At 43.8% G+C, this 118,324-nt stretch overlaps 7 protein-coding genes and 1 long non-coding RNA gene across 8 annotated transcripts in view; 6 read left to right on the plus strand and 2 right to left on the minus strand.

Annotated features, from left to right (window-relative positions):
* The window catches only part of LOC311140811 (suppressor of cytokine signaling 2-like), a 7,961-nt gene extending 7,786 nt beyond the window's left edge, over window positions 1-175 (plus strand). The window contains exon 2 of the mRNA XM_084176051.1: window positions 1-175. This exon is cut by the window's left edge and continues 1,893 nt beyond it. The gene's annotated coding sequence lies outside the window, so the exon portion shown is untranslated.
* Window positions 176-5,476: 5,301 nt separating this feature from the next.
* LOC311140831 (death domain-containing protein CRADD-like) lies at window positions 5,477-35,237 on the plus strand. The gene is made up of 2 exons (XM_084176082.1): window positions 5,477-6,125; window positions 33,305-35,237. The coding sequence occupies exons 1-2, from the start codon at window positions 5,810-5,812 to the stop codon at window positions 33,598-33,600; spliced, it is 612 nt and encodes a 203-aa protein (XP_084032208.1). The 5' UTR covers window positions 5,477-5,809; the 3' UTR covers window positions 33,601-35,237.
* A 19,272-nt stretch (window positions 35,238-54,509) lies between these two features.
* Window positions 54,510-60,569, plus strand: LOC311140041 (plexin-C1-like; the record flags this gene model as incomplete). Its single annotated transcript, XM_084175010.1, has 7 exons — window positions 54,510-54,545; window positions 58,548-58,681; window positions 58,875-59,051; window positions 59,485-59,587; window positions 59,787-59,966; window positions 60,099-60,166; window positions 60,512-60,569. 7 exons carry the CDS (start codon window positions 54,510-54,512, stop codon window positions 60,567-60,569), a joined length of 756 nt encoding a protein of 251 aa, XP_084031136.1.
* Window positions 60,570-60,572: 3 nt separating this feature from the next.
* Window positions 60,573-64,714, plus strand: LOC311139929. Its single transcript, XR_014614117.1, has 4 exons — window positions 60,573-60,624; window positions 60,741-60,837; window positions 61,079-61,150; window positions 64,326-64,714. It is a non-coding gene; the product is annotated as an uncharacterized lncRNA (long non-coding RNA).
* A 1,747-nt stretch (window positions 64,715-66,461) lies between these two features.
* LOC311139408 (plexin-C1-like) lies at window positions 66,462-79,126 on the plus strand. Its single transcript, XM_084174279.1, has 17 exons — window positions 66,462-66,777; window positions 67,310-68,533; window positions 68,621-68,749; window positions 69,257-69,391; window positions 69,481-69,590; window positions 69,900-70,180; window positions 70,278-70,380; window positions 70,656-70,743; window positions 70,866-70,904; window positions 73,357-73,490; window positions 73,674-73,850; window positions 74,286-74,388; window positions 74,588-74,767; window positions 74,914-75,084; window positions 75,201-75,297; window positions 75,539-75,610; window positions 78,769-79,126. The coding sequence occupies exons 2-17, from the start codon at window positions 67,583-67,585 to the stop codon at window positions 78,792-78,794; spliced, it is 2,796 nt and encodes a 931-aa protein (XP_084030405.1). The 5' UTR covers window positions 66,462-66,777; window positions 67,310-67,582; the 3' UTR covers window positions 78,795-79,126.
* A 2,036-nt stretch (window positions 79,127-81,162) lies between these two features.
* Window positions 81,163-98,186, plus strand: LOC311139407 (plexin-C1-like). Its single transcript, XM_084174278.1, has 30 exons — window positions 81,163-82,190; window positions 82,290-82,418; window positions 82,941-83,075; window positions 83,166-83,275; window positions 83,585-83,862; window positions 83,960-84,062; window positions 84,337-84,424; window positions 84,533-84,571; window positions 85,810-85,943; window positions 86,169-86,345; window positions 86,877-86,979; window positions 87,173-87,352; window positions 87,667-87,837; window positions 87,960-88,059; window positions 88,257-88,358; window positions 88,581-88,684; window positions 88,818-88,859; window positions 88,985-89,109; window positions 89,317-89,515; window positions 90,122-90,268; window positions 91,115-91,283; window positions 91,478-91,578; window positions 92,368-92,440; window positions 93,139-93,173; window positions 93,255-93,347; window positions 93,642-93,805; window positions 94,125-94,272; window positions 96,436-96,576; window positions 96,668-96,742; window positions 97,256-98,186. Exons 1-30 carry the CDS (start codon window positions 81,240-81,242, stop codon window positions 97,358-97,360), a joined length of 4,521 nt encoding a protein of 1,506 aa, XP_084030404.1. The 5' UTR covers window positions 81,163-81,239; the 3' UTR covers window positions 97,361-98,186.
* Window positions 97,665-107,865, minus strand: LOC311139409 (centrosomal protein of 83 kDa-like). The gene is made up of 16 exons (XM_084174280.1): window positions 107,806-107,865; window positions 106,634-106,813; window positions 106,403-106,553; window positions 106,209-106,301; window positions 105,686-105,817; window positions 102,121-102,372; window positions 101,811-101,942; window positions 101,478-101,592; window positions 101,196-101,340; window positions 100,751-100,900; window positions 100,569-100,644; window positions 100,283-100,440; window positions 100,007-100,136; window positions 99,745-99,848; window positions 99,468-99,663; window positions 97,665-98,392 (listed from the first exon to the last, which is right to left on the minus strand). The coding sequence occupies exons 2-16, from the start codon at window positions 106,804-106,806 to the stop codon at window positions 98,246-98,248; spliced, it is 2,154 nt and encodes a 717-aa protein (XP_084030406.1). The 5' UTR covers window positions 106,807-106,813; window positions 107,806-107,865; the 3' UTR covers window positions 97,665-98,245.
* A 272-nt stretch (window positions 107,866-108,137) lies between these two features.
* On the minus strand, window positions 108,138-117,452 carry LOC311139580 (host cell factor 2-like). Its single transcript, XM_084174488.1, has 16 exons — window positions 117,247-117,452; window positions 116,454-116,602; window positions 116,064-116,227; window positions 115,619-115,821; window positions 115,337-115,421; window positions 115,130-115,233; window positions 113,569-113,811; window positions 113,163-113,357; window positions 112,798-112,862; window positions 112,427-112,607; window positions 112,265-112,314; window positions 112,041-112,184; window positions 111,683-111,868; window positions 111,247-111,544; window positions 111,057-111,132; window positions 108,138-110,914 (listed from the first exon to the last, which is right to left on the minus strand). The coding sequence occupies exons 1-16, from the start codon at window positions 117,434-117,436 to the stop codon at window positions 110,905-110,907; spliced, it is 2,343 nt and encodes a 780-aa protein (XP_084030614.1). The 5' UTR covers window positions 117,437-117,452; the 3' UTR covers window positions 108,138-110,904.
* Window positions 117,453-118,324: the final 872 nt, after the last annotated feature.

Genomic DNA, 118,324 nt, shown 5'->3' on the forward strand with positions numbered 1-118,324 from the left:
TCTAACATCAAGCTGCTACAGCTGTGATAAAAGAAGGAATTACATTTCCAAGGGCATATTGGATCAACGTGAATCTTATTTTAATCAATATTTTTGGAAGTATTTATTTACTGTGCTACTGTGTTTTCTAGAAAAAGAACGTAACAAAGTTACAAAAATAAACTCTGAAAGCATGCTTTATCATTGCCTCTATTCTGCGATTTGGGAGGCAATAATGAATGTGATGTTGGGGTGTCATGGCGCTCCTGTGTATTGTTCGACTCATTCTCAATCTACAGTACATACAGTTGAAGTTGGAAGTTTACATACATTAACATTTGTTTTTCAACCACTCCACACATTTCTTGTTAACAAACTATAGTTTTGGCAGGTCGGTTAGGACATCTACTTTGTGCATGACACAAGTAATTTTTCCAACAATTGTTTAAAGACAGATTATTTCATCATGGGAAAATCAAAAGAAATCAGCCAAGACCTCAGATTTTTTTTTTGTAGACCTCCACAAGTCTGGTTCATCCTTGGGAGCAATTTCGAAATGCCTGAAGGTTCCACATTCATCTGTACAAACAATAGTACGCAAGTATAAACACCATGAGACCATGCGGCCGTCATACCGCTCAGGAAGGAGACGCGTTCTGTCTCCTAGAGATGAACGTGCTTTGGTGCGAAAAGTGCAAATCAATCCCAGAACAACAGCAAAGGACCTTATGAAGATGCTGGAGGAAACGGGTACAAAAGTATCTATATCCACAGTAAAACGAGTCCTATATCGACATAACCTGAAAGGCCGCTCAGCAAGGAAGAAGCCACTGCTCCAAAACCGCCATAAAAAAGCCAGACTACGGTTTGCAACTGCACATGGGGACAAAGATTGTACTTTTTGGAGAAATGTCCTCTGGTCTGATGAAACAAAAATAGAACTGTTTGGCCATAATGACCATCGTTATGTTTGGAGGAAAAAGGGGAAGGCTTGCAAGCCGAAGAACACCATCCCAAGCGTGAAGCACGGGGGTGGCAGCATCATGCTGTGGGGGTGCTTTGCTGCAGGAGGGACTGGTGCACTTTACAAAATAGATGGCATCATGAGGAAGGAAAATTATGTGGATATATTGAAGCAACATCTCAAGACCTCAGTCAGGAAGTTAAAGCTTGGTCGCAAATGGGTTTTCCAAATGGACAATGACCCCAAGCATACTTCCAAAGTTGTGGCAAAATGGCTTAAGGACAACAAAGTCAAGGTATTGGAGTGGCCATCACAAAGCCCTGACCTCAATCCTATAGAAAATGTGTGGGCAGAACTGAAAAAGCGTGTGCGAGCAAGGAGGCCTACAAACCTGACTCAGTTACACCAGCTCTGTCAGGAGGAATGGGCCAAAATTCACCCAACTTATTGTGGGAAGCTTGTGGAAGGCTACCCGAAACGTTTGACCCAAGTTAAACAATTTAAAGGCAATGCTACCAAATACAAATTGAATATATGTAAACTTCTGACCCACTGGGAATGTGATGAAATAAATAAAAGCTGAAATAAATCATTCTCTCTACTATTATTCTTACATTTCACATTCTTAAAATAAAGTGGTGATCCTAACTGACATAAGACAGGGAATTTTTACTAGGAATAAATGTGAGGAATTGTGAAAAACTGAGTTTAAATGTATTTGGCTAAGGTGTGTGTAAACTTCTGACTTCAACTGTACAGTTCAGTGTGAACAATTCTCGCAGAATATTCCAGAATTGACTCTTGATACATGATCATGACATTTACCGTTTTTCATATGGTGCTTAAAAACAAGTGTCTAATGTTTTCTCTCTGAGAGGAAACCAGAAAAATAAAACAAAAAAGAAAGGAACGTGTCTTCGATTCCAATCTCTGTGTGAAGGTTCTTTTCAGTTTACATTTAGCTGTAGGCTCTGGGGCAAGAGGTTGGGTCGATGTGGAGGGGGAACAGGGATGAGGCACCAGTCAATATTGTTTTTGTTTGAAATTAAACATAATAGAACCCACCCACCGGCCACTAAAACAATCGATTCCTGCTACTGAGACCTGGCTTTGCACGCAACAACGCCGGCACACATAGCGCTGGTCTCTGTGGGTTAGTTGGCTGCATTCCTGCGGCTTCTACGGCAGGCTGGGACGTTTAGACTAGACCGGGGCAGATAGAAATGTAACGGATAGAATTTTATGCAAGACAGAGAATCATCAATCTCATGTCTGTTCTGCAGAATATATTTCTGTAAATGTAATGTTGAGTTGTCCTGAATAATATGCCCCTTGTTAGCAGTAGATGCAAAACACTATACAAAGGTGCAGATTGGAGTAGACTGAATTGAGGCAATTTCCTATGACTAAAAAAACCTGAGTGCTTCAGTAGGCTATATGTTCAATTTCCACCTGCAGCATTGTTCAGCTTTATGTAGTGCATGTTGGATCCATCCTTGCTCACAGTGCAGTGGTTTACCCACTGAGAGAACACACTGTGTGTGGGACACAGCGGCTGCAGCCTGCTTAGCTCTGGGCCCTCGTGGCCTAGCTAGCGCTGGTTTGATGAGATCAGGTTGGGGATTAGATCGTATTCTGCATGTGGAGTAGAACGTGAATATAAGCCCCGTGCCCATGCTTACACTTTCTATAGGGACTGTTCGTTCTGTAGCGGTCGCATGATGGAAAGGCCGGTAGTGTAGGGATGTTGGCTGCTGTACCTGCAGGTTCTCACCTTCCCCAGTGCCAACTGCCATTAATCCCAGTTAGCAAGGAGAAAGGTTTAAATTTAGCAGACTGGAAAATCTGCCTGTTTGGTAACACCACCTGAACACTCAATATGGACAGATTTTGTGTGCAGACAATGTAGCAGAAAGCATTTGTCTGAGAAATCCGCTGGGACCAAGAACAAACCTTGATATGGGCCAAGTAGTGCTATTGGAGAGACAGCCTTAGAATATGTCCATAGGTGTTGCATTCATAACTGATTGCTAACCAATTACATCTTGATCATGTGTGTCTTCCTGCCTTGTCTCTTCATGTTATATACCTCAAGTCACCTGCAAAGCACCTCTACTGTCAACTAATGTTATAATACATCATAACACTTGCTTCATTTCATGACAGAAAGTTTGATACGTTTGCCCCTAGGGCAACAGGTTATAAAACAGGTCTGTTTTACATAAATTGTCAATTTCACTCCACATTGCTTCCTCCTTTCATAATCCGTGATAACTGCAGACTTCAACAAAGCCTTGTTGTAATGGCTGAAGACTAAGAGGTACTGTATCAACCAGGACTCAAAGGTGAGACAGTTGATGACCGGTTGAATAGGAAGAAGACATGGAAGAAGGCTCAAGGATCAAGGCTGTCAATTGTCATATCGACCATGGTTTAGGGTCAGGGTTTCCCCTGCTATGCTGTATGGAAGCTATCTGACACTCCCTGAAGGGAGAGTAAGTAGACCTTCTAGAGCTGACGGCTTAGTGTCGTTTGCTGCAAAGCTCTCACCGGGTCACTAGGGCGTTCTCTTTCACTGTAAACCTGTTAGTGTCTTACACAGGCTTTCTGTTATCAATCACTGGTCCAACCTGTTCTGGTATCTGTTATTATTACTGAGATATTTGAAAGGCAAATACAGCATCCTTGTTCTTATCATTAATATCCAAGTCTTGCATGCAAATATGAAGCCTGGTAACAGCCTCAAAAGAGCAGTTGGGACATGAGTTTGAGCACTGATCTCATATCTGGACATGGTTCAGTAATGCAGAACTGGGTGCAGCTAGTCACATTTTAAAGTTGAATATTAATTGTGCAGTTCATCTCTATTATTGTAGTATTATTAACACCTTTAAGCACCAGAGATGCAGAGATGTTCCTTCGTCTCTGTTTGCCTTGTCATGTAATTATGGTGTCTTGGCTCTGCAGCCGTATAGGTTTTAGACTGGACACTGTTCTGAGAGTTCAAATGCTTTGCACTGACACTGCACATTGCCACACGGATGGGACATGAGGTTCAGATGCAACTGTAACTGGAAATGGCATGACAATGATGACATGTAGGCATGCCTGTCAACAACATGGGTTTAACTCATTAACTGGTGTCACATGGGATCCCATCAGGGATTTATACTCAAGGCTTCGGCTCCCTCACCTTATACCTCTAAAGCACAACTTACAGTGTTTTGTTTTTCAGAAGTAGAAGAAACATTTTGACATTTAATTCAAATGAATGTAAAAAATAAACAATGCTTCTCTAGGGTGCATTGTTTACAAGACAAACATGAGACAGGTTAATTATGCCACAGACAGAATATTTTTGGAAAGAGCCATCACACAGGAAAGACCACTTGGCTCAAGTTTTTAGTCAGACATTACATAGCTGTGCCCCTGATGAGGAAGTAAACGGGCCGGCAATTGCATTGGGGAACGTTCCTCAGTGGCTGTTTTACAAAACCAAGTGTAGATGTGGATATGATTGAGGGCAGCAGAGAATGGGGTGAATATGTGAGACGGTGTGTGGAGAGCTATATAGATAATCAGTATTATGTGTTTTTAGGGATATATACAGATGGTTCAAAGGATCCATTCAGTGGTAGGGTGGGGGCTGGGGTGTATATCCCAGATTTGAATGTTAGAGTATGTAAGCGGTTAACTGATTATGTATCAGTGTATGCGGCCGAGTTGATGGCCATGATTATAGGTTTGAGATGGGTGGAGGAGATGAAACCACTCCGAGAGGTGATCTGCTCTGATTCGGCTGAGGTGTTGAGTAGTGTGAAGACGGGCAGGTCAGATAGGGGAGACTTGTTTGTGGAGATGATGGTGCTGTTAATGGGATTGGAGAGGATGGGAGTGGTGGTAAGCTTTTGCTGGGTTCCCGCCCATGTGGGTGTGGAGGGTAATGAGAAGGCTGATGTGGTGGCTAAGGAGAGCGGGGGTAGATATTCAGTTCCCACTGGGCCACAGGGAAGTCAAGTCCTTGATCCGGGCAAAAGGGCTTGATTTTTGGCAAAGGGAGTGGGATGATAGTAGTAATGGGAGGCAATTGTATCGGTCAGTAAAGGAAGAGGTGGGGAGTATGGGATGTAGGAGAGAGGAAGTTGTGTGGAGTAGACTACGGTCTGGGCACACAGGTGGATGATAGGGAGACATGAAACAGGCCTGTGTGATGAGTGTTTAGTGGAGGAAACGGTGGAGCATGTGTTGATATTTTGTGAATTGTATGATAGGGAGAGATTATGTGAAATGGTTAGAGAGGCTGGACATTTTGTGAACTGTATGATAGGATAAGATTATGTGAAATGGTTAGAGAGGCTGGACGGGGCTGGGGTTTGGGTGGTGTAGTGGGGGGAGGAAAGTGGTGTCTAGGGCTCTATTTCACTTTCTTAGAGGAACAGGACTAATTAAGATAATTTTATGTAGTTAGGCCGTGACTGGCGTCACACTCCAGTACAGTAGGTGGCAGTGTATTGCGCCTTAAAGGTTGGGTGCGATCCGCAAACTCAATCACAAAGAAGAGGAAGTAAGCAGCTGAGCATACAGGAAAGTTATTGTCTAAATGTGTTAAAACAAGAGGAATGACAGTTGACATTGATATGAATAATGTAATAAGGTTAGTTTTGTTCACGTTGAGACAACAAAAACAAGAAATAGTTTGCGTATATGCTGCAGTTAACGTTAGCAGCAAACCAACGTCACATGAAGGCAAGCTAGCTGGCTAGCAAACGTAAGCTAGGTAATGTTAGTCAATAAATATTGCCTATGGCGGGTTAGTTTGACGAAATAAATGTTTGTAGACCTTAGGTACGACTAACTAGTTATTTCATGACAACTATGGACCCGAGGCACAAAGAAATACTCAGGAAACACCGGCTGGACCTGTCCAATCAAATTTTAATTGATGACACCATAGTTCAATTCCTGTACCAGGAGAACATTTTAACAGAGTGCCAGGTGGACGAGATTCAGTCTCAAATAAGCAACAAGAAGAAGACGTTGAGACTGCTGGATATCCTTCCCAGCCGAGGGCCGCGGGCGTTTGGTACATTTCTGAATTCCCTGGAGGAAGAGTTTATTTGGGTGAGAGACAAGCTACTCCAGGATTTGGAGCAACCCAATGTACCTGTTCAAAGTCCAACAGGTGAGTCAGATGCCAAGTGTTTGACGTCATACTAACGTTATAGGCTAGATTTTCAATGGCCCTTCCTTTGTACAGTAAAAAGACCATAGAAATAGAATAGGTAGCTAGACCCAATCAAGATAGTTCAAACCAGTGCTGGGCTTGCACTGATAGGTGCTGGTACTTGTTTTTGAGTGCAGGTACTGTTTATATTTAGGTGTAGGAACTCTGCAATACTTTTATGCTAATATTCTATAAGAGGTGCAGGAACTCAAGCAATAGGACATTTGAGGTGCCAGAACTCAGTTCCAGTGAGCTCCTGCCCAAGTCAAGCACTGGTTCTAACCATATAAATATAATTACTCTAAAGAAGAAACAATATTAGTAATTTATTACATTTGTAAAGCACTTTTTATTATACAAGAATAATCTAAAAGTGTATCAAATAAAAGGTAAATTAGAAAAAAATAGTAAAATAAACTTGATAATATAAAGAACAGAAATGTTAAAATGATATAACCATATCATGAAAGCAACAATGAGATAGGAGGAAGGGTAGGCCAGCTGATAGAGATTAGTCTTAAAGGCCTGCTTTAAATGCCCCAACATGTTGACCAGCCCTGAGATTGTCAGGAAGGGAGTTTCAAAGGCATAGTGCGTGGGAGGAAAAGGCCCTTAATTCTATGGTTCTAACATTTGTTTGCAGTTGTTGTATGCCTATTGCCCTGCAATATATCTGCACAATAAATCAAATCAAATCAAATCAAATTTTATTGGTCACATGCGCCGAATACAACAGGTGCAGACATTACAGTGAAATGCTTACTTACAGCCCTCAACCAACAGTGCATTTATTTTAAACAAAAAAAGTAAGAATAAAACAACAACAAAAAAAGTGTTGAGAAAAAAAGAGCAGAAGTAAAATAAAGTGACAGTAGGGAGGCTATATATACAGGGGGGTACCGTTGCAGAGTCAATGTGCGGGGGCACCGGCTAGTTGAGGTAGTTGAGGTAATATGTACATGTGGGTAGAGTTAAAGTGACTATGCATAAATACTTAACAGAGTAGCAGCAGCGTAAAAAGGATGGGGTGGGGGGGCAGTGCAAATAGTCCGGGTAGCCATGATTAGCTGTTCAGGAGTCTTATGGCTTGGGGGTAGAAGCTGTTGAGAAGTCTTTTGGACCTAGACTTGGCACTCCGGTACCGCTTGCCGTGCGGTAGCAGAGAGAACAGTCTATGACTAGGGTGGCTGGAGTCTTTGACAATTTTGAGGGCCTTCCTCTGACACCACCTGGTATAGAGGTCCTGGATGGCAGGAAGCTTTGCCCCAGTGATGTACTGGGCCGTACAATAACAATAACTGCAATATGTCTGCATAGTACACAGAAAAAAATGAGGCTTTCCTTTGCACAAACATTCCATAACAATACCATTCTGGTTTGGTGTCAATATGGCATCCATCCAAAATTCGAACTCTTAAAAACGTAGAAATCGATTTTATTCTCAGAAACTATAGAAAATTGCTTTGAAATTGAAGGTCGCTCCAAATCACATTTTATTTGTCACATGCTTCGTAAACAACAGGTGTAGACTAACTAGGGCTGTGACAGATGATGCAATCTCTATTGCACTCCACACTGCCCTTTCCCACCTGGACAAAAGGAACACCTACGTGAGAAGGCTATTCATTGACTACAGCTCAGCGTTCAACACCATGGTGCCCTCAAAGCTCATCACTAAGCTAAGGATCCTGGGACTAAACACCTCCCTCTGCAACTTGATCCTGGACTTCCTGACGGGCCGCCCCCAGGTGGTAAGGGTAGGTAACAACACATCTGCCACGCTGATCCTCAACATGGGGGCCCCTCAGGGGTGCGTGCTCAGTCCCCTCCTGTACTCCCTGTTCCCCCATGACTGCATGGCCAGGCACGACTCCAACACCATCATTAAGTTTGCAGATGACACAACAGTGGTAGGCCTGATCACCGACAACGAGGAGACAGCCTATAGGGAGGTGGTCAGAGACCTGGCCGTGTGGTGCCAGGATAACAACCTCTCCCTCAACGTGATAAAGACAAAGGAGATGATTGTGGACTGCAGGAAAAAGAAGAGGACCGAGCACGCCCCCATTCTCATCGACAGGGCTGTAGTGGAGTAGGTTGAGGGCTTCAAGTTCCTTGGTGTCCACATCACCAACAAACTATCATGGTCCAAACACACCAAGACAGTCGTGAAGAGGGCACGACAAAACCTATTCCCCCTCAGGAGACTGAATAGATTTGGCATGGGTCCTCAGATCCTCAAAAAGTTCTACAGCTGCACCATCGAGAGCATCCTGACTGGTTGCATCACTGCCTTATATGGCAACTGCTCGGCCTCCGACCGCAAGGCACTACAAAGGGTAGTGCGTAAAGCCCAGTACATCACTGGGGCCAAGCTTCCTGCCATCCAGGACCTCTATACCAGGCAGTGTCAGAGGAAGGCCCTAAAAATTGTCAAAGACTCCAGCCACCCTAGTCATAAACTGTTCTCTCTGCTACCGCACAGCAAGCGGTACCGGGGCGCCAAGTCTAGGTCCAAAAGGCTTCTTAACAGCTTCTACCCTCAAGCCATAAGACTCCTGAACAGGTAATCAAATGGCTACCCTGACTATTTGCATTGTGTCGTCCCCCCCCCCCCCCCCCCCTATCTTTTACGCTGCTGCTACTCTCCGTTTACTATCTCTGCATAGTCACTTTAACTATACCTACATGTGCATATTACCGCAATTACCTCGACTACCCGGTGCCCACGCAAATTGACTCTGTACCGGTACCCCCTGTATATAGCCTCGCTGCTATTATTTTTACTGTTATTTTACTGCTTTAATTTTTTTACTTATCTATCACTTATTTCTCTTAAATGCATTATTGGTTAGGTCTTGTAAGTAAGCATTTCACTGTAAGGTCTACACCTGTTGTATTCGGGCATGTGACAAATACAATTTGATTTTGTTTTCTTAATTTGTTGATTAATATTTATACGTAATAACCTGAATGATAATAACGAAGTGTAATGGTTTGTTTCAAATTGGTTTTATTAAGACGCATATCCATGTAAACAAGTGTACAAACAGAATTGTGACCTCCCTTTTTTGAACCCCCTCCCCCCTCATGAACGGTTATGTCGGTGACAATGTACATTGGCCTGGACAATTACCTTAACCTCAAATTCCAAGACCGTCACAGCCCTAAGACTAACAATGAAATGTTTAGGCCTACTTACGGGCCCTTCCCAACAATACAGAGATGTGTACATATAACTATACTGAACAAAAATATAAATGTAAAGTGTTGGTCCCATGTTTCATGAGCTGAAATAAAAGATCCCAGAAATGCACAAAAAGCTTATTTCTCTAAAATGTTGTGCACAAATTTGTTTACATCCTTATTAGTGAGCCTTTCTCTTTTGCCAAGATAATCCATCCACCTGACATGTGTGGCATATCAAGAAGCTGAATAAACAGCACGATCATTACACAGGTGCACCTTGTGCTGGAGACAGTAAAAGGCCACTCTAAAATGTGCAGTTTTGTCACACAACACAATGCCACAGATGTCTCAAGTTTTGAGGGAGCATGTAATTGGCATGCTGACTGCAGGAATCTCCACCAGAGCTGTTGCCAGATAATTGAAAGTCAATTTTTCTACCATAAGCTGCCTCCAATGTCGTTTTAGAGTATTTGGCAGTACATCCAACCGGCCTCAACCGCAGACCACGTGTAACCACGCCAGCCCAGGACCTCCACATCCGGCTTCTTCACCTGCGGGATCGTCTGAGACCAGCCATCCAGACAGCTGATGAAACGGAGGACTATTTCCATCTGTAATAAAGCCCTTTTGTGGGGATAAACTCATTCTGATTGGCTGGGCCTGACTCCCAAGTGGGTGGGCCTAATGCCCTCCCAAGCCCACCCATGGCTGTGCCCCTGCCCAGTCATGTGAAAGCCATAGATTAGGGTCTAATGAATTTATTTCAATTGACTGATTTCCTTTATATGAACTGTAACTCAGTAAAATCGTTGAAATTGTTGCATGAGATAGCTGTGTCTTTGTACAATAATGGCGCCGACAGAGAGGGCTGCCTCGCTTCTAGTCCTTAGGAAACTTTGCAGTATTTTGTTTTTTTATGTATTATTTCTTACATTGTTAGCTCAGAAACTCTTAAGTGTTATTACATACAGCCGGAAAGAACTATTGGATATCAGAGCGGCGTCAACTTACCAACACTACGACCAGGGATACGACTTTCCCAAAGCGGATCCTTTGTCCACACCACCCAGGGCATTGGAACTGATTCCAGACGCCGACCCAAAACAACGCCGCCGGAGGAGAGGCAGCCGGAGCGGTCTTCTAGTCAGACTTAGGAGGCACGCACACCGCCCATCGCTTCCGAGTATATTACTCGCTAATGTCCAGTCCCTAGATAACAAAGTGGACAAGATCAGGGCAAGGGTTGCTTTCCAGAGAGACATCAGGGATTGTAACATACTCTGTTTGACGAAAACATGGCTCTCTCGGGATATACTGTCCCCGTCCACACAGCCATCTGGGTTCTCAGTACATCGCGCCGACAGGAATAAACATCTCTCCGGGAAGAAGGGTGGGGGGTTTGTTTCATGATTAACGACTCATGGTGTAATTGTAACAACATACAGGAACTCAAGTCATTTTGTACACCTGACCTAGAATTCCTCAGTCAAATGCCGACCGTATTATCTCCCAAGAGAATTCTCTTCGGTTATTGTTACAGCCGTGTATATCCCCCCTCAAGCCGATACCACGACGGCCCTCAAGGAACTTCACTGGACTTTATGCAAACAGGAAACCATATATCCTGAGGCTGCATTTATTGTAGCTGGGGATTTTAACAAAGCAAATTTGAGAAAAAGGCTACCTAAATTCTATCAGCATATTGACTGTAGCACTCCCGCTGGAAAAACACTGGATCACTGCTACGCTAATTTCCACTATGCATACAAGGCCCTCCCCCGACCTCCTTTTGGCAAATCTGACCACGACTCCATTTTGCTCCTCCCTTCCTATAGGCAGAAACTCAAACAGGAAGCACCCGTGCTAAGGACTATTCAACGCTGGTCTGACCAATCGGAATCCACGCTTCAAGATTGTTTTGATCGCACGGACTGGGATATGTTCCGAGTAGCCTCTGAGAATAATAAAGACGTATACACTGATTCAGTGAGTGGGTTTATAAGGAAGTGTATAGGAGATGTCGTACCCACTGTGACTATTAAAACCTACCTTAACCAGAAACCGTGAATAGATGGCAGCATTCGCGAAAAACTGAAAGCACGAACCACCGCATTTAACCATGGCAAGGTGACGGGGAATATGGCAGAATACAAACAGTGGTCGTTCCCTCCAAGGCACTCAAACAGGCAAAACGTCAATATCGAGACAAAGTGGAGTCGCAATTCAATGGTTCAGACATGAGACGTATGTGGCAGGGTTTTACAGACAATCACGGACTACAATAGGAAAACCAGACACGTCGCAGTCACCGATGTCTTGCTGCGTGACAAGCTAAACAAGTTCTTTGCCCGCTTTGAGGATAACACAGTGCCACCGACGCGGCAAGCTACCCAAGAACTGTGGGCTCTCCTTCTCCGTGGCCGACGTGAGTAAGACATTTAAACGTGTTAACCCTCGCAAGGTTGCCGGCCCAGACGGCATTCCTAGCCGCGTCCTCAGACCATGCGCTGACCAGCTGGCTGGTGTGTTTACGGACATATTCAAACTCTCCCTATCCTAGTCTGCTGTCCCCACATGCTTCAAGATGGCCACCATTGTTCCTGTACTTGGGCCATACGCACTACCCTGTAGTAACTTGCGGGAGGATGCCAAGCAGTTGCCATACCAAGCGGTGATGCAGCCAGTCAAGGTGCTCTCAATGGTGCAGCTGTATACCTTTTTGAGGATCTGAGGGTCCATGCCAAATCTTTTCAGCCTCCTTTTAGATTTGATGAGTTTATTAGTCACATGCACAGGGTCACAGATGTTATTGCAGAGGACAAAAAGGGTGAAATTCTTACAGTGCAGGTCAAAAAGAGAAGTGAATAAAACAATAATAATGCTTGGTAGTCCATGATCAGCTCCTTTTGTCTTGCTGATGTTGAGGGACCTCCTGGGACCTCCTCCCTATAGGCTGTCTCATCATCGTCGGTGATCAGGCCTACCACCTTCGTGTCGTCAACAAACTTAATGATGGTGTTGGAGTCATGCACGGCCACGTAGTTGTGGGTGAACAGGGAGTACAGGAGGGGACTAAGCACGCACCCCTGTGGGGCCACCCGTGTTGAGGGTCAGCGTGGCAGATGTATTGTTGCCTACCCTCACCACCTGGGGGCGGCCTGTCAGGAAGTCCAGGATCTAGTTGCAGAGGAAGGTTTCCAGTCCCAGGGTCCTTAGCTTAGTGATGAGCTTGGAGGGTACTATGGTGTTGAACGCTGAGCTGTAGTCAATTAACAGCATTCTCACATAGGTGTTCCACTTGTCCAGGTGGGAAAGTGCAGTCTGGAGTGCAATAGAGATTGAGTCATTTGTATGGGAATTGGAGTGGGTCCAGGTTGTCTGGGATGATGGTGTTGATGTGAGCCATGACCACTCTTTCAAAGCATTTCATGGCTCCAGATGTGAGTGCTATGGTGCGATATTCATTTAGACAGGTTACCTTGGCATTCTTGGGCACAGGAACTATGGTGGTCTGCTTGAAACGTAGGTATTAGACTGGGTCAGGGATAGGTTGAAAATGTAAGTGAAGACATTTGCTTGCTGGTCAGTGCATGCTATGAGTATGCGTCCTAGTAATGCGCCTTGAATGTTAACCCGTTTTAAAGGTCTTACTCACATCGGCTACGGAAAGCGTGATCACATAGTCATCCGGAACGGCTGGTGCTCTCATGTATGGTTCAGTGTTGTTTGCCTCGAAGCGAGCATAGAAGGCATTTAGCTCGTCTGGTAGGGTCGCGTCACTGGGCAGCTCGCGGCTGGGTTTCCTTTTGTGATCCGTGATAGTTTGCAAGCTCTGCCTCATCCGATGAGCGTCGGGGCCCCTGTAGTAGGATTCAATCTTAGTCCGGTATTGACGTTTGTTTGATGGTTCGTCAGAGGGCGTAACGGAATTTCTTATAAATGTCTGGATTTGTGTCCTTCTCCTTGAAAGCTGCACCTCTAGCCTTTAGCTCAGTGCGGATGTTGCCTGTAATCCATGGCTTCTGGTTGATATGTACATACCATCATGTGTGGACGGCGTTGTCGATGCACTTATTAATGACGCCGGTGTCTGTTGTGGTAAACTCCTCAATGCCATCTGATAAATCCTGGAACATATTCCAGTGTATGCTAGCGAAACAATCCTGTAGCTTAGCATCCGCTTTATTGGACCACTTCCGTTTGAGCACATCACTTGTACTTCCTGTTTTTGAGTTTTTTGCTTGTAAGCAGGAATCGGGAGGATCGAGTTATGGTCAGATTTGCCAAATGGAGGGCGAGGGAGAGCTTTGTATGTGTTTCTGTGTGTGGAGTAAAGGTGATCTAGAGTTTTCTTCGCCTCTAGTTGCACAGGTGACATGCTGGTAGAAATTAGGTAAGATCGATTTCAGTTTTCCTGCATTCAAATCACCGGCCACTAGGAGTGCCGCCTCTGGATGAGCATTTTCTTGTTTTCTTATGGCCCTATACAGCTCGTTGAGTGCAGTGTTAGTGCCAGTATTGGTTTGTGGTGGTAAATGAACAGCTATGAAAAACATAAACTCTCTTGGTAAATAGGATGGTCGACAGCTTATTATGAGGTATTCTAACTCAGGCGAGCAGAACCTCGAGACTTCCACTAATTGAAATTCTGCGTGACACCACATTTCTTCTATTATAAACGCGATAGACAGCACAGGCACAATCAATGGCAACACATTAAATGAAGGTTATAGAGTGGACTACTCTGTTCTAAAGCCATCCTAGATTTTCCACATGGCAACAGCATCACAACCTTAAATGGTTGGCTCCAGAAATACAGCACAAACATTATCTTTGGCACTTGATCAAGACGTGAAAACATCTCATTCTGGTGGACGTTTACTCTAGCTCTGTTTTGTCAAATCGACCCTCATGTTTTTCTCTCGCATGCTACTTTTTTGTGAATAAAAGGTCAGTAAACTCACTATAAACCATCCTGGAGGTCACTGGCGTGCGTGTCCTTATCTGAAGGCCACTAATACGACCAAAATGCCATGCTTTCATTCAGTATTTTTTTTTGTGTGAGGCCTAGTTGGTATCACCAACTATTCATGAATTGATCAATTCTGTTCATGAATTTAAAATTTTTATAATAAAGTAATGATGATCAGAGGACTGAGAGCCACTACTACTTTTGTAAAGGGCTGGGCGTCATATCAAATTAATGAATATCACAAGAATCTAGGTTTTTTTGTTTGTTTTTATGATCGTTCTATGTCTTTTTGGTCTCGTCTCCTTGGCTCCTTCTGTGCTGTGTGCACTGTGCACCTTCCCACTCTCACACAAACACCAAGCCCCTGCCACACACAACAAATACGAAAGATAACTTCTTCCTCTCACAACATGCAGTTTAAACTCGCTATTTGAGATCTGGTCCAACAGAATCTGTCATTGACACCGAAACACTTAGAGACATTATTTTACTGTAATAGATGAGAACTTAACCTTTCTAACGATACCCTTTTTATGTCTCAACTACCAAAATGTAGAACAGAGCAGACCCTAGTAAAACAAGAATATCAATAAACATGTTGTGGAAAATGTATGCATGCTCAGTTTCTGCCACGCGTGGCATTGCGGTACCATGTACAGCTAGGAACTTTTTAGCCACAGACTTTTATGTGCTAGCTGTCTAGTGTAATGTGTTTTTATAAATGTGCAATGAGCATAAAAATACACATTTTATATAAGGAATTGGCAATTTGTTCTCATTCTGAGAAATAAGCATATTATTTTCCAGGTAAGCCACTAGATTTCAATATCTAAACAATGTGAACAGGTGATGTTGTACAGACAGGAGGGTCTATTCATAACAGTTCAACTGTTCTTCTACCTTGTTAGCAAGCAAATAGAACCAAGTTGGCTAGACTTGAAATATAAAGCACGTGTGCTTGAGAGAGTGTGTTAATTTTCTATAGTGCCTGCTACAAGAAGTTAGTCATTATTAGTGGATGTGCATGGTTTTGGTTCAATTTGTTAGAAAAATTGCATTTTCATAAACAGACTTGAAAGCCAGAAAAAAAAAGCAGGTTGAACTATTTTTATAAAATAATACAATTATTAGTGGGTCTTATGGTTGTGGAAGGCTTATATTTAGCCTAGGTATAATTTTACAAGCCCTGAATTCATTAGATTATTCCTGACAGTTTCAAATACAGTGTATTGATCTTTAATTGTGCAACAAAGCTTATTTAGAGATAACGTTAAAAAAATTGAGATATACAGTATATCGTGAATCGCACATAATTAAAAAGAGAAATTATTTTTAGGTCATATCGCCCTACTTTTGTATACATTTTGACAAAACAAATTGTTATTTGTAGCTTTGTCTTTGGCAGATACTAAACATTTAGACATTTCAACATATGATAATGTAGAGCATATACAGTAAAACTGGTAGCCTTAATATTTATTTAGAATGTACAGTATCCGTGCAGAACAGGGGAGTTGGTGAGGAAAAAGTCTGTTTTTGGGGCTGTCTAGGGCGTGAGTGTGTTGAGTGTCTAACAGGCCTGGTTTCCCTGAAAGCTGTTTTCATTCTCAGCACTAGCACCGAGGTCAGGCACACATACACCACATCCTCCTTTCTAGGAAAAATATTTAATCAAAGCCATTTGTTGTCTGTTCTTCTCTCTCTTTCTCTCTCTCGCACTCCTGTGCTGACCTGCTCCCACTGTACGGATTGTAATAAATAGAGATGTGGTGGGGGGGAAAAAAGAAGCTGCTCTCAGATTTCCTAGAAGCAGCAGCGCAGAGAACTGAGTGCAAGGAGAGCGAGAGCCTTCACCTTCTAAAGGCTTTTATTCTAGCTGATTGAACACCGTGGGGAGAGTCTGATGTTCTGAAAAGGATCATTTAGGCTGAAAAGGATTTCATGTATTCTTTTATACAGGCCTGTCTCGCTGAATCATTTGGCCTAATTCACATAAATGTATGGATGTGCTCTGTGCTTTTATCACCCGCTTCCCCCACTCCTGTTATGATGGTAACAGATGACATTGGTGGGTTGCCTTGGAAACCATGATGGTATTATCCGTTTTTCAATAACCCTTACCTCGTCCCTGCTTCACTCGCTGCCCAGTACACACACACACACACACACACACACAGGTTTCTTAAATACATTTTATTGCCACCAGTGGATTTGTTTGGAACATATGCTTCCCTCCTGCTCCTCCGCTGATGCATAGTGATATCAAAACATGCATCCCTCCTCAATCAGCTCTCAGGTTACCATGCGTTCTGGTCTCCACCAGTAAGGGATCCCTGTCAGCACCTGATTGGATAGATGCTGGTACAATATGTCCTCTCACCATAACTTAACATATCGTTCAAGATTTACCTCTTCCTGCACTGCCTGCTAAGAGCCAATGCTGTGTAGGCTATCTCTTACACAGAACAGAATGTAACAGGAGGACAGGAGAATTAGACTAGCTGTCTGCCAGGGTTTCCTTTAGGAAAATTTGGCGCCGGACAACGTGACCAGCAAGATTTTAATTTACCGGACATCTGAGAAATGTACCAGACATCCATATGTATTGGGTGCGTAACGCATCAGGGCGTCCAGCCAAGGTGCTCAAAATAAACATTTTGTTTATTGTAATTCATCTTAACAGAATAGAAATTAGCCTGTAAAGTAGAACAATGTTCTTATACCAACATGACAGGTTTTATTGAAAAGCAGAACATTGCCTTTTGCGTCTTCATCCCTGCTATAAATCATAAATATCATAAAAATTAAGAAAACCATTTAGCCTAGAAGAACAAGTCGCCTACACAGTAATAAAACACAACTTCAAAGTATAATATTTGCATAATATAACTTGCGAAAGACCTGTCCTGATCTTTTGTCAAATTAACGTCAGATTTGACTTTTCGTAGCAGGTTAGGAGAATTTACATAGCAGGTTGGGAGAATTAGGTTGAGGTTAGGAATAAGGTTAGGGTTAGCTAAAATGCCCAAAAAATCTCTTCTAGCCATAACTGGGCCGGCCCGCCCCGCTCTCCATTTCCGCTGCGATTCAGAACCACAGCAGTAGAAAGAGGACACTTTGTAGGTGGCCACAAAATGAAGAAATTATACAACCGATGTTGGACAATCAAATTCGGTCTGTAAAACTAAATTTGTTCAGGCTGGTTCATTGAGAGAAAGCTTATTTTACAATGCTCGTGTGAAATGAGGCCCGCGCCATGCGTTTATGAAAGCACTTGTTTCCAAAGCTCAAATTATATCTCTCTTTTTAGTGCTACTGGATTATGTTAAATTTTTTATGTTTATTGTAATTTGAACTGTTGTGACTCGTGTCATGTGTGATATACACTGAGTATACAAAACATGCTCTTTCCATGACATAGACTGACTGACCAGATGAATCCAGGTGAAAGCTATGATTCTTTATTGATGTCACTTGTTAAATCCACTTCAATCAGTGTTGAAGCGGAGACAGGTTAAAGAAGGGTTTTAAAGTCTTGAGACATGGATTGTGTGTGTGCCATTCAGAGGGTGAATGGGCAAGACAAAATACTTATGTGCTTTTGAACGAGGTATGGTACGCTGCTGTTTTTCACGCTCAACAGTTTCCCGTGTGTATCAAGAATGGTCCACCACCCAAAGGACATCCAGCCAACTTGACACAACTGTGGGAAGCATTGGAGTCAACATGGGCCAGCATCCCTATGGAACGCTTTTGACACCTTGTAGAGTCTGAATTGAGGCTGAGGGGGGTGCGCGCAACTCAATATTAGGAAGGTGTTCCTAATGTTTGGTATACTCTGTGTACGTGGCTTATTGATAACAACTCTGTTTCCTAATATAGGCAGTTGGCTGCCTAGTGATTATAACTCTCCAATGTGAATAGTTTGCAACGATGTTTCATTTCCAAGTGTTACTGAATAAGCTCAACTGAAATGCACCAATTGCGCATGATACACGTCATTACTGTAGTAGGGCTGCACGATATATCGTTTCAGCATCGACATTGCGATGTATGCATCCGCAATAGTCACATCGCAGAACGTGCGATTTAGTAAGGTAAACATATATCAGTCTACAATATATATATATTTTTAAACGTTAAACTAGCATTATATCTGTCTGATATAACATAATTTACTCTGATTTATGGTTTATTGGATACACAGTTTATTATTATTATTATTATTATTACTATTATTTTAAACACCGAGTTCATTGCTGCACGTGGTTGACATGCAGGCTCTGCTTGCGCGTGACAAAATGATGAGTGAGGAACAGGCAAAAAAGACTGAAATTGAGAATTTGGTTGCAAAAAGAAATGCATCGTCAATTATATGGAAATATTTTGGCTACAGACAGGATGATGTTGACCAAAAACAGGTACTTTGTCGAGAGTGCCTTGCAATTGTTGCCACAACACGAGGCAACACGACCAATTTGTTCGATCATTTAAGGCGGCACCACAAATCTTCGTATGACGAGTGCAAAGCATCTCAATGCCCTCCAAAGCAAAAATCTATTTCGGATGCCTTTGCCAGTATTACACCATACGAGAAAGGTTCCAAACGGCAGAGAGAAATCACAGATTCAATAACATTTCACATCGCCAAAGACATAGTACCAATTAACACGGTTACCAAAGAGGGTTTAAAAAACATGATCCGGTCGCTTGACAAGCGGTATGTAATGCCATCACGCAACAATTTGTCTCAAGTTGCCATCCCAGAGTTGTACGAGCATTGCAAGGCACAAGTTGAAACAGAGCTTTCACAAGTGGAATATTATACAGCAACAACGGACTTGTGGTCCAGCCGGACAACGGAGCCCTACATAAGTCTGACCATACACTTTATTAATGAGGACTTCCACCTGAAAAGTCACTGTTTGCAAACTGCATTTTTCCCAGAGGATCATACAAGAGAGAACATTGCAACAGGGATGAGAGGGGCCTAGATGAGAGTCATCTAGTCTGTATAACAGACAATGCCACGAACATGGTGAAGGCTGCCGCCCTGAACAAGTGGACCAGATCGCAGTGCTTTGGCCACAGACTGCATCTTGCAGTTGGTAAGTTATTCCCAATTGCGCATTCTATTTTACTACTATTGCTATACTATTACTGTTCCATATTATTACCTAGCAACCTGTTCTGAAATATAACAATTTTCATAAGTTTCATATATTTTTATTGTAGAGGATGTGGCTGGGGAAGAATGAATGATTCAAACTGTCAGGTTGATAGCCAAAGCTCTGAATGCCAGGGCTGATATCCTATGGCATTAATGTTTCATATCTATATATCTGCTATCGTTTTTATGTTTAAATGTTGCATTTGTTTACAATAACAAACAATGGAATTAAATGCCCCTATATTTTGGGTTATCATTAAGTAAAATAGTTAGTGCTAAACTCATGAGATATAAGTTATATTAGAATGAATGTGTTTTATTATACAGTGGGGAAAAAAAGTATTTAGTCAGCCACCAATTGTGCAAGTTCTCCCACTTAAAAATATGAGAGAGGACTGTAATTTTCATCATAGGTACACGTCAACTATGACAGACAAAATGAGGAAAAACAATCCAGAAAATCACATTGTAGGATTTGTAATGAATTTATTTGCAAATTATGGTGGAAAATAAGTATTTGGTCAATAACAAAAGTTTCTCAATACTTTGTTATATACCCTTTGTTGGCAATGACACAGGTCAAACGTTTTCTGTAAGTCTTCACAAGGTTTTCACACACTGTTGCTGGTATTTTGGCCCATTCCTCCATGCAGATCTCCTCTAGAGCAGTGATGTTTTGGGGCTGTCGCTGGGCAACACGGACTTTCAACTCCCTCCAAAGATTTTCTATGGGGTTGAGATCTGGAGACTGGCTAGGCCACTCCAGGACCTTGAAATGCTTCTTACGAAGCCACTCCTTCATTGCCCGGGCGGTGTGTTTGGGATCATTGTCATGCTGAAAGACCCAGCCACGTTTCATCTTCAATGCCCTTGCTGATGGAAGGAGGTTTTCACTCAAAATCTCATGATACATGGCCCCATTCATTCTTTCCTTTACACGGATCAGTCGTCCTGGTCCCTTTGCAGAAAAACAGCCCCAAAGCATGATGTTTCCACCCCCATGCTTCACAGTAGGTATGGTGTTCTTTGGATGCAACTCAGCATTCTTTGTCCTCCAAACACGACGAGTTGAGTTTTTACCAAAAAGTTCTATTTTGGTTTCATCTGACCATATGACATTCTCCCAATCCTCTTCTGCATCATCCAAATGCACTCTAGCAAACTTCAGACAGGCCTGGACATGTACTGGCTTAAGCAGGGGGACACGTCTGGCACTGCAGGATTTGAGTCCCTGGCGGCGTAGTGTGTTACTGATGGTAGGCTTTGTTACTTTGGTCCCAGCTCTCTGCAGGTCATTCACTAGGTCCCCCCGTGTGGTTCTGGGATTTTTGCTCACCGTTCTTGTGATCATTTTGACCCCACGGGGTGAGATCTTGCATGGAGCCCCAGATCGAGGGAGATTATCAGTGGTCTTGTATGTCTTCCATTTCCTAATATTTGCTCCCACAGTTGATTTCTTCAAACCAAGCTGCTTACCTATTGCAGATTCAGTCTTCCCAGCCTGCTGCAGGTCTACAATTTTGTTTCTGGTGTCCTTTGACAGCTCTTTGGTCTTGGCCATAGTGGAGTTTGGAGTGTGACTGTTTGAGGTTGTGGACAGGTGTCTTTTATACTGATAACAAGTTCAAACAGGTGCCATTAATACAGGTAACGAGTGGAGGACAGAGGAGCCTCTTAAAGAAGAAGTTACAGGTCTGTGAGAGCCAGAAATCTTGCTTGTTTGCAGGTGACCAAATACTTATTTTCCACCATAATTTGCAAATAAATTCATTAAAAATCCTACAATGTGATTTTCTGGATTTGTTTTCTCTCAATTAGTCTGTCATAGTTGACGTGTACCTATGATGAAAATTACAGGCCTCTCTCATCTTTTTAAGTGGGAGAACTTGCACAATTGGTGGCTGACTAAATACTTTTTTTCCCCACTGTAGGTCTTTAAAATATAATGAAAGCATGCTGAAACTCTAAATTGTATCTGTAAATAACTAATTGTGTAATCATTTGCAAAACAGTTTTATGAGCAATTTATTTTTATAAATCATTTATTAAAGTAAATGTATTAAATAATAAGTACTTTATTTAGTCTTTGTTTTTTCCCTTAGAAAATGCAGTGAAAAAGGATGGACGCATTGACCGTGCTGCAGGTGTCTGCAAGAAGCTGGTGGGTCACTTCTCTCACAGCTGGAAGGCCAGAAGTGCTCTTGAAAGAGCCCAGAAGGAACTCAATCTACCTTCACATTCCCTCGTATCAGAATGCCAAACAAGATGGGGTTCCAGACAGAAGATGATCAGCAGGATACTAGAGCAGCAGAAGGCTATAACTCAGGTCCTGTCTGAGGACAGGAAGACACGGCATCTAATTCTAACCTGGCAAGATATGGATGTCCTGGAATCTGTCACTGGGCCCACTGCTGGACTTCACAGATGCACTCTCAGGAGAAGACTGTTAGTGTCTCATATGTGAAGCCAGTTCTTCACCTCTTCAACACTTCAATGCTGCTAATACAAGAGGGAGACACAGACTTGACCAAGACCTTGAAAACGGAGATGTTACACTACATCAACGAGAAATATAGAGATGAAGCTACTCAGGAGCTGCTAGATGCGGCTTCTTGTTTGGATCCCCGGTTCAAGATGGACTTCATCAGTGAAGACAACAAGCCCCAAGTCAAGGCCAGAGTGGCATCAGAAATGATGGAAAGCCAGGAGGAGACGTCCAGCAGCAGCACTGAAGTGGAGCCTGAAGTTGCTGATACATCCCAGGCAAAGAAAGCCAAGAAGTCCTTGGGAGGTTTCTTTAAACAGAGCGGAGCTGCAGTAAAGGGTGATTCCTCTCTGACCCACAAGGATGCTGTGGAAGCAGAATTAAACAACTACCTGCTAACACCTTCCTTAAACAAAGAGGAAGATCCACTTGCATGGTGGAAAACACAGAGTAAGCTTTCCACATCTCGCCAAGCTTGCCCGCAAGTATCTATCCATTCCCGCTACAAGTTCCCCCTCAGAGAGGATTTTCAGTACAAGTGGCAACATTGTCACTTGCCAACGGTCATGTCTCAAGCCTGTAATGGTGAATAGACTGGTATTCTTGGCCAAAACCTTCAAGTTTGAGTGAGCAATGTATACATGCTTAAAGTAAAGTTATTATATTTGAATAGAATTTAGATTTACTATATTATTCTACAGTTGTGAGAAAGACATTTATTTATTTTACTAGGTACTCTGTTTAGAAAGAAACCAGATTTTATACAGTTGAAAGTTTAATTTAATTTAATCGGCATTTGTCTAGCCATGATGATCAACACTGTTTTCCTTTGGCACTGTTGCTAAGAAAAGTTTATTTAAAAAACAGAAGTTTGTGAAATACAATGGTTCCGTGTTCATATTTGTTATTCATGTTAAGTTCATTGGTATTTATTAGTTAGGTTTTGCTTTTATTATTACAAATGATTTGTTTTATAAACACTTTGTTTTTGTAAACCACTCAGGATTGGTGTATAGCTGCTCTTTTTTTTTTTTTTTTCAAATGGTATAAATTAAAAGATATGTTTCTATTTTCAAAAAGGAGGTTTGTAATGTAATACAATTTTAAATTACTTTTTGATTTGATTTTGACATTCACATTAATTCCCTATTGTGATAATGAAACTTCCTCTGTAGAGAATGCTCTGTTTTAACCTGGTTGGAGTGCTGAGATAAAGCCTCCTGTAATCTCCTGGATCAATTATAGACACCACACCTCTAGATTCACAAATGAGCACTTTTTTTTAGGGTAAGCAATCATTGACTTTAGCCTGAATTGATAGAAGAGTATTACATGAATACAATAGAGCCATGGTGAATTAAACAGTGTATTAATTAATAAATGTAACTACCCAAAATAAGTCAAAAGGTAAAAAGTCATTTTCAGTTTCATATTTAAATGTTTATTTTCCATAAAGATGCAGTTCCCTACAAAATCACCCCAATCATTCTAGAATAATTAATTATTCTCAAATAGAGCTTTTCGAGTCATCTGGTGAAGACATCCTGTATTTTTTCATATCGCAATATATTTATATATATATATAGCAGAAAAACAAAATATCGCCATGTCAGTTATTTCCAATATCATGCAACCCTATACTGTAGTCTATCAATCCATTCCAAATCTTTATACTATAGATGACAAGGGCGGCATATGATGATCTTGCCTAGGGCAGCAGCAGAACTGCTAGGATTGGGCCTGACTAACACAATCTGCCTCGAATTTACTTGCATTTGTGCCGAACCTTGGCCTGCTCAAAGTGAGCCGCTGCTGTTGGGAAGTCAAAACTGTCCAACTCCTTGGAGCAGCTTGCGGTGTGCATCAGGCTCGTTACTTTGTCCTCAAGAAGGCGTCGTCTTTACTCTGTTTTGGAGAAAGAATCTCCTCTTGGCGGGCATACTGGAAACAGGAATAGTCAACACAATCTTCGCTAATTTTGTCCAGTCAGGGTACACTTAGCTGAAGTCCCTTATGAGGACCTTGCGTCTTTTACGTGAGTAAAAATAGAAGCGCACACACTCGACATTCATTTCAAAGAAGCTTCTGGATTTATTAGCATATGAAGTATATTTGCCTTTGAAGTTGGAGTACATGGACTGGTATTTCCATCAATTAATAAAAAGCAATATTTTGCAATGGATTTTTCTTCTTGTCCCGGACAATTTGGCTGCCTAGCCTATCATATACAGGAGGTTATGGCTGAATATGAGCAGATTTGAAGATGTTTGACTGAAATGTACTCTTTCGTAAACACCACGGCTAGGTGTCTGACTGTTGCCATGGTGATCAGATATGACCATCAGGAGCATTATCTAATCTAGATGGTCCCTTTTATCTCCTGTGCGGTAAAAACATGTTATTATCATACGCTGATTATCAAGACGACAACCTACACTGTGGTACAACCCTGGCCAGCACACAGATTGTAGTGTGCTCGTAGAAGGACCTTATCTATTTGGCATGTTTAGGGCATTGTTAAGTGAGAGTAAAAAATGTGTTCTTGCTAAGTCATTGTAGCTTGTTCTTAGAATGACCTTATCTAGGCTATTTGGCACATTTAGCCAGGGCATGATAAAGTGAGAGTTGAACTGTACTCTTCGTTGTAGCTTGTTCTTAGAAGGACCTTATCTATTTGTCTCATGGAGGATATAGTGTGAGTTAAAGCTGTAAACTTGGAAGGCATTGTATAGTGAGAGTTAACACTGAGGCCATAGTCTAAGGCTTCCTTGACTGGGAGTAGAGAGGTGCGGCTGTGGCCTGATAAAGAGCAGTAAATTCATGCTGGGACAGGCCGACAGGGAGAGCGCCGTGTGCTGCTGCCTTGTTTTTCCTTGGCAGCAGCACACGGCCCCTCTCCTTTAGTGCCTGCCGTCTGCTTTCCAGGAATCTTGGCTAGAGGAGTGGCTTCCTGTTAGAACGGTGAAGCATTAAAGTCAGAGGCCCGCTGCTCCGCTCAGAGCTAGCCAGACGACCAATAACACGGCCAGGACTAGGGCTTAGGCGGTCATGACATTTTTGTCAGCCGGTTATTGTCCTGCAAAAGCCTGCCGGTCTCAAGGTAATTGACCGTTAATTAACATAAACAGGTTTACATCTCCAGGCCTCCACACATACCAGCTGCTGATGTGCGCCTTTGGAACATCTACATAAAAAACTAAGTATAATAAATCAATTTAATATACACCATCACAATAAATCCATTATTTTAGTCAGGTCTAAAGAAACATTATGATATGAAGAAAATGTATTTCAGTTGAAGAGAATGAGTTGGCCTATGTTATCTGCTATGCTCCATGCCGTAGGCTTGTTAATTTAGCTGACAAGATATGCTTGTAAGTCCCAGCAGTTTTATTTCATCTGATTTTATAGTAAGAAGTGAATGATACAAACCTTAGAATGTCTTAGAAATTAACATACAGGGCCTTCGGAAAGTATTCAGACCCCTTGATTTTGTTACCTTATAGACTTATTTTAAATTTGATTAAATAAATACTAATCCTCAGCAATCTACACACAATACCCCATAATGACAAAGCGAAAACAGGTTTTTAGACATTTTTGCAAATGTTATTGAAAATAAAAACAATGGAAATACCTTATTTACATAAGTATTCAGACCCTTTGCTTTGAGACTCGAAATTGAGCTCCGGTGCATCCTGTTTCCATTGATCATCCTTGACATGTTTCTACAACTTGATTGGAGTCCACCTGTAGTAAATTCAATTGATTGGGCATTATTTGGAAAGGCACACAACTGTCTATAAAAGGTCCCACAGTTGACAGTGCATGTCACAGCAAAAACCAAGCTATGAGGTCAAAGGAATTGTCCGTAGAGCTCCGAGACAGGATTGTGCCAAGACACATCTGGGGAAGTGTACAAAAAAATGTATGCAGCATTGAAGGTCCCCAAGAACACAGTGGCCTCCATCATTCTTAAATGGAAGAAGTTTGGAACCACCAAGACTCTTCCTAGATCTGGCCACCCGGCCAAACTGAGCAATAGGGGGAGAAGGGCTTTGGTCAGGGAGGTGACCAAGAACCTGATGGTCACTCTGACAGAGCTCTAGAGTTTCTCTGTGGAGATGGGAGAACCTTCCAGAACGACAACCATCTCTGCAGCACTCCACCAATCAGGCTTTTATGGTAGAGTGGCCAAATGGAAGCCACTCGTCAGTAAAAGGCACATGACAGCCCACTTGGAGTTTGCCAAAAGGCACCTAAAGTCTCTCAGACCATGAGAAACAAGATTCTCTGCACTGATGAAACCAAGATTGAACTATTTGGCTTGAATGCCAAGCGTCACGTCTGGAGGAAACCTGGCACCATCCCTACGGTGAAGCATGGATGTTTTTCAGCAGCAGGGAGACTAGGCAGGATCGAGGCAAATATGAACGTAGCAATGTACAGAGAGATCCTTGATGACAACCTGCTCCAGAGTGCTCAGGACCTCAGACTGGAGCGAAGGTTCACCTTCCAACAGGATAACGATCCTAAGCACACAGCCAAGACAACGCAGGAGTGGCTTCGGGACAAGTCTCAATGTCCATCTCTAGAGACCTGAAAATAGCTGTGCAGCAACGCTCCCCATCCAACCTGACAGAGCTTGAGAGGATCTGCAGAGAAGAAAGGGAGAAACTCCCCAAATACAGGTGTCCCAAGCTTGTAGTGTCGTACCCAAGAAGATTCGAAGCTGTAATTGCTGCCAAAGGTGCTTCAACAAAGTACTGAGTAAAGGGTCTGAATACTTATGTAAATGTTATATTTCCATTTTTTATTTGTAATACATTTGCATTCATTTCTAAAAACCTGTTTTTGGTTTGTCATTATGGGGTATTGTGGGTAGATTGAGGGGGAACAATTTAATCCATTTTAGAATAAGGCTGTAACGTAACAAAGTGTGGAAAATGTTAAGGGGTCTGAATACTTTCCGAATGCACTGTATATGGGCTGCATGGTGTTCTCTCATCAAGTGATCATATTTTCACCCATCAGACTATTCTCCAATTTAATCTTGTCTTTACTAGTATGTCAAATTAGTTTCGATTTAGAATGGTCCATTATTAAATGGGCAGGAACAGGAAACAGGGCAGGGGAAAAAATGTAATCTGTATGCACTCAAATAGTGAATGGAGGCTTTCTCGGGGGGTCCGTTTTGTAGGCTACTTCGGTTTTATAGCAGCGCATGTGCTTAATATGAGCAGCTGAGAAATAAATATAAGAACACTTATTTCACTCCAACCCTGTTCCTGCAGCTACCCAGTGCTGAATTCTGGAAACCAAGGGAAATCTGTTCGGGAACATCAATAGTAACATGTTTTCACAACTAAACATTTTTCACTAAACTGCGTGCTCAAGAACGGAATAAAGGAGAGAGAGAGGAGGAGATGGAAATGCATGGTGACAAGATATTCTGTATAGATTAAGGTAATGTCACTCAATTAATTATGAAAATATACAAAATTCCGTATTACTAGGCTATTCAAAATCAAACAGCCCTAGCCAGGACCAGCTTAAATGTTTTACTTAAAAAATCATTCATTATTGTGGAGATAGGCTACATTTAAATGCAGTTGTTACAAGCAATACAGTACATTGTGCTGAATTGTTTAATAAGCTGCTTGTACAGCCATAACTGGTTTAAATAGCCAACTGTGCACAACTGGCAACACACAGCTGCACTAGCTTCCATAAAGTCATTTTAGCTACTCAAGTTAAAGAGATTTTAAAAGGCAGCACCAGCCATTTGTGTCCTGAAAAGGCAGCAGAGTCTGAGGACAGGGGAAACTTTCCTGGTAACAGCCCTCGGAGCTAGAGGAGGGGATAATCATGGGTATTTTAGGCATCCATGCAGGGTTTACACACACACACACACACACACACACACAACGTGACTCACACACGTTACTCACACACACACTCACTCGGTCTGTCTAACCATGAACAAGGTAGTTTGGTGAGAGTCCTGTACCTTTTTGGATTGTTTTCTTTGCCTACTCAGGGTTTGGTTTCAGGCTTTTGGTCATCATTCATCCCTTTTGTTATTACATTGCTGTGTAAGCGCTAATAACTATGAGATAAAAATGTAATTCAACAAAAACAAATTGAACTATTTGAACTTGGATGAATGGATCTGAATTAGTTGGTTATTAAAATATGGAAACAGCAAGGTGATGTTGGTTTCTTCTTTAGGTTTTGACTATTTAGAATAAACTAGGCATCTCCACACACCCCTTACCTACCGGTACTACTGTCCAATGGCCTCACACACTTTGAAATACTCTGTTTTATTTCAGCTACATGTCAGCATACCCTGTCCTCCTCCTCATCAGTGTGTGTGTGTGTGAGAAGGTAAGGTGGGACCGCCTGCTTTTCTCATAAAGAGGCAATTCTTAGAAAAGTTATTTTTTCTCCACAGCTCCTTATTTGGTTACAATCGCTCTCTCTCGCTATCGCTCTCTCTCTCGACCTACTCTCTCTTTCTCTCGACCTACTCTCTCTTTCTCTCGACCTACTCTCTCTTTCTCTCGACCTACTCTCTCTTTCTCTCAACCTACTCTCTCTCTCCAGTGAAGGCCTATTTCTCAAAAAGCTCCCAGCATCTTAACAGTTAGCCTATGCGCCTTTCAGCAAATTGGTTTTCGGGGAAAAACGGTTTGTTTAGCTGTAACAGCCTTCTCTCTCACACAGCCCTGTCAGTCTCTCTCCCCATGTGTCCTCCCTCTGAGATTCTGTGTGTGTGTCCCCTTTGTTAGCAAACAGTTGAAGGCCTGGCTTGGTTGGGCCGAACCTTTCTGGCATGCGTTTGGGAACATGATGTACTTCAGAGGCCTCCTGTCTCCGCTGTACGGGAGATAAAAAACAAGTCAGTGGTGTGTCACATTTTTGAAGCCTAGTTTATTTATGACACCGTGTTACGGGTGTTTCTGGGCGTTGTTACCCAGGTTTGAGTTGCGTAGCCTAGTGTCCTCAGCGTGTCAGCCGCTAGCTATCCCATGATGCCTCTTGTTCAATAGTAAGAAATGTTGACCAGTGAGAGATCTTTGAAAAAGAAAGTAGCCGCACACACTATCAGGTGCAATACATTCATGAATTAATTACTGATGTTTCGACAGCAATCTCCCAACGGGAGCGTTAGAATGCCTACTCTCATTAACTTTGAATCAGTGACCGGCAGTGTAATGTTTGGCAGTTCTCGTTCAGCCACTCTTTTGGGAACTCGGCACATGACCTCCCGTGAACTTTTGGACCCGGAACCCCCTCCCCTAGCTTATAGGAGTTAGCAGACACTCGCAATTATTTCCCCCCTCACGTCTCCCAGTATTAGCTCAAACTCTGTCGTTTTTCTCAGTATGTTGGATTCCCAAAGCGGATGATGGCATGGATGACAGCGTGGATGGATGATCATGGATGAAATCCTAATTGTCCCTCTGAGCTGCTTGCCCATATAATTTCAATAGGGGGGGGGGTCAGTGTGTTGTGTGTTGCCCTCATCGCGCCTCAGTGAGTGCTCAACTGTCCATTAATCGGATGACAGCCATTAGCTCACCAGGCGTGTCATGGGCCTGGCCCTGTGTGTATGTTTACACCCGCTGGGCTGTGTGTGTGTGTGTGTGTGTGTGTGTGTTGGGGACATTTTTAGATTTAATAAAATTAAATGAACACTGCTTATCATTTATGTTTTCCTTTTGTGTAATACGCATGATTTCCAGTGTTTTATTTGGGACACTCATTTGTGTACTGGTTGATGGTCACTAGACTTGATACTGAATGTTATGGATTGTTCATATCTGTTGATTGTGATTGACGCCAGACTGGAGGTGCAAGGACCGAGGACACTGATTGTTATTGTATTCTGGGACACTGTCATTCTATAGCAGCTGATGTTGTGACTTCCTACAAGCTTCTCGGCGGGTGTTTACAGAACATTGGTGCTGTGAGATTAGAAAATAAGGCCATGCTTCTCTGCTTTTGTGCTGGAGGTGTCTCCTTGTTGCAACTTGTATTAAACCAGAGATCTGTGTTTTCTCTTTTATTTATCTGGAAAATCCCTATTGTGTGTGTGTGTGTGTGTGTGTGTGTGTGTGTGTACATGCGTAATCTGTGATGAGTTGGGCAGGGTTATGAAATCCCCTTTGTCTTGTATGGGCGCAGTGACACAGCCTGGCACAGTAATCCCTTTTGTCTGAGGGGTCAAGAGAGCAACTGGCGCTATCAGGACCGAGTGGAGGGAGGTAGACTGAGGGAGGAGAGCGAAAGATTGCTAAAACTAGAGAGCGTAGAGGGGGAGGCACGGAGGATAGATTGAATTGTGGAAGAGAAGGGAGGGAGAGCAAGGCAAAGGGAGTAGTGGTAGGGAGGGATGGAGGGATTTGGGGATATACAGTGAGGGAAAAAAGTATTTGATCCCCTGCTGATTTTGTACGTTTGCCCACTGACGAAGACATGATCAGTCTATAATTTTAATGGTAGGTTTATTTGAACAGTGAGAGACAGAATAACAACAAAAAAATCCAGAAAAACGCATGTCAGAAATGTTATAAATTGATTTGCATTTTAATGAGGGAAATAAGTATTTGACCCCTTCTCAATCAGAAAGATTTCTGGCTCCCAAGTGTCTTTTATACAGGTAACGAGCTGAGATTAGGAGCACACTCTTAAAGGGAGTGCTCCTAATCTCAGTTTGTTACCTGTATAAAAGACACGTGTCCACAGAAGCAATCAATCAATCAGATTCCAAACTCTCCACCATGGCCAAGACCAAAGAGCTCTCCAAGGATGTCAGGGACAAGATTGTAGACCTACACAAGGCTGGAATGGGCTACAAAACCATCGCCAAGCAGCTTGGTGAGAAGGTGACAACAGTTGGTGCGATTATTCGCAAATGGAAGAAACACAAAAAAACTGTAAATCTCCCTCGGCCTGGGGCTCCATGCAAGATCTCACCTCGTTGAGTTGCAATGATCATGAGAACGGTGAGGAATCAGCCCAGAACTACACGGGAGGATCTTGTCAATGATCTCAAGGCAGCTGGGCCCATAGTCACCAAGAAAACAATTGGTAACACACTACGCCGTGAAGGACTGAAATCCTGCAGCGCCCGCAAGGTCCCCCTGCTCAAGAAAGCACATATACAGGGCCGTCTGAAATTTGCTGAATGAGTCAGAGGAGAACTGGATGAAAGTGTTGTGGTCAGATGAGACCAAAATCGAGCTCTTTGGCATCTACTCAACTCGCCGTGTTTGGAGGAGGAGGAATGCTGCCTATGACCCCAAGAACACCATCCCCACCGTCAAACATGGAGGTGGAAACATTATGCTTTGGGGGTGTTTTTCTGCTAAGGGGACAGGACAACTTCACTGCATCAAAGGGACGATGGACAGGGCCATGTACCGTCAAATCTTGGATGAGAACCTCCTTCCCTCAGCCAGGGCATTGAAAATGGGTTATGGATGGGTATTCCAGCATGACAATGACCCAAAACACACGGCCAAGGCAACAAAGGAGTGGCTCAAGAAGAAGCACATTTAAGGTCCTGGAGTGGCCTAGCCAGTCTCCAGACCTTAATCCCATAGAAAATCTGTGGAGGGAGCTGAAGGTTCGAGTTGTCAAACGTCAACCTCGAAATCTTAATGACTTGGAGAAGATCTGCAAAGAGGAGTGGAACAAAATCCCTCCTGGGATGTGTGCAAACCTGGTGGCCAACTACAAGAAACATCTGACCTCTGTGATTGCCAACAAGGGTTTTGCCACCAAGTACTAAGTCATGTTTTGCAGAGGGGTCAAATACTTATTTCCCTCATTAAAATGCAAATCAATTTATAACATTTTTGACATGCGTTTTTCTGGATTTTTTGGTTGTTATTCTGTCTCTCACTGTTAAAATAAACCTACCATTAAAATTATAGACTGATCATGTCTTTGTCAGTGGGCAAACTTACAAAATCAGCAGGGGATCAAATACTTTTTTCCCTCACTGTAGGCCTAAGCAGGGAGGAGAGCGGGGGAAGAGGAATAGGGTGCGGAGGAGAGAACTGTTAGGCTATTTACTCACCATACTGCCCCAAACTCACTGACCATACACCTTCTCATAATAGCCACACATCCATCTGTGTCCTTGGTTCCACCATACCTGCTGAACTGAACGGATATGGCTTGACCTTGACCTGCTCTATACATACATACAATGCATGATATACACCTGTCCCCAAAGCATGTTTGTTTACCATGCAAACCCAGTCACCTCCGTATGTGCACCCTTTGATACCCTCTCCAAGGACGGTTGCTCTACAACCCACAGCCCCTTACCGGCTGGGCAAGAAGACCATCCATAGGTGACATACTACTGACTGTATTTTGAGGCGAGTCGACTGCGGCGCTCAAGCCACATCTACGATATCCCATTCCCTTCAACCAGAGAGAGGGAGAGAGAGATTGATTTTGGATACTCAAAACTGTGGTTTCCAAGCTAGGTTTCCATCCAATTGATGTCTGATTTGATGAATATTCTAGAATCTGCATAAAAACAATATGCACATTTTCCCACCAGAGACTTAACTTGTTGCAGATAAAAGAATGTGTGTAATTACATAGCTCTGCATCTCCCCACCTCCTCTCAGCCTCTTAGCCAGATGACCTGGTATTTGATGTGGTTTTGGTCTGACTCTATTATAAAAAGTGGTTTCCAGGAACGCCTGCTAAGTGTTCCTGGTCTGCCCACCTCTGTTACGCAACACTGTTATGTTCAGATAAAAAAACACTGCTCTCCATTTCAATATCTCTCACTATATCGCTCAGTTTTTTTCCTCTCTTTCTCTCATTTTCTAGGCCTATCTCACGCTCTTGTTCTCTCTCTCCTAAATGGAGGTCATTATCAGACAAGCAGATTTCTAAAACATACAGGCCTACACACTAACACACTCCTAAAAACACGCCTTTTCTCAGTCACTCAGACCCTGAAAAGTAAACAAACACGATGGTATTGCGACATTCACTCTGTGGAAAACAAATGAACTGGTAGTATTTTTCTTCTTCTTTCTTATCAAATAAATGGACATGGAATTACATAACATCTAGTCTTATTTTCACAACATATTGTTGTAACATTACATCACAATGTATCAGGGACATGTTTTTCTTAAATGGAAATTGATAAACTGTCTCTCTCTCTCTCGCTCCCTCTACCCATCTCTCCCTCCACCTCGCTCTTCCTCCCATCTCTTTTCTCTGTGTTTCCCTCTTTCCATGCATATCCACCACCTTTCCCTCCTTCCCTTCCAAAGATGAGTGGAACATACCAGAGGTGACGCTCCGGGCAGTCCCGTCCGACAGACAGTTGTCCCGGCTGGCGTCCCGTCTCGGTTCGGAGTGGGAGTCGGTTCTCCTCGACCTGGGCCTCTCGACGGGGGCGCTGTACCGTTGCCATGCTGACCACCCTCTGAGCTTGCATGGGAAAGTGCTAGCGGGGCTGATCCAGTGGAGGCAGAGCCAGGGGAGGAGCGCTACAGTCCACAGGCTGCTCCAAAGCCTACAGGCCGCTGATGTCCACCCCTCTACCCTGGATGAGGTGTTCCAGTGAGAGGAGAGGAGACTATGGCTCATGGATGAAATCCTAATTGGATGACTGCCATTAGCTCAGCCAGACTAGGATTTCCATTAGGAAAATGTGGCGCCGGACATTTGACCGGCAACATTTTTAATTCACCAGACATTTGATAAATCTGCCGGACCCATATGCATTGGGTGCGTAACCTGATTAGGGTGTCCACCCACGGTGCTCAGAATGACAGAAATCACATTTAGATTATGATAATTCATATTAACAGAACATGCAAGTCGAGGATGCAACAATGAAGATAGAATAACTGTCCACATTTACTTTTCCTCAGCCAACAAGACGAGTAACTAACAGCAAAATCACTAGCCTGTCCATCAACTATCCCCCATAGTAGAAAAGTTTACCTATTCCATTGGTCAGCTTGTCGAGAAATAATCTATTCCAAACAGACTCTGGGATAGTTGTGAGAAGACAGAGCCCAAATTCATACAACCAGTAGGCCTAGGCTACATTAAAGAAAAACTTAAAAAAGCAATGAGTCTGATGCAACAGAACAGAACGTTTAGCTTAAAATGTTGATAAACGATTATTTCTTAACATTATAAGCACAGCAATGCGCACAAGCCAGTAGGCTACTCACGAATGTGCGTTCCATAATGCAATTAGCGGGAAAACACAGTTGTCAAAAGGGCACCACACTTGAGCGGTTTCATGCGACAGAGATGAAAATGTCCATTAGAAATGTAGAAAGAGAGATCTAATAGGCTACTTTGAAGAAAGGTAAGCCATGCCTCATAATGTGTATTAAAACAAAATGCATAGCCTACTGCCTCCAGGGTGTGTGATGCGCAGCAGCAGCTCTCGCACTGTGACAGATTTTCCGCTCAAAGGTTCTGTATCTGTATGCTGTACGGGTGTGATATATAAGATACATAACTAATATACTGTAACAAATATACTGTAGCCTACACATTTGCCAATTTAATTCCGCTCAATTATGCAAAATCACCTATAGAACGATAAATATGACCAGTCAAATGTATTTCCATCGACTGGTATTTCCATCAATGAATAGGCTAAAAATAATTATTTCGCAATGGGATTTTTTCTTCTCCCGGACAATTGGCAAGGGCCAATTTTATTTATCAGCTTTTCTATTTTTTTATAGGCCAAAAGCCGGCTATTACCGGCTAACGGAAACCCTGAGGCAGATGTGTCATTGGCCTGGCCCTGTTTGTGTTTGTGTGTGTGTGTATGTTGTAATAGGGAAATGTTAAGATGAATTAAGTTAAAATTCAGTTAGGAGTAATTAACAGAATGCTTAGCATATTTATATGTTTTCCCTTTTCTGTAATACACATGATTTCCAGTGTTTTATTTGGGAAACTCTTTTGTGTACTGGTTGATGATCACTAGACTTGATACTGAATGTTATGGATTGTTCTCATATCTGTTGATCGTGATTGACGCCAGACTGGAGGTACAAGGACAGAGGACACTGATTTGTTATTGTAAGATTAGAAAAAGCAGGCCTAGACACAAACACACACTCCTAAAAACACGCCTTTTCTCAGTGACTCAGACCCTGAAAAGTAAACAAACACGATGGCATTGCGACATTCACTCTGTGGAAAACAAAATTAAATGATAGTATTTTCTTCTTCTTTCATGTCCAATAAATCTAGTCTTATTTTCACAACAGATTGTTGTAACATTACATCACAATGAATCAGGGACATTTATGGCCAGCAACAATAGTTAAGCAGCGCTGCACTCAGTTTTTATCAAACTGAAATGCCTCAACAAGGTCAAGGCTGCATGCCCAACAAGCACTCTCCAGGATTTGTCCACGTTTTTTTAAAGTGCCGCTGGAATTAGAGGAGTTTGTACATGAACTACAGTACCAGTCAAAAGTTTTGGACACACCTACTCATTCCAGGGTTTTTCTTTATTTTCACTCTTTTCTACATTGTAGAATAGTAATGAAGACATCACAACTATGAAATAACACATATGGAATCATGTAGTAACCAAAAAAAGTGTTAAACAAATCAAAATATATTTTATATTTGAGATTATTCAAAGTAGCCACACTTTACCTTGATGACAGCTTTGCACACTCTTGGCATTCACTCAACCAGCTTCATGAGGTGGTCACCTGGAATGCATTTTAATTAACAGGTGTGCCTTGTTAAAAGTTAATTTGTGGAATTTCTTTCCTTAATGCGTTTGAGACAATCAGTTATGTTGTGACAAGGTAGGGGTGCTATACAGAAGATAGCCCTATTTGGTAAAATACCAAGTCCATATTATGGCAAGAACAGCTCAAATAAGCAAAGAGAAATGACGGTCCATCATTACTTTAAGACATGTAGGTCAGTCAATCCGGAAAATTTCAAGAACTTTTAAAGTTTCTTCAAGTGCAGTCACAAAAACCATCAAGCGTTACGATGAAAATGGCTCTCATGAGGACCGCCACAGGAAAGGAAGACCCAGAGTTACCTCTGCTGCAGAGGATAAGTTCATTAGAGTTACCAGCCTCCGAAATTGCAGCCCAAATAAATGCTTCACAGAGTTCAAGTAACAGACACATCTCAACATGAACTGTTCAGAGGATACTTTGTGAATCAGGTCTTCATGGTCGAATTGCTGCAAAGAAACCACTACTAAAGGACACCAATAATAAGAAGAGACTTGCTTGGGCCAAGAAACATGAGCAAATGACATTAGACCAGTGGACATCAGTCCTATGTCCAAATGTGAGATTGTTGGTTCCAACCGCCGTGTCTTTGTGAGACGCAGAGTAGGTGAACGGATGATCTCTGCATGTGTGGTTCCCACCGTGAAGCATGGAGGAGGAGGTGTGGGGGTGCTTTGCCGGTGACACTGTCTGTGAATTATTTAGAATTCAAGGCACACTTAACCAGCATGGCTACCACAGCATTCTACAGCGATACACCATCCCATCTGGTTTGCGCTTAGTGGGACTATCATTTGTTTTTCAACAGGACAATGACCCAAAACACACCTCCAGGCTGTGTAAGGGCTATTTGACCAAGATGGAGAGTGATGGAGTGCTGTATCAGATGACCTGGCCTCCACAATCACCTGACCTCAACTGAGATGGTTTGGGATGAGTTGGACCGCAGAGTGAAGGAAAAGCAGCCAACAAGTGCTTAGCATATGTGGGAGCTCCTTCAAGACTGTTGGAAAAGCATTCCTCGTGAAGCTCGTTGTGAGAATGCCAAGAGTGTGCAAAGCTGTCATCAACGCAAAAGGTGGCTACTTTGAAGAATCTAAAATATATTTTGATTTGTTTAACACCTTTTTGGTTACTACATGATTGCCTTGTTTTTATTTAGTGCTTTATTGGTCTTGATGTCATGTTGACATGTAGGGCCATTTCTTAAAATGTAGGGCCATTTCTCAAGATGTTTCATTTGCAAATGTTTACAGTTGTAAAAACAAAAACCATACTCTGTTTATGACAGCAAGGTTAGTGCCAAACAAATTCTGTAAGTAATGTAAGAACATTTTAAGAACACTTTCTTCTCTGACATGCGTAACGTGTGAGTTCTGTCTGCGCCTCGGCCAATGCTAGTAGAATTCATAAGAGGCTAATTTATAATAGGCTAAAGGTAATTCTTAGCACAGCCACATGCACAAAATGTGTGTCTTAGTTACATTTTATATATTTTTGTGAATGAAAAGCCTGTGTTCCTGGGAAAGCGTTAAAGTACAACTCAAGTGCCGTCTTGGACTAGTGGACTCTCATACGTACACTAACACACCTCGCTGCAGGGCTTTTTACACATCTGTTTTAGTAAAATGACTGGGCTGGCCCAGAAACAGAGCCAGGGAAACTAGGCTAGCACAGGTAGGGTGCAGTGACTGCAGCTAGACAGCAGTCAAATCAATCAAACTTTATGTACTCTGACTTTTTTTTTACAAAACACTAGTCACTGAGCAAGGCTAGAGGGGGAGAGGAAAGACTACCTACCGCTGCCTTCATATTTATTAGGCACCAGACGGAAGACAACAAACTGAAAGTGGGAGGGACTACCTCCCTGAACATGTCAAATAATAAACACTTGTTTTTTGGTGTGCCCTAATGACTACGACCCAGTTGTGTGGCAGTCCTTGTCTTGAGATATCTACATCCAACCCCCATCTTTTTCCACCCTCCCTTTCTCTTTCACACTCCCCTATCTGCTGGTCTAGTTGGTGAGTGGTGGCTGTGGAGGCGAAGGTCAGAGACCCCTCTCAGCCTCTGTCCCCTGAGAGGATCACAGGCCATGAACCACGTGCCCAGAGCGTAAATTTCTCTCCTGGTTGGTTGGTTGAGACAAAGCCACAGTGACCTCTGACCTATCCAAGGGCATTCCAGGCCAGGGACATTCCCGGATGCTCTTAGGAACACTGCACTCTGTGACATCATCACTCCAGCCGAGCATTTTGCCTCTTACTTTTTTGTCAGTGCAGAGGGAACAGGAGGAGGGATGTTGGGAAACTCTCTGTGGGGGAGTTGTTAGATAATGTGGGGGGTGTTAAATAATGGAAGTCGTTTTGGTTGCTATTGTCACAACGCCGCACGAGCAGGTTACTACAATTTAGTCTTTAGTGCATTTCTGAAGGGTGTTGTGGCCCATATGTGAAAGGTACTGTAAATAAATGTGATTTAAAGGTTCAAGTCTCGTATTGAATGCCGTTTGTATCCCTGAGGGTAGGGTGGGAGGGCTGAAGAAATCTTACTGTCCTATATCCACCTTCTACGAGAGAGGAGGGGAGGAGATCTGATTGAAAGAGTAACTGAATTATACAACTATCAACAAGATGTTAGGAAATGTGAATTGTGCGTGCTAAGGGAGAGTTCGAAATGTACTGGGGCGGGGGGCGGGTGGGGGGAGGGGAGGCATATCTTCTTGCAACTCGAGGAGCCAAAAATTCAACTCCATCCCCAATGTTACAAATATTTTCACATGACCGGCCCCAATGTACTGTAAAAAAAAAAAATAATGCGCACCCTCCCCCCTCATAAAATACTCAACAACAAAAAAATACCACCATGAATAAAAACTGTAGCAACCCTGAGTTTATACACTGCTCAAACAAAATAAAGGGAACACTAAAATAACACATCCTAGATCTGAATGAATGAAATAATCTTATTAAATACTTTTTTCTTTACATAGTTGAATGTGCTGACAACAAAATCAAACAAAAATGATCAATGGAAATCAAATGTATCAACCCGTGGAGGTCTGGATTTGGAGTCACCCTCAAAATTAAAGTGGAAAACCACACTACAGGCTGATCCAACTTTGATGTAATGTCCTTAAAACAAGTCAAAATGAGGCTCAGTAGTGTTTGTGGCTTCCACGTGCCTGTATGACCTCCCTACAACGCCTGGGCATGCTCCTGATGAGGTGGCGGATGGTCTCCTGAGGGATCTCTTCCCAGACCTGGACTAAAGCATCCGCCAACTCCTGGACAGTCTGTGGTGCAACGTGGCGTTGGTGGATGGAGCGAGACATGATGTTCCAGATGTGCTCAATTGGATTCAGGTCTGGGGAACAGGCGGGCCAGTCCATAGCATCAATGCCTTCCTCTTGCAGGAACTGCTGACACACTCGAGCCACATGAGGTCTAGCATTGCCTTGCATTAGGAGGAACCCAGGGCCAACCGCACCAGCATATGGTCTCACAAGGGGTCTGAGGATCTCATCTCGGTACCTAATGGCAGTCAGGCTACCTCTGGCGAGCACATTACATTTACATTTACATTTTAGTCATTTAGCAGACGCTCTTATCCAGAGCGACTTACAGGAGCAATTAGGGTTAAGTGCCTTGCTCAAGGGCACATTTACGTCATTTAGCAGACGCTCTTATCCAGAGCGACTTACAAATTGGTGCATTCACCCTATAGCCAGTGGGATAACCACTTTACAATTATTATTATTATTATTATTTTATTTATTTTTATTTTTTTTGGGGGGGGGGGTAGAAGGATTACTTTATCCTATCCCAGGTGTTCCTTAAAGAGGTGGGGTTTCAAATGTCTCCGGAAGGTGGTGAGTGACTCCGCTGTCCTGGCGTCGTGAGGGAGCTTGTTCCACCATTGGGGTGCCAGAGCAGCGAACAGTTTTGACTGGGCTGAGCGGGAACTATGCTTCCGCAGAGGAAGGGGAGCCAGCAGGCCAGAGGTGGATGAACGCAATGCCCTCGTTTGGGTGTAGGGACTGATCAGAGCCTGAAGGTACGGAGGTGCCGTTCCCCTCACTGCTCCATAGGCAAGCACCATGGTCTTGTAACGGATGCGAGCTTCAACTGGAAGCCAGTGGAGTGTGCGGAGGAGGGGGGTGACGTGAGAGAACTTGGGAAGGTTGAACACCAGACGGGCTGCGGCATTCTGGATGAGTTGTAGGGGTTTAATGGCACAGGCAGGGAGCCCAGCCAACAGCGAGTTGCAGTAATCCAGACGGGAGATGACAAGTGCCTGGATTAGGACCTGTGCCGCTTCCTGTGTAAGGCAGGGTCGTACTCTCCGAATGTTGTAGAGCATGAACCTGCAGGATCGGGTCACCGCCTTGATGTTAGCGGAGAACGACAGGGTGTTGTCCAGGGTCACGCCAAGGCTCTTCGCACTCTGGGAGGAGGACACAACGGAGTTGTCAACCGTGATGGCGAGATCATGGAACGGGCAGTCCTTCCCCGGGAGGAAGAGCAGCTCCGTCTTGCCAGGGTTCAGCTTGAGGTGGTGATCCGTCATCCATACTGATATGTCGGCCAGACATGCAGAGATGCGATTCGCCACCTGGTTATCAGAAGGGGGAAAGGAGAAGATTAGTTGTGTATCGTCAGCGTAGCAATGATAGGAGAGGCCATGTGAGGATATGACAGAGCCAAGTGACTTGGTGTATAGGGAGAAAAGGAGAGGGCCTAGAACTGAGCCCTGGGGGACACCAGTGGTGAGAGCACGTGGTGCGGAGACAGCTTCTCGCCACGCCACTTGGTAGGAGCGACCGGTCAGGTAGGACGCAATCCAGGAGTGAGCCGCGCCGGAGATGCCCAGCTCGGAGAGGGTGGAGAGGAGGATCTGATGGTTCACAGTATCAAAGGCAGCAGACAGGTCTAGAAGGACAAGAGCAGAGGAGAGAGAGTTAGCTTTAGCAGTGCGGAGAGCCTCCGTGACACAGAGAAGAGCAGTCTCAGTTGAACGACCAGTCCTGAAACCTGACTGGTTTGGATCAAGGTCATTCTGAGAGAGATAGCAAGAGAGTTGGCTAAAGACGGCACGCTCAATAGTTTTGGAAAGAAAAGAAAGAAGGGATACTGGTCTGTAGTTGTTGACATCAGTGGGATCGAGTGTTGGTTTTTTGAGAAGGGGTGCAACTCTCGCTCTCTTGAAGATGGAAGGGACATGGCCAGCAGTCAAGGATGAGTTGATCAGCGAGGTGAGGTAGGGGAGAAGGTCACCGGAGATGGTCTGGAGAAGAGAGGAGGGGATGGGGTCAAGCGGGCAGGTTGTTGGGCGGCCTGCAGTCACTAGTCGCAAGATTTTATCTGGAGAGAGAGGGGAGAAAGAAGTATGGAGGGCTGTGCGGCCCCCCAAAGAAATGCCACACCACACCATGACTGACCCACCGCCAAACCGGTCATGCTGGAGGATGTTGCAGGCAGCAGAACGTTCTCCACGGCGTCTCCAGACTCTGTCAAGTCTGTCACGTGCTCAGTGTGAACCTGCTTTCATCTGTGAAGAGCACAGGGCGCCAGTGGCGAATTTGCCAATCTTGGTGTTCTCTGGCAAATGCCAAACGTCCTGCACGGTGTTGGGCTGTAAGCACAACCCCCACCTGTGGACGTCGGGCCCTCATACCACCCTTATGGAGTCTGTTTCTGACCGTTTGAGCAGACACATGCACATTTGTGGCCTGCTGGAGGTCATTTTGCAGGGCTCTGGCAGTGCTCCTCTTGCTCCTCCTTGCACAAAGGCGGAGGTAGCAGTCCTGCTGCTGGGTTGTTGCCCTCCTACAGCCTCCTCCACGTCTCCTGATGTACTGGCCTGTCTCCTGGTAGCGCCTCCATGCTCTGGACACTACGCTGACAGACACAGCAAACCTTCTTGCCACAGCTCGCATTGATGTGCCATCCTGGATGAGCTGCACTACCTGAGCCACTTGTGTGGGTTGTAGACTCCGTCTCATGCTACCACTAGAGTGAAAGCACCGCCAGCATTCAAAAGTGACCAAAACATCAGTCAGGAAGCATAGGAACTGAGAAGTGGTCTGTGGTCACCACCTGCAAAACCAGTCCTTTATTGGGGGTGTCTTGCTAATTGCCTATAATTTCCACCTGTTGTCTATTCCATTTGCACAACAGCATGTGAAATGTATTGTCAATCAGTGTTGCTTCCTAAGTGGACAGTTTGATTTCACAGAAGTGTGATTTGACTTGGAGTTACATTGTGTTGTTTAAGTGTTCCCTTTATTTTTTTGAGCAGTGTATATGTGGATATCGACTTTACCACTTCAGCATGGTTTTGTGAGACGGTCGATGCCACGCAGGGCTAACGGGACAGAAGATTGAGGGTTCGCCGATCACCACGGACGAGCTCACTCCCTGCCTGTATCATTATATTACGATCAGAGCCGGCTGCAGACAACGATCAGCTAGGAGGAAATCAGATTTTCAACATTTGTATGCTATATTTAAGCAATAAGGCACGAGGGGTGTGGTATATGACCAATATACCACGGCTAAGGGCTGTTCTTAAGTACGATGCAACGCAGAGTGCCTGAATACAGCCCTTAGCCGTGGTATATTTGCCATATACGACAAACCCCGAGGTGCCTTATTGCTGTTATAAACTGCTTACCAACGTAAGAACAACAGTAAAAAGTAATGTTTTGTCATACCTGTGGTATACGGTCTCATATAACACGTCTTTCAGCCAATCAGCATTCAAGGCTCGAACCACCCAGTTTATAATTATATAATGAATTCAACACATTTTCCACCAACAGGTTTCTGTGCCAATACACCACACATTACCAATAAGCAACGCATAACTGCATACTGTTTACTGACTGAGTGCTCATCATGGTTTGTGTTTTCAACACCACAATCAAGTAGAGTATGTCAATCAGTTCCAATGCATCCCTCCCTACTCAGAATTGAAGGCTTGGTTTGACAGTCTCTGAATGTCATTAAACTTTCTGGTGTTTTGTAACAGATTAATCGAATTGTCGTTTCGCAGTTTGGATGCTGGAATTATATTTGAGTGGAGAGGATGAACGTGAGCAGGTAGTCTACAGGAGACTTTTGAAGTAGCCTAATCAGATTAAAACATTTTGACTAGTTGTGTTTATGCCACACAAAAGGTAATAAATTTTCAAAGTTAAGTGACAAATATTTAGGCTATATTGAACGTTAGGTTCTAGATCGAGGAATAGCCGCTCTGATTGGAAATGAGGCAGAATGCGTGTTAAGCTTTCCTGAATAGCTGGGCATGCTGGGAGCAGAGCGCCACCCACATAGACCTATTCTAGAATGATGATCGGCAACAGACAGCGCATCAGTATCAGAAGCAAAAATACTACTGTGCCTTTCTATAGTCTTTTGAGAGTAGACCCACAACAGATCCAAATGGAATGAAACATTCAAATAACAGGACTTTTGCACCATAATTCAAATCAATCAAATCAAAAAAAAAATATTTGTCACATGCTTTGTAAACAACAGGTGTTGACTAAAACTGAAATGTTTACTTACTGCCCCTTCCCAACAATGCAGATAAAGAAAATAGAGAAATAATAGAAAAGTAATACCCGTAATAATAGATACACAATGAGTGACGATAACTTGGCTATATACAAGGGGTACGTTTTAGTCATTTAGCAGACGCTCTTATCCAGAGCAATTTACAGTAGTGAGTGCATACATTTTTATTTATGTTTTGCTTTTTCCTGTTCTGGTCCCCTGTGGGAATCGAACCCACAACCCTGGCGTTGCAAGCACCATGCTCTACCAACTGAGCCACACGGGTACCAGTACCAAATCGATGTGCAGGGGAATGAGGAAATTGAGGTAGATATGTACATATAACTAGGAATAAAGTGACCGATAGTGAACCGTAGCAGCAGCATATATGAGTCAAAGTTTGTGCAAAAGGGGTCAATGCACATAGTCCAGGTATCTATTTGATTAACTATTTAACTAACTATACTGAACAAAAATAAACGCAACAATTTCAAAGATTTTGCTGAGTTACAGTTCATATAAGGAAATCAGTCAATTTAAATGAATAAATTAAGCCCTAATCTAGGGATTTCCCATGACTGGGCAGGGGCGCAGCCATGGGTGGGCCTGGGAGGGCATAGGCCCACCCTCTTGGGAGCCAGGCCAACCCACTGGGGAGCCAGGCCCAGCCAATCAGAATGAGTTTTTCCCCTCAAAAGGGCTTTATTACAGACAGAAATACTCCTCAGCTCCCCCTCCTGACGATCCCGCAGGTGAAGAAGCCAGATGTGGAGGTCCTGGGCTGGTGTGAATACACGTGGTCGGCGGTTGTGAGGCCAGTTGGACGTACTGCCAAATTCTCTAAAACGACGTTGGAGGCAGCTTATGGTAGAGAAATGAACATTCAATTCTCTGGTAACAGCTTTGGTGGACATTCCTGCAGTCAGCAGGCCAATTGCACGCTCCCTCAAAACTTGAGACATCTGTGGCATTGTGTTGTGTGACAAAACTGCACATTTTAGAGTGGCCTTTTATTGTCCCCAGCACAAGGTGCACCTGTGCAATGATCGTGCTGTTTAATCAGCTTCTTGATATGCCACACCTGTCAGGTGGATGGATTATCTTGACGAAGGATAAAATGCTCACTAACAGTGATGTAAACAAATCTATTCACAAAATTTGAGAGATATAAGCTTTTTGTGCGTATGGAAAATTCCTTGGATCGTTTATTTCAGCTCATGAAACATGGGACCAGCACTTTACATGTTGCGTTTATATTTTTGTTCAGTATATTTAGCAATCTTGGGGGTAAAAGCTGTTCAGGCCAGGGTCCTGTTGGTTCCAGACTTGGTGCATCGCTACCGCTTGCCATACGGTAGCAGAGAGAACCATATGACAAATATAATTTTCACTGCACTTTATAGCCTAGAGTATAATTTTACTCAACTGTACTCACTAATGCAATTTATTCATTGGATTGTGGTGTTGTAGGGTAGTCTAGGTAGGATCATTTTATGGTCCCTAAACAAGATCAATAGGGGAGCTTTTTGAGCTGCGTGTCTTCACTGTTCTTTTATGCGCAATGAAGCACCTGGCCTATGCTGCCTATCCGCAATTCCTCTACCTTGTGTATTTATATAGAAAATTGGTTCAGATTTGAATGATTTTACAGAGCCTTCGGAAAGTATTTAGACCCCTTGACTTTGTCCACATTTTGTTACGTTACAGCCTTATTCAAAAATGGATTAAATAAAATAAAATCCTCAGCACTCTACACACAATACCCAATAATGACAAAGCGAAAACAGGTTTTCTATATTTTTTGCAAATGTATTAAAAAAATTAAAAACAGAAATACCTTATTTACTTAAGTATTCAGACCCTTTGCTATGAGACTCAAAATTGAGTTCAGGTGCATGCTGTTTCCATTGATCATCCTTGAGATGTTTCTACAACTTGATTGGAGTCCACCTGTGGTAAATTCAATTGATTGGACATGATTTGGAAAGGCACACAAATCAAATCAAATGTTATTTGTCACATACACATGTTTAGCAGATGTTATTGCGGGTGTAGCAAAATGCTTGTGTTTCTAGCTCCAACAGTGCAGTATATCTAACAATTCACAACAATACACACAACACACAAAACCTAAAAGTAAAAAAAATTGAATTAAGGAATATATAAATATTAGAAATATTAGGATAAGCAATGTCGGAGTGGCATAGACTAAAATACAGTACAATAGAATACAGTATATACATATGAGATGAGTAAAGCAAAAATATTTAAACATTATCAGAGTGACTAGTGTTCCATTATTAAAGTGGCCACACCTGTCTATATAAGGTCCCACAGTTGACAGCGCATGTTAGAGCAAAAACCAAGCCATGAAGTCGAAGGAATTGTCCGTAGAGCTCCGAGACAGGATTGTGTCGAGGCACAGATCTGGGGAAGGGTACCAAAACATTTCTGCAGCATTGACGGTCCCCAAGAACACAGTGGCCTCCATCATTCTTAAATGGAAGAAGTTTGGAACCACCAAGACTCTTCCTAGAGCTGGCCAACCCGGCCAAACTGAGCAATCGGGGGAGAAGGGTCTTGGTCAGGTAGGTGACCAAGAACCTGATGGTCACTCTGACAGAGCTCTAGAGTTCCTCTGTGGAGATGGGAGAACCTTCCAGAAGGACAACCATCTCTGCGGCACTCCACCAATCAGGCCTTTATGGTAGTGACCAGACGGAAGCCACTCATCAGTAAAAGGCACATGACAGCCCACTTGGAGTTTCCCAAAATGCACCTAAAGACTCTCAAACCATGACAAACAAGATTCTCTAGACTGATGAAACCAAGATTGAACTCTTTGGCCTGAATGCCAAGCGTCACGTCTGGAGGAAACCTGGCACCATCCCTACGGTGAAGCATGGTGGTGGCAGCATCATGCTGTGGGGATGTTTTTCAGCGGCTGGGACTGGGAGACTAGTCAAGATCGAGGCAAAGATGAACGGAGCAAAGTACAGGGAGATCCTTGATGAAAACCTGCTCCAGAGCGCTCAGAACCTCAGACTGGGGCGAATGTTCACCTTCCAACAGGACAACAACCCTAAGCACACAGCCAAGACAACGCAGGAGTGGCTTCGGGACAAGTCTCTGAATGTCCTTGAGTGTCCCAGCCAGAGCCCGGACTTGAACCCGAAAATAGCTGTGCAGCAATGCTCCCAATCCAACCTGACAGAACAGAATGGGAGAAACTCCCCAAATACAGGTGTGCCAAGCTTGTAGCGTCATACCCAAGAAGACCCGAGGCTGTAATCGCTGCCAAAGGTGCTTCAACAAAGTACTGAGTAAAGGGTCTGAATACTTATGAAAATATGATATTTCCATTTTTTTATTTTTAATAAATTAGCAATCATTTCTTGATGAGGAAAAATAGCAATTTAATCAATTTCAGAATAAGGCTGTAACGTAACAAAATGTGGAAAAAGTCTAGGGGTCTGAATACTTTCCGAAGGCACTGTATGTGTGGTATGATTGCTAGTTAATAATAATAATAATAAGCCATTTAGCAGACGCTTTTATCCAAAGCGACTTACAGTCGTGCGTGCATAAATTTTTTTTTTGTGTGTATTGCAGATCTGGACCAACGATCCACCTACCACTATTGTCACTATGGTTAGAGGGCAGGATAGACAGTTGACTGGTCGACCATATTGACCTGTCATATAGTAAGCGCGTGGAAAAGCGTAGTGCATAAGGGAAGTATCAAAACACCTTGATAGGGGAGGCGCATGCAAGCAGATGAGGAAATGTTTCTATATGGAAGACATTAAATAATATAACCTGAAAAAATGGTTAATGTGTATCAGGGAAAAAGTGCACTACCCTCCCAAATGCAAAAAAAAAGTTAGACAACCGTCCCCTATTTTGGACCAGCCCCCCGACCCCAGTACATTTCAAACTGTCCCTAATCTCAAGTTAGAACTTGGCCTTGATGTGTTTATTGACGGGGATTTCGTGTGAGTTCATGTGAGGACACAAGCTTCAACGGGTATCAAAGGTCCTTTCACAGAGAGGAAAATGATGTGGCACCCACACACACTGAAACACATCCACGTACTCTGGATCAGTTGTGTCAGCTATCCACACACAGAGGCCACACTTACGAAGCTGAGGAGAGAAACCTTAGTTCTCCCACCCTGTAATCAGAGAGAAAACAACAGGGAGCTCTAGAATAACAGGAAATAAGACCCGAACCAAGAGGGAGAGGAAAAGTGAGAGTATCTGTGTGTGTGTAACCAGAACCGGCTCAAAAACAAACAAGATAACTTAACCGGCTCAAATTGTAGAGCATGGCAAATGTCCAGAGTGAAGTTTCGACACAACTTTTTGCTACTCACATGGACGCCAACGTTGCTCTTCTCTAAGCACCTGTTCACACTTCTGTTTGCTTTACACTGCAAGGTGCAGTTCAGCAACTGGACAAATATCAAATACAGTACCTCATGAAGAGACGCTTTGTAAGCTTCATTCATACACAATACACACACTCAGCTATGTGCGTGTGTCTCTCCGTTCTGGGTAAAGCGTGTATGTGTGTCAGTTCTGGATGAGACTGGCTGATCGGAGTGTCGGTTTGGTGTGTGGTTTTAAGGGTGTGCCTCACCCCACAACCCATTCCTTTACTACTGAATACCTAGCTCTAGTCACCCCACCATGGGGACGTGTGTTTGTGTGAGCCCAGCATTCTTTCCTGGACCATATCTTCCATCTCTGAAGAACTCATCCACTCCCTCCATTACGCGTCCCTCCCTCAGTAGCACGGCTGTATATCAGTCTACGACTGCGGCTCCCGCTGGTATGCACTCTGTACTAAATCACCGTCTAAATCATAGTCGTCCACTGACACCGTATTATTTTCTATACGTTAGACGTGTTGGAGATTATCGTCATGATTTATGCACCTCCCCACCCCTACTCCACACACAAGGCCTGAATGAAGTCTAGAGTTCAATTATCTTTTCATCGTATATGGTGGATACAATTCACAATGGTTTATCAGCAGTCATACAATAACCAAACACACATAGAGGGGACTGGGTTTGTTTGAGCGGATATTCATTCTAATCTGTTCAAAGCTGTAGGCTATATTTAAAACCTCCCAACCCAGGAAGTACAAGGAAAAAGAGGGAGAGGACAAAGAAGAGGGGGAGGGGTGAAGGATTTAGTAGAAATATTATGCAACACCTCTTCAGATCTCATGTGTTTAACAAGCAGTAAGCACACTCAGTCTGTACAATACCTCGGGCCATATGACCGAGCGTATGCCCAAAAAACGGAGATGAATATTTGCTTTGTTGTGTCTGTTTACATAAACAAATAATGCAGTAATTTCAGTCATGTTGCCTCGTGGATTTACAAAGGCACACAAAATGGACGGGGAGAAACTCGTTTTTAGCGCAGACTAGATCTCGAAGAGAAGCAGCAGAATAGATGTAAATGAATTCTTGTTTTGTCTTCAAAGCTTGTTTTCTGGTACCACGCCACCGCAACCCCAGTTTCCCAGAAGAGCATCTGCCTTCCCAGTAAAACTCTGTGTGCATCAATGCTACAGTGTCTCTTAAATACTCACTCCCTCACATATACATACATACTGTACATACACACACACACACACACTTTCTCTTTCACACAGATACACACACGCATTTGGACCCACTTGACCTCCAACACACCCACTCGCATTCACATAAAACGCTCATAAAAAGAGAACAGTACAGAGCGAAACACACCTGCACTACCTCTCATACATGCAGACATACACACATCGCTGTCTTGTTGATTAACCCAGGCCAGGAGAGGGTGTCTCCTTACGGTGCTGAAGGAGGCCAGCGATCACGGGAGGAATTTCAGTGGGATTACCTAGCGACCGCTTCCCAGAATGCCTCAGTCAGCGCCTGGAAACGGCTTTCCCAGAAGCCTGATTAGAGGAAAGTGGCAAAGTGCCAGCCAGCCAGAATCCATCCACAGGCCGCGCTTCAGCTAGGACATACACACACAGTAATTAAATCACACACTCTGAGAGACACATATTAAATCATACATGATTCCATGTATTTTCAACCACCCACACACACACAAATACACTCATACATTTGCATCATTTACGTATACACACATCACAATCACACACATACCCTAACCTCACAGAGACAGACAGACAATCGGTGACAATCCTCAGTCCAATCCTGTCTCTCTCTGTGCCTTGTGGGGTTCAATGATAGGGTACACCATGACACTAAACACTAATAAGAGTATTTATTATGAAGAATCCCTATCCCCTGGGTAAGAGTATTGGTAGTCTAGTGTGTACACAGAAACACAGTCAAGCGCATTAGCCAGGTATGTTTACATGTGATGTGCGTTAGTTGCGATGGTGATGCCAAATGCATACTGTAACTGAACCTATAGCGTAATCACATGTACTGTTGCCATATAATGATTCCCGGTAGGCACACTGCACCTACTTTTTTCACAGGCATGGATGACCAAATGTGATATCTTGTGCATGACGCCTCTGATGATGCCAGACCCATATCAAGTAGTGTATTTAAATGTACCTAGGCTAATTCCCTGTAGATGAGTGGCTAGCCTGAACTAGGTTAGATGGACCCGGGCCATGTTGAGGTACCTGATACCATAAGGCTTTCCCTATGCAGTATGTGGCAGTGGATTTCACTGAGATGGGACACAGAGATTACCCTCCCTCCTTTTCCCCCTGCCCTCTCTTTCTCCTCCCTTTTAGAGATAAACAATATATTAATGCTGGATGTGAGTTTGGCCAGTCATGAATCGGTTCATACTGTGTTCTCTTTCCTGTCGCCCTGTCTCTCCCTTCCCTCATGTTCTCTCTCTCTTCCTAATCACTTTCATATCCTCTGTCTCCTTCCCACTTTCCCTCCACTTCATGTGTCTTGGTTTTGGCATTCACCAACCCCATTGTTCTTCCAAACCTTTCCCTTCTTTCTCTCTCTTTCCTTCTGTTCTTTGTGTACAAGGCAGACTCAAGCATGCCTTCTTCCCACTCCTTCCTTTCTCTCCCTGTTCAGAGGATCGCGGGCTCTGAAGGATCTAAGCCTATGAGGTGAGATTTATTGAGATTTAAATTGGACGTCAGTAAAAACCTGTTTGTTGGCTTCCAGACAAGCTCTCGCTTTAATTGGTGCGTCTGTCGGCTCCTGGCCTGATTCCCTGACCCCGAGGGAAAAGGGAAAAGAGAGAGGGGGATGAATAGAGGGAGGAAGAGAACAGTGGCTGTGTGTTAGACACGGTTGGCTCAGCGTGCAATTACGTCCTCCTCTGTTTAAATCCCAACGGTATGTTTTCTCCGAATTAGTCAGCTTTCCAACTCACGTTTTATTATCCTGATAGGTTTCAGGGAAGAGTTCCTTCTGTATCTGGAAAAGACTCAGATTAACTACTATCAGATTAGTGATCCAGCTGAATGAGTTCGGTTGATTGTGCAGTACAGACGACTCCTGATAAGTGTGCTTGCCTTCGGATAAATACAAAACTCAGTTTTACAGTCCCAATTCAATTACATTCTTTTTTTTATTTTCTCTTAAAATGTTCTCCTGGAATCTGCATGGCCCAGTTAAGTCTGTGCGACCACAACAGTCCCAAGAATGTGTATTAGTATCTATGAATTTGTTGTTTAGGCTACACCCAAACACACCCTATCTTCACAGAGCGTGACAGATGGTGACAATCCTCAGTCCAATCCTCTGGTTCTCCCATGTGGGTGGGGGTCGATGATAGGGTACGCCATGATACTAAACACTAATAAGAGTATTATAAAGAGGGCCTCCCGAGTGGCGCAGCGGTCTAAGGCACTAGAGGCATCACTACAGACCCGGGTTTGATCCCGGGCGGTATCACAACTGGCCGTGATTGGGAGTCCCATAGGGCAGCGCACAATTGGCCCAGCGTCGTCCGGGTTAGGGGAGGGTTTGGCCAGGGGGGCTTTACTTGGCTCATTGCGCTCTAGCGACTCCTTGTGGCGGGCTGGGCGCCTGCAGGCAGACCTCGGTCATGAGGTGAACAGTTTTTCCTCAGATATATTGGTGCGGCTGGCTTCCAGGTTAAGCAGACGGGTGTTAAGAAGTGCAGTTTGGCAGGTCATGTTTCGGAGGACGCGTGACTCGACCTTCGCCTCCCGAGCACGTTGGGGAGTTGCAGTGATGAGACAAGATCAAAAAAGGGGGCAAAAATATATATAATTATAAAGAATCCCTATCCCCTGGGTAAGAGTATTAGTAGTCTAGTGTGTACGCTATACATTGCACTTAGCATAGGCTACAAAAACACAGACAAGCACATTAGCCAGGTATTAGTAGTATCTATTTCTTCTCAATTGTATGTTGTGTCATGCCTGTGTTTTCTGATTGAAATAGGAAAGGGGTGAATTATACAAGAAGAGAATATTCCATATAGTGCCATAGCGTGAGGAAGAAGGGAATCTCTTAGTGAGCTCTTAAACTTGACAACACACACCACAGGGAGAACCACGTCTCAGAGAGCACTGTTTTACACTCCCACATTTCCACCTCGCATGAACTAACACACACACACACACACATTGACTGACGGGCTCATATGCATAATTGATCCTGCATTCTCTCACACAGCATACAGTACTGTACATAAATAACATCCTCACACACACTCAGACAAGAACGATCACACACACAAATCCAAACTTATGCAAAGGTGACAAATGCATGAGACCACACACCAACATCCACAAACACACAACACACACACACACTCATTTACAGATTTTGTAACTGGAGGAGATCTATTGTTGATGCTGTGTGTCAGTGGGTCACACAGCTCAGAATTTATAGAAACCCTAACCTCAGAGCATCTGAAGAAGGTCAATTTTGAGGCAGTGCACTTACAGCAGGGGAGAAGGTGTGTGTGTGTGTGTGTGTGTGTGTGTGTGTGTGTGTGTGTGTGAAATACGGCAGCAGAGAAGCAAGAAAAGGAAGAGAAAGAATTGACCAGTAGCCCTTATTCTCAGAAGCAGCATAGGCCTACCCCAGCCTGCCTCAGCCCCATGGGCAAATTACAGGTATTATGTGGGGCGGCAGGTAGCTTAGTGGTTAAGAGCGTTGTGCCAGTAACCGAAAGGTCGCTGGTTCTAATCCCCGAGCCGACTAGGTGAAAAATCTGTCGATGTGCCCTTGAGCAAGGCACTTAACCCTAATTGCTCCTGTAAGTCGCTCTGGATAAGAGCGTCTGCTAAATGACTAATTATTTATTTATTATTTATGTGGAGTTATTGGAAGCAGCTGTCTCTAAGCAGAGGGATTTCTCCACTGGGTCGGGGTGAGAGTTGTCTTCTCGCTCTCTCTCTTAGGAGGAGGCTGGACCCATGCTGCCCTGGCTGCCGACGGACCTCCTTCCCCCGGCTGAGTTCCCTGAACTGGGAACGCCATATGGAAATCTGGAGCTACTGGGGGATTGTAAGTGGCCCACTGATGAATCCATACCTCACTGGCCTTTCTGTGAGGTGACCCGCAGGATTAGTCCTGTGGAATATGTAATTATGACATAACCACCGCCACATAACGTCTCAGTCAGGAGCGCTGATTGGATGCCTAATGAGCTGTCTTAGGCCCAGACATTGGTTGGAATCCATTGATTGAGTTTCACAATAGCTTACAATTCCCATTACAGTGCAATGCTGTTCCTGTATTACGTTCGTTTCGTCACAGAAAGTAACACTTTATAAGGTGGGCTATAACTACTGTTAAGTGCCTTGAAATGTGTAGTCTGCCCTGGCTATGAAATAGGCCATTAGGACTGGAAGGAACCTGCATCATCTGAGATCAATTTCAAAGTGTCCTTTGTGATTCACTCATTCAGGCCCTGGTTTGTGCTGGAAATACATGTAGCCTACAAAGGGAATAGTGGATAAGAGTTTCATTTGAAAAAAAATTGGCTAATGTTGCAGACCTAATGTTATCTCTCTCACATATAAGGCCTATCATCACAGTTAAACAGGTGATTAATTAGGATCTCAATGTAAGCCTATGTATATTATAATAACGTTTTTTATGGTAAACTGGGAGAGTAGGCTACATCTGTCACATGGGTGAACAGATCTTTAGGCCAAGGCCTGTGTGTGTGTGCGTGTGTGTGTGTGTGTGTGTGTGTGTGTGTGTGTGTGTGTGTGTGTGTGTGTGTGTGTCTAGCCTAACCTGGACAGCTACTCTAATCGATGTTCCATTTCAGACACTGTGATGGTCGACAACTTCCTAGAACAGCACTAGAATGAAAAAAACATTTGAAAACTCCTTGGAATCTCAGAACGAGGCAATCGTTCCCGTATTGATCTTTCCACAAAGGGAGAGTCCCAGGATGTGGTCATTACTGTTGCCGTGGTGACTGCATCGCTCCATGGCTGGGTGGATAGGTATTGGAAATTACAAAAGTGTGGGGGGGTGGTTGTGAGGGCTGGTGGATAGCCAGACTGGCTTTGGGTTGCAGCTGTATGGGTACCGAGCTGTACTGTGCTGGCCTAGTTAAACATCCACCATAGTTGCTGGAACAGTGCAGGAAAGGTCATTGTGAAAAGAAACTCTCTGAGCCAGCATGGTACGGTTCAGGTCTTTATGATAGTGTGAAAAGGGTCCTAGTAGAGTACAGATTCAAGGCCGTATGAAATCACACAGCCGAAGACAAGTGTGATGTATCATGAAGGCTGCCTTACTGTAAACTCTGAACAGTTTACTGCGTGGGAAACAGCCCATTAAGGATTCCTTTCTCACAAAGGCACATTTATCATCTAATGTTATGGAGCCTCCCTAAGAAGCCTACTGGTCATGTGTGTGTCGTTTCATTCCTATGATTGGCTGAGCTGTTGTCTAAACAGTACACAGGATGTGATATCACTTGATTGGTATCAGGTGAAGGTTAACTTGGCCGTTAATGACATCTGAGCTGCGGCTTAGAATATACAAATGTCCAAGTGCTTTGATCACTTGGACATGCCCCTAGGGACTTCACATACTGTAGGGGTGAGGGGCAAAGATATGCTTTATTGTCCATTAACTTGCAGAGAACAGAAATGTGCCTTTATACTCAACCAAACCCCCCGACACACACACACACCCTGAGGGGCTTGAGCAATGGGTCAGCTGCAGTGCAGTGCCCCTAGAGCAATTGTAGGTGGTTAAGTCCCTTGCTCAAGGGCACAATGGCATGGATGATGTCAGCAACCCTGCTGTTGCCGGCTCACTCTAAGCCCGATTTTCCCGTCGGAGCTGGGATTCGCACCGGCAACCCTCCTGTTGCTGGCCCGCTTCTCTAACCACTAAGCTACCTGCCACCCCTAGGGTCCATTTGGAATGGGGCATCAGTTGGCTATTTGTGGAGTCCCTATAGGACCTTGTGAGTGTTAGATTACAGTGAGCTATAATGACCCAAAATCTAGAGCTGAGAAAGATGCCTTTTTTATTATTAGGATCCCATTAGATATAGCCAAAGCAGCAGCTACTCTACCTGGTGTCCACACAAAACATAAAACACCACATAATACAGAACATTAATAGACAATTACAACTAAAGGACAGAACTACATAAAAGGGCATAATACATAACATTATTAATAGACAGATACAAAACTACATAAATGAACATTTTAAAATGCAATGGGCCCATTCTCAACTTTAAAGGCATCCTCCAGTGATTTTGTTTGACTTTTCCTGTTGAAAAGCGATAAATACAGTGAAGTACACACACTAAAGGCTAAAAAATGTTTTTTTAGACACAACTGCAAACTTCAAGGAGTAGGGCATTCAAGGAGTTGGTGTGATGGTGACTTTGTGATGTCATCGGCCTCCACACTTGCTTGATGAAGAATAGAGGAACAAAAGAGCTCCTTCTGAGCTTTGGTGCAGAATGTTTACTGCTATGGTCATTCATTGTATCGAATAGATGGAAAGGAAATCCCAGAAGATTGAATTGGTAGTAGCAACAGCAGAGAAGTGTTTGTGTGTCAGAGATTTTAGGGCAGAATAACTACAGGGGGTTTTGAGAGAAGGGGTTCCAGCCTCCAATGCTGATGGCCTGGTGTATGATCTGTTGGGGCCGAAGTAGTGGGAAGGGGTGTTGAGGATGGTGTTGTGTGTGTGTGTGTGTGTGTGTGTGTGTATATATATATATATATATATATATATATATATATATATATATATATATATATATGGTTAGATTATGGTGACATTTTCTTTTTCCCCATTTCCCTTTTCCCTTTTTTTGTGAACAAATGTGCAACGCACTTTCCGAACTGTGAAAAGCAGCAATACAGCAACAAAGCATCTAGTCTGCCAGAAAACCACAGGAAGACGAAGAAGAAGCTGGAGACTGGAGAAGCACTTTAAGTCCTGATTTAACATGAGGAAGATAGAAGTACCAGAGCCTTACAGAGGCTACTTGCGTTTGGGATCTATTATTACTGGTATTAGATCGCCATCTTCTGGTCCAAAGTTAAAAACCTTTACAGAGGTTTCTGCTGCAGTATACACAGCAGGGACAGTTGAATGTGTGTGAGTGTACACCAGGGGTGTCAAACTCATTTTAGCTCAGGGGCCACATGGAGGAAAATCTATTCCCAAGTGGGCCGGACCGGAAAAATCATGGTATATATAACTTAAAAACAACAACTTCAGATTGTTTTCTTTGTTTTAATACGATCAACATACAACATAAAGCTGGAGCCTGAGGACAGTGTGTCCAAAATAGTACAAGCACAACATCACTATTAATCATAAAACACGTCAAGTTATTTGAAAATTCTAAAGAAAAAGAACACACAAACACACAATGCCTCAGTGATTAACAGAACTGTTTCACAGATCACAGAACTATATCAGGGTGTCATTTCTCAGGCAGAAATGTAGATAAAAATAATGAAATCCTGTTCCCCAAACAAGTGCAAGAACCACAGAGTCAAGAATAGGTTAAATATACAAATAAAATAAAAACAATTAAAAACAATAGCACATCAACATAAAAACATATAAACATAAATCTGAAAGCGTTGCTCAAACTCCCGTAACAGTCCCGTTATTTTATCTTTGAACCGCTTCATGTCTGCCACATGTTGGGTCGCGCACACATTTTTCAGACAGGGGAAGTGAGCTGCATCACCACCGGCAAGTTGTGTCTCCCACAATGACAGCTTCAACTTGAAAGAACGTATGCTGTCATAAGAACGTGGTCCTCTGTAGCTCAGCTGGTAGAGCACGGCGCTTGTAACGCCAAGGTAGTGGGTTCGATCCCCGGGACCACCCATACACAAAAAAATGTATGCACGCATGACTGTAAGTCGCTTTGGATAAAAGCGTCTCCTAAATGGCATATTATATTATTATTATTATTATTATAATACTGCGTGACAACTTTGTTGCGCCCTTGCAGCTGTTTGTTCAAGTTATTCAGGTGCTCTGTAACATCCACCATAAATTCAAGGTCCTGCATCCATTCTGCGGAATGAAATTCTAACACTGGTTTGCCCTTTTCTTCCATGAACTGTTCAATTTCTTCTCGTAAATCAAAGAAACGCCTCAGCACAGCACCTCGGCTTAACCATCTTACCTCAGTGTGGTATCTGTGCATTCCGTATCTGAGTTCCACGAAATGCTCCATTCTGTTCACACGTTGTGCCGTAAGCATGCAAACACACACACACACACACACACACACAAGTGTATGGGTTGTGGTGAAATCAGATACTGTCTGTTTTCTGCACGCACGTGTGAGTAATGGATCACATGATTGTGCCCAGGGGGCAGTAGTAGTAGTAGATTTCAAACCATCCATCATAATTACATACAGTATATCTACTGTTTTTCCTTTATTAACACTGGTTCATTAAATCAATTAACAGAGCAGATTTAAAAGAGCTTCAACGCCATACAACACTCCTTCCGTAGCCTCCAACTGCTCTTAAACACTAGTAAAACTAAATGCATGCTCTTCAACCGAACGCTGCTTGCACCGCCCACCCGACTAGAATCACTACTCTCGGCTGGTCTGACCTAGAGTATGTGGACAACTACAAATACCTAGGTGTCTGGTTAGACTGTAAACTCTCCTTCCAGACTCACATTAAGCATCTCCAATCAAAAGTTAGATCTAGAATCGGCTTCCTATTTCGCAACAAAGCCTCCTTCACTCATGCAGCCAAACATGCCCTCGTAAAACTGACTATCCTACCGATCCTTGACTTCGGCGATGTCATTTACAAAATAGCCTCCAACACTCACGCAAATTGGATGTAGTATATCACAGTGCCATCCGTTTTGTCACCAAAGCCCCATATACTACCCACCATTGTGACCTGTACGCTCTTGTTGGCTGGCCCTCACTACATATTCCTCGCCAAACCCACTGGCTCCAGGTCATCTATAAATCACTGCTAGGCAAATCCCCGTCTTATCTTAGCTCACTGGTCACCATAGCATCACCCACCCGTAGTCTGCGCTCCAGCAGGTATATCTCACTGGTCATCCCCAAAGCCAACACCTCCTTTGGCCGCCATTCCTTCCAGTTCTCTGCTGCCAATGACTGGAACGAACTGCAAAAATCTCTGAAGCTGGAGACTCTTATCTCCCTCACTAACTTTAAGCGTCAGTTGTCAGAGCAGTTTACCGATCACTGCACCTGTACACAGCCATTCTGAAATTAGCCCACCCAACTACCTCATCCCCATATTGTTATTTACTTTGCTAATTTGCACCCCAGTATCTCTATTTGCACATCATCTTTTGCACATCTATCATTCCAGTGTTAATACGAAATTGTAACTATTTTGCGCTATGGCCTATTTATTGCCTTACCTCCATAACTTACTACATTCGCACACACTGTATATATATTTTCTGTTGTATTTTTGACTTTATGTTTTGTTTTACCTCATATGTAACTCTGTGTTGTTGTTTTTTATCGCACTGCTTTGCTTTATCTTGGCCAGGTCGCAGTTGTAAATGAGAACTTGTTTTCAACTGGCTTACCTGGTTAAATAAAGGTGAAAAAAAATACAAAAAATAAATAAATAAACCACCAAAACTCAAAAGCAAGCCTAGGGCCACAGAAATATTGAAATTGATTTAGTTTTACTTCTGTCTTTATTCAAAATCTTGTCTGTGCATTCTGTTTGTCAGGAGCCAGTGATCTTCTCCATAGTGCCCAGTGTTCTGTCCTTCCATGGGAGAAACCACGCCCTGATGACTGGGAAGAACCTCGATCACGTGACTAGGGTTCGCATCCAAGGGCACATGAACTGCAGTCCCAAGGAGTGAGTCAAATTATATTTATAATTGACTTTAAATTTTCCTGTAGCTCCTCATGTATGTACCCCACCGAAACCCAACTCCAAGGCTATATCACTTTGGTTTGTTGGAATAGGAGTTTAGGTGTTAATATTAGCATATTATGGCTTTGGTCTGACCTGTAATGACCTGTGTGTTGTGTGTGTTTCGCATGGTCAGGTCTCCTGTGTGGAACCACACTGGGTCCAGTCTGACGTTCCACATCCCCAGTGGAGACAAAGGTTCTGTCAGTGTGTGTGCCGTGCTGCCAGATGGTCGCTGTCTGGGCAAGGCCACTGTCACCTATATGTCCTCACCATCCTGCACTGGGCTAACGCCAAGCACTACCTGGTATAGGTAAAAACACACACACACACACGTAAGTAAGCACATATGCATGCACACCCACACATATACACACATACATATGTCTACCTGTTCAAGCCCACACATCAAATTGCATTTCTATAGCAATTCACACAAGTATAAGATCCAACAACATGGGTTCACCTTTGTGAACAAGCTATACAGAGGTTAAGAAGCATGCCTGTAACTATTTTCAATAAATGGCTACTGACTATGGTGTTGTCTGATGGGGAAAGAAAGTGGCAAGCAATTTTTTTATGGACAGTGTCATTTTTTGGGTGTTACAACTTTTTCCATGATGCATCTTTGTTTTCCACTGGCTTATTCAAATAATGTGGTTTAGACATGACTACACTTCCCATCAATACTCTAAGTATGACCAACAAACCTCCTCTGATTGGTTGATTTCCTGTGGGTCCTGCAGTGGGAAAAGGAGGATCATGGTCCTGGGGTCCCATCTGGAGTTTGTGGAGGGGGTTGTTCATGACCACGCCCCTCAGACTATCAGGACCAACTACAGCTCAGGGGTAGGCATCTTAACACACTGATTTAATTGATATCTTGACTAAGCATCAGGTCTTCACCCACTCTCACTTAACCAGTCAGTAACCTAATATGAACATGCACACTGCCACACCTCACCAAACTTTCACCTTCACACAACACAGAAATCAGTCATGGTGGCCTCAATATCTAAGGTATTCTAATTCATGTTGGTGTTTTTAGTCTCTGTGGTACCACACACCTCCTTTTGAACACATTCACCAGCCAGTCACCTCCACTGTGTCTCTGAGAGTGGCCAATCAGACACTGGCCTGCTCATCACAGCTCACCTACCATCCCGATCCAGAATTCACCAGGTACACTGCAATCAAGACAGGAAAAGACCTGCGTGTCACCATTGAGGTATACACACATACACATGCATGGAGGCACGGATAAACACGCATACGTACTTAGTACGCGCACACACTCTCTCTCTCTCTCTCTCTCTCTCATTCATACATACACATATTCTATTTCTTTTTTTTATTTCAGAAAAAGGCTGACAAGTTGGACATCACCACAGCAGAGATCTCAGTGTTGGGTGTTCAGGAGGAGAACCAGTACTTTTTTTTTTTTTTTTTTTGTCATTTAGCAGACGCTCTTATCCAGAGCGACTTACAGTTAAGTGAGTGCATACATAATTTTTTATACCCCTGTGGGAATCGAACCCACAACCCTGGCGTTGCAAACGCCATGCTCTACCAACTGAGCTACATCCCTGCCGGCCATTCCCTCCCCTACCCTGGACGACGCTGGGCCAATTGTGCGCCGCCCCATGTGTCTCCCGGTCGCGGCCGGCTATGACAGAGCCTGGATTCGAACCAGGATCTCTAGTGGCACAGCTAGCGCTGCGATGCAGTGCCTTAGACCACTGCGCCACTCGGGAGGGTGTGTCATGTATGTAGAGTATGTAGAGTGTGTAGAGTGTGTCATGGACCCCAACGAGACGAGCAACAGGACTGACTCTGTCATCTGTGAGATAAAGAACACTCTCAGCGCTAACATCAAGTCACTGAGGGTAAAAAATATTATTCAGATGAATCCATAAAGTACCTCAACCCACCATTTTATTAGTTTCTCTGGAACACTGTCCTTGGAACAATAATCATTCATTATGTTGTCTTTGTTCATCAGATAAGAGTTGGCAATGTCACAATAAACCTTGATTCAACACACACTGTACTGCTAAACCTCTTTCTGCTAATAGCCATCATCATTATAGTCATCGTTGGTAAGTATTCCTTAATTCAGCTTCATTCTTATGGTTTTCTGTAGCTTTGATATTTGGTTACTTATGTAAGATATACTATTGAATAAGGCTCCTAGTTTTAGGTATGGTGTGGTGGTGTGTGTGTCTGTGGTTGTGTGCCTGTGTGGGTGTGCGTGTGGGTGTGTGTTGCCACTCACCACACCTGTCCCCACTCTGCTGATTAGCACCACTACACTATTTAAGCAACAGTTTTTCCCTCCAGTATTCCTTATCCTGCTGGGGATTGCAATGGCCAACCTAATTTATCATTTCCTTGAGCTGCGTGACTTACAACGTGAGTACCTTTTATTTTGGGGGGAATATGTAATGATCTTTTGAGTTTGACAAAGTTTGTATGCTGCTGTCATTTTCCTTAGTACATTTTCACTTTGTTTTGGTTGATTCAGATTCTTTTGTGAAATTAATGGTAAATTATGTACTGTGTCATGTTGGAGTCCCTTTTTTTTGTAAATAAGAATAGAATGTTTCTAAACCCTTCTACATTAATGTGGATGCTATCATGATTACGGATAATCCTGAATGAATCGTGAATAATGATGAGGGAGAAAGTTATAGACGCACAAATACACATGACCAACAGTATGTGGACACCTGCTCATCGAAAATGTATATTTTGGAATGAGATGAATATGGAGTTGGTCCCCCCCTTTACTGCTATAACAGCCTCCACTCTTCTGGGAAGGCTTTTCACTAGATTTTGGAACATTGCTGCAGGGACTTGCTTCCATTCAGCCACGAGCATTAGTGAGGTTGGGCACTGATGTTGGGTGATAAGGCCTGGCTCGCAGTCTGCGTTCCAATTCATCCCAAAGGTGTTCGATGGGGTTGTGGTCAGGGCTCTGGGCAGGCCAGTCAAGTTCTTCCTCACTGATCTCGACAAACCATTTCTGTATGGACCTCGCTTTGTGCATGGGGGCATTGTCATGCTGAAACAGGAAAGGTCCTTCCCCAAACTGATGTCACAAAGTTGGAAGCACAGAATCGTCTAGAATGTCATTGTATGCTGTAGCATTAAGATTTTCCTTCACTGGAACTAAGGGGCCTAGCCCGAACCATGAAAAACAGCCCCAGACAATTATTCCTCCTCCACCAAGCTTTACAGTTGGCGCTATGCATTCGGGCAGGTAGCGTTCTCCTGGCATCCGCCAAACCCAGATTAGTCTGTCAGACTGCCAGATGGTGAAGCGTGATTCCTCACTCCAGAGAATGCGTTTCCAGAATCCAATGGCGGCGAGCTTTACAACACTTCAGCGTTCTGTGAGCTTGTGTGGCCTACGACTTCGTGTCTGAGACGTTGTTGCTTCTAGACGTTTTCACTTCACAATAACAGCACTTACAATTGACCGGGGCAGCTCTAGCAGGGCAGAAATTTGACAAACTGACTTGTTGGAAAGGTGGCATCCTATGACGGTGCCACTTGAAAGTCACTGAGCTCTTCAGTAAGGCCATTCTACTGCCAATGTTTGTCTATGGAGATTGCATGGCTGGGTGCTTGATTTTTATACACCTGTCAGCAACGGGTGTGGCTGAAATAGCCGAATCCACTAACTTGAAGGGGTGTCCACATACTTTTGTATGTATGTGTGTATATATATACTGCTAAAAAATTAAGGGAACACTTAAACAACACAATGTAACTCCAAGTCAATCACATTTCTGTGAAATCAAACTGTCCACTTAGGAAGCAACACTGATTGACAATAAATGTCACATGCTGTTGTGCAAATGGAATAGACAACAGGTGGAAATTATAAGCAATTAGCAAGACACCCCCCAATAAAGGACTGGTTTTGCAGGTGGTGACCACAGACCACTTCTCAGTTCCTATGCTTCCTGGCTGATGTTTTGGTCACTTTTGAATGCTGGCGGTGCTTTCACTCTAGTGGTAGCATGAGACGGAGTCTACAACACACACAAGTGGCTCAGGTAGTGCAGCTCATCCAGGATGGCACATCAATGCGAGCTGTGGCAAGAAGGTTTGCTGTGTCTGTCAGCGTAGTGTCCAGAGCATGGAGGCGCTACCAGGAGACAGGCCAGTACATCAGGAGACGTGGAGGAGGCCGTAGGAGGGCAACAACCCAGCAGCAGGACTGCTACCTCCACCTTTGTGCAAGGGGGAGCAGGAGGAGCACTGCCAGAGCCCTGCAAAATGACCTCCAGCAGGCCACAAATGTGCATGTGTCTGCTCAAACGGTCAGAAACAGACTCCATGAGGGTGGTATGAGGGCCCGATGTCCACAGGTAGGGGTTGTGCTTACAGCCCAACACCGTGCAGGACGTTTGGCATTTACCGAGATGAGATCCTCAGACCCCTTGTGAGACCATATGCTGGTGCGGTTGGCCCTGGGTTCCTCCTAATGCAAGACAATGCTAGACCTCATGTGGCTGGAGTGTGTCAGCAGTTCCTGCAAGAGGAAGGCATTGATGCTATGGACTGGCCCGCCCGTTCCCCAGACCTGAATCCAATTGAGCAAATCTGGGACATCATGTCTCGCTCCATCCACCAACGCCACGTTGCACCACAGACTGTCCAGGAGTTGGCGGATGCTTTAGTCCAAGTCTGGGAGGAGATCCCTCAGGAGACCATCCGCCACCTCATCAGGAGCATGCCCAGGCGTTGTAGGGAGGTCATACAGGCACGTGGAAGCCACACACACTACTGAGCCTCATTTTGACTTGTTTTAAGGACATTACATCAAAGTTGGATCAGCCTGTAGTGTAGTTTTCCACTTTAATTTTGAGGGTCACTCCAAATCCAGACCTCCATGGGTTGATAAATTTGATTTCCATTGATAATTTTTGTGTGATTTTTGTTGTCAGCACATTCAACTATGTAAAGAAAAAAGTATTTAATAAGATTATTTCATTCATTCAGATCTAGGATGTGTTATTTTAGTGTTCCCTTTATTTTTTTGAGCAGTGTATATTAGTGTATCATACCCCCAAGACATGCTAACCTCTCATATTACCATAACGGGAGGCTAGCATTTGTTTGGGGCTAAGATATTTGTGCGTCTAACTTTCTCACTCATAATTATTCACTATTCATTCAGGATTATGGTAGCATTCACATTCATGTAGAAGTGTGCTTGATGCGGTCATTGAGTGCTATGAATATGGGAACAAACACTAAACTTTTTACTACTTTAATACACATTTTCCCAATACCTTTGGTCCCCTAAAATGGGGGGGGACTATGTACAGAAAGTGCTGTAATTTCTAAACGGTTCACCCGATATGAATGGAAATACCCTCAAATTAAAACTGACAGTCTGCACTTTAAACTCAGTCATTGTTTGATTTTAAATCCAAACATTTGAAGTATAGAGCAAAAATAAGAAAATGCTTCACTGTCCCAATTACTGAGGGCACTGTATATCCTTAGTTTGTTAGTTTTGTTAATTATTTTCAGTTTATTCCCCCTTTTGCTTGATTTAATGTGCTATTAGGTCTGGAAGGAACCTGCATTATCTGAGGTCAACAGAAGACTGTCCTTTGAGTCTTTGCGAATTTGTTGGCAAGGTGGTTGATCTTACTCCAGCGTAAATCACCTTCTCCATCATTATTTTTGGATCAAAGATGTCTTAAATGTTTTGAAATTGGAGAAAATAAAATGTACTCTACGGTGAACCTCTTGTAAATTCAACAGTTAACTGCCTGCACTTGTTTTGCCTGTAATTTATATTATTGTTTGTATTATCCTGACTTAATATAAGACTGTGTGCCACTCATATATGTACCTTTTTGTTTTACCATGTCACCATATTATGTTTTTATGTATAAAATAACATGCCAATTCTAAATCAATTGCTGTTTGTATTAAAACTGAAGAAAGTTTCCTTTGTGATTCCCTCATTCAGTTTGTGCTATTTGTATATTCATGTAGCCTACATAATAGTGCATAAGGCTAATTTGAGAAAATAATGTTGCCATCCTTCAATGTGTGAATCAATCAGACCATCTGAACTGTTGTCTAAACATGGTACAAGATGTGAAACTTGTCGACCAGAGTCTGAGTCAGTTGGCATAAGCCTTAAAGCCCAAACTGTACAAATGCCCAATCAAGCACTTTCCCTTACATCCAGGTATTTGTGAATCCCTATAGGACATACCAACTCAGTGGCCTTGTGGTTAGTGTCTGCCCTGAGATTGGAAGGTTGGGAGTTTGATCCCCGGCTGAGTCATACCAAAGACACTCATAATTAATGAGATCGCTTGGGAAGGCCCTGCGATAGACTAGAGTCCTGTCCAGGGGGTGTATGTGTACATCAAGCTGCCTCACGCTACAGAAACAGGAGATCCTGCTTCTATGAGTTGTTCCGGCTCGCAGAAGCCAAGGCTTGTTCAAGGCTACTTACTTATAGGACGTGGAGAGTTGGATCACGTGAGCTCTATGACCCCCAATCTCGCGAAAGCTGAGAGGGATGCCATGGGCCATTCTCAACATTGATTCCTGTATCAAGCGTCGCAGAGTACGAGTGCGTCCATGTAGTCTAATTCATTGTGATCCTAAAGACAAAACTGACCCTTAATCGGCACTCCTACGCTGAGTAGCTTGATCCATACGGTCCCAGGTGGTTTAACATGAAGACGAGAGAAGTATGAGGCCAGTACAGAAGAGATAAATACATGTTGCGCTCCTGAAACCCTGAGCAGTCGACGGATAGTTGACTTCAAATTGAACCTGACAGAAGTGAAGAGGAAGAACCTGCGCCGACCGGTGAGGTGAAGGCTTCCGAGCATCACCCCAATGATCAGGAAAATGCCAGAGATGACTCTGGCCCAGTGGGAGTACTCTGCACTGACTCTGTTATATATGCAATACAGCAACAAAGGATCTAGTCAGACAGAAAACCACAGGAAGAAGAAGCTGGAGACTGGAGAAGCACTTTAAATCCTGGTTTAACATGAGGAAGATAGAAGTACCAGAGCCTTACAGAGGCCACTTGCGTTTGGGATCTATTATTACTGGTATTAGACCGCCATCTTCTGGTCCAAAGTTAAAAACCTTTACAGAGGTTTCTTCTGCAGTATACACAGAGGGGACAGTTGAATATGTGAGTGTCCACATTTCAAAAAGTATCGTCATAGTGCAAGATTTCACTTTTTGTTGCATGTATTGTGTGTTGATTGATTGATTAATCGGTAGGCCTGTTTAAAACTAGAACCACAAAAAATAATACTTTTCTTAGGTGATTGTCACCTATCAAATTTGAACTAAATCTTAATTCAACACCTGGTATGTGAGTAGATTGTGGTGTACCTCATTTGTCTAGTACATTCTAGTGATAGCGTAGTAGGCCTAACGCAATATTTTCACCACCAGGAGGAAGCAAATGACTTATCTCAGTAGAGATTTAAACAGGGAAGTCTGAGCTTCAGAGCATAACTACCAGAGAGGAACTCAAGTTAACCCTAGTTGCAGCATCCATCCAGCTTTTACGCAAACCTCCTGTTGAACTTCGGCACAGTACGACAGTGGCATTGTGACAGGTTAAAGGACATATTCATAGCCTGTTATACACTAAAAAGTATTAGTAAGTTCATGGTATGTAAGGATCTTAAAATATCTAAGGTTAAAAAGATCATGCATCCAGTACTAGTTCATAGAGATTGATAAAATTCATAAATGTGTTAAAATCCGTCAAGTGTAAAAGGGTAAATATTGTAAGAGGAATGTGTAAACGTTATATTGACTACTTTATTTTGTGGTGCCTAATTTAAGGGTAAAAGTGTTAATCTGTGATCTACTAAATGCTCTTAATCTATGAGCATGAGATCGATTGCTCTGGTCTCCACCCAACTTTCTGGGGAAATCGCGGTCTTTTTTCCTCATTATACTAAAGTTTTCAGTGAGGAAACAACTGCGTCACTCTCGTGATTATTTCTCCCCTTTTTCAGGTACGTTATTGATATAAAACGAGTTAATTTGAATGTAATAACTTGCTAACATGTCAAGAGAGTTTAAGGTATGTGTTAGTAACATCTTGAGTAAGTTAGAGTTAAGTTGAAGAGTTATTAGGTGCGTGTGTGAGTGAAATCTGCTTGGTTGCAGCGAAGATTAGCTTCGTACTGAGAGTAGCTGCCATTTTATGCTAATTGTGAATGAACATGTGCGCTGTTAATAATATATTTGGGGTTATTTGTATAATGTGTTTCGAATACTTTGTTGACATGGTTGATAAATGTAGTTATGGGTTACTGAGCTAAAGCTACTTTGTGTTTGACAGTTATATTGAAACATTTGTATATGTTTTAGTGAATTACAGTTTATGCTGTTGTGACTTGAATAAGCTTTGTACCCTACAAAACTCTGGTTCCTGTAGATCTGTTGTTCTGTAAAATGTGGTATTTTTGTAAAAGGATTATACTAAAGTTTTCAGTGAGGAAATATAACTGCGTCACTTTCGTGATTATTTCTCCCCTTTTTCAGGGGCGTAACATTTTGGAGGCTCCGCTGAGATTGCTGCTCAGATGTCCGGCTTCCACTTCCACATCCTGGTCGCTGAATTCCGAGCCAGCTAAATCCCTACATAACAACCCAGGCAGGCTGCAGTGAGGAAAGTGTTGCTGTTCGAGGGGAGCTGGAAGTTGGGGGTTAAGTACGTGTCAACTGAGGCCGTTGAGAGACCATCAGAGACAGTAAGGACCATCTAATTCGCAGAAGGGTTTACACCATGTACCCCTCTCAGGCTTGACTGACTACATGACATACGAGATGAGGGCTGTTTTCTGGGGGGTTCTCCTCGCCTGTGTGGAATGGGGTCGGGGCCAGGAGACTCAGACATTTGATGGAGACGTCCGCGACTTTGCCATTGGTGACAGCTCGGTATACGTCGTTACCGATGACCGACTCTACCAGTTGAACCATGATTTTACCAAAGTTACAAAGAGGGATAATCCTAACCAAGAAGTACCTCCTGATGAAACGTATCCATTTAAGGTAAACATTTTACTGCCATTCATCAAAAACAAGACCTTGATCACCTGTGGGACCGCAAAATGCGGCTACTGTGAAATACTCGATCTCAACGAAATCTCAAAATCTGTGCATTCCGAGGATATTGAAGTGGGTTCATTGGACCCTGGAGATTCAACCATTGCTTTTATTGTTGATGTCGGGGATAACTCCTACATTATGGCTGGAAGGTTGCAGAATCGTGTGCATAAAGTGTGTCCCAATTCTGATCGGTCGCTTGTCCTACGGAATACACAGGATAGTCAGAAAGGGGGAATCTTTTCTGATTCAGATGATAATGAGAATCCATATATTTACACCAGACACAAAGAGAACATTCAGTTTGTGGACGGCTTTCAGAGTAATTCACACATCTACGTGTTCTCGAACGTTCCCAAAGAGCCTCAAGTTCGACTTATTTGGTTCAAGAGCGAGAACAATAAAGCAACCACTTTGAAGTCCCTCGAAGGTACGACACTCAAATGCTGTGGAAACATGGAACGCCGGCGGCTCCTGTCTTCCTCTGTGATTCCAGGTTCTGGTGGGCCCAATGGGCAGGTGCTCTGGGCAGGTGTGTTCACGGCAGGTAACACAAGCGACCCCATCAACACCATGCTGGCCATCTATGACATCAGCCCCTCAGCAGGGCGTCAACTCGAATACAAAGACCCAGACTTCTGCTATCAAGTCTGTGGAGAGGTTGGTGAGATGATGATGATTTTATATATGGTTTATAACCAACACCATAGCAAAGACACTATCAATATTGTTACCCTAATTACTTAGCGGAACACCAAGGGCCTGCAGCCAGTGGCGGAGCTGTTTAAATACAGCTCCATGACATCAGTGTTGGCAGTGAGACACAACTCCTGGCTGGTATTCTTCATCGGTACAGGAGACGGACAACTCATCAAGGTCTGTGGAACACATTTATTAGAACTCTTAACACATACACACACACACACACACACACACACACACACTGGCCTCGTAACACCCCTCTCATGTCATTATTTCTCCCTTGAACACACAGATACCCATACAACAGAATTACAGCATTTTCTACCAAACGTGGCTCACATGAGGGAATTTGAGGTCTAAATTAGCCTGGAGAAACCCCACAGTAACTTTACTAGGCACAATAGTCTCCTTCATGCAGTGTTGTCCCTGGAAAGCTCTAATAATCCTAGCAGCAAATCCCCTGTATATTTCTTACGGTAATATCACAGCCATGCAGTACATACTCACAACCAGACAGGGGTTTGGTCACCACTGCACATCAATGATTATTAGTGTATCATGTATCATCATCATCATCATCATCAAATTAATACTCTTGTTGACAGAGAAATGTGTGTATTGTGGTTTGTTATTGTGGTATGTCACCTCTACAGTGAAATGTTGCTCTCTGTCCCGTGTCAGCTTGCTGTAGACAAGGCCTACAAACCTGCCTGTCCCAGAGTGCTCTACAAGTCAGATGACGACCGCAGTGTGTTTCCCAAGATGCACCTGGATCCCGTGGACCGCAAACATGTGTACATGGCACTGAGGAACCAGGTAAGTTCTACTGTACACAGAGACAAGTATTATACTGTACAACCATTCTGAAATAGGACCCAGGACATAATATTGTGTGTTTGTTCTAGATGATGCGTGTGCCTGTGGCTCAGTGCAGTAAACACAAGAGTCTGAAGGACTGTTGGTCTGCTCAGGACCCCTTCTGTGGCTGGTGTGAGTCTGAGAACAGTACGTCAAGGTCAGTCACAAGAACCACAACTACACACTTCTACAACTTACACTATATAGAGATGTATTTATTATATCACATTTTCCTTTCTAAAATGTACATTTTAATTATTGTTATGAAGATAAGCAGTGCCAGTCATTTCAATGTCATTAAATGAGGACAGTTGTCTGGTTTGTCTGTGTTAATGACATCACCCACAGCTTCTTAGAATAAACTTGCCAATATAGATTAAACTTCCTGTGAATATACTTATATGTCCTGTTTATCAGTATCACCCTAAACCTGCTCATCTTGACCCCTCCATGTGATGTGTTCTAGATGTTCGTTTCAGGATGACTGCCTTCAGCCTTCAGCCTGGATCTCCATCTCTGAGGACTCCCAACAACAGAACATGGTCTCTTACCAGGTGGCGAAGAACAGCAGTGGAGAGAAGATCACACTCACTGTCAAGGTCCACCTGAATGTGAATTGGACAGGAAGTCTCGCCTTCGCCTGTAACTTCCTTACAGGAAGTGGTAATCTGTGTGACAGGACAAGCCCCGCTCCAGCGTTGCCACGATGCTCCTGTCTGTTCTCCATCGACCAGCTTCCTGCTGAAGGTCAGTAACCTTTCACCTTCTAACTCTCCTGTAGATTTCTCAATGACAAAATGGAGCATCTTGCTAAGAGATTGTTTCCCTGTGTTCTTCCACGTAGGTCTGAATGTCACAGTGAAGATAAGAGTGGGGAAGCAGAACCTTGCTGAGAAACTAATGCTAACTGACTGTTCAGACATCACTGGACCACCTACCTCTGCCCTGTTAGTCAGAAATCCCAAATCTGTCATGCTACGCCTCAGCACCTTGACATGGCTATGTTTGAACCTACTTGTTTGGGACCTACTTGTTTAGACCTACTTCAATATTTACCATAATGAAATCTTTTAAATGATATGTTGGGCAGATTGTGTTATACACTTGCCTTTTCTGTATGTTATATATTTGTTAGTACATATTTTGCATGAGTAACAGATGGTACACATGTTTATGATTAATTTCACTGTAGTTTTCTTGTTCCTTTCTCTATGTCTGTCAGGTGTTCTCAGTGCATGACAGCTGGATGTAGCTGGAGTAATGATGCTTGCTCCTGGACACCTAGGTCTGCCAACTCAGACCCCATACAGGTATGACACACACACACACACACACACACACCTTCTTCTTTAAGGGTGTTCATCTCACAACTTCTTCACCCATGTTTGTTTCTGTATCTTGTTCATCAACCCGCTCTCACTTCCTTCCCCAGGATGTGTGCAGACTCAGCCAGTCAGGGATGAACTACTATGTAAGTCCATCATACTGATCACTACTTTTTCCTCTTCATCAGCATCTCTCAGTGGATCGTCTGTCCCTTATAGGGAAGTTTGATCTCCAAACAGGGAACTGTGTGTGTGTGTGTGTGTGTGTGTGTGTGTGTGTGTGTCATACCTGTATGGGGTCTGAGTTGGCAGACCTAGGTGTCCAGGAGCAAGCATCATTACTCCAGCTACATCCAGCTGTCATGCACTGAGAACACCTGAGAGACACAGAGATATTCAAAAATCAAATCTACAGTGAATCTCCTTCTTAACATGTGTACTGTCTCTTACATCTATAAATGTGTGCTAACAAATCTATAACATACAGGATCAAGATCCACCCATTTTATCATTTTAAAAGATTTAATTGTGGTGTAATTGTCGTAGGTCTAACCAATACATTCCAAATATAACTGCATCAAGGTGCTGAGGCATAGCATGACAGATCTGGGATTTCTGACTTACAGGTTAGAGGTAGGTGGTCCAGTGATGTCTGAACAGTTAGTCAGCATCAGTTTCAGAACAGAGAACTAGGTTAGTGTTTGTGATGAAAATACAGTATCTAAGTTTACCACAACCCATACACTTCCACAAAATGTTCCAGTTTGTTCACACGGTGTGATGTAGACTACATGCATACATATAGTAACTTATCTCAACGACTAAACAACGTTGACATCTGGAGTAACATTGAAAGATATAGTGTCTGTATTCAAGATGTTTTTATGTACTTTATTATGCTCCTCTCAGTATGAATTGGATTAGATGTGATGAATATAGCTGTGTGTTGGTTAAAGAAGTGTTTGTTCAACATGGTGTTTGGTGTTAGTTAGGGCATCATCTGTGCATTCCGTATCTGAGTTCCACGAAATGCTCCATTCTGTTCACACGTTGTGCCGTAAGCATGCAAACACACACACACACACACACACACACACACACACACACACACACACACACACACACACACACACACACAAGTGTATGGGTTGTGGTGAACTCAGATACTGTCTGTTTTCTGCACGCACGTGTGAGTAATGGATCACATGATTGTGCCCAGGGGGCAGTAGTAGTAGTAGATTTCAAACCATCCATCATAATTACATACAGTATATCTACTGTTTTTCCTTTATTAACACTGGTTCATTAAATCAATTAACAGAGCAGATTTAAACGAGCTTCAATGCCATACAACACTCCTTCCGTAGCCTCCAACTGCTCTTAAACACTAGTAAAACTAAATGCATGCTCTTCAACCGAACGCTGCTTGCACCGTCCACCCGACTAGAATCACTACTCTCGGCTGGTCTGACCTAGAGTATGTGGACAACTACAAATACCTAGGTGTCTGGTTAGACTGTAAACTCTCCTTCCAGACTCACATTAAGCATCTCCAATCAAAAGTTAGATCTAGAATCGGCTTCCTATTTCGCAACAAAGCCTCCTTCACTCATGCAGCCAAACATGCCCTCGTAAAACTGACTATCCTACCGATCCTTGACTTCGGCGATGTCATTTACAAAATAGCCTCCAACACTCTACTCAGCAAATTGGATGTAGTATATCACAGTGGCATCCGTTTTGTCACCAAAGCCCCATATACTACCCACCATTGTGATCTGTACGCTCTTGTTGGCTGGCCCTCACTACATATTCCTCACCAAACCCACTGGCTCCAGGTCATCTATAAATCACTGCTAGGCAAATCCCCGTCTTATCTTAGCTCACTGGTCACCATAGCATCACCCACCCGTAGTCTGCGCTCCAGCAGGTATATCTCACTGGTCATCCCCAAAGCCAACACCTCCTTTGGCCGCCATTCCTTCCAGTTCTCTGCTGCCAATGACTGGAACGAACTGCAAAAATCTCTGAAGCTGTAGACTCTTATCTCCCTCACTAACTTTAAGCGTTAGTTGTCAGAGCAGTTTACCGATCACTGCACCTGTACACAGCCATTCTGAAATTAGCCCACCCAACTACCTCATCCCCATATTGTTATTTACTTTGCTAATTTGCACCCCAGTATCTCTATTTGCACATCATCTTTTGCACATCTATCATTCCAGTGTTAATACGAAATTGTAACTATTTTGCGCTATGGCCTATTTATTGCCTTACCTCCATAACTTACTACATTCGCACACACTGTATATATATTTTCTGTTGTATTTTTGACTTTATGTTTTGTTTACCCCATATGTAACTCTGTGTTGTTTTTTATCGCACTGCTTTGCTTTATCTTGGCCAGGTCGCAGTTGTAAATGAGAACTTGTTTTCAACTGGCTTACCTGGTTAAATAAAGGTGAAAAAAAAATACAAAAAATTAATAAATAAACCACCAAAACTAAAAAGCAAACCTAGGGCCACAGAAATATTGAAATTGATTTCGTTTCACTTCTGTCTTTATTCAAAATCTTGTCTGTGCATTCTGTTTGTCAGGAGCCAGTGATCTTCTCCATAGTGCCCAGTGTTCTGTCCTTCCATGGGAGAAACCACGCCCTGATGACTGGGAAGAACCTCGATCACGTGACTAGGGTTCGCATCCAAGGGCACATGAACTGCAGTCCCAAGGAGTGAGTCAAATTATATTTATAATTTACTTTAAGTTTTCCTGTAGCTCCTCATGTATGTACCCCACCGAAACCCAACTCCAAGGCTATATCACTTTGGTTTGTTGGAATAGGAGTTTAGGTGTTAATATTAGCATATTATGGCTTTGGTCTGACCTGTGTGTTGTGTGTGTTTCGCATGGTCAGGTCTCCTGTGTGGAACCACACTGGGTCCAGTCTGACGTTCCACATCCCCAGTGGAGACAAAGGTTCTGTCAGTGTGTGTGCCGTGCTGCCAGACGGTCGCTGTCTGGGCAAGGCCACTATCACCTATATGTCCTCACCGTCCTGCACTGGGCTAATGCCAAGCACTACCTGGTATAGGTAAAAACACACACACACACACACGTAGGTAAGCACATATGCATGCACACCCACACATATACACACATACATATGTCTACCTGTTCAAGCCCACACATCAAATTGCATTTCTATAGCAATTCACACAAGTATAAGATCCAACAACATGGGTTCACCTTTGTGAACAAGCTATACAGAGGTTAAGAAGCATGCCTGTAACTATTTTCTATAAATGGCTACTGACTATGGTGTTGTCTGATGGGGAAAGAAAGTGGCAAGCAATTTTTTTATGGACCGTGTCATTTTTTGGGTGTTACAACTTTTGCCATGATGCATCTTTGTTTTCCACTGGCTTATTCAAATAATGTGGTTTAGACATGACTACACTTCCCATCAATACTCTAAGTATGACCAACAAACCTCCTCTGATTGGTTGATTTCCTATGGGTCCTGCAGTGGGAAAAGGAGGATCATGGTCCTGGGGTCCCATCTGGAGTTTGTGGAGGGGGTTGTTCATGACCACGCCCCTCAGACTATCAGGACCAACTACAGCTCAGGGGTAGGCATCTTAACACACCGATTTAATTGATTTCTTGACTAAGCATCATGTCTTCACCCACTCTCACTTAACCAGTCAGTAACCTAATATGAACATGCACACTGCCACACCTCACCAAACTTTCACCTTCACACAACACAGAAATCAGTCATGGTGGCCTCAATATCTAAGGTATTCTAATTCATGTTGGTGTTTTTAGTCTCTGTGGTACCACACACCTCCTTTTGAACACATTCACCAGCCAGTCACCTCCACTGTGTCTCTGAGAGTGGCCAATCAGACACTGGCCTGCTCATCACAGCTCACCTACCATCCCGATCCAGAATTCACCAGGTACACTGCAATCAAGACAGGAAAAGACCTGCGTGTCACCATTAAGGTATACACACATACACATGCATGGAGGCACGGATAAACACGCATACGTACTTAGTACGCGCACACTCTCTCTCTCTCTCTCTCTCTCTCTCTCTCTTTCTCTCTCATTCATACATACACACATTCTATTTCTTTTTTTTATTTCAGAAAAAGGCTGACAAGTTGGACATCACCACAGCAGAGATCTCAGTGTTGGGTGTTCAGGAGGAGAACCAGTATGTAGAGTGTGTCATGGACCCCAACGAGACGAGCAACAGGACTGACTCTGTCATCTGTGAGATAAAGAACACTCCCAGCGCTAACATCAAGTCACTGAGGGTAAAAAATATTATTCAGATGAATCCATAAAGTACCTCAACCCACCATTTTATTAGTTTCTCTGGAACACTGTCCTTGGAACAATAATCATTCATTATGTTGTCTTTGTTCATCAGATAAGAGTTGGCAATGTCACAATAAACCTTGATTCAACACACACTGTACTGCTAAACCTCTTTCTGCTAATAGCCATCATCATTATAGTCATCGTTGGTAAGTATTCCTTAATTCAGCTTCATTCTTATGGTTTTCTGTAGCTTTGATATTTGGTTACTTATGTAAGATATACTATTGAATAAGGCTCCTAGTTTTAGGTATGGTGTGGTGGTGTGTGTGTCTGTGGTTGTGTGCCTGTGTGGGTGTGCGTGTGGGGGTGTGTTGCCACTCACCACACCTGTCCCCACTCTGCTGATTAGCACCACTACACTATTTAAGCAACAGTTTTTCCCTCCAGTATTCCTTATCCTGCTGGGGATTGCAATGGCCAACCTAATTTATCATTTCCTTGAGCTGCGTGACTTACAACGTGAGTACCTTTTATTTTGGGGGGAATATGTAATGATCTTTTGAGTTTGACAAAGTTTGTATGCTGCTGTCATTTTCCTTAGTACATTTTCACTTTGTTTTGGTTGATTCAGATTCTTTTGTGAAATTAATGGTAAATTATGTACCGTGTCATGTTGGAGTCCCTTTTTTTTGTAAATAAGAATAGAATGTTTCTAAACCCTTCTACATTAATGTGGATGCTGTCATGATTACGGATAATCCTGAATGAATCGTGAATAATGATGAGGGAGAAAGTTATAGACGCACAAATACACATGACCAACAGTATGTGGACACCTGCTCATCGAAAATGTCTATTTTGGAATGAGATGAATATGGAGTTGGTCCCCCCCTTTACTGCTATAACAGCCTCCACTCTTCTGGGAAGGCTTTTCACTAGATTTTGGAACATTGCTGCAGGGACTTGCTTCCATTCAGCCACGAGCATTAGTGAGGTTGGGCACTGATGTTGGGTGATAAGGCCTGGCTCGCAGTCTGCGTTCCAATTCATCCCAAAGGTGTTCGATGGGGTTGTGGTCAGGGCTCTGTGCAGGCCAGTCAAGTTCTTCCTCACTGATCTCGACAAACCATTTCTGTATGGACCTCGCTTTGTGCATGGGGGCATTGTCATGCTGAAACAGGAAAGGTCCTTCCCCAAACTGATGTCACAAAGTTGGAAGCACAGAATCGTCTAGAATGTCATTGTATGCTGTAGCATTAAGATTTTCCTTCACTGGAACTAAGGGGCCTAGCCCGAACCATGAAAAACAGCCCCAGACAATTATTCCTCCTCCACCAAACTTTACAGTTGGCGCTATGCATTCGGGCAGGTAGCGTTCTCCTGGCATCCGCCAAACCCAGATTAGTCTGTCAGACTGCCAGATGGTGAAGCGTGATTCCTCACTCCAGAGAATGCGTTTCCAGAATCCAATGGCGGCGAGCTTTACAACACTTCAGCGTTCTGTGAGCTTGTGTGGCCTACGACTTCGTGTCTGAGACGTTGTTGCTTCTAGACGTTTTCACTTCACAATAACAGCACTTACAATTGACCGGGGCAGCTCTAGCAGGGCAGAAATTTGACAAACTGACTTGTTGGAAAGGTGGCATCCTATGACGGTGCCACTTGAAAGTCCCTGAGCTCTTCAGTAAGGCCATTCTACTGCCAATGTTTGTCTATGGAGATTGCATGGCTGGGTGCTTGATTTTTATACACCTGTCAGCAACGGGTGTGGCTGAAATAGCCGAATCCACTAACTTGAAGGGGTGTCCACATACTTATGTATGTGTATATATATACTGCTAAAAAATTAAGGGAACACTTAAACAACACAATGTAACTCCAAGTCAATCACATTTCTGTGAAATCAAACTGTCCACTTAGGAAGCAACACTGATTGACAATAAATGTCACATGCTGTTGTGCAAATGGAATAGACAACAGGTGGAAATTATAGGCAATTAGCAAGACACCCCCCAATAAAGGACTGGTTTTGCAGGTGGTGACCACAGACCACTTCTCAGTTCCTATGCTTCCTGGCTGATGTTTTGGTCACTTTTGAATGCTGGCGGTGCTTTCACTCTAGTGGTAGCATGAGACGGAGTCTACAACACACACAAGTGGCTCAGGTAGTGCAGCTCATCCAGGATGGCACATCAATGCGAGCTGTGGCAAGAAGGTTTGCTGTGTCTGTCAGCGTAGTGTCCAGAGCATGGAGGCGCTACCAGGAGACAGGCCAGTACATCAGGAGACGTGGAGGAGGCCGTAGGAGGGCAACAACCCAGCAGCAGGACTGCTACCTCCACCTTTGTGCAAGGGGGAGCAGGAGGAGCACTGCCAGAGCCCTGCAAAATGACCTCCAGCAGTGTCTGCTCAAACGGTCAGAAACAGACTCCATGAGGGTGGTATGAGGGCCCGATGTCCACAGGTAGGGGTTGTGCTTACAGCCCAACACCGTGCAGGACGTTTGGCATTTACCGAGATGAGATCCTCAGACCCCTTGTGAGACCATATGCTGGTGCGGTTGGCCCTGGGTTCCTCCTAATGCAAGACAATGCTAGACCTCATGTGGCTGGAGTGTGTCAGCAGTTCCTGCAAGAGGAAGGCATTGATGCTATGGACTGGCCCGCCCGTTCCCCAGACCTGAATCCAATTGAGCAAATCTGGGACATCATGTCTCGCTCCATCCACCAACGCCACGTTGCACCACAGACTGTCCAGGAGTTGGCGGATGCTTTAGTCCAAGTCTGGGAGGAGATCCCTCAGGAGACCATCCGCCACCTCATCAGGAGCATGCCCAGGCGTTGTAGGGAGGTCATACAGGCACGTGGAAGCCACACACACTACTGAGCCTCATTTTGACTTGTTTTAAGGACATTACATCAAAGTTGGATCAGCCTGTAGTGTAGTTTTCCACTTTAATTTTGAGGGTCACTCCAAATCCAGACCTCCATGGGTTGATAAATTTGATTTCCATTGATAATTTTTGTGTGATTTTTGTTGTCAGCACATTCAACTATGTAAAGAAAAAAGTATTTAATAAGATTATTTCATTCATTCAGATCTAGGATGTGTTATTTTAGTGTTCCCTTTATTTTTTTGAGCAGTGTATATTAGTGTATCATACCCCCAAGACATGCTAACCTCTCATATTACCATAACGGGAGGCTAGCATTTGTTTGGGGCTAAGATATTTGTGCGTCTAACTTTCTCACTCATAATTATTCACTATTCATTCAGGATTATGGTAGCATTCACATTCATGTAGAAGTGTGCTTGATGCGGTCATTGAGTGCTATGAATATGGGAACAAACACTAAACTTTTTACTACTTTAATACACATTTTCCCAATACCTTTGGTCCCCTAAAATGGGGGGGGGGGGGACTATGTACAGAAAGTGCTGTAATTTCTAAACGGTTCACCCGATATGGATGGAAATACCCTCAAATTAAAACTGACAGTCTGCACTTTAAACTCAGTCATTGTTTGATTTTAAATCCAAACATTTGAAGTATAGAGCAAAAATAAGAAAATGCTTCACTGTCCCAATTACTGAGGGCACTGTATATCCTTAGTTTGTTAGTTTTGTTAATTATTTTCAGTTTATTCCCCCTTTTGCTTGATTTAATGTGCTATTAGGTCTGGAAGGAACCTGCATTATCTGAGGTCAACAGAAGACTGTCCTTTGAGTCTTTGCGAATTTGTTGGCAAGGTGGTTGATCTTACTCCAGCGTAAATCACCTTCTCCATCATTATTTTTGGATCAAAGATGTCTTAAATGTTTTGAAATTGGAGAAAATAAAATGTACTCTACGGTGAACCTCTTGTAAATTCAACAGTTAACTGCCTGCACTTGTTTTGCCTGTAATTTATATTATTGTTTGTATTATCCTGACTTAATATAAGACTGTGTGCCACTCATATATGTACCTTTTTGTTTTACCATGTCACCATATTATGTTTTTATGTATAAAATAACATGCCTATTCTAAATCAATTGCTGTTTGTATTAAAACTGAAGAAAGTTTCCTTTGTGATTCCCTCATTCAGTTTGTGCTATTTGTATATTCATGTAGCCTACATAATAGTGCATAAGGCTAATTTGAGAAAATAATGTTGCCATCCTTCAATGTGTGAATCAATCAGACCATCTGAACTGTTGTCTAAACATGGTACAAGATGTGAAACTTGTCGACCAGAGTCTGAGTCAGTTGGCATAAGCCTTAAAGCCCAAACTGTACAAATGCCCAATCAAGCACTTTCCCTTACATCCAGGTATTTGTGAATCCCTATAGGACATACCAACTCAGTGGCCTTGTGGTTAGTGTCTGCCCTGAGATTGGAAGGTTGGGAGTTTGATCCCCGGCTGAGTCATACCAAAGACACTCATAATTAATGAGATCGCTTGGGAAGGCCCTGCGATAGACTAGAGTCCTGTCCAGGGGGTGTATGTGTACATCAAGCTGCCTCACGCTACAGAAACAGGAGATCCTGCTTCTATGAGTTGTTCCGGCTCGCAGAAGCCAAGCTCTATGACCCCCAATCTAGAGAAAGCTGAGAGGGATGCCATGGGCCATTCTCAACATTGATTCCTGTATCAAGCGTCGCAGAGTACGAGTGCTGATCATTTCCCCCCCGTCCATGTAGTCTAATTCATTGTGATCCTAAAGACAAAACTGACCCTTAATCGGCACTCCTACGCTGAGTAGCTTGATCCATATGGTCCCAGGTGGTTTAACATGAAGACGAGAGAAGTATGAGGCCAGTACAGAAGAGATAAATACATGTTGCGCTCCTGAAACCCTGAGCAGTCGACGGATAGTTGACTTCAAATTGAACCTGACAGAAGTGAAGAGGAAGAACCTGCGCCGACCGGTGAGGTGAAGGCTTCCGAGCATCACCCCAATGATCAGGAAAATGCCAGAGATGACTCTGGCCCAGTGGGAGTACTCTGCACTGACTATGTTGCACCGGCTCTATGCACACTTACTGGGCTCTAACCACACAGTCGCACTGACGCTCCAACACACACATACACACACACACACAAAACACACACGCATATTGACGCCACACATACACACTTTCACACTCAGACCCAGTGGCGAGAGCGAGACTAGTAGCAACAGCAGAGAAGTGTTTGTGTGTCAGAGATTTTAGTGCAGAAGGACTACAGGGGGTTTTGAGAGAAGGGGTTCCAGCTTCCCATGCCGATGGCCTGGTGTATGATCTGTTGGGGCCGAAGTAGTGGGAAGGGGTAGTGGTGTGTGTGTATATGTGTGTATATATATATATATATATATATATATATACAGGGTTAGATTATGGTGACATTTCCTTTCCACCTTTTTTTGTGAAAAAATGTGCAATGCACTTTCCGAACTGTGAAAGGCAGCAATACAGCAACAAAGGATCTAGTCAGACGGAAAACCACAGGAAGAAGAAGCTGGAGACTGGAGTAGCACTTTAAATCCTGGTTTAACATGAGGTAGATAGAAGTACCATAGCCTCACAGAGGCCACTTGCGTTTGGGATCTATTATTACTGGTATTAGATCGCCATCTTCTGGTCCAAAGTTAAAAACCTTTACAGAGGTTTCTTCTGCAGTATACACAGAGGGGACAGTTGAATATGTGAGTGTACACGTTTCAAAAAGTATCGTCATAGTGCAAGATTTCACTTTTTGTTGCATGTATTGTGTGTTGATTGATTAATCGGTAGGCCTGTTTAAAACTAGAACCACAAAAAATATAATACTTTTCTTAGGTGATTGTCACCTATCAAATTTGAACTAAATCTTAATTCAACACCTGGTATGTGAGTAGATTGTGGTGTACCTCATTTGTCTAGTACATTCTAGTGATAGCGTAGTAGGCCTAACGCAATATTTTCACCACCAGGAGGAAGCAAATGACTTATCTCAGTAGAGATTTAAACAGGGAAGTCTGAGCTTCAGAGCATAACTGCCAGAGGAACTCAAGTTAACCCTAGTTGCAGCATCCATCCAGCTTTTACGCAAACCTCCTGTTGAACTTCGGCACAGTACGACAGTGGCATCAGAGGCGCAGAAGGGTTTACACCATGTACCCCTCTCAGGCTTGACTGACTACATGACATACGAGATGAGGGCTGTTTTCTGGGGGGTTCTCCTCGCCTGTGTGGAATGGGGTCGGGGCCAGGAGACTCAGACATTTGATGGAGACGTCCGCGACTTTGCCATTGGTGACAGCTCGGTATACGTCGTTACCGATGACCGACTCTACCAGTTGAACCATGATTTTACCAAAGTTACAAACAGGGATAATCCTAACCAAGAAGTACCTCCTGATGAAACGTATCCATTTAAGGTAAACATTTTACTGCCATTCATCAAAAACAAGACCTTGATCACCTGTGGGACCGCAAAATGCGGCTACTGTGAAATACTCGATCTCAACGAAATCTCAAAATCTGTGCATTCCGAGGATATTGAAGTGGGTTCATTGGACCCTGGAGATTCAACCATTGCTTTTATTGTTGATGTCGGGGAGAACTCCTACATTATGGCTGGAAGGTTGCAGAGTCGTGTGCATAAAGCGTGTCCCAATTCTGATCGGTCGCTTGTCCTACGGAATACACTGGATAGTCAGAAAGGGGGAATCTTTTCTGATTCAGATGATAATGAGAATCCATATATTTACACCAGACACAAAGAGAACATTCAGTTTGTGGACGGCTTTCAGAGTAATTCACACATCTACGTGTTCTCGAACGTTCCCAAAGAGCCTCAAGTTCGACTTATTTGGTTCAAGAGCGAGAACAATAAAGCAACCACTTTGAAGTCCCTCGAAGGTACGACACTCAAATGCTGTGGAAACATGGAACGCCGGCGGCTCCTGTCTTCCTCTGTGATTCCAGGTTCTGGTGGGCCCAATGGGCAGGTGCTCTGGGCAGGTGTGTTCACGGCAGGTAACACAAGCGACCCCATCAACACCATGCTGGCCATCTATGACATCAGCCCCTCAGCAGGGCGTCAACTCGAATACAAAGACCCAGACTTCTGCTATCAAGTCTGTGGAGAGGTTGGTGAGATGATGATGATGATGATGATGATTTTATATATGGTTTATAACCAACACCATAGCAAAGACACTATCAATATTGTTACCCTAATTTCTTAGCGGAACACCAAGGGCCTGCAGCCAGTGGCGGAGCTGTTTAAATACAGCTCCATGACATCAGTGTTGGCAGTGAGACACAACTCCTGGCTGGTGTTCTTCATCGGGACAGGAGACGGACAACTCATCAAGGTCTGTGGAACACATTTATTAGAACTCTTAACACATACACACACACACACACACACACACACACACACTGGCCTCGTAACACCCCTCTCATGTCATTATTTCTCCCTTGAACACACAGATACCCATACAACAGAATTACAGCATTTTCTACCAAACGTGGCTCACATGAGGGAATTTGAGGTCTAAATTAGCCTGGAGAAACCCCACAGTAACTTTACTAGGCACAATAGTCTCCTTCATGCAGTGTTGTCCCTGGAAAGCTCTAATAATCCTAGCAGCAAATCCCCTGTATATTTCTTACGGTAATATCACATCCATGCAGTACATACTCACAACCAGACAGGGGATTGGTCACCACAGCACATCAATGATTATTAGTGTATCATGTATCATCATCATCATCATCATCAAATTAATACTCTTGTTGACAGAGAAATGTGTGTATTGTGGTTTGTTAGTGGGGTATGTCACCTCTACAGAGAGATGTGCATTATTAAAGTGTTACTTTTTGTCCCGTGTCAGCTTGCTGTAGACAAGGCCTACAAACCTGCCTGTCCCAGAGTGCTCTACAAGTCAGATGACGACCGCAGTGTGTTTCCCAAGATGCACCTGGATCCCGTGGACCGCAAACATGTGTACATGGCACTGAGGAACCAGGTAAGTTCTACTGTACACAGAGACAAGTATTATACTGTACAACCATTCTGAAATAGGACCCAGGACATAATATTGTGTGTTTTGTTCTAGATGATGCGTGTGCCTGTGGCTCAGTGCAGTAAACACAAGAGTCTGAAGGACTGTTGGTCTGCTCAGGACCCCTTCTGTGGCTGGTGTGAGTCTGAGAACAGTACGTCAAGGTCAGTCACAAGAACCACAACTACACACTTCTACAACTTACACTATATAGAGATGTATTTATTATATCACATTTTCCTTTCTAAAATGTACATTTTAATTATTGTTATGAAGATAAGCAGTGCCAGTCATTTCAATGTCATTCAATGAGGAGAGTTGTCTGGTTTGTCTGTGTTAATGACATCACCCACAGCTTCTTAGAATAAACTTGCCAATATAGATGAAACTTTCTGTGGATATACTTCTATGTCCTGTTTATCAGTATCACCCTAAACCTGCTCATCTTGACCCCTCCATGTGATGTGTTCTAGATGTTCGTTTCAGGATGACTGCCTTCAGCCTTCAGCCTGGATCTCCATCTCTGAGGACTCCCAACAACAGAACATGGTCTCTTACCAGGTGGAGAAGAACAGCAGTGGAGAGATCACACTCACTGTCAAGGTCCACCTGAATGTGAATTGGACAGGAAGTCTCGCCTTCGCCTGTAACTTCCTTATAGGACGTGGTAATCTGTGTAACAGCACAAGCCCCGCTCCAGCGTTGCCACGATGCTCCTGTCTGTTCTCCATCGACCAGCTTCCTGCTGAAGGTCAGTAACCTTTCACCTTCTAACTCTCCTGTAGATTTCTCAATGACAAAATGGAGCATCTTGCTTAGAGATTGTTTCCCTGTGTTCTTCCACGTAGGTCTGAATGTCACAGTGAAGATAAGAGTGGGGAAGCAGAACCTTGCTGAGAAACTAATGCTAACTGACTGTTCAGACATCACTGGACCACCTACCTCTGCCCTGTTAGTCAGAAATCCCAAATCTGTCATGCTACGCCTCAGCACCTTGATATGGCTATGTTTGAACCTACTTGTTTGGGACCTACTTGTTTAGACCTACTTCAATATTTACCATAATGAAATCTTTTAAAAGATATGTTGGGCAGATTGTGTTATACACTTGCCTTTCTGTATGTTATATATTTGTTAGTACATATTTTGCATGAGTAACAGATGGTACACATGTTTATGATTAAATTCACTGTAGTTTTCTTGTTCCTTTCTCTATGTCTCTCAGGTGTTCTCAGTGCATGACAGCTGGATGTAGCTGGAGTAATGATGCTTGCTCCTGGACACCTAGGTCTGCCAACTCAGACCCCATACAGGTATGACACACACACACCTTCTTCTTTAAGGGTGTTCATCTCGCAACTTCTTCACCCATGTTTGTTCCTGTATCTTGTTCATTAACCCTCTCTCACTTCCTTCCCCAGGATGTGTGCAGACTCAGCCAGTCAGGGATGAACTACTCTGTAAGTCCATCATACTGATCAACACTTTTTCCTCTTTATCAGCATCTCTCAGTGGATTTTCTGTCCATTATGAGGAAGTTTGATCTCAGAACAGGGAACTAGGTGTGTGTGTGTGTGTGTGTGTGTGTTTGTGTGTTTGTGTGTGTGTGTGTGTGTGTGTGTGTGCACATCGGTGTCTGCATGTGACACAGAGTGGACTTGAAGTGGTCTGGGATTTTCACAGTGACATAGTCTCAGAAAATTGCAGGCACAGTTATTTCATGCTAAGTACCTATCAAATAGCTAATGACGTGTTTTATGAAATGTGACAAGGACAAGGCTTTCTTGTATATGGTCAGCTCTGAAATAGTTCACGACAACCCATACACTACCACAAAATGTTCAATTTTGTTCACACGGTGTGTCGTAAGATACATACATACATACATACATACATACATACATACAGTGCCTTCAGAAAGTATTCAGACCCCTTGACTTTTTCCACATTTTGTTACGTTACAGCCTTATTCTAAAATTGATTAAATATATTGTTTTCCTCATCAATCTACACACAATATCCCATAATGACAAAGCAAAAACAGGTTTTAATACATTTTTGCTAATTTATAAAAAAAATAAAAAACTGAAATATCACATTTACAATAGTATTCAGACCCTTTACTATTTTCAGTTATACGGAGCAATATTCATAGATCTGGGCATCTTTTGTAGTTACGCATCCTACATTTAGATCACTTATAAAATAAAGATTTTATCGTAACCAGAATAACATGGATGAAAAAGGTTAAATATAGTAAGAAGATGTTTGTGAATAGAGTATTTGTCTCTGAGTCAAGTCATCATACCTCTTACAGTGGGGATTGTGATTGTGCCCCAGGGTAGTAGTAATTTTGGAGTCACTTTTATTGTAAATAAGAATAGAATGTTTCTAAACACTTCTACATTAATGTGGATGCTACTATAATTACAGATAGTCCTGAATGAATCGTGAATAATGATGAGGGAGAAAGTTACAGATGCACAAATATCATACCCCCAAGACATGCTAACCTCTCAACATTACAATATCAGGAGAGGTTAGCATTTTTTTAGGGGTATGATATTTATGCCTCTAACTTTGTCACTCATCATTATTCAATAAAACTAAAGAGAAAGCCTAGGGCCACAAACACATATTTAGTATCACTTGTCTATCAGAAATATTGTCTGTGTCTGTCTCTGTGTGGGTTTGTTAGGAGCCAGTGATCTTCTCCATAGTGCCCAGTGTTCTGTCCTTCCATGGGAGAAACCACGCCCTGATGACTGGGAAGAACCTGGATCACGTGATCAGGGTTCGCATCCAAGGGGACATGAACTGCAGTCACAAGGAGTGAGTCAAAGTGGACAATCGGTTGAATATGATTTATTTTCTATTTTATGCAGACATCATTTTTTGAGAGAAATAAAAAATGGATTATTTTAATCAATGCTTTTAAACAATGATTTTGATGTTTTTTCACTGGCGCTCACTTCGCTCATGAAAGCCCAAGGCTTTATCACTGTGTTTTGGTAAAGTGTGTGTCTAACCTGTGTAGTGTGTGTATCACATGGTCAGGTCTCCTGTGTGGAACCACACTGGGTCCAGTCTGACGTTCCACATCCCCAGTGGAGACAAAGGTTCTGTCAGTGTGTGTGCCGTGCTAACAGATGGTCGCTGTCTGGGCAAGGCCACTGTCACCTATATGTCCTCACCATCCTGCACTGGGCTAATGCCAAGCACTACCTGGTATAGGTAAAAACACACACACACACACGTAGGTACGCACACACACACACACTTAGGTACCCACATATGATCAGAATTATTATATACACATACGCACACAAGCTATACAGAGGTTAAGAAGCATGCCTGTAACTCTTTTCCATATATGGCTACTGGCTATGGTGTTGTCTGATGGGGAAAGAAAGTGGGCCACTTCCCAGAAGTTGCTTCATACAACGGTGTTATAATAGATTGTTTCAGTTCCCACTTTCTCTCAGCTGCTCAGCACTGGCTTCCCTTTTTGCTTTTGGTAGCTCTCTAAAGCAGATTTACCAAATGTTTGTCATTCTTCATGCTTGGCTAGCTAGTTTTTATGGACCATGTCATACTTTATTTATTCTGTGAAATGTTTTTTTTTTTGTGTTACAACCTTTTTCGTAAAAGCATGTGTTTTTTCTTCTGGCTTATTCAAATAATGCTGATAGGACAATCCCATCAGCTCTCTAGGTGTGACCAACAACCCTCCTCTGATTGGTTGATTTCCTATGTGTCCTGCAGTGGGAAAAGGAGGATCATGGTCCAGGGGTCCCATCTGGAGTTTGTGGAGGGGGTTGTTCATGACCACGCCCCTCAGACCATCCGAACCAACTATAGCTCAGGGGTAGGCATCTTAACACACTGATTTAATTGATTTCTTGACTAAGCATCATGTCTTCACCCACTCTCACTTAACCAGTCAGTAACCTAATATGAACATGCACACTGCCACACCTCACCAAACTTTCACACAACACAGAAATCAGTCATGGTGGCCTCAATATCTAAGGTATTCTAATTCATGTTGGTGTTTTTAGTCTCTGTGGTACCACACACCTCCTTTTGAACACATTCACCAGCCAGTCACCTCCACTGTGTCTCTGAGAGTGGCCAATCAGACACTGGCCTGCTCATCACAGCTCACCTACCATCCCGACCCAGAATTCACCAACTACACTGCAATCAAGACAGGAAAAGACCTGCGTGTCACCATTGAGGTATACACACATACACATGCATGGAGGCACGGATAAACCACCATATGTACTTAGTACACTCACTCACTCACTCTCTCACTCACTCACTCACTCACTCACTCACTCACTCACTCACTCACTCACTCATAAAGAGGCAATTCTTAGAAAAGTATTCTGTTTCATCAGTTCTTTTTTCTCCACAGCTCCTTATTTGGTTACAATCTCTCTCTCTCTCTCTCTCTCTCTCTCTCTCTCTCACTCACACTCACACTCACACTCACACTCACACTCACACTCACACACACAAAACACTATATATATTTTATTTATTTCAGAAAAAGGCTGACAAGTTGGACATCACCACAGCAGAGATCTCAGTGTTGGGTGTTCAGGAGGAGAACCAGTATGTAGAGTGTGTCATGGACCCCAAAGAGACGAGCAACAGGACTGACTCTGTCATCTGTGAGATAAAGAACACTCCCAGCGCTAACATCAAGTCACTGAGGGTAAAAAATATTATTCAGATAAATCAAAAAATGTTGTTAGTTGCTCTTGGAAACTCAAAATCAGAACTGTCCTTGGAAATAGTATTTTACAGTTAACATGCATTATGATGTTTGTTTTTCAGATAACAGTTGGAAATGTCACGATAAACCTTTTAAAACAAGCTGAACCTTCAATGCTAATCATCCTTGTGCTTATACCCATCATCATTGTGGTCATTGTGGGTCAGTATTCAACATCATCAACTTTGTTTTGACTTAGTGTCTCATGACAGACTGTAAATGTCCAATCAAGTAGCTGGCACACAAGATCTGGTTCTGGGTTCTGAAATGAGTTCTGACCAGGTTTGGTTGAACAGGGCCCATAGGTTTAGGTATGGTGGTGGTGTGTGTGAATAAAGCTCTTGTCCTGTCCTGACCAGGTGCGGTGTGGTATTCCTACAGCAAACAGAGGAAAATGGCGGCACAAATGGACAAGCAGCTGGAACGGCTGGAGTGTGACATCAGAAACGACATCAGACAAGGTCAGTCGTCGTGGACACACCGACCTTGATTTATATTCTTCAATCGCACACAGACAGTCACACACACGCACACATACTCACTGATGCACCAAATTGGCATGATGAAATGGATTTAACAAAGTAAAGGCCCATGACTTCCACCCACATGCAACACACACATACAGTGCATACGGTACAGTTACACCAAAAACAAACACCCTTACTTAACCTTCTGTTCTCTAGGATTTGTGGATATGCAGACAGAAAAGTGTGATTTAATTGAGAACGTTGGAGCCATCCCTTTCTTGGACTACAAGCACTTTGCTTCCAGGATCTTCTTCCCTGACGTACGTAGGAGCTGAACACAGAACAGAGTCAATACAGCATACCTAGTACAGTCTGCTTTAAAATAAGAAATGTTGTGTTAAATGGACCGATAGGTTGTGTTATGTTCGTACTTTGTCCTATTGTTTCTGTTAGGGTGGACCTGTAATGACCTCCTGTATCAAAGACATTGGCCAGGTGAGATTTGATTTGAACTGAAATCTGCTCGTCTGATTGCCATAACATTACTTTATCAATGACTGAAAGGGAAACGGAGGATGTAAGCGATTTCCATAAGTAGCTAACATCTGTCCTGTGGTCAGGACGTGGTGAAGGTGCAGCCAGACGAGAGCTCCCAGGCCCTGTCCAGACTGATCCGGGATCAGGTGTTCCTCACCTCCTTCGTCCACGCTCTGGAGGAGCAGAAGAACTTCAACGTCAAGGAGAAGTGAGTCAGTGAGGACAGGACAGGACACAATTTAGGCCAAGTGTGACTTAGTTGGTTGGAGTATAGGATATACGACAGGTAAGGTTAAGGCATATAGTACAGTAGAAATGGTTTAGGTGTCGTTTAAGTCATTATGGATGAGCAGGTATGGTGTGTATAGCAGGTAATAGAGATGTCATAAGTCTGATGTATGTTGTGTCCTACAAGGTGTGCGGTGGCCTCACTGCTGACCGTGTCCCTCCACGGTGACCTGCCCTACCTGACCCAGGTGATGGAGGAACTACTCAGGGCTCTGATGGAGCAGCCCAGTAACTCCCAGCCCAAACTCATGCTGCGACGCACTGAGTCCATCGTGGAGAAGCTGCTCACCAACTGGATGTCCATCTGTCTCTACGGCTTCCTCAGGGTCTGTCTGTCTGTCTCTACGGCTTCCTCGGGGTCTGTCTGTCTGTCTCTACGGCTTCCTCGGGGTCTGTCTGTCTGTCTCTACGGCTTCCTCGGGGTCTGTCTGTCTGTCTCTACGGCTTCCTCGGGGTCTGTCTGTCTGTCTCTACGGCTTCCTCAGGGTCTGTCCGTCTGTCTCTACGGCTTCCTCAGCGTCAGTCCGTCTGTCTCTATGGCTTCCTCAAGGGTCAGTCTGTCTGTCTCTACAGCTTCCTCAAGGGTCAGTCTGTCTCTACGGCTTCCTCTAGGGTCAGTCTGTCTGTCTCTACGGCTTCCTCAGGGTCAGTCCGTCTGTCTGTCTGTCTATATCAGTTATTTTCTTGCTTCTAGCAAAGCCTTATTAGTTCACACTGTATGTATTTATTAGCCTCCATGTCATTATGGTCAGGTTACAGTAAAAACAAAATGATCTAATAAATGTCCACGTGTTTGAGTGTCTATGTGAATGAGTGTCTGTTTTTGTAACTTTTCATATTAGTGCATGTTAATGAGTTATACCTAATTGTACATGTGAATACCGGTTTGTGTGTGTTTAACTGAGCTGTGTGTGTGTGTTGTGTCCCAACAGGAGAGCGTGGGCCAGCCCCTTTTCCTGCTGGTGTGTGCTCTGACCCAGCAGATGTCTAAAGGCCCAGTGGACTCAGTCACAGAAAAGGCTCTCTACACACTCAACGAAGACTGGTTACTGTGGCAGGCTCAGGACTTCACCACAATGGTACCACACACACACACACACACACACACACACACACACACACACACACACACACACACACACACACACACACACACACACATCATCAGCACAAGCACACACCAAATGTTCACCTTCACATACACACACCCTTCCTGGATCTAGTGCATGGCAACAGGGGTAGTTGGCAGAAAAAGGAGGAACTGAAGTGGTTGTTTTGTTTGTTACCAGAAAAAGTTGTGGTTTGAGGAGCTCGTCTGTCAAAGAACATCTCTCAATATGCTGGGGCAAAAATGAAAGTGATGTTACCTCATAAAGATCCTCAACAAAAACAGGTCTTCTTAGTTATCTGTTGGTTGTATTCAGCCTAACCTCGAGGCGCATGTGTGTAAATGTATCTAATTAGTATTTTTGTGCTGTGGTTTGTAGATTGGGACAGTTGCACACGCAATGTTGACAGGAAAAGCTATAGCTTTTTTTAGGAAGCTATTAGTAGATATGGCCTCAGTCTCTCTGAAGCAAAATATACAGTTGCTCAGTGGTTTCTTATAACAGAGAAATTAGACCGAGGTATTTATCACAAGAGACGACACCACACAAGATATCCTCCATCTATTCTATCGCTGTAGTGTATAGGTTGAATTTAATGAAGTCCATCAAGTGATATACACAGACATGTGGTTTTATAAAGCTTTAGCTAACTGTGTGGTTTCCCTGACCCAAATAGAAAGACAGTTGGTATGAAGGTTAGCTTCAGTTGTTCGCCATACTGATGAATAGAGCTAATTTCACATGTAATTTTCTAAATAGCCTACATCATGATGTATGTGTGTCTGTTGATTCCAACCCCCCCCCCCCCCCCATCAGAGGCTACAGGTGCTGTTTGCTGTGGGAACAGACGGAGAGGTCAGTGAGCCCCTGGAGGTCAGTGCTCTGGACTGTGACACAGTGGAGCAGGTCAAGGAGAAGATCCTCCTGGCCTTCAAGACCAAGTTTGGCTTCCCCTACAACACCCCTATCAGACAGATACACATCGGTCAGTTGTAGTACCTCATGTGTCCAAGACATTAGGAGAGAATGCAAGAGTGATGAGTGCTAACGAGAATTATGACTCTAAAATCATGCATACCTCAAATGAAAAATATTGATCGATCATACATTCTTTCAAAGGAATGGCTTTCAAATGTTCATTATAATGACTTCTCTCTCTCTCTTTCTTTAACTCTGCAGAGTATGAGAAGGATGGAAGGTTTGTCCCACTAAAGGAGGTGGATGCCAGCTCAGAGGTTCTAGGAGAAGTGACCATGCTCAACACACTCAAGCACTACAAGGTTAGAGAACACTACCAAGCTTCCTGATGCAGGAAATAAGCCTAATCTCACGTTCAATATCTCTCTCTTTATCTCCTATCACCATATTGGACAGAGGTTAAAAAAAAAAAAGAAATTGACATGTAGTTGAAGGCCTATACTGCAAAAATGCAGATTAAAGGTCCAATCACTTGCAGCTGTAGTATTACTCAATGTGGCGCAACCGCAGAAGATCTGCGCTATAGCGAGATTTACATTTAAAGGCAACATTCCTGTGTTTGTGGAGACTGCATTCACGGTAAACCCTGCATATGTCGGCTCAATCGGGAAATACCTTTACATTTCAATCGCGCTATTAACGCTGAAGATACGCAGATCTTCAGCGGTACGGATTGAATCTAGTCCTAGGTAGTTGTAATAACTAGACAGATTAGGTTATCAAATTGTTGCTTAATGTCACCAAACCACATGCACAAATTCGTCAGGTATCTTATAAGCACATTATAAGTAGAGGGTCTCGCTAGAACATCCTTGAAATTGAATCAGAGTACTGAGTACAGTGTACTGCTCTCATTCTGCAGCCTGGTTTTCAAGGCTACTAACAAGCAGTATTAGCTCCATTCAAGGCAGCCTGGCTGGTAGGACTGAGCTGCCCGTGTCACAAGGTCAAACCAGACCACAATTAGATTAGAACTCCTGTACTCGTTATTCGTCTCACTGTAGAACATCACTGTATTTTAGGTCTACCAGCTGGTTGAGAAGCTGGTAACTCAGCATTTATCGACCTTCTAACTCAGTGTGTTTCTACAGGTACCGGATGGAGCGTCCATCAAAGTGCTCTCTAAGACTCATGGCCCTCTGAGTCCTCAGAGCAGCCTGAAAGGTAAGGGTGTCAACAGAGATTGCCATTCTACAGTGCACCATGCCTCGATAGCTCCTGGAGTTGTGGACCTTGTACACGTCACCTCACACTGTATTAAACAGGGAATGAATGGTGTGTGTGTGTGGGGGGGGGGGGGCATTTTGTGAATGCCTACACTACACACAGAGTACACACCAACAGTATTCACACACACAAGCGCATGCTCATCACACTATTGTGAATGCCTACACTACACACAGAGTACACACCAACAGTATTCACACACACAAGCGCATGCTCATAGTTAATGCTCATCACACTACCACACGTGTGCACAGAGTTTGTCAAAGTTTTATTGTATTTATTTATTTTGGCATGGTGGAGTCCCATTGAGACCAAGGTCTATTTTACAAGGGAGCCCTGCGTGACAAACAATTACTCAATCAAGGCAGCATGGGTGTATAAGAAATGCACAAACTAAAAATACAAATCATAAAAAACGACATTCAACAAAACAAACATCCCTCAGTAAAGTTGCGTTTAAAGTAGACATGTTTTGGTCCACATTTACCCTCCCCCTCTTTCTAAAATTGTTATATGGCAGATGTGAAACACAAGTGAGATGCAAAACCACATAACTGTGTCTGCTTATATAAAAAAAACTAACAGAAACCAGGAAGCTATTTAGTACAATTGTCGTTGTTGTGTATTTTTCACAGACGATCAGAACTACTCCACAAAGTACTTCCATCTGGTAAGTGGCAACATGACCTCTGAATTAGTTGTCCCTGATGTGCGTTTGATCTGATTGATTAATAGTGCTCTTTGACCCCAGATTGACCCTGACATTGATCAGGACCAAAAGAACCCGGAGAGGAAGAAGCTGAAACTGAAGGAAGTGTACCTCACCAAGCTGCTCTCCACCAAGGCAAGAGGAACTCACTGTTAACTTACATCCTGACCTGTCAAACCAACCCCTTTCAACCTGCCACTGTCCTCTGATAAATGGTTAACTGAAAGATGGAAATGTCTAGACTTTGCAGTTATGTGAGATCCAGCATACAGTGACTGTGTAACAGTTCCCTTCCCTTCTCATTTCCCTTATGAACATTGCTTTCAAAAAAAAGTGGATAGGTACTAAAGTGGCTTGCTTGGAGCGGTCAGTGCAGTTTCAGTGTAAGGGACATTATATATGGCCATAAACCATCCACTTCCTCCTCAGGTGGCTGTGCATTCGTTTGTGGAAAAACTGTTCAGAACCATCTGGGGAACCCCTAACCTCAATGCCCCGCCTGCCATCAAGTACTTCTTTGACTTCCTGGACGCCCAGGGAGAGAACAAGAGGATCAGTGACCCGGATGTACTACACATCTGGAAAACCAACAGGTATGTGTTCATCTGGGTAATATTCATTAGGTCACACCGTAGCAAAACATTTTTGCAATGGAAAACGAATGAGCGTTTTATTGGACAAGTTCAAGTAGTCCCTCTATTTTTCAGTGTTTTCTTCCATTTGATGCCTAAAGAATATGACCCTGATAGTACACCTGTTTGAGTATGTTTATAGTAGAATCCATCTTTCTTAATGTCTTTCCTCATGTCCAATCAATGTGTTGTATCTACTAATTCAATACTCAAGCCACTAATCACTGTATTGGGATAGTGATAGAATGTTTGACTGGTCCTCTGTCCTGCTCCTTCCCAGCCTGCCCCTGCGGTTCTGGGTGAACATCCTGAAGAACCCCCAGTTTGTATTCGACATGGAGAAGACCCCGCCCCTGGACGGCTGTCTGTCCGTCATTGCCCAGGCCTTCATGGACTCCTTCTCCCTGGCTGAGAAACAGTTGGGCAAGGTGGGGCCAGGACAGAGACATCACAGAATATAATGACTAACACACCTCATATCTTGTGCTTTTGTGTACATTTCTGCAAATCTCAATGTCAAATATGCAAAAAGAGTTTGTGGTTCAACTGTTAAAACGCTACCCTCAAACTTAGTAGAGTGCATATGTCATCAAGAACTGTCATGCTAATCTACGGGTTCAAACATTTTTTGCACAACTTTCAATGTAAAATATACTAGGAGCCATGTAACAGACAGAGGTTGGTGGTTCAAACCTCATCTCTTGCGCAAACCTCAACGTCAAATATACGAAGAGTAGAAAATGTGAAGGAGTCGGTGGTTCAATTCCTGCCTTGCACCCGAGATGTAGGTTCAAAGTTAATTTCTTGTGCTGTTGTGTACGTTTCCACAATTGTCTATGTCAAATATACAAAGAGCCGGGTAAAGAATGTGAAGGAGACAGTGGTCCAATCGTTAAATCCCTGTCTAGCGGCCAAGTGTTTGTAGGTTCAAACCTAATTTCTTGTACGTTTCTGCAACTGTCAATGTCAAATAGACAAAAATAGTTTGTGGCTCTGGTGCAAGAATCTCACCCCGATAAGCACAGGGTTGTAGGTTTGAACCCAGGTGCCAGCTTTCGATTTCATATATTTTTTTTGTATACATTAAATGCGCTATGCATTATGTGGGTTGAATGCTGTAACACAGAATAAAACAATTCATAAAAGTTCCATGATGGCAGTGACCACCCATTACTGCTTATCACTTATTAACCATAATTTATTCACATTACTTTAAACATATATTTCAGTTGTTTAATACATCTGTTTTATTTGATGACTTTAGGATTTCATTCCCAGTCATCATCTCGTCTCTATGGGCGGCAGGTAGCTTAGTGGTTAAGAGCGTTGGGCCAGTAACCGAAAGGTAGCTGGTTCTAATCCCCGAGCCGACTAGGTGAAAAATCTGTCAATGTGCTCTTGAGCAAGGCACTTAACCCTAATTGCTCCTGTAAATCGCTCTGGATAAGAGCGTCTGCTAAATGACTAAAATGTATAGAGCTGCGGTCTGACAAAATCACTATGTTAGTAGTTCTTCAAAGTAAATAAGGCATACTTTTATGACTGCTGAATACCAACTATCAATCACTTAGATCAGGTATTTTCAGGTAGAGATACCTCAATCGTCTTGTCTCCAATGTTCCCTCTAAACTGCACACGCTAGGCCCGCACCTCCTCCAGGACTGCTGCGCAGAAGAAATGCCAGGCCGCAGAGACGCAAGAGATAGAACTTCATTGAGTTCACCTCATTAGTTTGCACTATATAGATTGTTTTTTCTGTGATCGATTCAACATTATATCAGCCCCTTTTCAATGCAACAAACAAATCTAACTTTGTAAGATTGAGGCTGTGATTTTGTTGTAGGCAGAGCCCCATGGAGTAGAATTATATTGGTGGGTAGCCCACTAGGGGTCTTTCAATCACCCGCTAGTGAATGAATGCGTTTTTAAGGTCAGTTCAGAGCTGCTCATGTGAACATTTGTTCATATTCTTTGCCAGTTAGCGTAGTTATAGATAAGTATAGGTCAGCAATGGGGAGTACTGCTTCCTACAAGAGCAGAAAACATGTGGGCTACATTTCAAGCGGTCTTTGAAAAGCTTTCACGTTTCCACTCACAATACCACAAATTTGCTCAGTGCCGCAAAAAATTAGCGCCAACATTGCTTGTCTCTCTTATCTCCCTTTTTGTGTCTGCCTCCCAAATACAGGACAAGTATGATCACAATGGATTGTCATTGTAGTTAATTACGTTTTTTGCAGTAAACTATGTAGAATATTGGCCTGTTGGAAACTACAACTCCCTACTACATCGCACAGATCAGGCTTGATCTGATTTATCGCTAGAGAAACTACGCATTGAGCTCACAGAAAAAAACAAACGAAATGGAATTCAAATAATTGAACCGATGTCGATCAATTTAGTTATTTAAAAACGAAAAATGTCAGTTAAACGCTCAGCAGCCAATGGAAATGTCTGCGATAGGTATAATGCCGGTCTCATAACTTGCAGGCCTCTTAGTATACCTGGCATTGACAATGCTAGAAGCTCAAAAGGTAAGGACACCTATCACCTAGATTTGACATGACTCTTCTACCCTCTCTCTGTTCCAGCATGACCCAACCAATAAACTGCTCTATGCCAAAGATATCGCTCAGTACAAGCAGGAAGTGAGGGCCTACTACAAGCAGGTCAGGGACCAGCCACCAATCAGCAGCGCTGAGTTCAAGGAGTTCCTGCACAAGGAGTCAAAGGTACTGCCCCTCTAGTGGTTCGGCTTTCTAATAAATAATTATTTTGATATTGTGCTTTAAGGACATTACATTTATATTTTTGTTTCATTAGAAACATGAAAACGAATTCAATGAATCAGCTGCCCTCCGTGAACTCTACAAATACATGCAGCGGTACTTTGATGAGGTAAACCGTCTGTCCATCTGTCTAGCTCGCCCCTTAATTGGCATTCATGATTTTTCCCATAAACTTCACACTTCCCCTGCACTGTCTAATCACTTCAACCAGGATTAAAAATCTTGAAAAAGCTGTTGTTCAGGCCAACATCACATGATCACTGTGTAACTGTAAAGCTGCCTGGCACAAAGCCTAGTTCGTGGGAAATGAGAACTGCAGTGGCAGAGCATAGCGTAGCGTAGCATGAAACACAGCCTATGCCACTTCTATGTGGGGTGGTGATTAGGCTGGTTTCAGTTCTTCATTTTGTAGTGATCTACTGTTTTGAGCTCCACAATAGCAGCTGACCATACCTATGCCACATAGAGTTTAAACATATGCCTAGACCTAGTGTGGATTGATAATCCCCCATTGTGGCATATTGCTACTGGCTGATGTCTTAAATTTATGGACACAAGCTGGCCTTTTTTTTTTTGCCCACATGTAAACAAAACAATTGAATGTGTGGTGTCTCCCTGGCAGATTAAACTGAAGTTGGATGAGAATGGCGCCCCCGTGGAGCTGAAGGAGCAACTGCAGCACGTGAAGAGCCTGTTTGACAGCCTCAAGAGCTGTTCCTGGAACTGAGCTCACTCCCTCCCCTTCGACATGCTGAAGGCCAGAAAGCTGTTCTAAGGACCGATGTCCACCCCGCTTTGCTATTCAAAGACTAATATGTCAGGAGACTACATAGAGATTTACAATTTTTTAAGAAAACGAGAGATGCTTTTCAGATTACTGGGATGAACCAAATGATGGCAGAAATTAGCAGGTCAAATTCCAGCCAGACATTTATCCAGAAGCAGGGAATATACTCTTATTCTGAAGCTGGGACTTTTGTTTCCTCAACTGAAGCTGAAAGACTAAAGAAGACTTCAGCGGTTCTAGTGCTAATGGTTCACACAAAAAAGTCATACAAATTTATTTGTATGAATTGCAAATACAAAAACACATACATCTTGAAATAACATTACAAAAAAGTTGTATAAATGTTGTGCAAGTCACAGCTCTTTAGAGCCATTAACCCAACCTTTTTTAACACATAAAACCATTTCTTGTTCAGCCAGAATGCCTTTGGGACTATCACGCTTTTAAAGTTTCAGAGTGATGGCCTTAGTGTAAACATTTGATACAAATCTCACAACAGTCAATTAAAACTCTGAGGAAGTCACTTGTTAGCCATTGAAATCATTCTTTACATAGGCATCAACAGTCAAGGCATGGAAGGACTCCAGTACCGCTACTCACCAAGGAATGTAAACATTGAATGCATGTAGTTCTTTCTCTTTACATTTGATAAGTTTTGTGCCAATAAAATCTAAATGTTTTTAATGTAATATTTGAGATCTCACTGATTAAATTAGAATAGGATCATACATCACCAAACATCACACTTTTAGGAAGTAATAAATCCTATATCTCATAGTTTATGGTGAAGGTCAAGCTCACTCTCTGGGGGTCCGAGTGGGGAGGTCAGAGATCAGGGCAAGAGTCGTGCAGGCCAGAGCCCCTGCTCCTGTCCATGGGAGGCCCCAGTTCCTCCATCTGCTGCTGCTGAGTACAGGCTAACTGCTCCAGCCTCTGACGCAGCAGTGATAACTCTCTCTGGTGCTGCTCCTCCTGAGCGAGAGAGAGGAGGGACAGAAAAGTACACAGATTTGCAGATGTTATCGCAGGTGCAGTGAAATGGACACATAATCCAGAAAAATTGAAAAATTATATAGCATGAGCCATGACTAGAAGTATAAACAAAGTGAGTAAAACAGCATGTAAACATTATTAAAGTGACCAGTGTTAAATGATTATGGACATAGGGCAGCAGTCTCTAAGAGCCAATTTATGCTTGATCCGAAAATGTGGTCAGAGGCACCATATGGATGGTGTGACGCAATTGCGGAGCCTCGGGAGGCACGCAGAGGCCAACTTGAGCTCCGTACCATATCGCCGTGCGTCTCTCAAATTTTGTAACAATGCGGAGGGCTCCGTATAGCTCTGCAGTGACATGATTGGTTGACGGTAGGTGAGGGCAGGAGGTCCTTTATAAACACAAACTCACTTCCTTGACAACTTCCTTCACAACAGCTCTGCGCTGCTTGGTGAAGCACAAGAAGTATGAATGCCCTGACTTCTACAGAGGCCATTTCACCGTAAATGCTGCATGGCCAATGCAGACGTCGGAATGACCATGCAGCGCCTTTAAGGTTCAGGGCAGGGTACTGGCCGCAGGCCGGCTAGTGATTGCTATTTAACAGTCTGATGGCCTAGCAGTTTCTCAGTCTCTCTGTCCCAGCTTTGATGCACCTGTACCATCTCTATGTTATCCGGGTGAACAGGCCATGGCTCGGGTGGCTGAGGTCCTTGATGATCTTCTTGGCCTTCCTGTGACACCGGGTGCTGTAGATGTCCTGGAGGGCAGGCAGTGTGCCCCCCGGTGATGCGTTGGGCTGTCCGCACCACCCTCTAGAGAGCCCTGCGGTTGCGGACGGTGCAATTGCCGTACCAGGCGGTGATACAGCCTGACAGGATGCTCTCACCTAGCTATTCCTTTCAGGACCAGACCCCCCCCTGTCCACATAATGTTATTCATCATGATCTAAAAGTAAAACTGATCCTATATCAGCACTCCTACTCTGAGACTGGCCCATCACCAAGGTGATGAGGTATATGAGAATGTACCCGGCTTCAGTGTACTCACGTGAAGGCTAGGCCCCTCAGACCCGGGTACGAGGATGGAGATAGGGCCGAGGCCGGGGGTGGAGGTCATGAGGGCGGGGCCTGTGGCAGAGGTCACCTGGTTGCCCAATAGGAGGCGTCGGAACTCGCTGTGTCGGCGCTGCAGCTCCTTCAGTCGTCTGTTGAGGTGGGCATGCTCCTCTGTGTAGGAGGGACGCCTGGGGAGGAACACACATATTGGTGTTAAAACACACACACAGTCATTAACAGACACAGACACAGTAAGAATATATACATACTTATTGGCTGAGCTGGTCTGTAGCTCCAGCTCTGCCATCTTAGCCTCCAGTAGTTGGATCTTATCCTGGTATCTCTTCTCCTTGTTCTCGGTCATGTTTTTCCTCTAGAAAAAGACACAGAGAGAGATTTAGAGGTCAGAGAGACATCAGAAAAGGGAGGAAGAGGAGCAAAGGACGAAGGAAAGAAAAGTGAAGATGGAGGTGAAAGGAGGATGGGGAAAAGGATGGGAAAAAGGAGGAGGTAGCGAAAAGAGGCAGGTACCTTTTTCTGTGCCAGCGCGGCCCTTTGTAGTTTCTCCTTAGCCTGGCCGTACTTCTCCTGCAGCTCTGCACCCATCTCCTGCAGTTTGTGTTTCTCCTCTAACCACTCCACACGACGCTCCTCCACCAATCTGCAGAGAGAGCGAGGATGGTTAGAATAGAAACCACTTGATGGTTCCAACAGTATCATTTCTAACTGTTCTATTCCTCCTACTCTTGACATAGACAGCATATCCATACTGTATACAGACCACAGTATAAAGGTGATGTGTTGTACCTCTCGGCTTCGTGTTGGGTCCTCTCAGCTTGTGAGCGGGCGCTCCTCAGGTCCTCCCGGGCCCTCTCCAGGGTGTCCCTCAGACGCTGGTTGGCCTCCAGAAGCTCAGCCTCGGAGTGGGACAACGTCCCCAGCTGCACCCCCAGCTCGTGGTTCTGCTGTGAGAGGGAGGGACAGGTACGTGGTCAACTCAATGTTGTTTGGACATTAACATTAGCCAATCAATGTTGAAAGGGCAATAAAAATGGAATGTCAGTCAGGCGCTGAGCCTCAGGCAGTTTAGTACCTGTCTCAGGTCAGCATTCTCTGTCTTCTGTCTCTCCAGTTCCTCCAGCTGAGAGCCCTGCTGCTGCAGTTTAGTCCTGACACATGCAAAACACAAAGGCTCATTAACACACAAAGGGTCATGCATACTGTATATTAGTAATGCATACTATACACAGGTACAGTAACACACCTCTTACTAACCTGAGGTTCTGCAATTCCTTACGGGCAGACTCCTCCCCCAGCTGGGCGCCACGGAGACGCTCCTCCCACTCCTCTTTCTGGGCGTTGGCAGCAGCATCCTGCAGCGCCCTCTGCTGCTCCAGCTCAGCCAGACGATCCTCCAGCACCAACCTGAGGACACACACACACACATATTATATAGACACACACCAGTGGACTGCTGAGGGGAGGACGGCTCATAGAAATGTCTGGAACGTCACAAATGGAATGGCATCAAACATGGAAACCATGTGTCTTATACCATTCCACTAATTCCGCTCCAGCCATTACCACGAGCCCGCCCTCCCCAATTAAGGTGCCACCAACCTCCTGTGGACACACACACGATCGATGTACACAACTTCAACAAAGTAGTCTGAGACAGTGTGTATGTATGTTCGAGAGAGAGAGAGAGAGAGATCCTCACTTCTCCTCATGCACGGTAGCGGTTTTGTGGAACTCCTCCTCGCGAGCGGCCTGCACCCTCCGGACGAGATCCCTCTCCCTCTCAGCCAGCACCTCCTTCTGTCTCTCCACCGTCCCCTTCAACACCTCCACATCAGACTGCATACCTGACAGAGAGAGAGAGAAGAAAGGAAGGGGGAGAGAGAGAAAGTTGAAGGAAAGAGTTAAGTTTGCAGACTAAAATGAGTGTGATGTACAGTACATGTATACTCAAAACACATGAGGAGCTTTTTTGCGGAGTTACCTTCCATTTGTCCCTGTAGTGTGTCTCTCTCCCTCTCCACCTCCCCTCTAGACCTGGCACACTCCAGCTTCACATTGGCCACCTCCAGCTTGTGGGAGTGCCTCATGCCCTCCATCTGAGAGAAACAGATGAGAGACTAGCATGAGCACACAGCAAAGGGGTTATGGTGGGGACTGTAAGTTGCTCTGGATAAGAGCATCTACTAAATGACCAACAACAAAAAGAAGACCAAAAATACCTATTTTTATGAGAGGCGAGGCATGAGTAACACGGCTGATGACCTCTGTGGTTAGAGGTTAAGGATTAGGGGTCAGAGGTCATATAGGTACTGACCTGGCTGGTGAGAGTGTTGACCTCTCTCTCAGCCTTGTGTAGTCTGCCGGTCAGCTGGGTGTTCTGTTCATGACTCAGCTGCAACTCACTCCCCAGACGCTCCAACTGCAGGCGCAGTGACTGCCTCTCTGCCTGAAACACAATCAATGTATTAATTATTCCACAAATCAATCAAGCACACACAGTAAAGACATTCTACCTAAGTTAGGACTTACTCCATCTACAGATTTATTTCATCATGAAGCTTAAGTTTCAAAGTGACAGTAACAGTTAAAGATTGACTGACATACCGAGACCACAAGTTTCTTACCTCCAGAGACTTGGCTGCAGCCTGGGATTCTGCGAACTGGCGGACCTGGATGCGCTGCACGTTCTCGGCTTGCTGGCCTGAGTTGTCCCTCTGTGCCCGGAGCTCAGCCACCTCAGCCTCCAGGCCCTTCAGACGCAGGTGGAGCTGGGCCTTCTCTCTCAGCAGAGACTCCACGCGTTTCCCATCTCTAGACGGGTCTGTGCCCTGATACTGGGCCATCAGCTCCTCTCTGTCCCTTTCCAGCCGTGATACCTGAACACACAACATATCAGAAGAGCAACGTCTGGGCCTCCAGAGTGGCGCAGCGGTCTAAGGCACTGCTTTGCAGTGCTGAGGCGTCACTACAGCCTGGGGTTCGATAGGGCGGTGCACAATTGGCCCAGCGTCATCCGGGTTAGGGGAGGGTTTGGCCCGGGGGCTTTCCTTGAATGCATAGTGCCAACTGTAAAGTTTGGTGGAGGAGGAATAATGGTCTGGGGCTGTTTTTCATGGTTCGGGCTAAGCCCTTTAGTTCCAGTGAAGGGAAATCTTAGCTCTTCAGCATACAATGACATTCTAGACCAGGGGTGTCAAACTCATTTTAGCTCAGGGGCCACATGGAGGAAAATCTATTCCCAAGTGGGCCGGACCGGAAAAATCATGGTATATATAACTTAAAAACAACAACTTCAGATTGTTTTCTTTGTTTTAATACGATCAACATACAACATAAAGCTGGAGCCTGAGGACAGTGTGTCCAAAATAGTACAAGCACAACATCACTATTAATCATAAAACACGTCAAATTTATTTGAAAATTCTAAAGAAAAAGAACACACAAACACACAATGCCTCAGTGATTAACAGAACTGTTTCACAGATCACAGAACTATATCAGGGTGTCATTTCTCAGGCAGAAATGTAGATAAAAATAATGAAATCCTGTTCCCCAAACAAGTGCAAGAACCACAGAGTCAAGAATAGGTTAAATATACAAATAAAATAAAATCAATTAAAAACAATAGCACATCAACATAAAAACATATAAACATAAAGCTGGAGCCTGAGGACAGTGTCCAAAAGCACAACATCACTATTAATCATAAAACACCGCAAGTTATTTGAAAGTTCTGAGGACAAAGAACACACAAACACACAATGCCTCAGTGATTAACAGAACTGTTTCACAGATCACAGAACTATATCAGGGTGTCATTTCTCAGGCAGAAATGTAGATAAAAATAATGAAATCCTGTTCCCCAAACAAGTGCAAGAACCACAGAGTCAAGAATAGGTTAAATATACAAATAAAATAAAAACAATTAAAAACAATAGCACATCAACATAAAAACATATAAACATAAATCTGAAAGCGTTGCTCAAACTCCCGTAACGGTCCCGTTATTTTATCTTTGAACCACTTCATGTCTGCCACATTTTTCAGACAGGGGAAGTGAGCTGCATCACCACCGGCAAGTTGCATCTCCCACAATGACAGCTTCAACTTGAAAGAACGTATGCGGTCATAATACTGCGTGACAACTTTGTTGCGCCCTTGCAGCTGTTTGTTCAAGTTATTCAGGTGCTCTGTAACATCCACCATAAATGCAAGGTCCTGCATCCATTCTGCGGAATGAAATTCTAACACTGGTTTGCCCTTTTCTTCCATGAGCTGTTCAATTTCTTCTCGTAAATCAAAGAAACGCCTCAGCACAGCACCTCGGCTTAACCATCTTACCTCAGTGTGGTATGGCAGGCCATAGATGTGGTCTTTCTCTCTGAGAAGGCTGTCAAACTGACGGTGATTCAGGCTTCTGGATCGGATGAAATTAACAGTTTGGATGACCACCTTCATGACGTTATCCATCTTTAATGACTTGCAACACAAAGCCTCCTGGTGCAAAATACAGTGAAAAGTTAAAAAATCACATCCTCCATTTGCAGATTGCACTTTCTCTCTGAACTTTCTCACAACGCCTGCTTTTTTCCCGATCATTGAGGGCGCACCATCTGTAGCCAGGCTGACAGCGCGGGACCAGTCCACTCCGACCCTGTCCAGCGCGCCGACGAGTGCGGTAAAAATATCAGCTGCTGTCGTTGTATCTGTCATCGGCACCAACTCCACGAACTCCTCGGTGACGGTCAATGTGTCATCAACTCCGCGGATGAAAATGGCCAGTTGTGCAACATCTGTAATGTCCGTGCTTTCATCAATTGCAACCGAAAACGCAATAAATGACTTTACTTTTTGCTTCAACTGGCTGTCCAAATCCACTGAAAGATCGGAAATCCTGTCTGCAACTGTGTTTCTTGTCAGGCTGATATTTGCAAAAGCCTGCCGCTTTTCAGGGCACACAATCTCCGCTGCCTTCATCATGCACGTTTTTACAAATTCACCCTCACTAAATGGTTTTGAAGCCACTGCGATTTCATTAGCAATGAGGTAGCTAGCTTTCACTGCAGCGTCACTGATGTCTCGGCTGTGAGTAAACACAGACTGCTGTTTCTTCAGACCCGCCAACAGTTCATTCACCTTCTCTCATCTCCGCTGTCCTTGAAAGTTGTCATATTTGTCGGCATGAAGACTCACATAGTGGCGATGAAGGTTATATTATTTCAGCACTGCAACATGCTCTGAACACACCAAACATACAGCTTTCCCATTCAATTCCGTGAATAAATAGGATGACCATTTTTCTTGGAACACTCTGTACTCTGCGTCCACTTTTCTCTTTTTTGACAGAGACATATTGGGGCAATGAGGGTGCCAAAGCACATAATGTTAAAAGTAGAAGCCGTAATAAATATTGCGGGCAAAACAAAGTAGCTCATTGGCTGCACGTGCTTGACCTACTTGCTCTGCCCTGGTATAAACAGTTTGCTTGCTTAACACAATTGCGCCATCCAGTGGACGCAATTGGAACAGCAGTTTATTTTATTGAAAAATTGCAGCGCATTTTATACTTTACAAAATTATTATTATTATTATTTTTTTTTTTTTTATCATCTCACGGGCCGGATTAAACCCGTTTGCGGGCCTGATCCGGCCCGCGGGCCGGACGTTTGACACCCCTGTTCTAGACGATTCTGTGCTTCCAACTTTGTGGCATTAGTTTGGGGAAGGCGCTTTCCTGTTTCAGCATGACAATGCCCCCGTGCACAAAGTGAGGGCCATACAGAAATGATTTGTCGAGATCGGTGGGGAAGAACTTGACTGGCCTGCACAGAGCCCTGACCTCAACCCCATCGAACATCTTTGGGATGAATTGGAACGCAGACTGCGAGCCAGGCCTAATCGCCGCAACATCAGTGCCCGACCTCACTAATGCTCGTGGCTGAATCGAAGCAAGTCCCCGCAGCAATGTTCCAGCATTTAGTGGTAAGCCTTCCCAGAAGAGTGGAGGCTGTTATAGCAGCAAAGGGGGGACCAACTCCATATTAATGCCCATGATTTTGGAATGAGATGTTCGATGAGCAGGTGTCCACATACTTTTGGTAATGTAGTGTATATCGAAAGACAAACATATCAGATCTCACTTTTTTTTTTTTTTTTTTTACATTCTCTCTCACACGCACGGACACACACCTCAGCATCAAAGCGGATCTTCTTCTCCTCCAGTATGCGAGCGCTCTCCTCTCTCTGGTGGTCAAACTCAGACTTCAGGAAGGTGTAGTCGTACCGCAGCTTGTTATACTCAGACCTGTACTTCTCAGTCTCCTGCAGGGAACACAGAGAGAAGAGGGCTGGTTATAATCAAGGAGGAGAAACAGAGAAAGTTTAATTTGATGTACTGTTTTTTCATTGTCAATAATCTGACAGTGTTAAGTGTGATGGCCCACTCTTCTCTGCCCTCAAAAACATTCAACGCTTAGTTCTCAGTTGCTATGGAGATGGCACTTACAGCTGTGACAGTTCGAGAGCAGGTGGAGCTAAAGTGTCAGAAACAGTAAAAAGCTATCAATAGCAGCTGAAGCTGGATAAAAGCAGTACAAAGTATAAAAAAACAGAAGCAGAGGCAGTCAAAGGTGGTTAAAAGCAGCCAGGAGCAGTAGAGAACAGTAAATAGCATTAGAGAACAGACAGAAGCGTTCTGGGGGGCGAGGCTCACCTCCTCTAGTTTGTTGAAGCGCTCTCTGACAGGCCCCTCCAGCTCCTGCTGCACCTGGGCCCTCAACAGCTCCAACCGCTGGGGGGTCAGCACCTTACAAAACAAACCGACTGCTGTAAACACTGCCATACACAAAGGGACACTAGCGTAGTCATAGGTCAGTAGGTGTGTTTTCTATGGACTAGCTCCAGTACCTGTAGTCGTAGCTCCTCCAGCTCCCTGGTCTTGTCCAGCATCTCTCCTCTGAGTTCAGCCAGCAGCAGCTGCAGTTTCTCCTGGACAGTCTGCTTGTCACTGAGGAGACGCTTCAGGTCCACCTGCCCCCGGGTAAACTCATCCTGCAGCCTGGGACAGACAACACAGTGGAGGAGATGTATAGAAATGTGCACACATCACACACACACATACTTCTCCCGGGCTGTTACCTGGTATGTTCAGCCTTGAGTGTCTGGTAGTTAGTCTTATGGTTCTCACATCTCATCCGCTCGTCGATCAGCATCTTCTGCAGCTCCATGTCGGACCCCCCCAGCTTCACCGTCCCCCCGGGGTCCAGGCTTGGGAGCAGGGGGGCAGACTGGGCTAGGGCAGAGGGATTCATCTCACCCCTAGTGGATAGATAGATAGATGAGGTTAGGGAAAGTTAGAGAGCTGCAGGTTGTTCCACTCCATCCATGTCTAAATAAATCATCCCATTAGTATGAAAGATTGACATCATAGCACGATCCACTTCCTCATCTACACAGGCTTTGGCTCAAAAAAATTAATCATAAAACAGAACCAACTTCATTAGGGAAGAGACTGTCAGTGCTCTCCTCTGCTTGCAGTTGTAAGGATGGTGTGGTGGGTGGCTTGGGACAAATTGCAGTTGTTACCATGGTAACCCTAAATTCCCCTGGTCTTTGTGCAAATGACAACCGCTTAGGTAACTAGACTGCCTCGGTCTCAAGTGATTTCTCCACCTTTTGTTGTGGATACGCGGGGCCAAGGCCAGAGAGGGATGATTATGCTTGATTGCAAACACTGCCCTCGACATCTTGGCCTCATCATCTCAAGCACCCCACCCACCCTGGAAATGTAGCTAATCAAAGAACAAAGACAGAATGTCAGACTCAGAATACAGGCTAGGCAATCCAGCAAAGTAAAAAAAACTGTCCCAACATTGTACCCTAAACAAATAGTTCCGCTGACTTGCTGACTGTCTTGCCGGGACCATACTTGCAATGACAGTGGTGAGTAACTTTAGCTAGCTAGTTGATAGCATAACAACTGTTTGGCTGATTACTGTCGCACAAAAACAAATCGCAAGGACACAGATCGCAAAGCTGTCATCATTAGCTAGCCAGTCATCTAGATAAATAGCTATTGCCACTCTTTTCGAAAGTGGCGCTTTAACTCCCGCGGTTCTAGCCAACTAGAAACTAGTTAACGTAACGTACGCTAGCGTGCTAGCAACTGGTCACTGAACAATGTCAAATCAGTTATCAAGCTAACTTAAAAGTAACTGGCTAGCTCTTGGGCACAATTTAGTGTTTCTTCCTTGAAGCTACCACTGTAGCGAAAATGAAAAATAATATGCATTGTTTTGATCGTTGCTTACCTCTTGTCTTGAACTAGACTCCTTGACAAAACTAGCTTTTTTTATACTGCAGAGAACTACATATTCGCATGAGATCATGGGAGATTTATCTTAACTCGGCTTACATTTTTGCCCCCATGTGGTTAAATGGCCACATTACATAGGCTCTTGGAAAAGGCCTAGTGAGTCCTGAACTCTTGCCACAATTAATTTGTTATTCAGTTTGATAAATTTTCACAAATTGAATGAAAGAGGTTCTGCAGTGTGTATTGTGTAATTGACCAGTTGTTGATGTTAAATGACTGATGCCACAGATGACCTGATTTCAGACAAGAATCACACATACACTAATATTCAATGCTCATGAGCAGATTGTCTTGACCAGTTTTATTTCTTCTTGTTTTTAACCACATTTGGACTGTTAACAGAAGTCCACACTGTTCTCAGTTCTCATTTGACACACTGTACAACATACACCTACCAAGAGTACAGGGATAACAGTTAGTCATGCTGCCGGAATTATTTCTAAATAAACCCCTGTAACAAAACAGGAACGTTAAAACAATTCTCTCCTGCACTGAGCTCATATTAACAAAAATGAGATCTATGCTACATACTCACTGAGTAACATATGATAAAAAATGTTAACGATTCAACAAGAAAAAATATTTGAATCATATGTATCTTCACTTTCGCCATACTAAGTAGCTTTGGAATCAGATTTAATTCATGTCTGGATCAAAACTACTATTCAATTCGTAAACATGAGTGGCCCAAAGAAATCTAGTGATTTCCACATTGCATAGTGAGCTACAGTGCTATAAGAGAGGAAAGGTAGTGTCAACCACTGTATTTATGTAGTAATGGAAGTATGGATAGCTTAAGATACACATGGCTTACTTCCTATGGCTACAAAATAGAAATAAAGACAATTGAATAAAGGATAATAACAGTATCCATAAATGAACAACATAAATTGATGAACTCAAACACTCACATTCCATACCCACAAGGCATGTAAGAAGTGCTGTGCTGGAATGTTATAATTGTTATAATTACAAAAATAACACTTCTTCAGCATGTTGAGGCTGAAATACAACCATTGACTTGGCCCAAATGATAAATACACAAAACATCCCACTACTATTCAATTCAAGTTTGCTATACAGTGGGGAGAACAAGTATTTGATACACTGACGATTTTGCAGGTTTCCCTACTTACAAAGCATGTAGAGGTCTGTCATTTTTATCATAGGTACACTTCAACTGTGAGAGACAAAATCTAAAACAAAAATCCAGAAAATCACATTGTATGATTTTTAAGTAATTAATTTGCATTTTATTGCATGACATAAGTATTTGATCACCTACCAACCATTAAGAATTCCGTCTCTCACAGACCTGTTAGTTTTTCTTTAAGGAGCCCTCCTGTTCTCCACTCATTACCTGTATTAACTGCACCTGTTTGAACTCATTACCTGTATAAAAGACACCTGTCCACACACTCAATCAAATAGACTCCAACCTCTCCACAATGGCCAAGACCAGAGAGCTGTGTAAGGACATCAGGGATAAAATTGTAGACTGGGATGGGCTACAGGACAATAGGCAAGCAGCTTGGTGAGAAGGCAACAACTGTTGGCACAATTATTAGAAAATGGAAGAAGTTCAAGATGACGGTCAATCACCCTCGGCCTGGGGCTCCATGCAAGATCTCACCTCGTGGGGCATCAATGATCATGAGGAAGGTGAGGGATCAGCCCAGAACTACACGGCAGGACCTGGTCAATGACCTGAAGAGAGCTGGGACCAGTCTCAAAGAAAACCATTAGTAACACACTACGCCGTCATGGATTAAAATCCTGCAGCGCACCCAAGGTCCCCCTGCTCAAGGCCCGTCTGAAGTTTGCCAATGACCATCTGGATGATCCAGAGGAGGAATGGGAGAAGGTCATGTGGTCTGATGAGACAAAAAATAGCTTTTTGGTCTAAACTCCACTCGTCATGTTTGGAGGAAGAAGAAGGACGAGTACAACCCCAAGAACACCATCCCAACCGTGAAGCATGGAGGTAGAAACATCATTCTTTGGGGATGCTTTTCTGCAAAGGGGACAGGACGACTGCACCGTATTGAGGGGAGGATGGATGGGGCCATGTATCCTGAGATCTTGGCCAACAACCTCCTTCCCTCAGTAAGAGCATTGAAGATGGGTCGTGGCTGGGTCTTCCAGCATGACAACGACCCGAAACACACAGCAAGGGCAACTAAGGAGTGGCTCCGTAAGAAGCATCTCAAGGTCCTGGAGTGGCCTAGCCAGTCTCCAGACCTGAACCCAATAGAAAATCTTTGGAGGGAGCTGAAAGTCCGTATTGCCCAGCGACAGCCCCGAAACCTGAAGGATCTGGAGAAGTTCTGTATGGAGGAGTGGGCCAAAATCCCTGCTGCAGTGTGTGCAAACCTGGCCAAGACCTACAGGAAACGTATGATCTCTGTAATTGCAAACAAAGGTTTCTGTACCAAATATAAAAAGTTCTGCTTTTCTGATGTATCAAATACTTATGTCATGCAATAAAATGCAAATTAATTACTTAATCATACAATGTGATTTTCTGGATTTTTGTTTTAGATTCCGTCTCTCACAGTTGAAGTGTACCTATGATAAAAATTAGACCTCTACATGCTTTGTAAGTAGGAAAACCTCCAAAATACTTGTTCTCCCCACTGTATGTTAATTATTGTGAAGCAGTCGCTGGCCGGTCAATCATCCCCCCCCATTCAAAACCCCTTCATACACTAAGGCACATTCATTCCTTGGGGAAATTCGCTGGTCATAACATCAGTTATTTTCTATTTAACTTAAAAAATACTAATGGAAGTACATTAAAATAACACTTTTTTTTACACTATAATGTAATACAGTGTGGTCAAAGCACAGGTGGAAATTAACACACACAACAGTTATGTACAACAATGACAAAAAAACATAAAAAATAACTTACAAATCTATAAGTTCTGTACAGCATTTTTGTGAGGGACATGGCTCGTTTGGAAAGTAGTTATGCCCTCTGACTTGTTACATCATTTTTCCTGGGTATCGGTTAGCGTCTGGCAGTCGATCTTCAACTTGAGCTGCAAGACACGAGGAGGAAAACCGACAATAAGTCCTCTAACATCAAACTCCAAAAAGAGCAAGCCTGACAATGGCAAGGGACAACTCATCTCATATAAACCTTTTCCTAAGGTTTAGTCAGTGAGAGCAGAGCTTGTTCACCTGTCTGCTGCCTCCTGTTCTGCCTCTGTGGGGCTGCCATCTGGTTGTGATGACGAGGCTTTGAGTTTACTGGCATCTGAAAGGAGACAGAGCCCATGGTTAGAGACCACTCAGTGGTGACAGTCAGTATGCCACTAGAGTACTGATTCAGGGTCAGGATAAACACACCCCCACCCGTCTCGCCGCGTACCCTGTAGCCAGCGGATCTGCGTGGCGGGCCCGTAGCCCTGTTCGTTCTTTGCGGCGATGCGGAAGACGACAGCTGGCCGGTTGGGGGCGGAGCTGTCGATGTAGGCGTTGGCCAGGTGGGCGGGGCTGACGGTGCAAGAGGTCTTGGTGCCGCGGTAGATCCTGATGAAGGCCAGCTGGCCAGGACGCTCAGAGCTGCTGGACCGGCTCTTCCTCACCGCCAGGTACATGGAGTACTCCAGGATCTTACCTGACGGAGAGGTGGGGGAGTCCCACGTGATGTGGACCGAGTCATTAGCCTGGGGGGAAGGAGAGGGGTTGATGTATAAAGGATGAGAGGAAAAGCAGGTTATTTAGGTGAAACTGATTCACATATATACGATAAAACGAGATAAAGATATTGTGAAACTAAAGTAGGCTGTAGGAGTGTACTGTACCTTGGTGATCTTGACAGCAGAGGGCGCTCCGGGGAAGCCGGGCTGGCAGGTTTTGAACTCGCTGGCAGGGCTGAAGTCTCCCTGACCACAGCTGTTGATGCCTGCTACTCTGAACCTGTAGGCTACACCTGGACACAACTCCTGCTTCTCCCTCCACTCATAGTCCTGAGGCCCCTGCAACTTCATCTGTGGGAGTGGTGTGTGTGTCAAATCAGGAAATCAATAAACAGAGATTAGAGACAAATTTACAAAAATGAGTGCTAGCTGAAGATGGTTTCTACATGTTATCTGCACACATTCTGGGCATGTTTTTTCATTATATACTGTCATTTAAGATTCAAACCAAGATGTGGTTTACCTCTTTAGTATTAGTGGGTCTGCTGTAGATGGTGGGATTAAAGACATTCTCAGGTGGCAGGTAGTAGTGGGTAACCTCAGAGAACAGGGTTTTGAACACTCCAGCATCAAACCACTCAGACTCATCTGATTTCTCACCAGATACCTACCGGGCACAGACAGGGGTTACTTCCATCAGTCTCTATGGTAGGAAAATGAATAACTTCTTTACTATTCTTATTCTACCTTGCACGTGACAGTGTTGGGATCTGAGGAAGTGGTGTCAGGTTCTTGTCCTGTGAATGAGTAAGGACTGTCATTGGTTATACCGATGAGATTCAAACCACACTCATTATCAGTGCCCCATACTGATAGAGTAAAAAGCTAGCTTGGGGTCCATGCTGTTACCTGGCTGGTGTTCACTGCTCGCCACTGTGTCCGAGGGCTGGGAGGTTTTTGTGGGGTCACCCTCCTGTCCCAAGGGCTCAGAGTGTGTTTCTCTACTAGCATCACTCTCCCCCTCTGGATGGGGGCCCCTAACAGCCTCTGACACTTCCATGGGAGTCTCCGCCTGCCCTGCCGCCACCTCCTGGCGTGGGGGGGGGGGGGGGGGGAGACAGCAGTATCCGGTGTCAGTCAACGTAGCATTAACAATCAGGATGTAAGATTTAGCTTAGCTGTTACGGTCTCAATGGCAGTACTAACACCATCTGAATATAGCACTTTCCCAGCACTGTAGCTAAGACAACTGGATATGGATATAAGGGTCACCATCTGACCTGTTGGGACGTCTTCTGGGCTTCCTGTGAGGTGGGGTCATCTGGGACCTGAGCTGACTGGACATCTGGAGGACAAAGAGCACATCAAGCATAGCTTTACATATATACCCCTTCTTAGATCTTAGATCTCTTAGCCTGCGTCAACCTTCAACCCCGGCCCAGTACAGACGTCAACATGGCCTTGAGTGGACCAGATGGCCCGGGACAAAGGCTTCTGCTTCTAAACCACTTTCAAAGCCAATAGCTTGGTATCAGACAGAACACCTCTCAAGGCCATGTGAAATTCACTGGCTGTGGTCATTTCTATTCAAATGAGTGGTTTCTGATTGGTTGTGCGTGAGCAGCAGGTAGACTTCTCCTCTCACCTGATTGTTCCTGGGGGTTCCTCTCCTGGGCACCTGTGCTGGGTGGGGCTGTGGGGTTGTCTAGGGTGTTAGAGGGAGAGACGGGCTGCAGCTGGAGGAGGTAGCACTCTGCTGCCGGTAGGGGGCGCCAGGCCACATGGAGCATGCTGACAGTGGACTTGACCAGTAGAACTGCTGCTGGGGTGGAGGGCCGCTCTGAAAACCGTCACAGTTAGGTTGTAGCAGCAAAATGGCCTAGCAGGTAGCAATATCCATTTAACTTCAGGGTTGCTATTGTGAAAAAATGAGAAATACACTCTCTCCATATTAAAATATGCTTTGAAGATGGTATGACTCTGCAGCACATATTGAGCTACAGTAATAAGACATATGCTGATATTAATAGTATCCTTGTCTCTCTTCTCACCTGTCTCCAGGTACCACAGGTCCTTGCAGCACACTTGGTAGTTCCAGCTCTTCCGGTAGCCGTCACGGCCGCTCCAGATGTAGAGGCGGGAGCCGATGGAGGCAGCACAGTGGCCTGCCCTGGCTCTGGGGCCCCCGCTGCTGGGCTGGGGCTCTTCCTGGTCCCCCTGGCCCTGCTGGTCCTCCTGGCTCACTGTCTGCCCCTGTTGCTGATCTGGGCCTAGGCTCTGCCACGTCATGGTGTCTGATATCAACAGGAAAAGGGTTCAACTGTTTAAGCACTTTGTGACATCTGCTGATGTAAAAAGGGCTTTATAAATTAATTTGATTGATTTAACCTTACTGGGTTCAATTCAATATGATGATCCTCATAATATGAATTGAATTAAATTATGTGACCAGTCAGATACCCTAAGTGATAACATTTTACATTTACATTTTAGTCATTTAGCAGACGCTCTTATCCAGAGCGACTTACAGTTAGTGAGTGCATACATTTTTCATAATGGCCCCCCGTGGGAATCGAACCCACAACCCTGGCGTTGCAAACGCCATACTCTACCAACTGAGCTACGCGGGGCAATAAAACCTTGCCTGGAAATGCAAGACACAGATGACTACAAGCACGATTAGCAGTCATACATTCTGTAGCACTCGATTGCTCCACATTGAACGGCCCACTTCTTTCAGACAAATTGGAGGAGGTTGTAGTAATACAAAAATAATATAAAAATAACAGCAAATATGATCACAAGAGGGGAAAAAACTAACACGCTTCACTTCAGAGTTCTGGTGCTGATAGGAACATGTTCTTTCCAAACTCTAAAAGCTAGGACTATGAATACTACATTTATCAAATACTCCAAGTGCAAGATATGTCCACAGTCCACTATCTTACCTAGATAGAAACAAATATGTTCTCAGAAATAAAAACGACTTCAGGCCAAACTGAGCTGCTTTGAACTTGTGGTCAAGTTCCTGGAGAATGTCAAGTTCGTGGCAGGGGAGTACTTCAAGTGTTTAAGTAACTATTGTTCACATTCACACTCAACCCAATCACTCTCACACACACAAAAATACAATATATTCGCATAGTGGTCCTAAGGTTACTAATAGTATAGCCTGTACGACCTACAAGGACCAGCCTAGAAACACATTTGGGCCATGGCTGCCCTAAAGACACAGGTAGTAACATCTGGACCAGGGATAAAGCACACCAACCACTGGTCCACCAGAAAAATAAGAGCCAAGCTATCAATAGGAAAATAAAAGGAAACCAAAAAGGAAACCGGAGGCATCAACTTTCACTGCATGACAAGCAGAAACATATTAAGCGTAAGGAGTCACTAGACTTTTAAAAACACAGTTCATAGATTTGGTACAAAGGTACTAAAATGTATTGTAAGTTTAACATCTGAGTAATGCATGACTTAAAAAAGTCACCCCTTCAAAATAAAAGCTTGTCTAAGATTACCCCAAAATATTCAGGTAAAGTCATGAGGAAAGCCAGTAATAAGCTGGTAAATAAGTGATAAGCTTGTAATAATGAGTATGATACTGACCTAAGTTGAGCACGGATAAGGAGTTGGTACAGATCCATTCAGCTCCCAGGGCATTAGGTTTGTCTGTCTCTGGAACGGGGACCCATCCCCCGAAAACATACATCCTTCCCACACAGGGGCAAAGCAAAAAAACTAACCCATATTAGGCAAACATCCATGATACCACACAAACATATACAGTACACACAAAATAAGTATTTCCATTACTTGTTTCCTATAACGTTGGCAGAGTGAAGGCTTCTGGGTAGAGGAGGGGGTCCTTTAGTGTCAGGAGTAGACCATGTCATAGATTCTAAAAGGCAGACAGAAGAGAGTGGATTCAGACAGCCAGTTAGATTACCTCACTTCAATCAGTTCATCGCCACAACCACGAATGCAAGGTTGCGGTTTATGGAAACTGAAGGTTGGTTACAGCTACAGCAACCTGAATTCACACCAAGGAGGTTAGTTAATTCAAAGAAGCATGGTTGTAGACTGAGGTGAGGTTACCGAGGTCAAGCTGCCAGAGGTCGTCAAGGCGACTGCCTCTCATCCCTCCGAAGATGTAGAGTTTGGGGGAGCCTGTCCCAGTGTATGCCACCGAGGTGTGGGACTCTCGAGCCCACGGACCCACACCCTTAGTATCCGGAATGTTCCAACCCTTCACCCCTGACACGGACTGCAGCTCCAGCTCATAAAAGTCATCCAGGTACCTGCAGAGGGGAAACAGAGACAGCCAGTGGGATGAGAACTAGCCTGGTCCAAGATCTGTTTATGCTGTCTTGCCAACTCCTATGGTCATTGGTGTGACCAAACAGATCTGGGTCCAGGCTAGATGAGAACAACATTAGTGACAGAGCAAGCATTAAGGTTTCTTATGATTATCACAACCCTCAATACCCTGATTAGAGAAGTTGCGTTGAAGACTGTTGGAGCTAGGTACATAGCTCCATACCTTGGGATATTGCCATTGGGGTCCTCACTGTCATTGGCCAGCCCCCCGAACAGGTAGCACTTGTTCCCAATGAGGGTGAAACTGTGTCCGAGGCGGGGACAGGGGGGCGGCATGCCGTTCTTGGGCGGCCTGGGTTTCAGCTTCTTCCACAGCCAGCGGCTCGCCTGATAGACAAGGGGTCAGAGGTCAAACATAGCATCTTATCCATCAGAGTGACTACATACCATCTACTGTACAAACTAAGGGGGAAAGACGCTATACTTGTGAAGACCTTTCATCAGAGCTACAGGTCTGTGATTGACAATGCTGCTGCACACTCTTCACCTTATGCATAAAACATGACAGGAGGATCCCGATTACTGAAGACACTAGTGAGTGTGAGAGCCTCACCTGTAGCTCGTACAGGCTGTTGTTGTATTTGCCAAACTCCACCATGCCTCCAAAGACCAGGATGCGGGTTCCCTCACAGGCAAAACCATGGGCAGCACAGCCTGGAGGGATATCCCCTCTCACCGCTGGGAGAAACCACTGCTTAGAGACTAGACAAAGGGCCAGAGATCTGATCACCTGAGAAGAAGTTAATTTAGCTTAAGTCTACAAACATTAAAAGGCATTAAAGGCCCCGTGTAGCTCAGTTGGTAGAGCATGGCGCTTGCAACGCCAGGGTTGTGGGTTCGTTTCCCACGGGGGGCCAGTATGAAAAAATGTATGCACTAACTGTAAGTCGCTCTAGATAAGAGCGTCTGCTAAATGACTAAAATGTAAAAACTCATGTTTACTCAATCATAACGCACTGTGTGACTGTAATTATGCAATATCATTTATAAAAGCTAAGTCTTGACACAAAAAAGAGTTAGATAGCTAGCTACATGGCCTCCAGATTCTCAAGTGATCATCTGTTCCACACCACATCAAGTGTATGCTAGCTAGCTATTCTACACATAAACAGTACACCTGAAAACAATCATAGTAGATAGAAAGTTGGTTAGCTTAGCTAGTTAACGTTAGCCAAGTAAGCAAGCTGCCTGCTGAGCTTCAGGGAATGTTTGTGAAACTTTCAAGGCATTAAAATAAGGTCACACCAGATGGCTAGGAAAACCAAATAGCTAGCTAGCTCACTGCTCAAACGCGAAATGTGTAGCATCCATTAGCTTGCCAAACTAGCTAACTAACGTTAGCCTACCGGTGTTGTAAACATGGAGCTCCTCCGCTATCCCCTCGTTTCCACCTCCAAACACGATAATAAGTTCCCGAATAGCCGCTGCTCGGTGTCCGTGCCTTGACCGAGGAATAGGTCCAGTGAATGAGTTGACTTTTTTCCATAACGGATCCATTGTTCCGTTAGGAACGCTACACACCGGGGTTCGGTCCATGAACGGTGACAGCAGTTTGGCGCTGTTTGTTGTTACCAGAGGGAAATAGGCGGAGCGAGGTGACAAACTCTCGCGTTGTTCCCTTCACCTGAAGTGCAATACTAGACAGAGGAAGTTGCTAGTTTTTTGTTTGGAAATTAATGGAAAAGTGTCAAATTTGGACTTCAGAAACAATTTTTCCAATAATAGGTGTTGACCCAATTTATGGATTTGGCTTGCCGAAGTGATTTTTAAGCTACTGGTATAAAAATTCAGTTTTGACATCCTACCAGTTTTTGTGTAGGCTTGCCTAAATGCCAGAGAGAGCCAGTCAAGAAATTGAGTTGAGCCAGAGATTAACGTTTGATTTTAGTTTTAATCCTTGTCCTCTACTTTACATTTACATTTTAGTCATTTAGCAGACGCTCTTATCCAGAGCGACTTACAGTTAGTGAGTGCATACATTATTTTTTTATTTTTCATACTGGCCCCCCGTTGGAATCGAACCCACAACCCTGGCGTTGCAAACGCCATGCTCTACCAACTGAGCTACATCCCTGCCGGCCATTCCCTCCCCTACCCTGGACGACGCTGGGCCAATTGTACGCCGCCCCACGGGTCTCCCGGTCTATGACAGAGCCTGGATTCGAACCAGGATCTCTAGTGGCACAGCTAGCACTGCGATGCAGTGCCTTAGACCTGCATTATTTACTGGTAATACAACAAGCTACAACATTCAACAAATATCCCGAAACACTCTTTCTCCAGCCTCACATGGTGCAAGTGGAGAAGATCCACAGCTCTTGAGTTTAAAGTTTGGGGAAGCTTCTGGTAATTATTTTCCCAACACTTTCCCCGGCTGCCACTGCTCTTGCTCAACCAAAAATGTCCTCTGTGTCATCACAATTT

The sequence above is a fragment of the Coregonus lavaretus genome (genome assembly GCF_964263955.1).
Source record: "Coregonus lavaretus genome assembly, chromosome: 13".
Classification (NCBI taxonomy): domain Eukaryota; kingdom Metazoa; phylum Chordata; class Actinopteri; order Salmoniformes; family Salmonidae; genus Coregonus; species Coregonus lavaretus.

What these genes read in the sequence shown, in the direction of transcription:
- LOC311140831 (XM_084176082.1), top strand. Translation starts at nt 5,810, where the DNA reads ATGACAACTATGGACCCGAGGCACAAAGAAATACTCAGGAAACACCGG. An exon ending in ACCTGTTCAAAGTCCAACAG is followed by an intron (nt 6,126 to 33,304) that starts GTGAGTCAGATG and finishes TCCCTTCCAAAG; the next exon opens with ATGAGTGGAACATACCAGAG.
- LOC311139408 (XM_084174279.1), top strand. Translation starts at nt 67,583, where the DNA reads ATGACATACGAGATGAGGGCTGTTTTCTGGGGGGTTCTCCTCGCCTGT. An exon ending in GAGACGGACAACTCATCAAG is followed by an intron (nt 68,750 to 69,256) that starts GTCTGTGGAACA and finishes GTCCCGTGTCAG; the next exon opens with CTTGCTGTAGACAAGGCCTA. An exon ending in TCTGAGAACAGTACGTCAAG is followed by an intron (nt 69,591 to 69,899) that starts GTCAGTCACAAG and finishes GATGTGTTCTAG; the next exon opens with ATGTTCGTTTCAGGATGACT.
- LOC311139407 (XM_084174278.1), top strand. Translation starts at nt 81,240, where the DNA reads ATGACATACGAGATGAGGGCTGTTTTCTGGGGGGTTCTCCTCGCCTGT. An exon ending in ACATGGCACTGAGGAACCAG is followed by an intron (nt 83,076 to 83,165) that starts GTAAGTTCTACT and finishes GTTTTGTTCTAG; the next exon opens with ATGATGCGTGTGCCTGTGGC. An exon ending in AGTCAGGGATGAACTACTCT is followed by an intron (nt 84,572 to 85,809) that starts GTAAGTCCATCA and finishes TGGGTTTGTTAG; the next exon opens with GAGCCAGTGATCTTCTCCAT.
- LOC311139409 (XM_084174280.1), bottom strand. Translation starts at nt 106,806, where the DNA reads ATGAATCCCTCTGCCCTAGCCCAGTCTGCCCCCCTGCTCCCAAGCCTG. An exon ending in GCTTCAACAAACTAGAGGAG is followed by an intron (nt 105,818 to 106,208) that starts GTGAGCCTCGCC and finishes TGTTCCCTGCAG; the next exon opens with GAGACTGAGAAGTACAGGTC. An exon ending in CTGAGGGGCCTAGCCTTCAC is followed by an intron (nt 98,393 to 99,467) that starts GTGAGTACACTG and finishes TCTCTCGCTCAG; the next exon opens with GAGGAGCAGCACCAGAGAGA.
- LOC311139580 (XM_084174488.1), bottom strand. Translation starts at nt 117,436, where the DNA reads ATGGACCGAACCCCGGTGTGTAGCGTTCCTAACGGAACAATGGATCCG. An exon ending in ACAGCCTGTACGAGCTACAG is followed by an intron (nt 116,228 to 116,453) that starts GTGAGGCTCTCA and finishes CTTGTCTATCAG; the next exon opens with GCGAGCCGCTGGCTGTGGAA. An exon ending in CTGCTGTCAAGATCACCAAG is followed by an intron (nt 111,545 to 111,682) that starts GTACAGTACACT and finishes CCTTCCCCCCAG; the next exon opens with GCTAATGACTCGGTCCACAT.